General features: G+C 47.6%; 5 protein-coding genes and 1 long non-coding RNA gene across 12 annotated transcripts; 3 read left to right on the forward strand and 3 right to left on the reverse strand.

Moving 5' to 3' along the window:
• Positions 1-322: 322 nt before the first annotated feature.
• Positions 323-4,897, forward strand: LOC109145023. 2 transcript variants are annotated; one of them, XR_005604648.1, is made up of 3 exons: positions 357-443; positions 1,766-1,842; positions 3,844-4,897. It is a non-coding gene; the product is annotated as an uncharacterized LOC109145023 (long non-coding RNA). The 2 variants fall into 2 exon arrangements; XR_005604649.1 differs by lacking the exon at positions 1,766-1,842 and having other exon boundaries at positions 323-443.
• Positions 4,898-7,247: 2,350 nt separating this feature from the next.
• Positions 7,248-14,413, reverse strand: LOC104691336 (V-set and immunoglobulin domain-containing protein 4). Its single transcript, XM_039572216.1, has 8 exons — positions 14,276-14,413; positions 12,577-12,933; positions 12,457-12,463; positions 11,657-11,937; positions 10,620-10,727; positions 9,270-9,392; positions 8,967-8,988; positions 7,248-8,151 (listed from the first exon to the last, which is right to left on the reverse strand). The coding sequence occupies exons 1-8, from the start codon at positions 14,328-14,330 to the stop codon at positions 7,977-7,979; spliced, it is 1,128 nt and encodes a 375-aa protein (XP_039428150.1). The 5' UTR covers positions 14,331-14,413; the 3' UTR covers positions 7,248-7,976.
• A 3,043-nt stretch (positions 14,414-17,456) lies between these two features.
• Positions 17,457-30,958, reverse strand: LOC104691272 (V-set and immunoglobulin domain-containing protein 4-like). Its single transcript, XM_039571939.1, has 10 exons — positions 29,723-30,958; positions 27,473-27,736; positions 26,195-26,551; positions 25,329-25,610; positions 24,328-24,402; positions 23,583-23,660; positions 23,206-23,274; positions 22,375-22,488; positions 21,137-21,158; positions 17,457-20,011 (listed from the first exon to the last, which is right to left on the reverse strand). The coding sequence occupies exons 2-10, from the start codon at positions 27,525-27,527 to the stop codon at positions 19,819-19,821; spliced, it is 1,245 nt and encodes a 414-aa protein (XP_039427873.1). The 5' UTR covers positions 27,528-27,736; positions 29,723-30,958; the 3' UTR covers positions 17,457-19,818.
• Positions 30,959-31,054: 96 nt separating this feature from the next.
• On the reverse strand, positions 31,055-46,915 carry LOC104691337 (heat shock factor protein 3-like). The gene is made up of 13 exons (XM_039571938.1): positions 46,755-46,915; positions 45,514-45,622; positions 43,733-43,860; positions 40,751-40,875; positions 39,813-39,888; positions 39,086-39,147; positions 38,568-38,649; positions 38,145-38,278; positions 37,105-37,350; positions 35,715-35,820; positions 35,096-35,161; positions 34,185-34,251; positions 31,055-33,579 (listed from the first exon to the last, which is right to left on the reverse strand). Exons 1-13 carry the CDS (start codon positions 46,896-46,898, stop codon positions 33,248-33,250), a joined length of 1,677 nt encoding a protein of 558 aa, XP_039427872.1. The 5' UTR covers positions 46,899-46,915; the 3' UTR covers positions 31,055-33,247.
• A 73-nt stretch (positions 46,916-46,988) lies between these two features.
• HEPH (hephaestin) lies at positions 46,989-73,832 on the forward strand. 6 transcript variants are annotated; one of them, XM_039572121.1, is made up of 21 exons: positions 46,992-47,171; positions 50,350-50,546; positions 52,669-52,913; positions 53,361-53,573; positions 54,154-54,333; positions 54,679-54,933; positions 55,442-55,610; positions 56,774-56,913; positions 57,708-57,839; positions 57,942-58,153; positions 59,804-59,954; positions 60,273-60,485; positions 60,828-61,038; positions 61,303-61,442; positions 62,340-62,471; positions 63,364-63,470; positions 64,220-64,442; positions 65,843-65,982; positions 66,357-66,519; positions 67,209-67,241; positions 68,752-73,832. In XM_039572121.1, exons 2-21 carry the CDS (start codon positions 50,386-50,388, stop codon positions 68,988-68,990), a joined length of 3,459 nt encoding a protein of 1,152 aa, XP_039428055.1. In that variant the 5' UTR covers positions 46,992-47,171; positions 50,350-50,385; the 3' UTR covers positions 68,991-73,832. The 6 variants fall into 6 exon arrangements, with proteins under 6 accessions (XP_039428059.1, XP_039428058.1, XP_039428055.1 ...); XM_039572122.1 differs by lacking the exon at positions 46,992-47,171 and adding an exon at positions 47,380-47,544; XM_010402711.4 differs by lacking the exon at positions 46,992-47,171 and adding an exon at positions 47,552-47,811.
• Positions 73,833-87,928: 14,096 nt separating this feature from the next.
• Positions 87,929-95,637, forward strand: LOC104691274 (probable G-protein coupled receptor 83). The gene is made up of 4 exons (XM_010402715.4): positions 87,929-88,411; positions 90,031-90,156; positions 91,533-91,666; positions 92,174-95,637. Exons 1-4 carry the CDS (start codon positions 88,034-88,036, stop codon positions 92,796-92,798), a joined length of 1,263 nt encoding a protein of 420 aa, XP_010401017.2. The 5' UTR covers positions 87,929-88,033; the 3' UTR covers positions 92,799-95,637.
• Positions 95,638-111,700: the final 16,063 nt, after the last annotated feature.

Consider the following 111,700-nt stretch of genomic DNA (forward strand, 5'->3'; position numbering starts at 1 on the left):
ACCACTGTGAGATGGATGGCCTGAGGCGGCTGGACTTGGGACTGTCGGTGTGGCTGCTCACAGCTTCCCAGGTGCCCTTCCGTGTGCTGCCTGCGGCTGGATCGGCCGCAGGCCCCGCGTGCCCGGCCCGCTGAGGCGTCGTGGCTGCGCTGGGCAGAGGCCGAGGTACTCGCCCTCACCCCGCTCGTGAGCCTCGTGCCCCGCGGCAGGATGGGGAGAGCTGCTTTCACAACCTGGATGTGTTGTCACTCACATCCAGACATTTCCTGTTATCTAACCTCAGCCTTATCTTCCCCATTCGCAGCTTCCTCTTGAAGGAGGAGCAGCCCCTTCAAAACCGAGCTGTGTGCCCGGGCTGTTCCCCCACCGCGCTCCTGCACGACCCCCGCTGCGGCCCCGCGCTGCCGGCCGTGCCTGCCGCGGGCCAGGATGGCCCAGCTATGGTAGGTGCCAGGTCCCCGTCCTGCCCGCGGAAGGGGTGGCTGGGGACAGGGGAGGATCTGTCCTTCGGGGTTCATCTACTGTTTCTCCCTTCGGAGGTCCCAAAGGACCACGAGTGTTGGGACACCAAAACCCGCGGGGTGTCCATGTTCCTGGCAATGAAGAAAGCGGTCCTCCCACGCTGTGATACACCTCGAGCTTCGGGGGGTCTTCATCTTGCTCGGGTTTGGGCTGCCTCCCTTTGGTGATGGGGCTGTGTCTGCCTAAGCCGGAGGGGCTTTTTGGTGCCTCCTTTCAGGGATGAGGTAGCATTTGGCCGCATGTGCTTGGGGAGGGCAGGCTCAGGGATGGAATTCCACTGGTCCCAGCCAGGGAGCACTGTGCTCTGGACCACGGCTCCTTGATGAGGATGAATTATGATTAGCAGTGATATGTAGCCCTACTCGGCACCAGGGTGCATGTGTGTGTGCCCCTTCAGCTCTCACACACACACATGCTGCCTCTGAGCTGCTGGCAGTGGGAGAGTTTGATCTAAATTAGTCATAGATGGGGCAGTGAACAACGAACAAGGGAGGGTGTGAGATGGAGGAGGGTGTAACCAGGGAGAGACCCTATCCCAGCTATGTGAAGTGTGCTCTTCATTTCTCACTGTCCCGATGGTTTCTGTACAGCAGATGAAAGTTTACCGCACACCCCTCTTCTCCTCTTTGGGCATCTGGAGAATGAGCAGCCATGGGGACAGAGTCCAGTGTGCAGGGATGGGGCCTGTGGGGCTCAGGTGACTGCAGGGGCTGTGGGAGCATGTGAGGCTGGTGACCTCCAGGTAATGGGGTGCTTATCAGGCCCTTCCTGGGGGCTTTGGAGTGAGCCAGCATTTGTCTGGCAAAGCTCCCTGCAGTGTCCACTGCAGGGCTGGGGGCATAGGAGGGTCCTATACAGAGCAGAACAGCACCCAGTGGAAGCCTGCAATGAGCAAAGCCTTGTTTTACTCTGTTATGATGAAGGCTTCCAGCTCCTAGGAGAAGCACAACCCAAAGTTTCAGCTGGCCAGGGGTTCAGTGGACCCTGTTGCCACAGATCTGTGGGGACTCACTTTCAATTCAGGCTGTGATTTGTGTTTCACCAAGTGGAAAAGAGAGATGACCTTGATTCCAGTTAAAATCCTGGATAATAAATGCATGTCTTGAAATGGCTGCAGCCTGCATCCTAGCACTCTGCTACTCAGCATGTGAAAACCACACAGCCACACTTTGATGCATGCTGTTATTAGGTTTAGAGTCAAATTTATCCAATAATTTTACTTTTCATTTATTTTCATTATCAGTTGCAGAACAGTCTGACAGCCCTGTAAAAATACCTGAGGGATGATGTGCAGCCCGGAGGGGACTTTTTGTGACTTTGGTAAGGGACTGACTCAAGAATGCAGGAAGAAAAATTCTTGTTTTGCCTTCAGAGTATTCAGTAGATTGCTCAGTTTTATAACACTGAGCTTTTACTTGGAAATACCCACTTTAGCTTGAAACCAGAAACTCTGACAATGACAAATCCATTCACATCAGATATGATCTCTATGGGTAGAGTTGCAAGTTCCATTCCCATCTGCTGATAGAATTATCTCCATTGTGTCCCCTTATCTATCCCTCACAGCAACATTTTAAGGGTCTGTTTTTCCCCTCAGAAAGCCACAATGGCGGGGATTATTTTAAGCTGCAATTGCAGAAGCAGTGCTGCCTTGTTTTCTTCTTCCTCCTCCAAGGCCAGATCTGCCCCTGTTAGACATCAGCACTGAAGCTGAAGGCAATCTTGTCACTGACAACTGTGGAAGAGCCTGCTCAGTCTTTTTCTAGTAGCTTCCCCACATTTTGGTATGGGTTAGAGTCCTTTTGGGGATCACAGGTTCACATGTACTCCAATAGGCTGATCTTAAATCAGCTTATTAACACTGTTTTCTTATGTTCGTGACATGCACATGCTGCTTTTATCCATTGCCACATACTTCTATCCAGCATGGCTGAACTGCATTTGGAATGAGGAGCCAGAACACGGAACTGGTCACTATCTACATTGCACCCAAGGCGAAGGTAGAGACAGGCGAATGCCAGAATTGCAAACTCTAGGTAGTGACTCAGTCAAGCAACTGATTTTACCTTTACAGCTGTAGCTGTTATTTTGCTCTTAAGTCTTGCTCCACTCTCTTCTGGGTACAGAGAACATGTATTTGCCATTACTGTTTTTTATTTTGTGCTTTCACCTCTCCCTTTCCAGGTATGTTTCTGTGTGTGATATTAGATGGGATCCTATGATCATCTGTGTAAAATAGTCACAGAAGTTAGAGATACAAATGGTTGATGAACTGCCCTCTGAATGATGCTGATAATATACTTAATTTAATTCTACTTTAGTGTCTTTAATGGTCTACCTTCAAAAATATAATTTAAAACATTTTAGATTGATAGCATAAAATATATTATAAATATATTATAAATAATAAATATATTATAAATAGCATTACTACTTTCTGACAAACTGGTGATGCTGGTCATGTGAAATTAAAATCTGTGGACTGGTAAGGAAGCTAAAACGCCATGCTAAAAACTCAGCCATATCTGGACATGTCCAGAAAGAGTATGAATAACATAAATAGTGTTGTGCAGAATGGGTGTGTGAATTAAGAGCCAGTATGATTTTTCTGGGAGAGCTGTACAGTATCAGAATTTCAAATCTGTTTTTAAACTGAATTGCTAAATAGTCAGCATCTGAGAAGGACACAGAACAGAGTAATACTGTGCAACATCTTCTCTTGTGTATGTTTTGTTATTTAGTTTTCTTTAGGCGCATTTCTGCATTTCCTGCACACTCCTGTTAAAAGAACAAGGGAGTAACAGTATCTTTTGTCTTTGTGCAAGAAGTGTGTGTGTGGGAATATGATGTTCACCCTTAAAGGCTGGATTATGCCAGCATATGGAAAGCTCCACATATTGCAGCAAAGGCTTTTTCTGTCTGCTAGAAATGTAGCAGAAGGGGGTTAGTTTGTCAGCGGAAGAGAAAGTTTCACTTCACTTCTGAAGAAGTTCATTGTTTCTCTATGTGGAGCTTGGTTTTCTTTCAGCATCATAATCTTTATAGTATTCTGCCAAATGGAGGAGCCTGCAACAGAGTCAATGGTAATCCCCTATGTGCATGCCCAGGGGCAGAGTTATACTTCTTTTTCTGACTTTTGAATTAATATAATGGATATTTTCCTCAGCAGAAGGCAGTGTCTGCTGGTGTGGTTCTCTCTCACCAAAAAAGCATGTAGGAGGGGGAAATATGGGAAGGGTTAATGATGCTTTTTGCTAACTGGAAAAAGCCTCTGCAGTTAACAACAGCTGCTGTGCTTCTTTTCCCTCTCTGTGTGCCCAGGTTGGCATCCAGCGAGGACACTGTGACCGCCGGGAGCTGCAGTGTGGCACTGCGTGTATTTGACAAGCTGAGTCCGACACTCAGTGTGCAGAGTGTCAGTTTGTCAAATACCCCAAGTGAGGCACTGCTGAGCAACGCCATGCCGAGGGTCCAGCCCTTTCCTCCTGCTCTGGCAGGAGTCTTCCTCTCCAGGCTCGGCACCTCTCCAGAAACCCACCGAGGTATTGAACAGCCCATACCATTGTTCCAGAACACCTGACTGATCCTGTGCTGCCAGGTTTCCCTTCCACCCCAGTTTTGGAAGTGTCTGTCAGGGTATCCCTCCCAACAGTAAATCTGAGCAAAAGTGGTGCTGGTGCAACTCCTCTGCACTGTGAAGACAGGGAATTTTGCCCTGGGTCCTTGTTCTTTGCTTCCAAATACAATGCTGTTCTCTTACACAGCATTAACTAGCCAGCTGTTAATTAAGCTCAGTTAACAAGTCCCAGCAACTATAATCACAACATCATGGGTAAAGTCAGCATTACCCATATTAAGAATCTTTCCTTTGCACATATAGGAATCTTTTTTATATGGAGTACAAGCTAATGAGGCTGCTGATTAACTTCCCTCTGGCCCATTAACCTGTGAAAAATGCATGTTTGCTCAATCTGTTTTCAATTAGGCCATGGAGTCCATTGCCCCTCCTGGGAGCCTTGCTGTTTGGAGAAGACTTCTTGTCTTTGGAAGGTTATTCCTAATCAGCACTTGCAACAAGGTTGCCTATTCTACTGTTTAATTAAAGGAATTCCCTCTAAATCATCCCACTTGAAGATGTAATGATTGCAAAGTGTTTTCAGTAACTGACTTGTAGCATTTCAGATACGTCAGGGTAGGGGAATGACAGGGGCAGCATCCAGCCCAGTTTGACAAATCAAACTCTCTGAAAGCATTTGACATGGAAAACTCAGAAATAAAAAAATCCAAAGACCCTACTGACTAGTTTTAGGACAGTACCACCAGCAAATTTTGCAATATTTGAGAATACTAATAAACTTCAATACTAAGCTTTTGGCCTTTTTGTTGCAACTATTTCTTAGTAAATATTTTGAAGAAGTTGGAGTTTGTACAAAGCCGGGACCCATGAATGTATATCATTGCCTAAGCAAATTGTGTTCTGCTTTTTTCTGTGAATAGCTTGTGCACTTCTGGACACACATGGTCCAGAAGTGGTCCAGAAATGGCCCTACTCCTTACGACTCACATTCCCATGGTCTCTCTCAAGCACCTCCTCATGACTCACAGACATCACCCTGACCTTTATGACTGAGGTTAGCTTCAAAAGAAAGCCAGGTCTATGCTTTGTCCACAGTGGATCCTCCATGAAGCATACAGCCATGTCAACCCCAAGCCCTGCTGTCACTCAAACCTCGAGGTTTCAACAGACCCAACCTCCTTTGCACCACAGCTGGTGAAGTGTTCGTTTATGCCCTTCATTCTTGTTTTCTCATGCATTTTCAATTTTTGCTTTTAGTAGTTTGCCCTCTGCTTTTTAGATAACTCTCCCTTTCAGCCCCCAGTTCCCTCCAGATGACTGGGGTGAAGGGGAAGAAAGTAAACCCCTTCCTGTCTTACAAGAACAAGCACCAAATTACAGTGGGACAAATTTCTCTGGGACTTCATCTCCCACCTCCCTGCTCCTTGAAGTATGGTACTAACCCAGCAGGCACAAAAGCCAACAAGTCCCCTCCATGGGACAGGCACTGCAAGGGGAACTGTGAGTCTCATGACATGGAACTGGCCACTTGACACAGAGTGTTTTTGGGAGGCAGTGTCCTTTCAGGGTAGGAGCTGAGCTTTTCCTTCCGTTCTGGAGCAGAGCTAGGGCTCAGCAGATGAGCATTGGCTGAGTGACCAGTGCAAGGAAAGGAGAAGTTTTCTGGTTTGATGGTGATGCAACACAGCAAAACCTTCTGTGTTTTCCAGAAGAAAAATGTTGTTGCCAACAGGTTTTACTACAAACATGGAAAACATGCCAAAAGTAAAATAAAGAAATAATCACATTCTTGCTGCACAGGGGAAAACACCTCAGCACTGGAGACAGGCTTCTTATGTTTCCACTGTTCAGCTACTTGTGACCAAAGTCCTTTTGCTGCCCTAACTAGAGGCACTGACAACACAGAGTTCATGGGGGCTGGTCTATCTGGAGCATCTGCTCCCCCTTTCTTAACTCCTGCTGCCTTCTTCCTCTGTAGCTTCTCCCAGGCTTCATGTCTCCTGAGGAAGGTGTCCAGACCTCCTCAGAGCAGATCAGTGCTGGGAGGAATCACAAGATTGAAAAATCATGGTGTTACATAGTCAATGAGTGAACCTGGAGCTCAGAGCTTGTAACAGCAGGAAAACTTGCACAAAACACCAAGCTAATTGAAAATTAATGAGGATGACATTTGGGGGGGAAAGGGGAGTGCCATGTCATGTGTTTTGGGCCTAGATCTGCTGAGGTAAGGATGGGGAAGCTGAGAAATTTTCAGTTCCCTTCCCACACAGTATTGAACTTGCACCATATGCTACTGCCCTGCCTGAGTGTGGCTGCAGCTCCCCATTCCCCTCAACTCCTTTGTTCCGCACCACGCTGGAACTGCTGATGCCAGCAGCTTCTGCAGCATGGGGTCTTCAGGGCTGGCTGCCATGGGTCCCACAGGGACAGACTGGACCCTGGCTGCCTCCCTGGAGCACAGCCTGACACCCAGCACAGCCTTGCCTGCATGGCTGTCACTGTGTTTGCGAAGCCCTCACAATATAGGCAGGAGATTTTTTTCTCTGATCTTGCCCACCTCATGTACTGCAGAAGAAGCATCATTGAAATTCAGAGCAGTAAAAGTGTGGCTCTACACAGTGCTCAGGCCACAAATAGCAATGTGACCCTGCTGTTGGGCTGCTGACCTGAGAAGCGATGACCCACGGCAGCAGAGACAAGCCTTGTGGGTGAAGTCAGGGCCAAGCAGGGAGGGTGTGTGTGACTTGAGCTCAGCTGCTTCCCCATGCTTTCCTTGCTGCACCCACTGATTTAATAAAAGCCAGTAACTCTTCTTACAAATTTGGTTTGCTAAAGCCAGGAGGCATTCCTCCTCCCTGCCAAGCCTGCAGGACAAAGGGATGCTGGCTGGAAGGACAGATAGGGAGGACAGAGCTGACTGCAGCACTCCAGTACAGACAAGATACAAATGATTAACAATGACGAGGCAAATCAGGCTGCTGAGCGACAGCATACTGTAGGGAATGCACTGCAGCTGAAGGCAGGAACAGCATCCATGTTGCACGATTGGTCAGCATTAGTAATCATACAGACTGACTTACGTCCCACAGAGTAAATTGGTGTCAGCCTGTTGTATTCAGAGAAGTTACTTAATCATTATCCAAATGCCTCAGATTTCTCTCTATTTTATTATGCCTCTGGCCCCCATAATGTAAAAATTAAATGCCAGCATTTCCTTCAACATCAGTTCTGGTTTTCCAGGAGAAAACCAGTGTGTGACAGTTCAGAGACTCATCCCCTCTCTCTCCTGAGCACTGAGCTGCAGTCTGATAGCAAAAACAACATCCCTGGGACATTAACCTCCCCTCTGTGGTCCCTTTACCATGCTGTAACAAAAAAAGAAAGACTCAAGGACAGGCAGGATGTACAACCAGTATTTTCTGAGCTGCATAAGCCAGAGGATCTCCATTTCCAGCACAGTCCTGGTTCCTTGCAGCCTGGGATGTCTTAACAGGAACACACACTGGCGAGTACTGCTTGCCAGTGTTACTGAGTGCCAGCATTGCACCCAGTATGTCAATCCTGGATTTTTTCACAGGCTAAAGAATGTCATGTTCCCACTCCTTCAGATCCTCTCTTCCTGACCTTGGTCCTTCAGGTTGCTCAGAAACGACTTGCTCATTAGAAGTGTGTAGACAAACAGTTGGCTGGGGGTTTCTGGTCCCACAGGCAGGGCCTGGTCTGCCAAAGACCAAAAGTTTATGCAGCTCCTCTAGGTTAAAGCAAGCAGTGAGAGCAGAGCAGAGGGACAACAGGAGGAAGAGTTTCCTTCTGTTAAGTTCACTCTTCAGTACCTGCAGCCCTGCATAGCTGCTCATGCGGAAAAGCCAGTACTCAACTAAATTCCTTCTCTTTCATATTGTGATTCCATTGCAGTTACAAGGTTCTCATACTCAGGACCTTTCCTGTCTTTCATGGTGGTCTTTTCAGTGTTAGAGCACGTTTCTTCGTGTAGACACTTAACAGGGACTTCCACCTCCGTGTGCAGCAGGGCGACCTCTGCAGTGCTGCGGCTGGGACAAGAGAGACATGAGTGAGAGGGACAACCAAAGCAGATGGCACTTCATTTACATCCTAGTCAGAGACAAGATCTACCACATAATCTGTGAAGCAGCAAAATTCATGTTATTCTAGTGAGGGCCTGGGGGGCTCTGAAAGACACTAGAAAGTGATGTTAAAGTAATTACACACACAAAAAGAAGCACTGAACAGTTAATACTGGTACTATAAACTCTCATGGCATTATCATGTTATACTCTAAAGTTACCAGAAGACAGTCTAGCCTTTGGAAAGTAAATACTGGGAATAACTGGGAAAAATGGCTACAGATGGCTATGGTGTGTCTCTGAGTTGAAAAGCAGTATGAAGGTGTTGAAGATTGAGATGAGGACAAGGCAGAAGATGTGTTTGTATAATCATATGTGAACAGGAACTGTGCAAAGTAATACTTGGGCAAGCACTAAGACATGTTTCTTATAGAGAAAGGCATCTGTAGAGGGAACTTAAAGGAAGAGCTGAGAATTTCTGTCCTTGGCTTTGTTAAATAATGGTGAGAATTTCCCACAGAGAAGAGCTTTCCCATGGCATGTGCCAGGCACAGCAAAGGACCCGGAGTATCTGTTTTTCTACCATATTAAAGAACAGTCTGGCTATCTCTTGTGACCATGTGTTAAGTCCTCATGTTGCTAACTAAACTGTCAAGGTGTTCCGATCCTTCCTCTGCAAGGCAAATAAACCTTTGCTTTTCACTGAGCAAGGAGGCTTTTTAGGAGCAGACATCAGTACAGTGTCCTCAGTGTTAATGTCCCAAGTAGAAAATTCCACTCACAAAGCAACTTCATAGAGAGGTTCTGAAAAGAAAAAAAAAAAAAAAGAATCTAAGATGTGCATCGACTTGTTTTATGAGTCACAGAACAAAACCCAGCTTCCGGGTGTTCCCACGTTTAGGGAATAACCCTCCCACCGGCCTCTCCCTGGAAGGAATCAACTGGGGATGGGGGTGATGGGGATGGGACTGTCCCGCCCGCCCGTCACCTCGGACCGCGCCCTCCACCGCCCGCACGCCCGCCCCGTCCCCTCCTCCCGGGGCTGCCCCCACCGCCCGCCCCCGGCTGGATTTGAGGCTGCTCACCCTCCTTCCTCCGCCGCCGCCGCCAGCAGCCCAGCCCCAGCGCCAGCAGCGCGCCCAGCGCGGCGCCGCCCAGCGCGGCCGCCGGTCCGTACAGCAGCGGGGACGGTGCGACCCGCGGGGAACCTGCGGGGGGACAGCGCTGTCACTGCGGCCGGGGGACACGGGGGTGGCCCCGCCGCACGGCCGGGAGCCGGCAGTCGCCCGCTGCTTTGGACGGCCTTTAAATCCTAACCGAAGGCGGGGCCGAGGCCACTTGGGGGTTCAATTTGGAAGGGATCTTAAAGCCCATCTCGTTCCACGCCCTGCCATGGCCAGGGACACCTTCCACCAACCAGGTTGCTCCAAGCCCCGTCCAACCTGGCCTTGAATGCTTCCAGGGATGGGGCATCCCTGCGTGGAAGCAAACAGCAAGCTTCAGGCTGCAAAAGCTCCCACCACCAGGCGTGTGGGCGGGAGCCAGGAGCGCAGTCCTGCCTGGATAATACCTGGTATTTGGCATGCCAGGGTTTGTTCCCTGCAGCCGTATCTGCCACAAGCACAGCAGCCAGATGTGGAGCTGGTCTGGGATGGTGTTTGCCGCCCTGCCCTTGGCAGGGCAAATCTGGTGTTTTCCAGCATGACACTCTACTCACTTGTATCTGTAAAAGGCCTCACTGGAGCAGTATCCATCCTGGAGACCAGCATCGTGGGGACCAGATGTCAGTGGAGAATGGTGGATGCATTGCAGCCCCACTGGGAGCTGCCCTAGGCATCGGGAAAATGGGGTCTGCTCTGCCAGTGCTAGACTCACCTATTATCCTGTGTGTGTCTTGCCAGCAGGCCTGGGGCAGCATTTGACACTCCTGTCCCCATCCCTGACCATCACCCCACAGGTTCCTGGCAGCCCTGGCTGATATGGTGCATCATGCCTGGCAACAGCATGGCCTGGGAATGCTTTGACTTTGTCCTGCTGGCACTTGCCTAGATTTCCAGAGGACTCTTTCACTCCCACTCTCCCATGGTGACTCCCTGGCTGGTCTGGGGGGCTTTGCAATCAATAGCTGCACCATAAACTCTCTGACGTGTGGAGCCCTGTGCCAGGTCTCTTGCCCCAGGCAACCTCCCACTGAAGCATTGCAACCTCAACAGTTCTGGTCCCAAAGGGACATAGAGGACATTTTCTGGCCCCCTCCCATCATCAGGCACACTCTCAAGCAGGGAGGGTGCCAGCCTCTGGTGTTGCCTCTCTGGGTAACTATCAAGACGTAATTGATATACAGTATAGGTGTCTGATATTGCTGTGGAAGAGCAAACTCCCTGCTTTGGTCTTCTCCTGCAACAGAGATGACTAACTCTGGCCTGGGCACTCACCTGTCACTGTGAGCTCCATGTCACTGCTCTCACCCCGACCTGTGGTTGAGTGGTGTCCCCCCGTGGTTGCCACATTCCTCTGCAAGGCCACTGTTGTTGTGGGCAGATCTGCAAGGTAAGGGGGAGGAAGAGGCTCACACAGGGGTTTGACCATGTTGGTGATGCTGGTGTGATACAGAATTCTCCACAGGTGGGATAGGCACAGGAGGAAGCAGCCCCCACCCGGCTGACAGGAGGGGGATGCTGTGCCAGCAGCGTTAGCCAGCGTCTGCAGCACTGACCCCTGTTTCCCGGGCTGTTCCCTGCAGCGTGTGAGTGCTGCGAAAAACACCACAGGGCTTCAGCCAAAGCTTCGTGCCCTGGGAGCTCAGCAGGCTCTGCCTCTTTCACAGGCCACTGTGTGGTACCTGTGCTTGGCTCTGCCATCAGGGACTTCACAGCTTTGCTGATCAAGTAACCAGCCAAGGAGAGCTGCAAGTTTTCCACCAGACAACCCATCATGGAACCATTTAGATTGAAAAAGGGCTCTGAGGCCATTGAGTCCAACCTGTCACACATCATCCTGCAGAGCCTGGAGGTGTCAGAGCCTGGTGCGTGTGAAGTGCAGTGCGTCTCCCTGAGACACGCAGCTGGTCACGGGGAGCAAAGGCCAGTTTGGTTTGTTCCCCCACTTGCATTACCACTCACTTGTTCCTTGTTCTCAAAATAAAGCCACGACTTCCTTGTCTAAACTTGCTGAACTGCAGTGGGCAGCATTACAGAGCCAGGGAGAACTTCAAAAAACCCGCAGAGGAATAAATAAATAAATGTTTGAAGTAGCAACTCTCTTTTGCCTCAGAAAAGAGCAGTTCCTCAAAGAGGAGGAAACTGAATACAGGAAATAAAAGGAGGACACCGACTGGAGCCAGCGGGGAGGAGTGTGTCAGAGTGCTGAAGGCGTTTGGCACTTCCTTCTTTCTCTGAGGGCAGAGAAGTAGGATGCTGTTCCTTTGCACTGCAGAAGGATGTTCTCTTCGAGCTGCGTTGTGGGCACTCACCTGTCACCGTCAGCTGCACAGCATCGCTGCGCTGCACGGCTCCGGCCCCAGCCCTGTTCTCTGCCTCGCAGAAGTACGTCCCGCTGTCAGAGGGCCGCAGGCTGTGCCACGCCAGCTCAGCCCCGCTGCTCAGGAGCACGGCTTTCCCCGCCGGGACGCTGCGGAACCAGCGGTAGCTGATGGGAGGGGACCCGCTGGCCTCGCAGGTCAGGCTGGTGCTGGCTCCGGCCGGGACCGTCAGCCCCAGCTGTCCGGCTCTGATGATGGGCTTGTGGCTGCCACTGGAAGACAAAGCAGAGGGGCCCAGGTCACAGAGCCCTGGCTGTGGTGGGGATGGTTCCCTGCCACAGCAGTTCTCACTCTTGCTGTCGGTGCCTTCCCAGGAGGAAGCAGCTTGGCTCTCACATCACCTCCCTGCACAGCATGAGTTCAAGTCACCTGTGTGTTAATCCAGGTTACACCACTGTGCTGCCACCCTATCACAAAGTCCTGCTCTCTGGGGTGGGTGGCCCCCTGGCAGAAATGCTGTTATTTCTAGCACACACTGAGGATGCTCGGGAAGGGGAGAAGGCAGACTTGTCTCACACAACACCCACTTGCTACAAGAGCCACAGAGGCATTGGCTGCTTGCACAGACCCAGACCTGGACGTTATCTCAAACATCATGGGTTCAACTCGCCCATCAATAGATTCAGCTTGGGCTGTACACTAAGTGGTCCCCTTCCCCAATTCATTTGTACACCTCCATGTGTGTAACCTCCAAGGTTAACCAACACAGCAAGGGAGGCAGATGCCTTTACCCCCAATCTAGATGAGCCAAACAGCATGGTGTGAAAGACTATTCCCACAAACGCTGGTGCCTCTACCTTCGTTTGGTTTAAGCTGGCTGCTCAAGAGCAGGGCTTTGTTGCTGGATTTACCTTTGACAACTTTAACTGTAGTGGTCACCTCTCTTGTTATCAAGCTGTTATCTGTAGACCTCCAGATGACTTGACAGGTGTAGTGTCCACTGTCAGGCATTTCAAGGTTCTCAATGAGGAGTGAGGCATTCCCTGGGCTCTGCTTTGGGATGCTGACTCGGCCTCGGAATTTAGACAGCAAGATGTGGTCACCAGAATCATCCCTCCGGAAGATGGTAGAGGTGCTAGAATCCCGCTCCACACTCCAGCTAAGCGTTTGCTGTGTGAAACCTTCTGAAGGCACATAGGTACACGGTACAGTGATGGATCCCATCCATGTGCCCGTGACCTGGTGGACACCAGACAGATCCAGGAGGGCTGCAGGGAACAGCAGTGGAAGGGAAGAAATCAGAATGCGCTAGAAGAGGGAAACGTCCTCTAGATAGATGGGACTCATCAGGCAGTAGATGCCAGCATGCGGCCAGGTCTCAGATGTGCTGTGTAGGCCACAGCCACTAAGGCAGCCCACATCATCAAGCATGGGGAAGTGAACAGCTGCCTTGACCTCATGTCTATTTTTATTGTGTCTTTCTCTAGGCACTTGCCAGTTCTTAATTCTTTCTCAGTACAGAGAGGCTCCTTGTGGGCAGGAGCATTTAGGGACATTCCCTACGGTACTGGACCTGGAATAGGAATGGTGGACCAAAGCCAATCCTTTTGCTTTAGCCTTGGAAAACTTCAGACCTGACCCAGATCAGTACTCTGCCAAGCATTCAGGTAGGCACAGGAGAAGAGTGGGCAGATTTTCTCCACACATTCTCCCAGTTTCTCCAGCTGTCTGCCCATGGATCCCACAGCTCCTCTGGGAAGTGCCTCTTGTAAGTAGCAAATCACCTGAATTTAATTTGGCTTGGCTCACTTCTCCCCATACCCCTTATTCTTGTCCCCTTTCCCCTCCCCAGAAAAACACTGGTTATATTCAGCAGCTTTAACTCACAAGAAGTTGCTTGAGAGGCAGGTCCCAGAAATGTGCAAAGCTGTTTTTTTATGATGAAACGGGGAATATATTTCAACCAATTTTTCTAAATGTCAGGAGCTGTGCTTCTGTATACAACTTGTAAGAGCACTTTCCTCCTGTTTCCCAAAACTTTCCTCTGCTGCTGCCGTTGACATACATGCCCTGAGAAAGGGTATATTCAGTAAGGGGCATAGGAACTGAAGCCAAGGTTCCAGTCTCAGCTTTCCTGATGCAACGAGAGAGTCACTAGGTAGGAGAGACCAAGGGGAATCAAATGTGCCAGCACCTGGTCTCACAATTACAGCTCCTCTTCTTCCCAGGGCCATGCTAACAGAACAATGAGGATGCATTATTAAATTCTAGTAGAATGCATATTCCAGCTTCACCAAGACTGTTTTGAGAGCTGGCACACCAGAGTTGGTCCTTGCCAAGGGTCTCAAAAAACTATATTCTGTTCTTGCCTTGGGGCAGGGAAGCTGACTTGCCTGATACTGCCCCATTTGCTGCACTCTTGAAAGCACCTTGTTGTATCTGATGCCAAAGGAGACTTTCATGAACTCTCAGGCTCTGTGATTAATGCAATAAGCTAAAGACTTTCTGCAATTGTCAATTAAAAAAAAAAAAGATGCTATAATTCAAAAGATTTCCCCTAGCCTCTTAGTACTCTGATTTTTGTTCTTATACATTGAAGCATTTACTCACCGTTGCAGCTGATGAAAGTCATCCCAAACACCACTATCCGCCCAACTTCTCCCATTCTCCCAGAACTGCAGGTCTGTCTTCCTTTCCCCAAGAGACCCCCACCCTCCTGGGACCAGACTGCAAGTGAAGAATACTTCCCTTTATTCTGTCCTTTGTCATCTAGGATCCTCTTTCTGAAACATCACGAGTCCATTTCACTGCTGAGTTAGGTGAAGGGTGAAGGAAGGAGAAAGGCTGTATGGATTTTTCCAGTCCCGTTCCCTGTCCCATCCACTTCTCTTGATGCAGCCCAGGATCCAGTTGCCTTTCTGAGCTGCAAGTGCCCATTGCCAGGTCATGCTGAGCATTACAGACTCTCTCAGCACACATTTCTGCTGCAATAGTCCAGTTCATGGGCAAAAGTCATCATGTTTCATGCTCTGAAAGCACACACTGTGTTTGCCAACGAAGTGACTTGTGACTGGCAGCCAAGGGACATTCTGAGTGTGCTCTGTAGGGTACCTTTAAAAGTACTTCTAAGAGTTATCTAGGTGTGATGCTAATTATTAGGTGCTTACTAATTATTACCCAAAGGAGAAGGACTTATGGAAAGGTAAGAAACGTATAAAAGCAAATCTACTGACCTAGTGAATTCTGTTGTAGGCGTTTAATGAGTCAGTAGAGCAGCTTTTTTGGACTTACTCAATAGCCATGCCTTAGCATGGTTCCAACAGCTGCAACAGGAAAATGGTATCTTTGAGCAGGAGACAGATGTGTTTGAGGGACAGGGAGCTGTTTTCTACTGGAACTGGGAGAGAAAGGTAAATGGGATGATTTTGCCACAGTCTCATCCCATCACAACATCTGCTTGGGCTGACCCATTCACCTTGCAGCTGAATGCATCTCTGGAACTGCTGCTCCATGTCAGTGACAGCTTATTCCCTCTCTGCTAGGGTAATGAGAGCTGGAGATTATCTTCATTTTCCCAAAGTCAGTAATGAAGAACTGTGTGGATCTCATTTCAGTCCCAGGCAGAGGCATGCCCACCCGTGGGGCCCTTGCTGACTGTGATTGCAGCTGAGCCCTGATGATTGCTGTGGTGGAACTTGCCTGGAGCAAAAAGCTAAATGTCATGTTGCAAGACCTGGTGCAACAAATTCTTCCAGGGCTCCAGGCTGAGAGCTACCACCAGCTGCCATCCTGCTGAGGAAGATGATGGGGGCAGCAGCACCCGTTCTTGCAAAGCACGTCTATGTAAGACATTAAAACTTGGTTTTTGCTGACTTCTTTTCTTGACGTCTTTGCTGCAGCTACCAGTGGGGTGCCAGTTCACAAGGCCTGTGTCCCTCTGCCCATGCTGCCCCTGAGAAGCTTTTAGCAATGTTTGAGTCATGTCTAAAAGCAAGCAAACAAACAAAAAAGCACTTGCTAAATTTGCTAGGTATGTTATTCAAAGAGGGAAATGTGTCTATTTTCATAGAGATGATTAAAACCCAACCTTTTCCATACTCTGGTACGTGACTGGCAGTAGAACCTTGTTCCAAACAAACAGTCTCCTACGCAAAACAGTTTAAGAGAAGCTGGGTTTTGGGGAACATGCCCTGGAAGAAGTTGAAAACCCAAGCTAAAACTGCTGATAGGATTATTTTTTGAACCGGACATGCAAGACTTCCTGAGGCTCTAATTATACAGGATTAAAAAAAAAGACTATTTAACTAAAGCAGACATGAATAACTGTAGTTCCCAAAATGTGATGTACATGACATCTTTCTCTCCCTGGACACAGACATAGCTGCCTGAGTCACACAGTCAGCCCATTTCTTCCTTACTGAAGGGACTCCTCACAGTTTTGAATCTGAACACAAGAAGAAAAAGCCTTCAGTGTCTCAGCCATGATGGCTAGCCACCTGGTTTATTAAAGTGCAGCATTTTATTCCAGTGTCTCTGCTCTGGGTTGGACTTGCTGCTCTCTCCCACGCAGTGCTGCAGGTTAGGCACCCTGCAGCCTGTCCCCCCGGTACCCACCTTCCTCCCACACACAGGACAGGACACTCTCAAGTGTAATTTCTTCAAGTACCACAGCTCAGGCACTCTTTGTTCTGCAGTTTCTGCTAGTCATCATGGGCTAACTGGAGGTGACACAGTAAAGTCTTCATGTCCCTGAGCCTGACCACAGATGGTCCCTCAGACCCTGTTCATAGCGACCAGCTCTGCTGAGCCTGCATTGTACTTTCATGCTCTGACAAAATCTGCCAGTGCCAGTTTGCCACCATTTTTCTGGTGATAAAATAAGAACCTTAGTGTTCAAGGAGATGAAATTCAGAACCCAACTTTGAGCAAATCACCAAAAAGTAGATAAGTGAAGAAGAAAGGTCTCAAAGTGCTCTTTTTGAACTCTATGCCCTCAAAAAAGAAGCAATTTTTACTTGAGACTTTCTTGTTTGGTCCAGCTGTAACTAACTCACAGATCTGACTCAACAGACTGTATTTTACTGGGTACTTTTTGGATGTCGCACAGAAGCTGATTGTGTGATCTCCCCCAGCCATTCACACCACAGTTCTGCCACATCAGATAATCATACAGTCAGTCATCAAAACATGACCTTGTTCCACTTAAAGAAACAGAAATTAATGTAAATTAGCATTTTCCCTTAAAGCTTGTGTGACAGAAACAAGATGTACAAGTGCTCTCTCTGAAAAAATTCATTTCCCTTCCCAGGAACTCTCAGGTCAATGACATTAGTGCTGGGTTGCTATTAGCTTGGCCAAATCCTTGTAAACACCTCCTGACACCAAGGGAGTGACCCATATATACAATGTCATCTGAGTACTCTTTTCTTTCCTGGTGCTGTGGGTGGGCTGCACACACCCAGCCATCAGAACAATAGAGATGTCCCCTTACCTGTGGTTACCACACGCACCCGCTGCTGGTGCTCGTGTAGACTCACCACTATCTGATACTGTCTTTTTTCAGGCCACTCAGTTCCTCCTCCCAGTGCTCTGCAGAGGCTGGCTGAGCTCTGGGTTTGGTAAACAAAACTGCTGGTCTGGGATGATCTGCTGTGACTTCAGCTCATCCTCTAGCCTGCCAGTGCACCGGGTGCACAACAGCTACCCTTCTGCCCAGGTACACCCCATACCAAGTCAGAATCTGGACCCTGTCCAGCTGTCCCACAGTGCATGCAGACACAAAACACATGGAGACCATAACTCATGGATTTATTTTCAGTTTCATGAGCTTGCCTTACAACAGCTGTATTTAATAGCATCAGCTCCTGGTGCTAGCTGTCCAGCCAGGATAACACTACCGTTTATCCACATTGGTGGGGCTGTATCGCCTGTGGCTTTGCAGTGCAGCTGGAATTGAGTGATTTTGGGGCAAGCTGTGGGATTCCTGGCAGCCATTATCCATGGGGCTTCAGCTGTGAGAGCTCAGACCACAATGTGACTGTCCCTCAGTCGGAAGCCCTTTGTCTCTGCACCTCTGCCTTCCCTCAGTGCTCCCTTCTCCTCAGGCTGGAGCTCAGGCCACACCATGACACCTCAGATGAAGTGCACTGTAGGTCATTTCAGGTGGCCAGAGCCCTATTGCCCCTTCAGTGGGCACAGCAGTCAGGCTAAGCTCAGATGGGTGAGTTGTGCTCCAGCATCTGCCACATTCCCTTCCCACCTCCTCTGAGCTCACACTCACATGCAGAAACACACACTCACACCTATTTTCTCCACATCTGCAATAAGTTACATGTACATGTTGGTAGTTCTCTCCATGACAGCACCAGCAGCTGCCATGTATTCCCTTTTCATTCAAAAATCAAGATGTCCCTGCCCTTGATTTTTAAGTACATTCTTAACAAAGAAAAGTAAAACTTTTAGCACAGAAACATGCAGGGAGAAAGTATAAGGTCACTGATAAGTGCCTGGAAAGTGTGCCTGGTGGTTTGTGCATTTTGATGAACTTTTAAATCATTCTTTCCTCTAATTTCCCATTAGACCTCTGGCTCTCAGTCGCAGGTGAGCAGCTGTGTTCCACATTTATTTCTGTGTTGCATACAAAAAAGTACTTTTCCTTGTCCTTTGAAAGTGCTACCAGACAATTATCACTAATTTCTGCATCCTTTTCAGAGAAGCTGTAAACAAATAGCCCCTTCACCTTCTCAGCCCTGACCCCCATGAGCACACTTTGCTCATTTGCTTCTTCTTCTCCTTTTTCCAAGAGACTGTTTGCACAGATGTAGTTTTGTACCAATAATTATTCTTTATAATCTTTCTCAGTAACTTTTCTTGCTCTGCTAAACCCAAGATGAGGCCAACATGCCTACATAAGGTAGTGACAGTCCATGGGTTTTACAGTACCACAATCCTGTTATTTGACTGGAATACCTTTCCATTAGCACCTCACACTCCCTTTGAATTCTGGTGAGTTTTGAACTGATGCTTGGAGAGATCTGCAGATGCAGAGCTGTCCTGGGTGTGAGCAGCACAGCTGGGAGTCCATTAATCCTGTGCCACCAGCATCCCACTCATCCCTCAGGTGACTTCCTCTGTTTTACATCTGTCTGCATGGCTTTTAATGGGACACAGGATTGCCCTGTTCATTATAAAAAGGTTCTTCCATAAATCTGCATGATAGCTTTACTCAGGGCAGTAGAGATTATTCATAACTTGCCCTTCAGGCCTTTTAAGCTGGGAGGAAAGTACTTCCTGAGTATCTACTGAGGAGCTGTGAGTGGCTTGCTGGCATTCCAAAATGAGCCAGTGGTGCAGAAATACACACACCAAAATATGTGAGGCATGTGTAAGCAATCCTACCCCAGATTTATGGAAAAGTCTGTAATTTCTTTCAAATATCCATCATGCATTTAAAGAGAGAACAGAGAATGGGAGTTCAGAAAGAATGAGCCTGGTTGCAGTATCAGAACCACCCACAGCTATGGCCAGTGTGCCTAGACCTTGCTGCAGTGCTGGGGGAGGGGATCAAGGGCAGCACAAGGACTGTATGGGACATTCCTGCTTCTTGCACTGCTTCTCCTAGCATGGCAGGCTCCTGAGTTTCTCTTGGCTTTAATCTGCCTTCCAGTGTTTCTAAAAGACCCCTCATTCATTAAAACCTGTGCAGCATCAGGTGGGCAGGAGAAGAACCATCAATTCCCAAGCCAGCCACATCCTCCCCTGCTCACCCACAGGGATGGGGATGCTGAGCAGCCCTTGGTGCTGGCTCTCCTCCCACCCCATGAAGGCTGGAAACGCTGATCCTTTTGGCCATCTAAAGCATTAAGTTTAGTACAGTGCTCCTAGTCTGCGACCTGCATGCCACAGCTTTCAAAGGGCTTTCTTGGAGAGAGGTGGTGAGAGGGACTCAAGGAAAACAAAACAAGAAGTTCTATACAGGAGTCTGTAACTGAAGTTCCTGATGAGATCTGCATTTTTGCTGCAGGGATTGTGAAGGGAGAGCAACCACTGCTTGTCCAACCTATCTGTCAGGGGCAAAAGTGAGAAGAAAGATAAGTATTTTGTCTGGGTGAAGGTACTCCTGAGGACTGGTATCTGCAGAGCGCTGTTAGTTCTCAGGAAGTGTCCCCTACTTCATACTCAGATTCCTGGGGGTTTCCAGCACAGTCAGATACATTCTTATTTACTTCTTCAGAGATTTTGTTTTCCCTGGGCTCCATCACATAGTTGTTTTCAGTGGAAGAGATGGGTTCCTCATAGTAACCTGTGCTATCACGGCTTGAAGAAGTTGCTGCTCTCAAGTTACGGCTGAAATCAAAATGCAAGAAGAGTATCAATCAGAGTAAACAAAGCATCTCCCAACCATCAGGTTTTGGCTAATATAGTGGTCTGACTCAAACCTGTGTAAACCTGAGCCATTGGACTATAGCAATATTCTGAAGGAGAGAATTTTGTCCTTTGCTTTCCAGTGGCTGAAAAACCTTGGGCATTGTAGAAGCATTGCTTCCAACCCAGAGAAGGTTTCCAGGGAAAGGCAGCAAAGTATGTGCAAGTAATGAAAGGATTACCGCCATTTCTTGCACTGGTGCGATCAGATAATTATTGAAGATGAATAAATAAATATTTATTTAAAATATCGGAGGAAGGGTAAATTGAGAACTAAAAGCAGCCCACATCCACTGTCTAGCTTATGGTATCTAATATTTTTTAATGAAGATAGATCCTCTGAGGAGAAATGTCATCACAGCATTTGTCCTGTTGCTCAGGGTTCAACTGTAACTTAAAACTGCTGCCTTGCACACTGCTGGGGAAGCCTAGCACTGGGATGCTGGCACATCCTACTGTAATACTCAACTCAGCAGCACTCTAATTTATACCTACAGAAGTGGTTCTAGTTGTATGTTTTGACTGGATTATCAGGCTTTTCAGTAAAACTTCCACAGGCTACAAGTAGATCAGGATGTGAAACCCAAGTTTAGAAACAGCTATAACTTCCTGCCACAGCTATGGTTAGAAGAAGCAAATTCAGCCAGGGATGTTTTGAGGATAAATCAGAATATAACCAGTGGTCTCTAGAAGGGGAGTTCCTTTTCTTTGCATTTGAAGAAACACTGGGAATTTAGCCTTGGAAAAACACAGAGAATTTAGCCTTGGCAATTGTCTTCAGTAGCCCTTCCCCGGGCTTAGAAATTAATAAGCAGCTCTTGCTCACTTTTGCAGTTCTGATATTGCTATGAAAAAAATACATATGCTTTCTTCCCACATTCTGTGTTGCTGTGGAAAGCCCACAAGCTCTTGAGCTAACTGTGAACCTCTTCAACCAAACTGCTTAAGGGGTTTTTCATCATGACAGCTAATAGCAGTGCTTTTTATTTTTGCTTTGATACAGCCCCCCAGGACTCATCAATGCGCCAGATAAAGGGTTATACTCACGATTTTACGTCATAGACTTGAGCTGGAAAAGAAAAATCAGAATTTGTGTCAATAATTTGCATTTACCTTCTTAAGAAAAGAATTTCTTTGCTTATGTTCTTGGTATAAGAGAATGACCTCTGAAGACAGAGCAAAAATAACAACCTTGGATATCATGTCAGGCGGGTGATGACTCAGTTTCCCAGGATTCAGTCCAAGAAAATGAAAGCAACCTGGCTGTCACACAACTGGATCAAAAAAACCAGCCCAATGTCAAAGATAAAGTTGAGGTTAGAAACTAGAAGCTCACAGTTTCCCCAGTTTCCCTATTCATTAGAAGTTCAATAAAGAACAGTTTTGAAAGTGGTTATTCTGGATTCCTTTAAAAAGGAAAAGATAAAAATAAGAAAAATGGCAAAAGAAATATCTGAAAATTATTATTATTATTAATTGGTAGCATGGAGTCATAGGAAGGTCATTAGAGAAACAGAGGAGAAAATTAAGTCTGTGGGATCTCAAACCCCAAAGTACACCTGTGTGCCCACAGCCAAGCACAGCTGGTGAGGAGGGGGCTCCTAGGAACATTTGGTCAGGGGGATTTCTGGTGGCAGTGCAGGAGAAACAGAGGCATTCAGTGAATACATCCTGTGACTAAACACCAGAGAGGAAACAAATTTATATGAAATAGGGAGAATTGACAGTTCTTCACAGGTTCTTGGCACTTCCCTCTGGGTGCCAACTATGGGAACTATTGAGCAGCAACTGGTGCCAAAGGCATTCCCCAGCAGCAGGACGGGATGAACCTTCTGCCAGAGACTTTAAAGGTTTGGTGCTATGAACCTGGCCAAGCAGGTGACCCTGAGCCCTGGGATGTCTGTGAGGAACAGTGAGAAACAACCATCCCAAGGCTCTGTGGCAGAGCAAGCCACACACCTTGGGATGGGCTGCAGGGCAAGGACTGAGCTGCCTCAGAGCCAGTACAGGGATGGGAGGGTGCAGCTCAGGAGCACCAGGGCCACTGCTGCCCCAACCCCATGTCTGGTGCCCGGAAGACCCTCCTGACTGCGAGGACTTCTCTGCCTCTTTGGATCTCCCACCATCCGTGTCAACTCGTGCATCTCATCTACTGCCTGTATGATGCAGGTGCCAGAGCTGCAGCTAGTGGCTGCAAGCAGTGCTCCGGGCCCCAAAACCCATCAAAGGTAAAACCATGCTGGGCATGCATAAAACATTCAGGTTTTCCAGAACATTCTACTCACCTTCTTTGGGCTTTGTAACACAAATAATAAGAGAGATGACAAGGAAAACCACAGCACCACACACCACAGCAATCAGGATGACCAGGTACAGGGACAAGCCAGTCCTCTGGAAATCTAAAGCAATACAATAGAGGACTTTAAGACAGAGGAGCCCTCCTGGGTGACAGCAGCAGCAGTTACATGACATTTACCATGTCCCTGAGGATAGCAACAGCCAGCCCTGCCTGAGCACCCAGGGCTGTGTCCCTGCAGAGCCGTGTCCCCAGAGACCCTTGGTCCGGCAGCTCTGTGTTGTGTGACCCAGAACTCTGTGTACACCTCACCAAGAGGCCACAGCCGTACAGACAGCGTCTATCTCATAATGCTGAGGTAACAGGGATGTGAGCTGGGCAGGATAACTGCACTGCATATCATGAAATAAAGCTTTCCATTCAAGGGTGCTGCTCAGTTCTCTTTGGAAAGCGCCTAAACCTGTCACAATGCTGTAAAGCTGGAGGATGTGTAGATCTGCTCGAGGCACACACTGAGGTTTTGCTGCTGTTCCAGCTTTGACAGTCTGAGATAAAAAATGGACCAGCTGCTCAGGAACACAGCAGCAACTCTGTGTGCCCCACATATCAACTTTTTTTTTTTTTTTTTTCACTCTTCCATAAAAACATCCAGAGCTTTTTAAAGAGTTACCATGAATCATCTGGGTCCTTTGAGAACAGCCATTAATGCTATTTGCAGCTAAAAAGGCAGAATACTAATTTTGAAGCTAAAGTTCTTGACTACAGAGCATCTGGCTTGGGTCCTTAATCTTCTTCTCAGCTTGGTTTTGTTCTTACTTACCATGAATTGTATCATTCTTCCCTGGATATCCCACACCACTCTCGGAAGTTGTTGCTGTTATGGACAGATCTGCAAAACAAACCTGAGTGAAAGGCTGACAGTGCATTTCCAGCCCTCACTTTAGCACCCGGAGATCTGGGATTAGAGCTGTAGGATCAGAAGAGAATGCCTCCAGCCCCTTTACAAGGCAATGAAAATAGGCAAACTGCAGAAATGAACACTGTCTATACCCTATACTATAGAGAGAATACATGTAGTACCATACATTCACTGGATGGATACTACATACAGTATATATACACACTATACAAGTATACACAAACTACATATACACACACCAGATACTGATGTGTATTTGTATGTCCGTACACACACACCTGCAGTAGTGGTGGAGCCCCATGGAGTCCAGAAGATTCCTGGGGTACCTTGGGACACCAGCTCTGTTTGTGTTTTTCCTGCAAGAACAATCAACACCTGTCAACATCTTTCCTCAGCTTTTGGTGACTGACACCAGCTTCTACAATCCCCACGTGATTGCTGGGGCACCATCGATCCAAATGAAACATAATCCAAACACAGAAGGTTACCACAAGCAGACCTGCTCTAGTCCAGGCCTAAATTCCCACATCCCACAAAAATAAATGGGAAATCACAAGCCCTCCCTCAAAACTGCTGTCCCTGGTCAGGCTCATGTTTTCAGTCAGGTCTGAAGCAGCTTTTGCATCCCTCCTGTCTGCCACTGGAGACACCAGATCTACCTCCCCTCAGCAGCTTCCATTCAGGATCAGATAACAAGCAAAAAAGCTCTTTAGAAAAGAGCCAACCCCAGAACATTCCATCCCATATGCTCTGAAACTTAGGAAATGGCATTATCAGCAGTCCTAAGACACATACAGTCTCTCCTACAGAGGCACAACCTATTAGCAAGCAAAAAGCCATCGGTGGAATGGAAACTGGGGGAAGGAAGCTCTGCTTTCAGAAACATCTGGGTTAAAAACTGAGGCATATGGACTGAAAATCAATACTGTCAAGACTCTGTTCCCCAGCAATAAAACCACTGCCAAGCGCTGGTGCCACAGTGCCCCAACACCCCATCCTCGCCGTAGCTGTCACTGCTCTCACCCCGACCTGTGGTTGAGTGGTGTCCCCCCGTGGTTGCCACATTCCTCTGCAAGGCCACTGTTGTTGTGGGCAGATCTGCAAGGTAAGGGGGAGGAAGAGGCTCACACAGGGGTTTGACCATGTTGGTGATGCTGGTGTGATACAGAATTCTCCACAGGTGGGATAGGCACAGGAGGAAGCAGCCCCCACCCGGCTGACAGGAGGGGGATGCTGTGCCAGCAGCGTTAGCCAGCGTCTGCAGCACTGACCCCTGTTCCCGGGCTGTTCCCTGCAGCGTGTGAGTGCTGCGAAAAACACCACAGGGCTTCAGCCAAAGCTTCGTGCCCTGGGAGCTCAGCAGGCTCTGCCTCTTTCACAGGCCACTGTGTGGTACCTGTGCTTGGCTCTGCCATCAGGGACTTCACAGCTTTGCTGATCAAGTAACCAGCCAAGGAGAGCTGCAAGTTTTCCACCAGACACCCATCATGGAACCATTTAGATTGAAAAAGGGCTCTGAGGCCATTGAGTCCAACCTGTCACACATCATCCTGCAGAGCCTGGAGGTGTCAGAGCCTGGTGCGTGTGAAGTGCAGTGCGTCTCCCTGAGACACGCAGCTGGTCACGGGGAGCAAAGGCCAGTTTGGTTTGTTCCCCCACTGCATTACCACTCACTTGTTCCTTGTTCTCAAAATAAAGCCACGACTCCTTGTCTAAACTTGCTGAACTGCAGTGGGCAGCATTACAGAGCCAGGGAGAACTTCAAAAAACCCGCAGAGGAATAAATAAATAAATGTTTGAAGTAGCAACTCTCTTTTGCCTCAGAAAAGAGCAGTTCCTCAAAGAGGAGGAAACTGAATACAGGAAATAAAGGAGGACACCGACTGGAGCCAGCGGGGAGGAGTGTGTCAGAGTGCTGAAGGCGTTTGGCACTTCCTTCTTTCTCTGAGGGCAGAGAAGTAGGATGCTGTTCCTTTGCACTGCAGAAGGATGTTCTCTTCCGAGCTGCGGTTGTGGGCACTCACCTGTCACCGTCAGCTGCACAGCATCGCTGCGCTGCACGGCTCCGGCCCCAGCCCTGTTCTCTGCCTCGCAGAAGTACGTCCCGCTGTCAGAGGGCCGCAGGCTGTGCCACGCCAGCTCAGCCCCGCTGCTCAGGAGCACGGCTTTCCCCGCCGGGACGCTGCGGAACCAGCGGTAGCTGATGGGAGGGGACCCGCTGGCCTCGCAGGTCAGGCTGGTGCTGGCTCCGGCCGGGACCGTCAGCCCCAGCTGTCCGGCTCTGATGATGGGCTTGGTGGCTGCCACTGGAAGACAAAGCAGAGGGGCCCAGGTCACAGAGCCCTGGCTGTGGTGGGGATGGTTCCCTGCCACAGCAGTTCTCACTCTTGCTGTCGGTGCCTTCCCAGGAGGAAGCAGCTTGGCTCTCACATCACCTCCCTGCACAGCATGAGCTCAGCTGTGCTGCCCGTGGCACTGGTGTCCTGCTGTCTGGGCTGATGATGTCTCTGTGCCTCTATAAACCCCCCACACTGGGCAGAGGGAGGGCAAGCACATGCTGGTGAAATTTAGTCAAAAAACAGCCATGCAGTATCCCTGGGACTTGCCTACTGCGGCATGCCCCTGAGAAACATTGAGCCATTGGCTACAGATAGAGCCAGGGATAAACTGGAAATTGAGGAACCAGAGGTCCTCCCCCAGCTGCAGGGTGCTATGTCCTGGGCAGAATTTCTCTCTGATATATTTGCTGCTTCTTGCTGGAGGCTGACACTGATCAGCAAAATGCTTCTGCATGGCAACATGTGGTCACTTCCCCCCTGCTCTCTCCAATTCCCAGAAGCCTTCCTGAGCCAAGCCTTCCCCTCCTGAACAGCCTCCTTTTTGGATTTACCTTTAACAACCTCCAATTTGGTGGTGATCTCCTTTGCTATCAGGCTGTTGTTGCTGTCTTTCCAGGTGACCTGGCAAGTGTAGGTTCCCCTGTCAGAGACCTCCAGGTTCAGGATGAGGAGAGACACATTTCCTGGAGCATCCTTTGGGATGCTGACTCTGTCCCTGTACTCTGACAGGAGAATGTGGTCATCAGAGCCATCCCTCCGAATGATGGTGCCTGATCCCTTGTCATGTACCACAGTCCAGGTGAGGGTTTGCTGCACAAGGTACTCCACAGGCACATAGGCACAAGGCAGAGTGATAGACCCCCTCCAGACACCTCTGACCTCACTGGGGCCACTCAGGTCCAGAAAAGCTGCAGGAATAAAGGAGGATGAAAATTAAGCCACAAAGCAGCCAGGGTGAAGGCAGCTCCCAGGTGATAAAGCCATGGCAAGAGCATTGGCAAGGAGAACCCACCAGATGAGAAGCACAGGCAGTCAGTGGGGATGATGAGGGATGGGCTGCTCAGGGGTGGGTTAACCAAAAATCCGTGTGGCGTGAGGCAGATGGATGGGAGGCAGCTGATGGCCAGGGGCACCGACTCTTGCCATGTGTGCAGCCTGGCTCTCCTGCTCTGCCTGGTGCTTTCCTGACACCACCAACACTGAGTAGAGCACAGGGTCAGAGTTATTGGATAATTTAGGCCTGAGGGAAAGAGTTGGTCTAAAGTCCAAGTGGCAGCTCCCTGGTCTCAGCCAGTGTCTGCTCCAGACATCACCCTTGGGGCTTCTGAGGAACAGCAAAAACTTCTCCATTGCCTATTTGTTTTTCTGACACACACCATTTTCTCAGCCTAAGCCAAACATGAGAAGCTTAAACCATGGGGTAAAGAAGCCTAAAACTCTTCACACTTTCCTGTAAAAATTAGGACCATTGCTGTTGTCCAGTACATTTCTCTCACTCTGAGGATTGACTCTTAGCTTCCACAGACATTGCTTTACCTCTTCTGGTGGGTTTCAAACCTGCCTTTTCCTGGAAACACAAGCACTAATCAGACCCTTTGTGTTCCATGAAATAACTGTCACCACGTGTGTGGGCAGCGTTTCCATGGCCTCATGTACTGTTGCACTCTGTGGCCTCTGGATCTGAAACACCTGGAGCCCCAAGGCAGCAGCACACAGACTTGGCCTTTTTGCCATATCTCTCTTCCCAAAACAGAGCCACCCCTGCCAAGCACACCCCAGCGCAGGGCAGGGCCACCCCAGGGAGGGGCCCATGCCCAGACCAGACTCACCGCTGCAGTGGAGAAGGGAACTCACGAGCACAGCTACTCGCAGCAGCGTTTCCATCCTTGCCAGCGGCACAGCTGCTCCCGCTCCAGCCAGACTGACCCGCTTTCCCCAAGCTGTGGTAAATCAGGAAGACTTCCCTGCCTGTGCTCACTCTGTCACTGAGTGTCTCTGAGCATCCAGGGCAACAGCTGGTGGTTTTTCCTTCCTCTTTATCAGAAAACAAGTGTCTCAGTGACCACTGTCAGAGGTGTGGCAGAGCGGAAACCCTGGTGTGAAGAGGAAAGTTAAAAAATTACTTCTACTCTATTTCGTATTTTCTGCTGAGTATGCTTCCCCCCCTTCTGTTTTTTAAATTTTTTCCTTTATTTCTTTTGATTCCTAAGCAACCATTTCTTTTTTCCTCCTTGTGTTGTTTTCTGATGAATAAGCTTTAACACACAATTACACACACGCAGGTCTGAGAGAGAACTCATAAGGAGCTGAACCATCTTGGTCCTCACAATTCACTTTCTCACCAGCTTCTCTAACACCCATCACTACGTTTTAAGTTCATGAAACACCTTAAATTTTTACATTACTAGTGTGGGACAGATGACTGTTGTAGGCCCTTTCCAACTGAAATATTCTATATCACTGTACCACATTTAAGATATGAGGAATTCAGGTATACAAATCTAAACCCCAAAATTTCCCAAGAGCTGCAAACACCTAGACCACCACTCCTACTGCATCTCACAGATGGATCTTCCCTTCTCACAGAGCAATTGAGCTGCTTGGTTTAATTGGTTAATTGCTTTCAATTACAAGCCCTGATTGGGGCCATACATACTTGCAGCGTCTTTCGACTGCTTTGGAAACAGGTGAACATGGAGATGCCCCGAGACAAAAAGAGGAACTTGTCCATGTAGAAAATCTTTGAGACCATAAAATCATGGTTTCTTAACTGAAATGATGTATTATTAATTAAATGTTTTAGTTAATCTCTATAATTCAGTAATTGAGCACTTGTCCTGTCTAAGAGAAGTATCTGTTTTCTATTGAAATATCCCTTTCAAGGTATTTTACTGCCTTTTGCTGTCTTCTACAGCTCTCAATTTTTCTTCCGCTCCAATGAAAGAATCTCTTCTGCTTACTTGCATTCAGCTGAATTGAAATGAGCCTTTGCTGTTGTTACACTCAAATTCAACATCCTGTCCTCAAATACAAGTAATCTGACTAATTCAATGCAGCCAACCAAATCCCAGTCCCTGGTCTGGACACAGCTGTGCTGTAGTGATAGTGAGACATGGTTTGGGTCTGCAGTGGTACAGTGGAATCCTCCCTTGTGGCCCTGTATTCCTTCATCAGACATTTCCCATGAGATGCCACTCCAGCCTGCAGCCACTGGGATAGGGAGAAGCAGGAAAAGCTGCTGTGGGGGCTGAAGTGTTCACGTACTTCTTGGCTCAAGGGAGGAAAAGACCATGGTAAGGTTGAGTCATTGAAACTCCTTCTCAGGGAACAGAGCTTGCTGGAGGAGGGCAGAAGCCTACATTGTCTTGAACTAAGTCAAAAGGAAACTGTGCTGGTTTTGGCTGGGGTAGAATTAATTGTCTTCACAGTGGCTAATATGGGGTTTTGTTTTGGATTTGTGCTGAACACAAGGTTGACAATATAGAGATGATTTTGTTATTGCTAATCAGTGTTTACATAAAGCCAAGGCCTTTTCTGCTTTTCTCATGGCCACGGTGGTGACAGGGCTGGGAGTACAGGGGAGATTGGGAGGAGACACAGCCAGGACAGGTGACCCCAACTGACCATACCACATGACATTGTGCTCAGTATATAAAGCTGGGGGGGGGGGGGAGAAGGAGGAAGTGGGGGGTGATGTGGAGTGATGGTGTTTGTCTTTCCAGGTCACCATTACATGTGATGGGGCCCTGCTCTCCTGGAGGTGGCTGAACACCTGTCTGCCCATGGGAAGCAGTGAATGAATCCTTTGTTTTTCCCTTACTTACGTGCCAGCTTTTGCTTTCACTATTGATCTGTCTTTATCTCAACCCACAAGTTTTCCAGCTTTTACCCTTCCAATTGTCTCCACAATCCCACTGGTGGGAGAGTGAACAAGTGGCTGCGTGGGACTTGATTGCTGGCTGGGTTGAAAACACAACAGGAATGTATCACTAGTAGGATCTGGACCAACCAGGAAGCTGAAACTCAAACTGTGTGACTAAAAAAGATGCGTAGATTTTTATTCACGTATTTACATTTACCCATTTGATTTGGAACAGTGGCAGGAAAAGTCTTGTCCTTCATACAATGCAGGACCAGGCATCTGTACCTAAGGTGAATGCGGCAGCAGCCCCTTACTTCTGCTTTGGGTATCTGTAATATCATAATACAACTTTTCAAAACAACAATCTTGTTTTAGGAGACAGCAAAACATTCTGAGCATGGATGGATAAGGTGCCATCACACAGCCCAGGAGAGACAGAGCAAAATCAGTTTTTCTCATATTCTGGAAAGCTCTGTTAGCAAGCACACAGGAGATACGAACTGGTGGCAGGGATCCCATGGTTGGTGTGGGGAGGACTGGGTTGGAACAGTGCAAAAGTGGATCTGAGAAGGGCACTTGACACTTTCTCAGTCTGCACTCACCACGCCTGGGAGTGTTCTGTGAATTCCCAGCACGTGAACGATAAGGAAGAGCAATCTTTCCTCCCCAGACACAGAACGACAAAGGCAAGGAGCCAGTGCAGCAGCCACGTGGAGAAGGAAGGAAGCTGCTGCTACAGTGAGGCCCCTGCGGTCACGGGTGACAAACTGGTGACGCATCAGGCTGCAGCAGTGCCCCCACCCAGCCTGGCACATGGGGGCTGGTGACCACTGCCTGGCTGCTGGCCCTTGGGCACAGGCTGGGCAGCAGCTGCGCCGCGTTGGAAGTGCACTGCACTGCAGACAGATTCAGCCAGCTTGTCATAGCAGAGGAGTCTGTCCACAGCTCCACGTGCCAATCCCACTGCTGTGTCCTTGTCCTCATCCTGAAGCAGAGCAGCATGTTCTGTATAAAGATCCTTTTTCTTGGCAGTGGAAATAATGCACACTTCCTTACTTCTAGGAAAATCCCACACAAACTGTAATGCCCACAGTGTCAGTTACCCCAGGTAGGGTCTGCACAGGGTGCCATGTCTGGATCTGGGGTCTGCCTGATGCTACAGATAGTCTGGGCTGTTCCCTGTTTCCTTCTATTATCTCCAGTAAGTACTTCATAACTGATGGAGCTGAGGGCCTTGCCTACTGAAGGCTATGGAGAACATGCAAAGGTGCACAACATCTGGTGTATTTTTCAGCACACATGGCATTTTGAACTTTCACATCATCCCTTTTGAAAAACCAGTCCCAGGTGCTCTTCTCTTGGGCTCTGGAAACAGACACTAGGCTTTCCTCATCCTCCTAGTTATTCCTGAACCAGCAGCAGCTGCGTCATGAGACCACACCCCAGGAGCAAGAAAACTCTTAATTCTGAAAAAAAAATCAGTAAACAGGGTTGGGAAACATTGGCACATACAGGAACACACACAAAGAATGTACAAGAAACACAGTAATGCTTTTGCAATTCTTGAGTTTAATTACTTCAGCATGTGGGTTTTTCTTGCTATTCAGTCTTTCCATTGCAATCTTTCTTAAGAAAGTTGCATAAATACTTTTCCCAGACCAGTACATACACCAGACACACAGATGCACAAACTTTTTTTTCTTGCAATTTTTTTAAGCCTTGGTTTCTTAACTTCTTAAGAGAGGAAGTGTATTAAAAACCCATGATGCACTCAGACCCAGTATCTGACAGTGAGCTGCACTGAGGGGAGAGGACTCTCTGACAGAGGAACATGACACTAATCCATAACAGCAATTACAGTCCAACCTGCGCAGGGAGTCAGAGGTGCAGGTCAACCTCCCAAAGAACTCTGTTGTCTGCATGGTGCTGTCAAACAGCACACCAGGAAAGTCTGGTTTTCACTGTCTCTCAGCAAAACTGTGGCCTTTGGGAAGGAATTAAACTAAACCTGACCTGGGACAGATGCAACATGCTCACCCCTCCCCCTCTCCCTTCAGCTCATGAAAACTTGAGACTATTCAGCCCTTGGCCTCAAGAAGTCAGCAAAAGAAAGACTGTGAAGGCTTGAATAAGACAAACTTGACAAAAGGCAATTCAAAAGATGGAAATGAGAAGGGTCACGAGGTAAGAACAGGTACAGAGGCACAGAAATAAAATGACACTGAAGGTGTTACACGCTCAGGAGCAGGACCTTCCTTTGTAACTCAAGTGATTTGACAATGAAGCACAAATCCAACAAAGTCAGGCCAGCACAGGTAACATGCATTATCTAGCAGGCTTCAGAATATCTACCTTGGATTCTTGAGTATAAAAGAGCTCAGCACTTACTAGTTCAGGAACGTTAGAGAGAACAAAGCTTGTAGGTAGCCTGAATTCCTAAAACTGGAAAAAATTTAAAGTAACTGTGCTGGTAGGAGTATCAGGTGATACTATCCAAGGGGGTTTCTACCTGCATCCAGGCCTCCTGCAGCCCCAGCACTTCGCTGTCACTTCAGCACGTGGCAGGTTTGTGTGGGCTGGCAAAGCTATGGCATGCTTGGTACTAGCACAGAACTTGCTGCTCTATTGACACAGAGGCTGGGCTCCACAGTACAGCTACTCAGAGAAAACTTGGGAAACAGTGCCAAAAGAAACTTTGGGAAAAGACTTTTTGACGAAGCAGACACTAGCATATGTAGTTCGTTGTCAAAAGACTCAGATGCATCTGGTTAATTTGGCTTTAAAATTCCACGGGCAGAAATTGCAGCGTGAAGCCCAGTGTCCATCCAGGGGCAGGGAACAATAGCTGCTACCAGCACAGAGATACCTTAATGCAACACCCTGTGTCAGTGCAAGGCACCCCAGGGCTCCCCTTCTCATTTTAGGGGCAGCTGCTGGCCTTTGCTAAACATGAATCAGTCCTACTGACCATCTCCAAGGACACATGACCTGTGAACTGGGGGCAGGTTACCCCGGAACTGCCATGCAATGTGCATGAGAAATCAGCGCTACACAGGGGGGCAAGCACTTCCTACCACAACTCCTACAATCCGGGGCAATGGATGTGTGCTAGCATGTTAAAAAATAATACTCCACAGTTAAAATGTCATTTTCCATAGGAAAAATGTCCCCTATACCTAGGAGCAAATCTAGGAGTACGAAAGTGATCTAAGCAGATGCAAACAACTGTAGCCAGTAACTATCAAAAAAGAAATCTCAAATGAAAAACAAAATTTAAAAACAACTTAATTCCAAACAGTAGGCAAGCCACCTATTGAAGCAGGCTCTCCAAAGAGTAAAACCCAGGTTCCAAATATTACACACCACATTACTATCCAGCTAATAAAAACAAACACTACCCCCCAACAAAAAAACCCAGCCAAACTTTACAAACAGGATACAAACAGATTTCCTCTTGCAATAAGAATATTGGATAAAAAGTTATGGAATACACTGTGTTATGTTTACAGGGTTGTTGTTCTTCCCCTCTGTCTGGTGCCCTCACTCCACCAGCTCTTGCTGTTGTTGAGCTTGTGCTCAGTTCTCCCAGATGTGCTCCCTGCTTGCAGCAAGAGAACTTCCCTTTGTCTGCGCAGAACAGGGTCCCCAGGAAGCAGGTGAGGACCAAGCTCACACTTTTTACTGCTCCACTCCTTTGGTGGTTATTCCACAGCAGTAAGCCAGTTACAAACATTCTATGAGTTCAAGAAATTTCTATTTCAGAAGCCTCATCTATGAAGTTAGCAACAGGACTGAGAAGCAGGAGTGGAAACAGTTTATATTCTCCATTCCCATCTTCTGGGAGGAGAGGCGGATCACCCATTCCCAGAGCGTCCAGAGGCTCGGCCTGGCTTGCTGGAGCTGCAAGTGGCACAACGGTTTCACTGGCTGATGGAGGCTGGAGAGCAGGTTTCTCCTCCAGGGAAGGCAGCAGAAAGTCTTTCTGATCGTCCACCTTCCCTGCAGCTTCACCCGAAGGCAGCTCTTCAAATAAGGAAAGCAGAGGGTTGGCCCTGTACTGGATCAGCTGCATATCTGAGGGAAAAACAAACAGTTAAAACTGTTTCACCAACTGAAGGCTCTTATTCAAGGCAAGGAAGTCTGGAAAGGTTGCTTCAAACTTGGTGTACTACAGGAAAGCCCAGGCTGGGCTGGGACAAACCCTACACCCATGGCTGTCAGAGTGAAGCGAAAGCCCCTGTACCTGGAAACATCAGTGCCTGAAGCCCACTGCAAGCCCCTGACTCTCACAGCATGCAATGGCAGCACTGCAGTGGTAACCTGAGCAGCACTGCCTTTGGGGGGGATCACAGCCTGTGTAGGAGATACTGCCACAAGGACATTTGCAGTTCTGCTCCCCACTGTGGCACTCATGTCACGTTTCCATGTGAAAAAGGACACAGGATGGGACCCATGTTTTCTGTGTGAAAAACCAGGATGGGTTTTTTCTATCTGAAAAACAGGATGGGCCTGTTAAGACTGAGGCACAGCTTCAAGATCAGTGAAATGTCAGAGTCTTCACAAAAAGCTTAAGCCCAGACCAAAGAAGGAGATATGACAGTCTACAACAATTCCACTTCAATATACAGTTTTCAAAGAGTGTGGAGCTGCCACAGTGCTCAGCGTTCCTTCCTGCCCACCTTTGCTTCCTGAAGTTTCCCTCTCACTTGCTCCCAGACCTTCAGTGCTCTCTGCCAAGTTTGCCATCTGAAACAAGGCAGACAGAGAGTTAAGACAGAATGTTTAACAACAACAAAATGGAAGTCTTTACTGACTGGTTAACAGAATTAGATGTGAAAGGAGAAGGGAAGAGAGATGGAGCAACTGAGCAATGAGCCTGTTGTTGCATATGAAGGCCTGCACACAGGAGCTCTCAGAAGGAGGCACAGTGAAGTACAAACTGTACTTACTAAACAAAACAAGCTTCTGGCTAACAAATATTTGTTTTACCTTCCAAACCAGAAGCTTTACTACAATCGGTCTTGTTGGGGTAACAGTTAAACATGATTTCATCATGTAATTAAATTTTGCAGGCACTGCTTAAATGCAGCTGCATTTTACACCAGTTGTAGTCTAAGCTCTTCTGACTGAGAAATCCTAGTGTAAATATTTTTTCAGGACTACAACAAAAATAACACTTGCAAGGGTTTTTTTTAATAGTATGAATCAATTTTAGGAACTGGACCAAGAGAAGTAAGTTTGTGCTGAATTTCTGTATATCTTCTGAGGAAATCCCATACAACCACGTTCAGAACAACTACAGTGTATTGCATTACAATTTTCATTTAGTACTCTTCCTCCAGTCTTCACACAGGCATTCCAAGTGTATGACTGCACTAGGAATGTAGGACTGGAAATTATCTTGAGATCCCTCTTAAATTCTGACATGCCAACACTGATAACTGAAACCCTGAAGTCAGCTGGATGCGATGAACCACCAGTGTCACCCTGTGCCACCAACCCCATTCCCACCCTTGAGGTACATCAAGCAAGATTCAACTCCCAGCATCACATTCACCCTCCCCACCACAGAAGTAAATCTTACTCTTACATTTTCCATACCAGGGGGAGTTTCCATCAAGCTCATATCCAGGGCTGGCAGCTCAGGATTAAATGTCTGAAAATAAAACCAGACCACATGTCAACTAATAAAGTTCATGAAATAAAATGCAGAGGGCTCCTCAAAGAACTGCAGGACCCAGTGTGCTGCTCCTTCCACTGAAGCACGGGGACAGTGGCTCCTCCATGGGCCTTCAGCTGGGAGCTTCAACCTGTGGCAGTAAACTGAGGTCACAAGAAGAGAAAAGGTTACCCTGTTTCCCAGTGATTCCAGGAATACAGCTAAATTTCACTCCATATCATCCAGTTGAATCAAGCACACAGGATGTGATGATATGTGATTGAGGTTTGAGAAGGAGAATTGAGGCAGTATTTTTCCTTCTTTTTCTCCCCCTTCGGTTCTGTAGAACAGAAATCCTTTATGACCTGGGAAAGGCTCCCAGTATTACTTTGTACACTGTGAATACCTATGAATCATTCTATTTCTAACTATTTGCTTTTCAAGATGTTGCCCCCTCCTACCCATTACAACATGGAATAAACTAGTGACATTTCATGATGCAACCTGAGCAGTATTTCTCAGAAATCAGAAATAGCGAGAAGACACTCACATCACTGAATGCTTCAGCACCGAAGTTGTACTGCTTCCCTGACAGCATTGCTTGGAGCTCTTCAAGGCTGGCATCGATGCAGTTCAGAAAATCCTGAATTTCTTCTCTAAAAAGACAAAATTACATAGTACTGTAAGGCACAGGTGGCAGGCAGGGCCTCCTCTTGCCCCACAAGGCAGGTTGCCTACAATCCAGAATAGCCAAATGGATGAAACTGCATTCCTGTATCACCTTTCACTCCACTTTTCACTCTGAGGTACAGGTACAAGGAACACTACCTGAACAGCAAGCACAACTACAGCTATCAGGTCAAAAAGCAGTTCCTCCTTCCATACCTACTCCCTCCCTCATTTTAGTATCTGGTCAATGTTCTCAGACCCCAGCCTGTACACCAGTACCTGTTTAAACAAAGGTCCGATGGCTTTCCCCTGGGACAATAAATGATAAGCAAAGGGCTGGAAATAATCTAGGCCTGAAGGAACTCTACCTACTTTGAAACACTGGCTTGTTGCCAAATTGGACATGTTTCCAAGGACAGTGGGCAAGACATGAGGGACAGTGAAGAACCTGGAAAGGCAGCAGCAGGCACAGTGGCCACACTGCATGTCTTGCTATGCCATGAGGTGCTCCTGTACTGAATTCCCAGCGCTGAGGAATGGGCAGTTCCAAGGCACTGCCCCCACATCCTGTGCCCAGGAGGGAAGATACAGCAGGGCCTTCAGACCATACGAGTGCTGGGACACCACCCCAGGCCCTCCTACCCGCCACTGACCACAGCAGAAGAGCTGTAGGAGCAAGGGTTAAAGCTTTGTCCTCAATACAGCTCTCCTGCAGCCACAGTGATGGCACTGGCAAAGCTCAGGGACTGGAGTGGAGCTGGGAACTGCTCACGCAGCCACCGCGGAGTGGGAACCCGCGGCCTGCACCCCTGATCCAGGGCTGTGTGATCTGACAGGGCACACGGGAAACAGCTTTGCACAAATGAGGGGCAGAGAAGGAAAGGAACAGTGAGATGACCACCAGGACAATCCACATCCAGGTCCCAGGAATAAAGTGCCCACAATGCCTGCCCGAGATTAGTGCTCTTCACCTGCTGCTTGGCAGCACCTAGCAGTGCCAGCAGAGGGCTGATGGGACACACTGACGGACGCACCAGCACTCAGGCACACCTGTTACCATAAAGGTGACAGGGACACTTACCCTTTTTCAATGTGTGATACCAAAATGTGGCTTTTTCAAGCCCTGGTAACAAAGGTGCAGCGAATTCACTTCATCAATGATAACTCAAAAGCTAATTCCCTACGTTCTGTCAAACAATACACCCTCCAGAACTCCAACAGGATCCCACAAGGTGACAACAGCCTAATGCTTTTCAGAAACAAGTTAATACCTGTCCAGCAAAGGATCATTTTGGTTTCCAGAGTTGTTCTCATTCAAGATGGAGTCAATTACTGACACGGGGTCCTCTGGAGCATTTGGCTGTGCAGTGTGGAGCTCCACAGCAGCCGTGCCTGTTTCACCAGATTTGCTGACATCGTTTATAGGAACTGATGGGACAGGTTCTGCACAGTTTAACTCACTTGGCTGTGATACTTGACAAAGAGGTAAGCCAGGATCCAGAGCTGCCTGTGGCTCTCTAAAACGTGACCCAAAGAGAAACAACACACAGGAGAATTTATCAACTGCATTACTATTCATTTCAGGTTTAGTATCCCAAATCTTAATAAGATTAGGCCAGTCAAGGGTTCAAGTAACAAACTGGTCTTTAGAAAAAGCAGCAAAGTGGCAGATTAAGAATCTCTTACTACAGCTTACACAGAGACCATGTATGAGAGCAAAACACCTCTTATTCCCAGGCAAAAAGCAGCAATATAGTATATGGGATTTAGGCAGGAGGGAAACTCCTAAAAGACAGACTCTGGAAGGAAAATACTCCAAATCAGTCCATATTTCATTCTGGCTATTAACAACGAAATGGGTTTTCACTAAAATCTGTTGCCACACAGAGGATGTCTTCCCTAGGATACGCTTAGTGAGAGCAGTATTGAAACTGGAGATAAAACTATACATCTTAATTTGTTTGTTAGCAATCTATATACATTTTGGATTATCAGAAACTGATATATGCGCTCACGTCCCTGTTCAGTCAAAAAGTCAAGTATGTGCTTATTTTTTGAACACACAGAAAAGCCTCAGCAAATTAAACCTGAAATGTCCATCAGACTGACAGGCCTCCAAGGACTCCTGAAGAGACATGAGCTCTGACAATAGCCAATGCTACCTGCTGTAGAAGGACAGCGTGCAACAGGCCTGTCATGCACAAATGGACATTCAGAGAGACGTTGTTTCCCAGAATCCATATGGATCACCAACATTACTGTAACTACCCAATTAACCCAGGCCTAAGTATTTCATATACTTTGGACATACCTGGCTCTGCCACTTGTGTGTGCCACAGCAAGGAGGCCATTGGTGGCATTTTCCAGGGTGTCAGTGATATCTCGGATTATCAGACCTGTACCATTTCCATCCTCTTCATCTGCACTATGTTCAGAAAAAGCCATCTGCAGATACAGCACAGAATGAGTAAACCACAGGCTCTGAACTTTTCTTTTTTCATACTGAAGCCCCATTCTCCTTGCAGCTTCTCTTTCCTGTTCACATTTCACCTGTGACCAGTTGCACTGATTTGCATGATTTTACAGCCAGAGTGATGCTCTAAAGCTGCTCATTGCCCATTACAAAAGGGAGTGCATTGATTATGAGGTTAGGGTGTTTGTAGCCATAAGGAAGACTGATATCACTGTGTATCATCCTGTCCAACCCACTGCCTCTATCCCTGGGGAGACTTACAGCTTGGCCACTCTCCACAGGGATGCGGACATACTGACGACTGTACTTGGAGGGTGAAGCACCCGCAGCATCTGTGAGAGACCTGAGACAAAGCACAGCTTTAGTACATCCTGACTTCCAGAAAGAAGAGCTGCAGCAGTGCCAGATACAGGCAGTAACGGTTATCATTCTTTCCCTCCAAGACGCCTGGCTTTTGGGAATGTGTGTCAGGAAGGGTACTGCAGGCAGCCTGCACTACACACACACACACACTGTGGTTTGGAAGAAGTCAGTTATGCATGCACATTTGGAGATTTACCACTTCTGATAACTGTGCCCTTTGGAATTGAAAATGTATAGAATATTCTCTTCCCACCCATTTTAGTGATAGGAGGAAATACTTATTTTGTGCTTGACTGAACTTCCATCAGCTTTTTCAAGTTTGAATATACAAATGATAAAAATACCTGTCACACAACAAAAACTGATTTATCCCTATAATTTACATCTGACTGATCTGGGACCTATCAAGTAATTACCTTTTTCTTTTGACCCCAACAATATAATTTCCTCGCATCAAACTGAGTATAAATTGAAGAATCTAAAAAGGAAAAACAAAAGAAAACCAAAACCAAGTGGTCAGCATAGCAATCCTAACATTAAATTCTTAATTCAGATTTTACTATAAAATTATACAGTTATGTGACAGAAATTAACAGGTATTTTAAAAATCCATTTGCAGTTATATCTTAAAGAACAAAGCAAGAGTTACAAACTGCATAGAAAAATTATCCCACTTGCACAGTTGGCTTTTTTTTTGAAATGCAATATAACAGCACAAGTCACTGGAGGATTCCAGACCAGAAACAGCTGAGGAATAAACCAGAGAAAATTTTTTCCAGCGTGCAAGCTCCTACAATTTCTGGGTTCCAAGTTCACTTCTCAAGTGGTCTAAGTGTATCCTGGTCCAAGATCTTTCACAGACTCCATTCCACGTGCCTGCAATCTCTCAAGGTCTGGGCTCCTGTTACCATGCACTGTCTCCACACACTGACATCCTACTATGACTTTTCCTTAGTGCTTTGCTTGTGGTTTTTTACTGTGCTACTTCTGGGACACTCAGGAACTGAGAACATTTTCTTTATGCTGTATTAATACAGCCTGTTCAGCTCTGTGTCATTTGTCATTCTACATAAGCAAAGAATGCCATGAAGTATCACAGAGGCAGGAATAAGGATGGTAGCACTGAAGATGCTGCAATGGTACCTTAGACAGCAGCTTCTGTTGTTGACTGTGCTTCTGCCTTAGAACTGCCACTTCTTTCCACAGGGCCTTATTTTCTCTGCAATGCAGAATAAATCAGAAGACAGAGGATGAACAGAGTTTACTTTATATGCTCTAGTTTTACAGCTTTCAAACCTTTAGAGTACCTTGCAGAACCAATGGCAACATTCCCTCTGTGGATAACTAACCCTCAGTTAATCCGATCCACTAGTATAAACTCTGGGTTAACTTAACTCCATTTTCAATCAGGCAGCATCAAACACTCAGTAAGGACACCCTCATCCTCTGCTGCTCCACCAATAATCTTGACCTGAGATATTCCTTCAAAGCCTCAAAGCTGTTGAATAAGGACTTTGTGTTACACTCAGCCTGTTTCCAAACACTGACAGCCTTGGGACAGATCTAAAAGTAGTGTTCAAGGGGATTGGTCGGTTTTTTTTTTTTTAGAGAACACAGAGAGAAAGGTATCTCCTGAACTCTGTTTGATATCTGCTGGTATACCAATGACCTGAATGAATTACCAGTGCCTATATGAAGGGGATCTGAGAGAACAGAGATGAGGATGTGTAAAGTCCACTTCCAATAAGGAAGAAAACAAAACACCAGTTGTCCCTCACTGCATCTAACCCTGATTGTACTCAAAAAATGAAATGCTTTTATTGACCTAAAGAACTACTACAGGTGCTGGCAACCAGAGTGAAATCTCAAGACAGTCAACAAACTCCCAGTCTAAATTTCCAGTCTGTAACTGAATTACAAAAACAAACAAGATTCAGAATGTTGTGTGAGGTGGAATGGGCATTCTTAGGAAAAAATATAGCTTCACCTGTTTCCAGTTCACATGAAACCCATATTTAGCCAATGTCCATCAGATATAAGCAACATTCAATGTATAAGCACCCCCAAACAGCCGAGTCTACCTCTTCATGTTAGCCAGCCTGACATCCATGTTGTTCTGCTGCTCTCTCATCTCCTGCACTTCAGACAGGACTTTGTGCAAATCCTCTGTGCAGACCTTGAGATCCTCAGTTCTCACTGCAGACACCTAGAATGAGTACACATGCTTTACTACAAACAGTGCATACTCCTTGCTGCAGGGAGAGCGCAGTCAGTCTGCAGAGCAGGACCGAGCCCCATTAAAAGACCAGGTAAGACTGCAATTCTTACATGGCACAAAACACCACAACTGCTGCAGTTGACAATCCTTAGGACAGGCTGCACTGTGTAAAAAAAACAAGATGCCAATGAAAACATGACACTAGCACTTTGTACCTGGAGACAGTAGATTCATGACCATAATTCACAATAAAAACCACTGACTGCAAAGGGCTTTCCCTGGGGGTTCTCAGTCAGGCCTGGTGACAGCTTGCCCTCTAGTGTCACAAAGCAAACACCAGCCAAAAAAACGCCACAGCCGATAGTGGAAGAACAAGGTGATCATATTCCTTCTAGATGTGGGTAAATCTGCCAGCAAAGGACTAACAAATTTCCATTAAGTTACCGGTAGATTAAGGTGTCTAGTTAGATGCATCCTACTCAGTCAGAAAATTTATCCCACACCAGCTGAATTGCAGATTCCCCTGCTGGTGTTTCCTCTACTATCTCTCTGCTCAGTGACATTCCAAAGTTATGGAGACTTGTCTGCAGAAAGACGAGTCCAAACTGCTCTTCTACTCACAGCAGAATCTGTGAATGCTGCTACTTCAAACGATGGTGGAAAAGCCATCTGAGAGCAAAAAGCTCACCATCTCCTTCCTGCACTTCTGTATTAAACATTTTCCATTTCCTTCAGCAACTCTCTCTGCAGCAGGAGCACTGCTGGCTGCAACACAATTCAGGGTTTTGAAAAAGACAGGTCTACAGTGCATCACATGCACTTGTCTGAATGACACATCCAGGTTTTGTGGGCATAATTTTGAACATCATTTTGCTAAGTACTGACTATAATGGAGCCACATGGAGTTGTACCAGGTATCCCTCCCAACCTACAGCCTGCTGGGAGTTTTCTTGTTACTCTGGTAAATTCCAGGGGAATGTGAAAGCATCTCTTGGATTCCAAGGGGGAGGTGAAAGCACCAACGTGGGATTGGCCTGCTGAGGTCTGAGATAACTTCTGTGCAGGTTGTCATCCAAAGGGGAATGGGATAGTCAGATAGTCAGAAACGAACCTATGGTGGTACGAACCAACATCCCATCCCTTTGTGCTGGAACTGACCACAGCTGTTGTGCAATCACTTCTCAGACATGACTAACTACTTTCTTGACATGATCCCATGGTGCAAAGGATGGATTGAACGGTCTGACAGTTGTCCTCCCTGTCTGCAGTCTAGATGCTTTGCTGTTTGTTGCAGTTAATAATTTATGCTAATGTACACAGGGTGCATCCCAAATGGAATTCTTGGCTGTCTGATTTCTCTTCAGCACACCACCTCTCTGCGGGAAGACAACCAAAAGTTGCAGGAAGTGGGTGGAAATTTTGAATGCAGCCAGCTAGCCTCCAAAAAAAAAAGGGCTGATCTAAATTCTGCCCAAGTACAAGGAGAAGCTCAAATACAAGCTCTTCAGAGTCCCCAACTGGCTAATCAGGGTGTCCAGTCCTTAGGTGCTGAGGCACTGGCACAGGTTGCCCACAGAAACTTGGCTGTCCCATCGCTGGTTGGATGGGGCTTGGAGCATCCTGGTCTAGTGGGAGGTGTCTCTGCCCATGGCAGTGGGTGGGATGAGATGAACTCTAAGGTACCTTCCAACCCAAACCATTCTGGTATTCTGTGGAGACACACAGGGTATCTGCATACCAGCAGTAAAGCAAGTCCTGCATTCCAACCTGCAGTCCTGACAGAGGCCTGAAATACAGTTTACAGCCAATACTGGAATATGGCCCCATTCCAGGCAGTAAAAGAGCAAAAAAATGAATGACTGTTTTGCAAAAAAATCACAACATTTCCTGTGCAACAAAGAGTATCTTTCATCAGCCTATTCAACATTTCATATGAATGTCCTTGGCACTGAGCAGAGCTTTTTGTCTTTCCATCTAGAACACTCCACCCAGTGCACCACCCCTGGGACACATGGTGCCACACCTTACGTCACCGTGCACCTGCCCGGCCAGGCGTGCACGCTGGGACACGCTGGTCACAGCAGCGGGGGGAGCACAGCCTGAGCCAGTGCCCCTGCATCGATTCTGGCTCCAAGCAGGGGCAGCTCACTGAACAATCAATCCAAACAGAATTGTGGCTCTCCAGCCTACCCTGGGCTTTTATTACCCTAGGCAATGCAGCCACACCTGACAACAGCCTAAAGAAAAGATTCTGCTGTTCAAATGTCAGCATGATGTATCACAATACTCTCTTCCTCAGGATATTATGGGCTGTAATGTGCCAATAGAGGATAAGTATCTGTGCAGAAACAGGTCAGACAAGGCCTGAACGTACAAAAGAAAAGCAGAAAGTGCTCATAAGGATGTAGTTTAGTGGCAACACAGTTTTGGAGGAGCAATATGATTTATGCAAACTCATCCAAATGAACCAGTTAGTGATGACCTTGGTGATTTTCAGTGAGTGCCAAATGGGAATGTATTTTCTTTTGCTTCTTTCACTTTGTGCCCTTCTCTGAGTTAAAGATGCTGACAGAACTGCAGACCATGCTAAGCTGCAATCAGGAATAGGAACTCTGTGGAGAAGGGCTGCGGTTTGATGACGATGCAGAACATGGTCCTACCCCAGTTCACGACCAACAGCAGAGCAGTTTTTGTCTAAGCACTGGCACAAGGAGGCCCAGCCAAGCATTGTGAGGGAGTTTCCTTGGTTCCCATGGTATTTGCTGGCTGTGTTTGAAACACCCATACGTGCTCCTGATAAGCCACTTTCGTAACCAAGTGAAGTAAATATGTGTCTGGACTATACCTTGCGCTTGATGTTTTCCAGTAAATGTGCCTTCCCTTGCTTGAAGAAAGGGTGCTGGAACTCAATGACTGAACTTTTCTCTGCTGTGATGATACCATTCTCCAGAGCAATCACCTTCCTGAAACCATCTGTGGAGAGAAATCAACAAAGGCATTTCTTTCAGTTGAGAGCTGCTTCTGAATAAATACAGTTAAAGAAAAGTCCAATGCTACCAAAACACCCACTGCACTACAGTTACTGGGAGCAGAAACTATGAAAAACAGCCAAAGTAGCCTTTCCTGGTGCTCAACGATTTCACTTCTCTGATCTTCACAGCTAGAGAATATGTCCAGAGTACCACTGCCTGCAGGCTGCACACGCAGCTGCACAGCAGAGGCCACTGTGTGTCCGTGGGCAAGACAGCCATGGCCAAACCATCCCAGCCACGTACAAACCTTCACAACAGTTAGTTAGAAATGAGATTTACTATGACATCTTGAATAGAATCATGTCCCAGTGGATGCAGAGGAATGCTAAAGTTTCCCTTTTACCCCTGACAACTACACATCAAAACAAATGCTGTCATGTACTACCATGGTCTACAGAATAAAGCAAGGCAGAGAAGTTAGCTCCCTGCCTGCCTATGCAAACACTTGCAGCAGAGCACCTTCTTCATACTAGACTGTCTGCACAAAGTAAGATATTGCCAGTTCTATTTCCATCACTGCTCAAAGGCCACAGGGTGGATGCATGATTCAGCTGACAGGCCAATCCACCTCTCCTCAGTCAAGGTTCTAACACAATTAATGCACTCCAACTATTATTAGAAAGCCAGAATAGGTCCAGCAGTAAAAGGAGGCTGCCACTACATTGTACACCTTCATAGGAATATTTGTATTTTTTCCATTTATCCTAGCTACAAGGGAAGAGACAATTGTTTCTTTGGATTATCCTCAGTCACTCAAGTGATGGGTCTCATAAACACAAGCACATGACACAAACAGCAGCACCTACCCTCTGTCCAGAGACTAAACAGATGTGCTTTCTCTCATGTCTACATAAATCCTATACAGGCATCAGCTACAGAGATCAGGCAAACCTACTGGGCAAGGACAGAAAGCTCCTCCCAGTCAGTCTGAATGAAATTCTAATTAAGGCAGCACCTCCTGTGCTGTTGATCCCTCCACTGGTCCCAGAAGCTTCAGCAGTTATTCCTGCTGGTTGCTGAAGCTCTGCATGCAGCACTGTGCCCCTGAGCCACCCTCACTGCACCCCTCTGCCTGGCCACGCTGTACATACGCTACGCTATGCTGCCTACATGATGCTCACAAGTTGAGCAGAGAAAACATAATGAGAAACATAGTCCAGCTCGGCCCATCACTGGGACTGATCTAGTTCCAACACAGCAAAACAGGCAAGAGCAGTGGCAGCCCCAAAATCCAGGCAATTTTTTTTCAGATTCTAGGTGTATGGGTATACACACAGCCTCTACCCCCCTGGGTACACATATGTTTGCTGCAAGAGCAACACTGGAGCTCAGGCAACCTCACACTACCTTTAGGCACCAGCACATATTCTTACAGCTGTTACTCAAAAGGACTTGGAGCTAAAACACAAAAACCACACACTAAACCAAGTTCTTCCATCAGTCTTTTCTTTTGCAAAGCAAACTCAAGGGCAGAGCTCAGGTTTTCAGGGATGAAAGACTTGCCAAGTCCATTTGCTTGTTTAAAGAAATCCAAACTGAAGCCAAGTAGCTATGAACTTGGCAGACAGAATGTGTAGGAACCACTGATGCTTACACATGTTGAGCTGCCGTATGAAGCTGGAGATATTGTTGTGTTTGAAGTACTTGGGGAGCAGCTCCTTGGCAAACCTCTGCTCATCCAGAATGCAGAAATTCTCGCCATTCTAGGAAATAAGCAGGAGTAACAGTTAGTTAATAAGCACAGCTTTTCTAAGGTGTTGCTCTTAAGTGAAGACCATAAATCAGCAGAGACTGTTCTGATAGCAGAAAAGGGTGAAAGACATTGCCAAGTCAACTGTCTGTGGGGACACTTCTGAGTACTTGGGACTGGTCTAAAAAGTTTGAATTCAAAGACACAATTACATGGAACACTTCCATTGAACAGGGAATTTTCTTTAAGCCCTGACACATTTATCTTAACCCAAAGCAAAATTGTTCTAAAAAACCTGCTCTCTTTGCTCCCAGGAAACATATGCATTGCACAAGCCCAGTGGAATTCATGCCACTAAAGAGATTTCATCTCCCTTCATCAGTCTGCCCAGCTCCTGACAAGATTCTTCCATTGTATGTGCTATGTCATCACTAAAAATAACCACATAACGTTGCCGAGTTACCGAAAGTTCAGACAACACAACCCAGCGGTGACCAGGGGTAAGTGTGACACCAGCAGTGCCAGATTTATTACATGTTCAAGATCAAACTTCCTGGAAACCAGCGAGCTTTCTGCATCACTTTTATGTTGTTCATGAGGAGAACAAAGATACTGTGTTTCTTTTCGTCTTTGCCTTTGTAAAGGGAAAACGGCTGGGAAAAGGTGGAGAAAAATCCTACGGTTTTAAAAATGACAGGGAACAAAAATAAACACAGTGCGTGTCTGGGGTGTCTGGTAGTTGTGTCCGTGCCCTGTGCCCGCGGGATACATCTGTCTCCGCTCCGAAAGGTAAATGGACAGTTAATGGCTCCTGACAGCGTCCTTTCATCACCCGGAGCCGCTGACCGGGAACTCGCGACTGCCCCCCGGGGATGCCCCGCTGCACCAGCCCCGCCGCACGCGGGGGGTTGCGGGGGCAAAGCAGAAGCCCGGGCACGGTCCTGCGCACGCCGGTCCGCGCCGCGGGGCTGCCCCGCCAGCACCACCGCAAGCGAGGCGGGGAGGCAGGGTCGGGACGCTCCGGGCAGCCGGGGACCCTCCGCCGCCCCCTGCCCGCAGGGCTCCGCAGCCCCGGCCCGGCGTCCCCACCACCCTCCAGCCGTCCGCGCGGGCCTCCCCGGGCCAGGCCCGGGCGGCTACCTCACCCTGCTCCAGCAGATGACGTCGTCGCTGTCCGGGTCCTCCAGCAAGGCCCAGAGCTTGGCGAGGAAGCCGGGGACGGGCACGGGGCCGGGGGCGGGCGCGGCGGGGGCGGCGGGGCCGCGGGGCAGCGCGGGCGCCTCCCGCATCCTCAGACCGCGACGGGCCGCGCGAGCGGGGACGGGCCGCGCGGGGCCGCGCGACGCAGCGAGGGGCGGGGCCGGCGCGCGGAGCAGCCGCTGATTGGCAGGAACCACCAAGCCCCGCCCCTCGCCCCGGCGGCCGCGAGCGTGACTCTTGTTGTGCTCCCGGGGGAGCGAGCGGCCGCGTGACGTCACCGAACGCATTTAAAGGGGCCGCAACCGCCGCCGCAGGTCCCCGGGGAGTACGCGCCCGGTGCCGTCGTCGGTCCCGCCCAGCAGGTGGGTGCCGCTGGCCACGTGCCGCAGCCCTGCGTGCGCCTCCTCCCCCCTTCCCGGCGCTCCCCGCACCGGGGGCTGAGCCCTGGGTGGGGCGGGCAGGTGCACGCCGCGGATTGGGCTCCGCGTGCGCGGCCGGGGCGCGGCCCGGATGAGGCGCGGCTGGGCCGGGGCGCTCCCGCAGGTGCGGGGCGGAGCAGCCCGGCCCACCCTGTGGGCGGGAGCGGGAGCGGTCGGCGCTGCGGGGCCGGACCGGGCTGGGCTCGGGCTTGGTTAGTCCTCGAAGGCAGCGCCCCTTTGTCCCAGCCGGGCTGGTTCCCGCCGGCGCTTCCCCGTCCCGCTCTGCAGCCCCGCCGCGCCGCCTCCCGCTCCGCACGTAAGGGATGAGCCGTCCGTTCTCCTGCCTTCCTTCGGTGCTTTCCTCTCGCTCTCGGGCTGCGGTTTCTCTGCAGTCGGGTGTCGGGGAACATCCCTGCATCGTCCGCTTGGATCAAATGGGAGTTGGATCCCACCAACCTGCCTGAAAACTGATTTCCGTTCATTCGTGATTCCTGTGCTGTCGGGGACCCGGTAAAGGGCAGTCCTGGGGGAGGATTCTGCTGTAAAGTGCAAGGTTCAGGGATGGATGTAATATAAAATTCGGGTTGGTTTTGGTTTTCTTCCTTGTTTTGTCTTTTTTTTTTTTCTTAATCAAGGCAATTGTTAATATCAAAGAAAAACTGAAAAAGCCCCAAATTTTGAAACGAATTTAGCTACCTTCACCTTGCACTAGTCGAGTAACTAAATGGTGATTAGTTCCTCTGAAGGGAATGTGAGCACCGACTTTGTGTCATCTGCTACATCTGCATTCAGGGATAGTTTTTGCTGTTCCCTACAATTACCCCAGAGATGTGTGCGATGTTGTGGTCAAACTCAAGGCAGAGTCCAGGTGGGACTCTAGTAAAGCTTTAGCAAGGCTGTCCCAAAGGCTTGTCCTTGATTCTTCAATGGCAGAGCGAACCGCTGAGCAAACCACAGAGCGCTTGGAATGCCACGACTCGTGGCTGTGTGTCCCTCCCCTGAGGGGTGCGGGGATGCTGCCGTGCGGAGGTTCTGGGCGCTGAGCAGGGATCCTCACGCAGGCATAGTGGGCTGGCATGGGGGGGCTTGTCTCCACGGGCAGTTTTCAGAACCAGCTTTGAGAGCTGCTGTTCTCCCGTGGTGTGGTACTGCTTGCACAAGCCATCGAGATATGAGAGCACACAAAGACCAGCCTGCTCTGGCTGCCGGGGCTCGGCGGCTCCCGGGCCTTGAGGAGGCCACCCTGTGCGCCGGAAGCTCCCGCGTACTTTGCCCTGAGTTGACACGAAGGCCATAGCTTGGGCTGAGTCAGGAGCATCCCGCTGCCCTTCCCTCGAGGTGTGTGTTGGCAGGGTGGCAGGTTTCAGGCTGAGGACTGGTGCTGGTGTTTCTTTCTACATTGCTGTCACCACTGCCTTTTGCTGCTCTGCTGTGTGAAACAGCACAGGTACGGCTTTCCAAACTCTTTCCTTTGAGTCCTTTTTGGCACAGAGTGAGTCAAAAAAGGTATTTTAGCTCCCTGTGAACAGGAGCAGGTCCTGGAGCAGCAGCAGCAGGGAATAAGGTTGGTGACGGAGTGGTGTATAGAGGTGGGCACGAGCCAGCGTGCTGCTGTTTTTCCCGCACTGCTGAAGCTGCAGGGAAGGGGCTGTTCTGTATCTCAGTTTCATCAGGTGTATGACCAGGAGCTTCTGAAGGGGACTGGCTGGTGGAGCCAGTGGAGCAGATCTATGCTGTGTTGATGGATCCAAAACATCTCAGATTTAGAGATCCCTACAGCTCCCTTCTGAGAAAGGAGGGGAAGAAGGTGTCTCCAAGCTTTGTCCAATTTAATGACTACTTGGAAACAGCAATACTTGATTATCATTAGCTTCTGAGAATAGCACAGTGTGTTTGGAAATCAAGAAGTGAAGCTTTGGAAGGTGCCTAGTCCATTGCCATGTACCGGGGTTGAATCATGTCTGTTGGGTATCAGACGCTATTAGAGGTTTCAAAGTAGCTCTGTGTGACACTGTGCTGATTGAAAGCTTACAGAATATCCAGCTTTGCTGCAGACAAACCTTATCCATTCATGTTGCTGTTATAAAGACAGTAAAAATAAATAATGACAGTCTCTTTATGGAAAACCTTTTCCATGGTGTTGTGTCACCACCCCTTTCTGTATGAAAAGGAAGACTGATTCTTTTGAGTTTTCTTGCTAGGTCGTGTTTCTCATTCTCTTGCTTTCTGTTTCTCTCTGCTATTCTGAGTTGCTGTTATATGTCTCAAGAGCTATATTTCAACATCTGGTTTAGGTGCAGTTTGTTTGTTGGCTACATTCAGCTTTGTTAAGGGTATCATTGGGTGAGACCTTTCATAGTCATTTTCACGTGATTTTTCAATTCAGTTTAATCCTTCCTTATCTTTTGGTGTAATTCTACTGCCCCACATTGCATCAGCTTCTCCTTCATACAAATGGTTCTTTGAGCCTGTGTTTACAGAACTGTATTTGATGATTTCGGACAGTTTTCCTAACTTTTTCCCAACTCTCTTTAGAGTATTTCTGATGCTTATTCCCAACAAGCTTGGTGTCAATTGGAAGTTTTATAAGTAAGCTACTTAGTGATCAAAATTATGGGGAAAATAATGGAACAGAAAGGAAAAACTTTGTGCAGCTCATTTGAGATGTACCCCTGGGTTACAGATAGCTGCTCCCTAAGAGCCATCTTTAAAGAAGTTACAATTTAGAATTTTTTAATGGTGACTAAATTGTACTTCCTCAGGTAACTTAGAATAGAGAGATCTTGGTGGCAGTTTAAAATATACAGATCATTGCTCAGGACTATTTCCTTGAGCTTTGTATGTGGACCTGTAAGATGATTTGGAATTTGAGCGGTAGCAAAAAAATGGTTAATTAAACTATTATGAGAGCACCACATTTGGTGTTGGGGACTCATTACCAAGGCATGATCCCCATCCACCTTGTGTGTTAATTTTGTTACAGAGTGATTTCCTTCTTGAATATTTGAATAATGATCCCAATAGGACTTACACCTGATTTCTTCATACTTTCTCAAAATGTCCAGCACCTTCAAACCAAATGGTCATATTCTGTTTCATTGTTTTTGTTTTTCCCAAATAGGTGTAGCCTCCAAAAACACCTTGCCTTCAGGCTGCAATGGGATCAGTCTGGTGCTTGCTACTCTGCATCCCCATGCTGTCACCCACGTTTGCTGGGGGTGTCACCCGAGTCTATTACCTGGGGATCCATGAGGTGAACTGGAACTATGCTCCAGTGGGGAGGAATGTGCTCGCTAACCAGAGTATTGCACATGACCGGTACGTTTGCTTCTAACAGAATTTATTCTGGGAAGGGCTTTAAGCTGTCATTTGATGAGTAATTTCATGCAGGTATTTTGGGGCATCTGAGCAAGCAAGAGACACAGTCCCATAGATTCTGATCTTTATGAGCTTAATGTTTAACTTGTTTTATGCTCCTGTGATAAAACCTGTGTCAGTGGTAAAAGGGATGGTTAGTCTGGAGTGTCCAGAGCCCGTACACTGGAGAGAAGTGTATGGAAAACAAACATGGAACAGAAAATACAGCAGATACAGAACAGATTGTTCTAATATAGTCCAGATTTTGCAATGCTCTACCCCGGAGTTTCATTTTGCTTAGTTCCAGCTGGTGATCAGCTTGTTTATCTTGAAGCATGATGACTTTTCATCTTTGTATAAATGGCTTCACAGAGCCAGCCTGTTTTTGTTTCAGTGGAATTTCAAGCCTTAGACTTAATGGGACCTTCCTGCATGGGATTTTAGGGGCTGTTTGAAAAACATTTTTGTTTTTCTTGCTAAAGTAAATCTGGAAACAGCAATAATTGTTTCGAGTCACTACATAAACAGTGTTTTGGGTTTAGCTTTAAAAACATCAAACCTTTTTTTTTGGTCGGTGTTTTTTTCTGTGTGTGGTTTGTTTTGTTTTTCAGTAGCTTTCCATAGCATTTTAAAGGCATTTGTGCTTTTTTTCCCTGCCCTCATTTCCTGCGGCAAATAGCTGGTATTTCTTGACCTGCTCTCAGTCCTTTATCCCTCCGTAATAGCTAACACTCAGGTTCAGACACCTCTTCCAGAAACAGCACAGTGGGAACAGGCAGGGTGTGCAGAAACATCAAGGTCTGCCATTTTAGCATGGAAAAGTCTCTGTTCTCTGGAGATGCTGTATAGATGTGAATTAGTTCACAGGAAACCCCCCAAAATTCAGGATTAATAAATATGTTACCACTGACTCCTGAAGTGATGATAACGAAGTGGAATTTGTTTGGTTTCTCTCATAATATGTGAAGAGAAGGAAATGAAATTTAGGGCCATTGAACTTAAAAGCAATTTAAAAACTGTTGTCATGGCAAACAATTAGCTAATGGGACCTATTTGTACAATGATTGTAGAAATGAAATTGCTGGCAATTAGAAAGGGATTTGATGTTGGTTGATTGATAGTACCTCTATCAAAATATCTCAAGGAGTTTTTTTTGTTGGGAAGAAGTGGACTGTGTGGGGAAAAAGAGGCACATCTGTAAAACAAAGTGTGAATTGTCCTTAACACTTTGGTGATAATGGCTGTGGGGCTGACTTGGCAAAGGGCTGAACTCTGGATTGTATAACCAGAGCCAAACCCTGCCTGTTTTTGAATGATGAGGTCAATGCTTAATATTTGGGTCTCAACTGTTCATTCTCTGAGATGGGCATTAGAGTTTACCTCCCTTCAGGGCTGCTCTATTGCTGCAGGTGTTTGATCCAAAGGGGGAAGTGAGGGGAGTGACCTTGGCTCTCGTTTAGGCTGGTTCCACTAATACCTGGACTGTGATTCATCTCTTATCTATTAAGAATTACCCATAAAGAGCAAATACGCTTGAGAGTTAAACTTTAGTACCTGTATGAGGTTTTAACTCTGGAAGCTGGTTACCTGCTGGGCACGTACCTGCCTGACTCATCTGTCACTCTGGAAGGAATTTGGAAACTCAAGTAGAAAATCATCTTTCAGACTTCAAATTTTGGCCAGAGAGCTTAAGAGACTTCCTCACCCCACTCCACCTGCCTTGTGACTTAGCTGGAAATGGCACAAAGGAATTGAAGTGAGTTTTGAAGAGCCCAGTGAAGGCTGAAGGAGGCATGAGACGTGTCCTTCCTGTGACACCCACATGGGATTGTCTGGGAAGTACTGTCCTTCCCATTTCTTGTTTGCAGGGCGCAGTTCAGGGGTGAATTTTTTGTCTGCTGGTGAAGAGCTGGGGTTGAGGTCGTGCCCATACATGGGTGACTTAGAGCATCCCAGGGTTCTCTAATGCAAAGGCTTTTGGCTGTACCCGGGAGAGTGGAGTGCCACCATCACTCTGCTGCAGTATTGACCAGCTGCTGTATATAATGATGACTCATAGTGCCTTTCCCTTTGAATTCAACAGCCAGGCCTCAGCATTCCTGCAGTCTGGGAAAGATAGGGTGGGAAGCATGTACAAGAAATCTGTCTATAAGCAATACACGGACTCCACGTACACCACTGAGATCCCCAAACCTGGCTGGCTGGGGTTCCTTGGACCTGTCATCCGAGCAGAAGTGGGGGATACCATTAAAGTACACCTAAAAAATTTTGCTACTCGACCGTATACAATCCATCCTCACGGTGTTTTCTACGAAAAGGACTCTGAAGGTAAATGAGCTACTGCCATCATGGAGACAGATTTTTCTCACTGGGAACTTAGAAGTATGCATGGACGAGAACTGTCCATAAAGCCCCAGCTGGAAAGCAACTGCGTTTGGGTGTTGGGTTAGTAGGGTCATGGGGCTGGAGTCTTGACCTTGGCCCAGGTTTCTTGATTTTAGAACCTCCAAAACACTGATCAGCTAGAGGTTGTAGAGAGACTGTGGGGGCACAGTGCAGAATTGAAGGCAAAGCAGCACTAGGCAGAATGGAAATAATCCTGCTGACTCTGTGCTGACCTGTTTACTGGGCAAATTGCCTCAGTGCATCTTTGAGGAAGTGATGATTCAACACTATTTCAACGTTGGGATGGAGAGTCTCAGCTCAGTATAAGGTTACATGTGTGGGCATCTTGGCTCTTCTTGAATGGATGTTGTGATTGCTCAATTGTTCTAGGATCCCTGTATCCTGATATGTCCCCCCAGGATCAGAAGAAGGATGATGCTGTTTTCCCAGGAAGGAATTACACTTATACTTGGACTGTCCCTGAAGATCACAGTCCAACTGCTGATGACCCAAACTGCTTGACCTGGATCTACCACTCTCATATTGATGCACCAAGGGATATTGCATCGGGATTAATTGGGCCATTACTTACATGTAAAAAAGGTAAAAACACCAAGAGAAAGCAGCTGAGGACTGCAGTTCCATAATGTAAAGGTTTTGTGGTGACATGAATAAGGATAGGATGTGAAGATACTCTGGTGTGCAGTTCCCAGCTTCAGGGGGAAGCTTGGTTAGAGGGGACAGAGAGGACCTGGGTTCTAGCTGGATTCTGGTCACTGCATTGTCTTTATTCCTTAGTGGTTGGGCAGGTGTGCTTGCTGGCCTCTTGATCCGAGAGAGCTGCTTGAATCCATGTCAAAAGCAAGACCCTTGTCAAAGATCTAGTTTGTGTATGCAAAACATGGTGACTGGTTGGTTTCAGCTGGAGTGAGAAGACTGAAGGTGTTGTGGTTGAGCCATGCAGTGGCAGAGCTGCTTGGGAGAGAACTGTATTGGCAGGGATATACTGGAAAAGGGTGAGCTCGCCCTCTGGAGTGAGCTGTGAGGATGGTGGGAAAGCATCTGTTTTCTCCAACTCATGTGACAAGACTTACTCTGCTACTGCTGTTTTAATCTCTTGCCTGATTTATGATTTCCTGCATGAGTGATTTTCTGCATTCGTTCCTTTCTCCTTTCACTTCAGGAATACTGACTGGCAGCTCTCAAAGACGCAAGGATGTGGATGTTGATTTCTTTCTGATGTTCAGTGTGGTGGATGAGAACCTAAGCTGGTACCTGGATGAGAACATAGCATCATTCTGCACAGATCCTGGCTCTGTAGACAAAGAAGATGAGGAATTTCAGGAGAGCAACAAAATGCATGGTCAGTGTCACCTCTGTGAGGCCACTGTCTCTCTGCTGAGACACTCGGGAGTATCAGTGCTCCAGGATCTGCTCTGAGATCACGTGCTGAGCAAATGATATCTCAGGGACAGGGCAATGGCTCCAGGAAACAGAAGTATTGCTTTGATTTTATCTTTGCCTTGAATGAGCTTTTATACCCTTTGTTTTAGGAATGAGCTGTGGTACTGGGCTCTCCAAAGCAGAAGAGGAGGAGGAGGAGTTCTGGTTAGGTCCATCCTCCTATCGTGTCTGTGCTGTCACCTGCTGGCAGGAGCTCTGAAGGCCCCTTTTCTGCTCTCTAATTTTGCCTTGCTTGGTTTTGCAGCTATTAACGGTTATGTGTTTGGCAACCTCCCTGAACTGACGATGTGTGCTGGGGATGATGTTTCATGGCACCTCTTTGGGATGGGCAATGAAATTGATGTTCACACGGCCTACTTCCATGGAGAGGCACTCAATATCCGAGGCCACAGGACAGATGTGGCCAGCCTCTTCCCAGCCACTTTTGTTACAGCAGATATGATCCCCAGTAACCCTGGGAGATGGCTGCTGAGCTGCCAGGTCAATGATCACCTACAAGGTAAGGCAGAGGGTGGAATATATCCTGGACTCTATGTCCTCTGTTTTTGATGTATGTGATGTACACTGTGGTAGGGAACAGTGCCTTGGGCATGAAAAATGTCCCCAGATGAGTGGGTGATTCCTTTACTTGTAAAAATTGAAGTGGGCTGGTTACTAATGTGCAGGGCAGCTTTGGTGGGGGTGACTTGTACCACGGTGTGATGTTCCATGTTTGGTACAGCTGAAAGCTGAGATGAGGCAGTGCCTTAGGAGTTCTGGTCCCTGTAAGAGGCACTTGCATGATAGATCTGAAAACAGCAGAAGGCTCAAGTCACTCTCTCTCCATACTTCCATAGCATCCAATATCTAAGGTTGAAAGTTCTGCTCACTGACAAAAAACTCCTTGCTGTGGAATTACTTGCCTTCTCCCATCCATGTGCCTTTTGGGACAGCAGAGGGAAGGTGGGACTGCCCGTTAGGCTGGCTGGAGGGGCTAATGCGAGTGTCCTCCTTCATGTCATGGACAGCTGGGATGGGGGCACTCTATGAAGTCCGGCCGTGTTCTCGGCAAGCTCCGGCACCCACCCTGAAAGGGAGAGTTCGGAAATACTACATAGCTGCTAAGGAAGTGCAGTGGGACTACGGACCCTCGGGGCTTGACCAGATCAGCGGGGAGCAGCTCAGCGATGCAGGCAGGTAAGTGAGAGGCTGATGGGCTTGGGCAGTGTTTGGGGAGTCTGGCCTGGATCAGGAAGGCTGCTCAGGAAAATGTGGAATTTCTTTTCAAAATACATGCTTGCTACTCACATGGAGTCCATTTTCTGGGAAGGCTGACCACCCCATCTAGAAAGGGAGGCTGCTGTAGCTAGACTGCACTGAGAGCAGTATAGGTACCGTGGGGCCCTCCCGTGAGAGTGCTGTGTGGCACAGCTGTACCCACAGGCAGCAGGAGTCCCAGCAGATGTACAGCGTGAGCTGCTGTGTTTGTCTCTGGTCTTCATTTCTGCTTGCTGTGCCTGACCTAGGAACAGACTGATCTATTTGAGAAATGATTCAAAAAGCCCCTGGTGCAGCAGACACAGGGTGGCACAGCTGGCCTGCAGATGGGCCTCAGGTTGGTGTTGCTGCAGGAAGCAATTTCGAGGAAATCAGATGCGAGGACTTGGATGGCAGCCCTCCATCCCATGGTTAGATGACTGTGGTAGCAGTTGAGAGGCTTCCCATTCAGGCTTTGGCTAACTGAAAGAGAGATTATTCTCCTTCCACAGAGGTTACTTCCCTTCCCTAGCAATCTGTTGGAGAGGATATACCTTATTCAGATGGAGAAGAGGAAATGCAAAGTGGTTAATTATTTACCCAATGCCATACAGCAAGTCTTGTAGACCTTAGACCTGTGAGCTGGCCTTGTAACTGCACTGTCTCTCCTGCAAAGCTTGTTACTTATATTTGGTGAGGGTGGTAGTGAAGGAAATAAATACTTTTACAGCTGTTTAGTTTAGTTGTGATTGTGGCTGTCCCCTGGGCTGTCCCCAGCTTCTGAAGAGGTTGGAGTTTTAGCTCTGTCTTCCCACTGACTGCACTGCAGTTTTGTTCAGTCCTTCGCACATCTTGTGTAGTGATGCTGATCACAGCCTGGGAAAGGGCTGTGTGCCACAGGTGCTCCCTGAACACCTGGGTAGATGAGTCTGTAAGGGGAAAAAAGCTTTGCAGAGTCAAAGTTGTACTTGTTCCAAACTAGAGGTGCTGTCCTTGTCTGAAATACTGCTTGATTTGGAGATGCTGATGGCCTTGCCAGAGGAAGCAGGGGAACAGGACTGATTTTTCTATGAAATGACTTGACATATGCTTTTTGCATTTAGTCCTGCTGAGCAGTATTTCAAGCGTAGCCTCTACCGAATTGGGGGTGTCTATTGGAAGGCAAAGTATGTGGAATATACTGATGAGAGCTTCCGTGAGGAAAAGCAGCAATCAGAAGAAGAGAAACACCTTGGAATACTTGGTGAGAATCATCCAGGAACACAAATCCTCTGTCAGTGTCTGTGAGAAGGATGCTGGGAGTGCCAGGTGGCTGTACCTGCCGGCTCATTTTGAGGGGCAGGGAGGGGCACAAGAGGTGCTTCACAACAGTCACATGTGAGAGCAAAGGGAGCAGGCTGAGGTGCGGGGTGGTAGAATGGACAGAATGACTTCAGGAGTCATTCTGAAGGTGTTCTAGAGGTAAGGGCTGAGGTATAGTATGTGTGACTAGAGCTAAAAAGGGCACAGCGATAGCTTCTGGTTATGTGTTTTTGACTGAGCCCCTTCAAGGCATGCTGCAAACCCCATGTTCTCACAGAGAGCTTTCTCTCCTGAATGGGTGCTTGGGGACAGGCATGGTAAAGGCTCATAGGTCCTCTCTGGCTGGCTGGGTCATGGCCTTATAGACTCTGGTGGGCTTGGAACATTTCACACCTCTGAGGTACATGTTTTGGGAGGCTGAGGGGGCCTTGTGTTAAGTGGAGGAGAGACATGGGCCTTTCCTGAGGGCACTCCAGCACATCTGGCTGTTCTGTTGCTTCCCCTTGTGAGGGCGTGATGCCTCTCTGAGTGCTCCTGTAGACCCAAGCTGCTTTCAGACAATCGTTGTCAGCCCCTGCTCCCACTGAGCTCCCTTCAGCAGCAACAAGGCCAGGCCACCTGCTGCCTCTCATCTTTGGCCCCGCAGCTTGGGGGAAGGTGCCCTGTCTGCCTTGGTTTGCCTGATGGCCTGCAGAGATGCTCTGTTGCTGATGTGCTCTCTCTGCTATATTCTAGGTCCAGTGATCAAAGCTGAAGTTGGAGACACCATCCTGGTGACATTTTTTAACAAAGCCTCCTGGCCCTTCAGCATCCAGCCACATGGAGTGTTCTATGGGAAGGCGTCAGAAGGGACGTGGTACCATGATGGTTGGTAGATCTCTTTTCTTGAGTACACCCCCATCACCCTTCAGAGGTGTAGCCGAGTTTGTGCAGGGACTCAGGAATAACCCTGTAATCCCTGTTTTAAAGGCCTGTCCCAGAGTGGGGTTTCTGTGGCGCCGCTGCACAACTTCACGTACCGCTGGACTGTGCCAAGGCATGTGGGGCCCACATCCAGCGACCCTCCCTGCCTCACCTGGATGTACAGCTCGGCTGTGAATCCTATCAAAGACTCCAGCTCGGGCTTAGTGGGGCCTCTGCTCATCTGCAAGTCAGGCACTTTGGATGACAACAACAAGCAGGTAAAGGGGTTTTCCTGCCCCGTTCCTACCAGATTTTTGCTTTCATGTAGAGAGAGGCAGCATCAGCAAAACATTAATGAGCATAATGAAAACAAATGTGCAGTAGTGTAAGTCCAGGAGAGTTAAATCAAAGCCTTGTTGTTGGGCAAGTTAATGCTGGGACAGCTGGTGCCCAGGTCTTGCCTGAGAAAGGCCAGTAGTATTCTGGGCTCTCAAGAGTTGCCCTCAAAACAGTTCCTGAGCTCTGCTTTTAATTCCTAGAGAAACTTAGCTGGACAACTGTACCTTGGAATAGGTGTATATATAGGAATATAGGTAACTCTTTTCCTGAGGCTTGTGTAGCAGGCTGCTTTCAGAGAGGCACGTGGAGTAGTCATTGCAGTCCCAGAAACAGTGAAAAGACATTTTTGCTTACAGGTGTTCTGCTTGGCTGATACAATGCTTTGAGGTTTGGGTGAGCCTCATTTATTCTGCAAGAGAAGTTAATTTTCAAGCAGAGCTGACTACAAAAAACCATGTGAAAATCCATGTCAGTCTTATGCTTTTGCTGAAGAGGTGAAACCTGAAGGGCAGCCAGAATTTCCTCTTGGAATTTCACTCAGGGGTAGTCTATTCCTGGCAGTAAGTCTAGGGAAGCCAGTATATTGGTATCCCTGGGGAGGTACCAGACAGAGGAGCAGAGCCTTGCTGTGAAAGACAGCAGATGGCAAATCAAACCCCTGCTTCCATCCTGCAGCGTGGCTCGTGGAGCAGTGACAGATCTGGGGACTGCTGTCCCCAGAGCCTTCTGGGGGGAGTTTACATTCTGTGGGGGCACCATTTGACTGAATTAGGAATGCTGAAGAAATCAACATGCTACCCAGGGTAGAAATGTGGATCTGCTCAGCAAAGAGGATTGGGAATACACACAGCCCTCGAGGTGAAGGAGCTGTGATAATGATAAACATGGGCAGGTATTGGAAGGGTGTAAGCAAAAGAGACAGACCTTTGTAAGTGTAGGATGGGGAAAAATCACCTGAGGTGGCAATTCTGGCTCCACAATCTTAGGCAAACCTTTAATGAATGCTTAACTGTGGAAGGTGCATGGCCACTCTCCTGTACCCCTGTGCTGCAGCCTGGAAATTGCTCTCCTTCTCAGCAGGCTGGCTGCTTGTGTGCTGCTGGGGACAATGACACCAGTGGGAGAGTCTGGTCGCCATCACAGTGTTCTTTTAGCGGGGAAACACCACGCTTTGGAGTGCATTTCTTAGGAGAATTAGCACTCTCGAAGATTTAGGGTAATTAAAAAATCCCCAATCTAGGCCTGTGATAGTGTCGTCATCAGCCTGCCTTATGTCTGGGCTCTGGTCTTGGGTCTGGTTTGGACAGACACCTACATGCAGGTGTGGGGGAGGAAGGGGGCACTGACTTCATGGCCTTGGCTGAGTTTTGTTCACTTTATTCACATGAAAGATCGTGGAAAATGCACAAGTGGTGCTTTTTATGAAATAAAAGAGGAATGTTCAACATGAGTAAAGGGACAGAGTCCTGTCCCTCAATGAGCCACGTTTTAAAATAAAGGGAAATATGAGAGCCAAACAAAACAGTTCTAACTCTAAGGATAGTTAGTTGGTGCATTTTAGAAGTTAACAGCCATCATTGTAATTATAGAAAGGGATCGACAAAGAATTTTATCTTCTCTTCAACGTGTTTGACGAGAACCTCAGCTGGTATTTAAATGCCAACATAAAGTACTACTTGAGGATGGAAGAGACATCTGTGAAAAAGGATGATGCCTTTGAAGAATCCAACAGGATGCATGGTATGGTCAGATGCTGCTCTATGACAGCAGGGATGAACCTGCAAAGCACGGGCTGATGTTCACCTAAAGGCTGAGCTGGGGGCTGGACAAAGGGCTGTGTGGTGTTGGCCTGGAATCAAACCAGGCTGGAGGCACCGGGTGAGACATGGACAAGCAGCACAGCTGTCTGGAGAAGTGTGCTCTGAGTGTATTCAGGGGTCAATTACAAACAAGTTACCCTTCTTCTGACTGGGAGGCCTGTCCTATGAGGTGTATGCTCAAAATGAATCTCCTGGCTGACACCTGCCTGCAGAGAGTTAATTCCTTTCTCCTTTCCAGCCATCAATGGACTTATGTTTGGTAACTTGCCTGGGCTGAACGTGTGTGAAGGAGACAAGGTGTCCTGGCACCTCCTGGGCTTGGGCAGTGAAGCAGACGTGCATGGAGCTGTGTTTCAGGGGAACACCATACAGATGAACGGGATGCGGAGAGATTCAGCCAATCTGTTCCCCCACACCTTTGCCACTGCTTTCATGCAGCCTGATAACAGTGGTGAGTGCCTGCACAGCTGACTGGGTAGATGGAAGAGTCTCCCATTGTGGTATTTGCTCCTGTGGCTGATTCTCTAGCATGGTATGAACTCTTACAGGGTGTGCTGCACTTCAGGTGCTTATTGTGTAAGAAAGCTTCCTGAGATGATCTGTGTATAGAACTTTGTTGTGCCATTCCTGCTTGGTTTCTCCAATCACTCCTTTTAACCTTGGCCTGTGGCAGCCAAGCTCCCTAAACACCACAGAGATAACACCCAGCACATACTGACACCAGCCAGGGAAGCAGCTGTTTCCTGGAATCTTCAAAAGCAACTGATTTCCTTGTTCATCCTGCCTCCCTCAGGGTCTTTTGAGATCTACTGCCAGACGAGCAATCACTACCAGTCTGGGATGAGGGAACAGTACATCGTTTCCAAGTGTGGCAAGGCGGGCACTGCCTCTGCCCATCGGTACACGGGAGTGCGGACGTTCTACATTGCGGCGGAGGAGGTGGTGTGGGACTACGCGCCTGACCGCACCTGGGAGAGGGAACGGCATAACCACTCTGCACAGAGGTAGAGCCCATCTTCTGGGGAAGCCTGTGGCAGTGTCCTAGCAGACCCTGGTGGAGCCTGTTGGGTGTCTTGGCCACCCCGTAACCTGGTGCACATGTTGGTGGTGCTGCTGGTGGGAGCACAGCCCTCCACGTCATTACGCTCTCCTTTGCAGCCCACGCCAGCTCTGGGAAGCCCCTTCAGCTTGTGAACCCCCTGACACAAGTTAATTGTTTGTTCCCCATGAGGTTTTGGTTATCTCAGCACTCGTTCTGCATTTCTCAGCTATGCTGACGTGTTTCTGAACAACGAGAATGGACTGCTCGGCTCCAGGTACAAGAAAGCAGTTTACAGGGAGTACACGGATGGCACTTTCCAAACCCCCAAGGCCAGGATAAATGGTGATGAACACCTGGGGATACTGGGTAAGGATGTGTGCAGAGGGTTCACCTTCCTCTCACACAGCAATGGGACTGGGGCTCTAAAGCTGCAGTGGCTCACAGCTGTAATCTAAAGGCTCACTGGATATTTAGGCATCTGCTGTGTGTCTGAGTGCAGAGAAATTGGGACTGTCTCCAACTCACATCTGCCAGCTTTGGAGACAGAAGTTAGAAGGGTCCTGTGCCCAGCTTGCAGGAAAGCCTGGGCTTTCCCACTTGCCTTTGCACCAGTGTTCTGTTGTAGCTTGGGCAAAGCATGTTTCACAGCTGCATTTCTCTGACTATGGGACAGAAACAAGCACTGACTTCTGGAGAGGGGTCTGAGAAATGGATGGGAAAATCTGTAGCTGTGAGAAATGCTGCTGGGGTGAAAGCAGGCAGCCTTGGGAAGTGGAGGAGCATTTTGCAGTGACTAGTGGAGATCTGTGGAGACAAAACTCTCTGTTATGAACCCAAGGCTGTAAGTGGTGTCAGGGTAGCCAGGCTGAGGCAGAATCTGCCACTCAGAATAGGCTGCAGCTCTGGTTTGTGACACTGTCAGGCTCAGTTGAATATTACCACATGGTTTAAAATCAATAGTAAGGGGTGATCAACATGTGACATTTAGCATAGCAGTATTCAGAAATCAAGCGTTAGCTGTGCTGGGCCCAGCTGAAATGTGTAATCACCTTCATTGTCCTCATTGTGAAAATCAGTCCAGTTTTCTAAGACTTGGATTGGGACTGACATTGAATTCTCTTTTTGGGAGGTAGAGAAGAGGAACATCATAAATACTATAAGGTAATATTTCTGGGGAGAAGATGTTGAGAGAGGGGTGGGAATATCCCAGAAGATGAGCTGATGGATTTTGCTGATCTCAGAGTACATTCTTCCTGTCTCAAGGCCCTTTTCTGTGGGCGGAAGTGGGCGATATTCTCAATGTTGTGTTCAAGAACAACGCCTCACGGCCCTACTCCATCCATGCACACGGGGTGCTGGAGCAGCAGACTGGACATCCCCAAGCAGCAAACCCTGGTAGGTTTCTGTCTCTAGCTGCATTCCTGCGTGGGCTTGCACAGCTGATTTTAGCCCAGAGCCAGACTGGTTTCCTTAAGCAGCCTCAGATGTCCTGGTTTTGTTACAGTAGAGTGCTGGAACTGAACAGTGGCTCATCTTTCAGGTCCAGCATGGTTTTAGTGATAATATTTGTGTGGGAATGGCAGCCATCTGGGACATGTGTAGGACATTCTTTTGTGTGCAGCCTTATCCCCCCACACTGAGTGTGGTCGCTGTGTGAGAAGGGGAAGGTGATGGCAGGTCACAGCTCAGCCAGTCCTGGGATGGGGAAGCCTCTTCTTTGGGATGCATGAGCACAATAGTATGAAAATAGTATGAAATAGGAGAAACACACAATTGCTTGCTGGGATCTGGCTGAAATGACCCCTTTGTCTCATGATCCAGATGCCAATGTATTTAATTTTTGGTCCCCTCCAACTCGCCCAGACTGTCCAAGCCACAGTCAGGCTGTCAGCCAGATCCTGTCTTTGTGGAATGGCTGCTAATATGAAAAAGGGTGATTTTAAAACCCAGTTTGAATCAGCATCATAAATTCACTTCAAAGAGAAGAGACAATCATCTGAATGAGCTTCCATGGTCGTTCCATGATCATCTCCATGGTCAGGCCCAGTCTCGAAAGCGGCAGATAAAGCTGCATTGTGCTGGTACCAGACAGTGTGTTCATCCTGTGACCCCTCTGTCTTGCTCTGAGAGGGGAGCTGCTTTGTGTTTGGGGAAGGCAGATGCAGTATCTGACAAATAGAGAATTGAATTCGGGCTTTGGAGACAGGATTTTCTTTTTCCATTTGGTTTTGCTGCTGCTTAGTGAGTGGCTGTATCACCTGATGTATGGTGCTGCTTGGTCCCTCAGGTGACATTGTGACATACCGGTGGGAAATTCCCGAGAGATCTGGTCCAGGACCAAATGATTCAGCCTGTGTTCCTTGGATCTACTATTCCACGGTGGACCCAGTAAAGGTAAAACAGAAGTTATAACCAGGAAAGCCTAATTAGACCAATTTTTTACCCCGTTTAGAAAACAATGCGAGTGGGGTACAATTTGGAGATTGGCCCAGCCAAGAGGTGGAACAATCATCTGGTAACATATCCAGTCTTCTCCTTGGAGAGGAAGTCTTCTGAATTTTTCCTGTTGTTTGTCCTTATTTTATCCTAACAAACCTTTGTAAAACAATTCCACCGTCTTTCCTTGCTAGTAACCTTGCTCCAGTTATTTGTAGGATATTAGAACATCTCCCAGTTGGTCATGGTCTCTACTGGTGAGAGCCATAGGGCTAATCTAGAAAGGCAGAAATTGTCCAAAATAAACCTCATGAATAAAGCAGGAAGATTTGACCATTGCTAGAATTGTCATAGCACCGATTTCACAGGGCAACAACCTGGAGGATCCTGCAATAAACCATCACATTCAACCCAGAAATAATGGCCTTTTTATCTCAAGTTGCAGATGTTTTTGCAGTCACAGAGTGGAGAATATTTTGATACCATTCATATTTATGACTTTTGGATTTGCATTTAGAACAGCACGTATAATTCCTGTTCCTGTGCTTCAGTGGCTGGTGCTCTCCAGCAAGAATACTTGTGTGGCAGAACTGGTTGTTTTAAGTGGGGTGATACGGGAATAGAAAATGATGTCTGAAAGGCAAAAAACTGTGAGTTAAGGAGGGTGAGAAGGTCCTTGCCTCAGATCTCTCCTTCCTTCTGATTAGGATATGTACAGTGGTCTGATCGGGCCCCTGAAGGTCTGCCGGAGAGGGACCCTGCGATCCGGTGGGACCAGGAAGGATATAAAGAGGGAATTTGCTCTGCTCTTCCTGGTTTTTGATGAAAATCAGTCCTGGTACTTGGAGGAGAATGTGGAACGTTTCAGTAAGGGAAATCACGAGATCAACCTGCTGGATGAGAAATTTGTGGAAAGCAACAAAATGCACGGTAATGTTGGTGTTGATTCTGCCACTTCTCTAAGTGAGGAGCCTGACTTGTGGTGAATAGCCTCATCCTTTTCCATTATCAGTGGCACAAGCAGAATTAAACTGTCTGTTCTCAATATTGCAGCACACCTACAGCCCAAATCTTTGATCTGCAGTGAAGGCTGATCATTGTGGCTGTCCCTGTAAAGGAGGAATAGCAATATCCAGACCAGAGAGGTTAATCTCTGATGTGTCTGAGTGACTCAGAAAAGGAAATAAAATCGAACATGAAATTAACTTGTCAGACAGACTTAATTCTGTTTGTCTCAGAGACCATCAGAGTATGTTAGCCTTTAAATTAATTTTCTTAGCTATGTGGCTGCAAGATGTGGCTCCGTTGTTTTAGCTCATTATCAAAAAGCTATTTCTATCATAGAAGGATGAACACATTTGTTTGAATTAGTGTGTTTTTTATGTTAGTTTCTGTTCGTATTATATCTGGATCTGTCTAAAATACCCTCAGCAAAACAGGTCCCTTGACAGTTGTGGAGATAAGGATAGTGAGGAGTTGCATTTTGTGTACTGTCATTACTATTGGTTTTGTATGAGTGAGATAAAGACTCTCCAAATACGCGTCCATGAAGGTGTAGTTGTTAACCCAGTATTACAGCTAGCAGAACCAGCATGGTGAAGTTGGATACTTGTTTTAGGCTACACAAACTGCCCAGGGCAGAGCTGGGAGTAAAACCCTGATGCTCTGCCCTCAGACCCAGCCTCTTTCCATCTTATTCCCTCTGTTGTCATCTGAGCATGAAAGTCTCTGTTGTGTGTGTCATGGCAGTCAGCTCACCCCCTGTTTCAACCCCTTTCCTGCATGTGCAGTCACAGCAGGATTCCTTCCAGCTGTGCTACTTGAGAGATAAAGTCCTGCCATGCAGCGATTTTACAAGTGGTTGGAATGTGATGTGTGTGGCCAGCCTGAGGCACAGGACCACAGGGCTGCCCACTGGCAGGATTTACCCCTTTTCAATGTTTATCAAGGAAATTGCTCAGACATTTATGTGTATGTAGGTATATACATGTTTCTCCATCATTGGGTTGAAAAGGCCATTTTTATGCATTTTGACTTCTAGAAGCAACCACTTCTGCTGGCTGACTGCAGGTTTTCAGCAAAGGTAGTTTTTGAGATTTATTTGAGCTGAGCTACAGCATGGCCTTGAGTTCAAGTCACTTTTCCTGGCTGTGAGCATAGTGGATAAGTAGCTGAGCTGGGGGGACTGTCCTATGGGGGACACTAACTGCTGATACACTGGCTGCTGTATGAGCTTTATAACCTCTAATCTGCCACCTTCCTCTGAGGAGGTGCAGCACCCATACAATTTCACTAACAGCCTTTTCCCTTCCGTGTTATCCCCTGCACAGCAATCAATGGCAGGCTCTATGCCAACTTGCCTGGGCTGATCATGTACCAGGGAGAGTGGGTGAGCTGGTACCTGCTGGGAATGGGTCACGAGATTGATGTGCACACAGTCCATTTTCATGCTGAGACCTTCATATACAAGGTAAAAATATCTGCTGATGGTAAAGCAGGTACTGCCTACTGATACCAACACTTTTAACTTGACTTTGTATTTGAATGTTTTTTAATGACTCCACAGCAGCTTCACCCAGCTAGGAAAAGGATGTGGTTTTACACATCCCAGTCTGACTCCCTGAGCCTCTGTGTTGTGCTGAGATTCCAGCTTAATCCTTGTTAGGGTTAGGCCTTACCAGATTGTTTGCTTTCCAAGCTGCAGCCCTGGAGCTGCTTTTTGAAAGCTTTTTTTTTTTTTTTTGAGCTTTAAAAAGCTGAAGTGGTCCCCAGCTACACTGGCAGAATTTTCTTCCTGAGAAGATGCAGTGAGCACTGCAGCTAATGGTCTCCCTCCTCTGACAGAATGGCAAAAGCTACAGAGCAGATGTTGTGGATCTGTTCCCTGGGACCTTTGAAATGGTGGAGATGCTGGTTGGGAACCCTGGGACATGGCTGCTTCACTGTCATGTGTCTGACCATATCCATGCTGGGATGGAGATCCTCTTCACTGTCCTGCCTAGAACAGGTAGGGAGCTGTCACCATAAAACATCCAGCAGCACTTCCTGCTACTGCTGTGAAATTCTGAGTGTTTGTAGCTCACCTCTCTTACATACTATAAAAAGCCAGTTAATGGAGCAGATAATTACTTAAGTGTTATTAAATTATGATGTTCTCTTTAAATATGGTAATACGTGGAGCTGAAGTCAATAACAAATTGTTTTCTGGAGTTTACATTACCTGTGTTGTCATTCTGAGTTTGGTTTCTGGCTTGTGTCTGAATTGCGATGTTCAGCTCTCACCCAGTAATTGCTCTTACTAAGAACTGGAAGGTGCTCAGAGCCGAGTGACGCTCAGTACTGGGTTTGGCTGCAATGGAGCTGATGTGGTTTTAGATTTATTATCAAAACAGCGAATGTCCCAGTAGTTCAGCTGTGGGTGACCAGTGTCTGCCCAGTGTCAGGGCCATCTCTGTTTCTCCCTCAGCACTTTTCTTTTGAAGGCTGGAAAGGATTGTGCACTGGGACTGGGGCTGGCTCTGAAGCAGGTGATACAAAAATTCTCTTGTCTTATGTAGAGAGGGAAAACATTGACAGGACAAAGGACAGCCTCCTAGTCCTGGAAAAGCATGCTGCCTCTGGATCTGATCCTTGCCCTGTTCTGGGCTTTGCCTGCTCAGCCCAACACCTTCTTACCTTCCTTTTGTTTCCTTTCAGAGTCAGAGCTGGAAGTCGTGAGTGTCACCCCAGGTATGGTGTGTACAGCACTGCCAAACCCTGTCTGTGGGAAGGGGAGGGGGCAGATCCCTGAGCAACACAGAGGTTTGGATCTGTGCAAGGGGAGGGAAAGGCAGCGCCCGCAGCCTCTACTCTGCCAGCCTGGCAGTGCCTCAGTGTGAGGCCTTGCTTCAGTAGATAACAGGGAGGGCACCAGTCTGTCCTCTGGTGATAGAAATAAGGAAGTTGGGCTGGTTAGGCTTGTTTGCCTGTGTTAGGTGGAAAAGGTAAGTGACCTCGCACCCTGTTGTGCCTGCTATGAATGGATTCAGATTTGGAGTGTGAGCATAGGCAGAGGACAGTGTCTGGAATGGATTGTCCTCCATCTCTGGACTGTCAGTGACTCTGTGGTTTAGGGAAGTTTCACAATCATCTCTACAAGCTGAAGGGATGAAGTCAGCATGCAAACACGCACATCTGCCTTCTGCTCTCATGTTTCCCTGAGAAAAGAGCCCAAGTGTGTGCCCGGAGTTTTTTGGGCGTTGTAAAGAACAGATGTGAGAAGACATTTGGTTGAGCAGCACAGGGAGAAGGGGAGTAGTAGATATGATCCCTTTGAAATTTTCTGTGGTAGAAGTCTGAGTAACGTACATTGGTGGTTTGTTTTCCTGATTTCTCATCTTTTTTCACAATTCCCATTTTCCAGCTGCTGTGAAGAAATTCAGCTGAGCTGATTTGAGAGCCAGTTCAGGCCAGCTGCAAATGCAGCCACCTAACTACAGCTCAGCAGGCTTTCTCCACTGTTATTTCAGTCATTTTCACCCCAACATTTTCCTCACTCAACATGGCCATACCAGAAGAGGAGTAGGAAATGTGGGAGAGCAGTAGTGGCAATATTAAATAATTTGGTTTTATACCATATGGAGGTATCAGTTTGTGTATGCTCACCAGGCAGAAACCTTGGCCAATAGTTGTTGCCTGAGCAAACAGCCCCTTTTCTCAGGAGGTGGCTGCTGCCTCTGTGTGGAGGCACAAGCAAGCTCAGGATCTTGGTGACTCACCATGGGCATGGCTGAGCGCTCGGTGGTGTGTAGGACAGCAGCCACCGTAACAGGGAGTGTGGACTGGGGGAACTTGCAGCAGCCCCAGCCTGGACACTTGTTCTCATCTCTGGGCTGGGGACAGAAGTAGCTAGCTGTCAGGTTCTGGGGTGGAGCAGGTTAGGGAAGGAACCATCCATCTCAAATCTCTGTGTGGGCTCAGGGATGAGGGTCTGACAGATGGATGGCACTGGGGCCTCCTTTGAGTCATTGAATCACTGAGGTTGGAAAAGACCTCTAAGATCATTGAGTCCAACCAATAACTCAGCACTGTCATGTCTACCACTGAAACATGTCTCTAAGCTCCATATCTACACATCTTTTGAACACTTCCACTTTGATTGCATCAGGTTTTTCTTTTGCTCCTTTGTTGTATTTCTTGTAATGTTTCAGTTGTGGTATTGCTGGCTCTTGTTGAAAATACCTTTCTGGTTGTCTCTCAGGGTTGTCGCATGACGATGAGTCCCAGAAGATGATGCTTTTTGGATCTAAGGTGACCCAAGAGCAGATAGAGGCCACAGTCATCTCTCTGGCTGTTGTAGGAGTCCTGCTGCTCCTGGCTGCTGGTGTCCTCCTGGGAGCAGTCATCCATCTTGAGAAGCAAAAGAGGTTACGACGCAATCGGAGATCCATCCTGGATGATGGATTCAAACTCATGTCTCAAAAGAATTCTGGTCTCTGAAAGCCATGTACAAACATTGGGCTGTGTACTTGGAGCAGGGGCTGGATCCTTGTCCACAGCAAAGATTTTGGGGCATCATTTCAAATGTGCACTGTACTTCTAGAAGCTGAGGAGGGAAAGCTGGAGCCCTGACCTCTTCATGTATTCTCCTCAGCCCTCTGTAAAGAAAATATCTATCCAGGAGAGATCCAAGGACCCTTTGAACTGACTGAAGACAAGTAATGATTAAAAAAGGTCCTTCTGAAATACTCTCCTTCCCCAAGGAAGAGAGGAGACATTTTATTCTCTCCAGAACAGCTCCAGTTGGTCTTTTCTAGCAGAATAGCTTAGGCCAGATTCCAGTCTTGCTCCATTGCCAGAGCTGAGTTGGGAATTGTCTCCTAAGAAACTGTGAGCCATTAATGTAATTAATGTGAAGGAGAGGAAGATAATATTTTCAGTTTTGTGAATCAATGAAGAATACAGAAAAAAAATTGTTAATTTAGAGTTGGATTGCAGTTTTTTGATGATTAAGTGGGCAGACACAAATTCAGGGCACTGCATGTCACTGAGAACCCCATCAAGGACCATGATGAGCTGTGCCTCACTGTCAGCCTTGCTGTGACGCATCCTTTTGCTCTTTGCTGGGAGCCAAACTGGGATTGGGTGGTGGGACCAGAGTTCTGTAGCCCACCTGTGGGCTGTGGTGGCCGTCTTCCAGGATCAGCTGTGCTCACACGTATCACTGTAACATCACCCTTTGTGTGCCCACACATCCCACAGTCCCATCACCCTGTCGGTCAAGTACTGAGCCTTTCCCTATGAAATACCTGTCCAGCTCCCTCCCCTGAATCCCCATTACTCAAATGGATGCAGGTTAGTGCTTGTGTATTTCTGTGCCTGGTTTTAAAATGAAAAGAGCATAAAAGCGATCTGTTCTGGGTGGCTTTCAGAGGCAATTAAAGCAGCTAAATGGCTCTAATGACAAGGGACTGCTGGGGGCTCCTTAGGTATAACAGTACCATTTTCTTCAGAGCAGTGGTTATCACATACTTAATCATGTTCAATTCATATCAAGCCCCTACACATTTCCAGCTGCCTTTTCCTTTGGCAGCAAGGACAAAGCTCATTATTTTTCTTTCATTTCACTTCATTAGGCCTGGTGAGGGGCGGAGGGCTGTTGAATACTCTGAATATGGATGATCTTTGCTCAGATTTAAGCCTGGTTCAGCTGCTAATGCAAACCACAGGTTTCCAAACCCATCATTTGCAGGGAATTTTAGAAGCTATGTTATGAGAAATAAGAATGAAGAAGGAAGTCTTTATTTTATTTTTTCCCCCTTGGCTTGTTAAAAACTAGATAAAAAATGTTTGGGGTCTGCACTGAGACGAAGGAGTGAGTATAAATGTATTCCCTTGCTTCAGGGCAGCAGAACAGGGAAATCGCCCTTTCTGCAGCTCTGCGGCCTGGGCCCAGCCTGCACTTTGGATTCTGGCCCCAAGCAGGGCAGCAGAGAGCTGGGAGCTGGATTTCACACATTCCATAAACAGCAGGCTGCCAAAATTCCTCAAATGTAATGTTTTTTGGGCCAAGTGGAGCATCAGTGGCAGAGGTCTCTCCAGCAGGGGTTGTGAGGAACTCTGGGGGCAGGCTCGGGAGAAGCCTGTGGTGTGAGGGCTGTGTCCTGTGAGAACCTCCCCAAACTGAGAAAACTCAAGGGAAAGCTTTGGACAAAACAGAAACAGATCATTTTGCTAGAACCTTCTGTTGCCGCAAACTGACAAAGCAATTTATCAGCAAGTTCACAACTGCTTCTAAGCGGGAGTTGGCTCTCCCAGTCACTGTGCATGTGAGGAAGAGAAGGAGAGATCACAGAATCATAGAATATTCTGAGTTGGAAGGGACCCACAAGGATCATAGAGTCCAGCTCTTAGGTGAATAGCCCACACAGGGATTGAACCCTCAAACCCTGCATTACTAGCACCATGCTCTAACCAGCTGAGCTAGTCCAATAACCCTCTGCCATAAACCCAGCCCGCTTTACCCCGCACTGCCACTATGAGTTCAGAACATCATGGAAGAGCTGGTCTTGCCGGTTTTGTATGGGATAAATGTACGAAGCAGCTAATACTGCTGGTTGTAGTCACTTTAGGTAGTACTTTCTACCTGCAGTTTTAACATTGCTCTTCCTAGACCCCCATTAGCTGTGATGACATTTTAAAAACTTGACCCAGATGATCACCCACCTGTTTGAAGCCTTCTAGGCTATCTCAGGTGACTGCAAAGCAGAGTTACTCGTTACATGGCAGCAGCTGGCTGTTTGCAGCAGGTCTGGGATGGGGTCCCTGTAGTGTCACCCCACTCAGTGATGGGCAGGCAGTTGTGCCCTCAGCCATTGCCACGCTGGCGTGTGGCTCACGCTCCTGCTGACTCCCACTCCGACTGTGCATGGGAGACATGTGAGTCAAAAGCTGTTTGGTTGTGCACAGGGAAATATAAAGTGCTGTCTTTACATTTTTTTCTCAAAACACAAAAGTTAATGTGGCACTCCATAAAACAACTGACACAGTAATTGTCAGTGAAAGGGTTTGCTGGGCTCTAGCTGTAGTGCAGCCTCTAATTCTGAACTAAATTGCTTGGTGATCCAGACTGTCCATGCAGCCTGTTTGCAATTTTGTTGGCACAGCAAATTACAGGAGCGATGGCAAAGTCTGGAGTGATGTGCTCATAGGCTGCCTGGGGAGAGAAATTCTTGCACAACAGCTGCTAAAACAAGGGGATCTGCAAGGTAAAATCAGAGAATGGATCTGAGCAGAGGGAAAGCTGCCTCTGGCTTATTCATATATGGAGTCTGGGATATGGGATGTACAAATAAGGCAATGTGCACACATGAGGTACCAGACCTACTGCAGCACTCATCTTGGAAACAATCAATGAATTCAGTCACGGACTGTTCTGGGATGTGAGAAGAGCAGGACTGGGCATGTGATTGATCAAACAGCTATTGCTGAAATTAGCATTTATGGTGTTAAAAATCAAAGACAGCCTGTCTTGGAAATCTGTTTGTTTGTTAATTTGCTCTTATTTTGGGGAAAGTAAATCAGTTGCTCACCAGGTGCTTTATAAACCTAATGTCTATAAACCTAATGGTGTTCTTGAGAGACAGGCTTCATTCTGCATTCTTTAACTGTGGGAAGGATGGGCAAGTTGAAACAGTCACCTATCTCTGAAGAGACACAGGGAAACAGTAAAGGAGGAGTTCAGTCTGTTGGAAAAGGTGTGGGCCAAGGACTTGCTGTGTAAGAGACAGTTCAATGCGGGCTGTGCATGTCTAATAGGCACAGGAGAGAGAAATACTCTCTTATTCAGTGTCATCAAGCGTAGCAAAGAAATTACATCTTTCTTTGTGTATGTTGATCTGGGAAGCTTTGCAGTTTGTCTCTGTAAGGAGCTGACAGAAAACCCTGCCTATAGGACCTTCCTACTGGATCCTAATTTTTCATATTTAGGGATTATTTTCTTCAAAGGAAAGCTTTCCCTTTTAGAGGCAAGTGAAGAGCAGTCATCTTCTTTGGGTCAGGCTGACTTGCTTTGTGAGAAGCAAACAAGCACAAAGTAAAGCTGAGGATGGTAGTGAGCACACTGTGTCCCTGCCTGGCCATGGGCTCCTGCTGCTGGAGGCTGTGCTGGGATGGCCGTGGCTGTGAGGGATGGGGTCAGGTCGGCAGTGAGACGCTTCTATTCCCCATGTCACTGCCAAATGCAGGAAGGTCCTAAGCCAAACGTAACATGTGGAAGAGGCCACTGGTGTGGGTGCTCTGGTAGCTTCAGTTTCTCCAGGTTTGGTGTTTCTCTCCAGTCCTTTTGAAAACCTCCAGGTCATTGTGCTTTGGAGTCAGTGGGGCGAGGGACATACAGCCAGATTTGGACGGGCTTATCAAAACTGATCCTCTTGTACAAGGCTGAGCATGAGGATTGTGATTAGTCCAATTTGCACACTCTTGTTTTGTTAAACATCAAAAAACCCCAAAGAGTGAGAGCAGTGTGGGTGTGAGGAGGTGGCTGGTCAGCTGGTGAGCACTGCAGTGCTCCGGAAGGGCTGGAAGAACTTGTTAGTACTGCACTGAGCTAAAACAATCTTCAACCTCCTTTCATCAATACTCTGTGAATATACAGTACAACTCAGAAGGTTACAGCTGGCATGTGACCCCAGAAAATGTCCTTTCTGCTTCATTTTCTCAATGCAAAAGAAATAATTTTTCTTGGGAAGAGCTGCTGTTTGATTTATCTGCTCTATGGCCCAAATGTTCGAGATTGTGCTGCTATAAACCTGTGTGCAGATATTCATGGATACATGCACGTATTTGTACCAGCCCAGTGTACAATACCTTATTCCAAGGGCTTTACAACCACATGGGAGGGGCCTCATAGTTTGTAAGCTGTGCAGGAGGGGCCTTGTTGCCTGCTGCCAGCCCTGGAGCTGGCGGCTGGCTCCTGTCCTGCCCCAAGGTCTGGCCACACTCTTACACAGGTAGCTCGTGTAAAGCTGAGCAGTTAAAACTATTTCCTGCTGCTCAAGGCATGTCGTGCCTTTAAGTTGTAATCTCTTGTTTCACAAAAAAAGTAAATGCACGTTTCCTGACTGAAAGATTTTTCTTCAATAAAGCTGAAACAGGCATTCCAGCTTTACTTTCTGAGTATCTGAGGGGATTTATGTCAAAACTACCCCCTTTCTTTCAAAAGGTCTTCAGAATGGAAAATAGAAATTATCCTTTCAGTTCACAAAGCTGTTTTGACCAGAATGATTAATTTGATTTTCACAAGGTGTGACTGAAACTATTAAAAAAAAAAAATCAACCTTTTAGGCTGGGACTAGAGCCTACAGTAATTGAAGTTTGAGTTTGTCCCTTTCTCCAGTCATTGGCACAGACCCAAGGCAGCTGCCTGGGAAGTGCCGAAGAATGTCCTTAAGTGAAGCTGCTGCCCAAGTGCACGCTGCCCTCTCCATGTGAGCTCCTCCATCCACCTCTGTTGGAACCCAGAGTTCCAACACACCTCCCTGCCCGTCCTCACTCCCTCTGAAGATCTGTGTCAAAACAGATTGTGGCTCATGGTTTTCTCTCTACAGCCTTTAGATATATAGATATATAGTCTGGAAAAACTGGCCAGGATCCCTTGGCACTGCTAATTGCCAGTCTGAGAAGCCCAGTGGGTGAGGAACCACCTCTGGGTGGTGTTGTCATGACTTTTATGCCTTTTTTAGTATTCCAGATGCACAGTTCAGAAATGGATCCTCATGGGTCCTGTTCTGGTCCTCAGTGAGTGGAACCTGTAGACTTATGGCAGAACTGCAGATTTTAGGTGTAAAAATACCAGGTTTCACAGCTGCTTTATGAGGAACCTTCTGGGAAATCGATTGCTAGTGCTGTGGCTGAGTTATATGATTTCCCTTGGGTGAAGCTCTACAAAGATTTGATAAAACTGATTGCAGTGTCTCATTAGCCAAAGGCTGATCATCCAGCAGAGCATCAAATTACTGTCTGCAGTGATATGGGATGGGAGACTAGGCCACAGCTTTTCATGCTTTGGGAAACTCAGATAAATCACTGTCAGGGTAAGTCATCATCTTCAGTCATGCTGAGAGCCTGAAGACTGTTGCAAGTGGAGAGGCTGTGGGGAAGGGTCTGGAATCATCAAGGTGAGCCACAGTAACACAGCACTTTAAATGCCCAGGGGCACCACTTAACATAATGGTTGATGCCTGCATGCTGTGACCTCAGGGGCTACATGTAAGGAAGCAGCTGGCAACTCAAAAGGTTATACAAGGCTTTGGGAATAAATTGCTGCTGCTTCTTTATTTTCTAGGAATTTAAATAGCAATAGGTGACACTGACATTTTACCCCACATTTCAGACAGCATTTTCATTCTTACCCGGGGGACATCAGTATTCCTGAAACACAAACTATATCCTAATTTGGGGGATTTTGAATAGCCAAATGAAATGGAAACAAGATTTTAATTTCTTCTCATTCCAGTTTCCCTAATATTACCTAGTCAAACCAAACACCTCCTCAGACTTTGCCCATATTCAATCAGTAATCATCAAATTCTTGTGTCCTGAGCCACATGGCTCCTGCACTTGATCTGTGACCTCTGACAGCTCTTTAGCTACACAGTCACGCTCTGTTAGGGCTTTCCTGTGAATCCTTTTCCTTAGGCTGCTTTGTGCTGCTTTGTTTTTCTGCCCTTCTATAACCTCACTGCCTCGGTAGTGCTTCATGACAGCGGCTGCTTTATGGGTTCCATCCCTGCCTATCCACCAGGATTTATCCCACTGACCACCTCTCCCAGCTGGTGCTGCTCTACACCCTCCATTGAACAGTTTTTTTGAGTCACCTGCAACATCCAGCTTTACTGCTGCTTCTCTCTAAATGGTGAATCTCAGAAAAACAGCAAAATTCGTTTTATAAGTGTGTTGCCATGGCAATGCCACATCTGGGTCTTGTGCCTGTTTGTACCCGGACACCTTCCTGTAACCAAGAATCTGGAATCAGAGAGCAGATGATGATTTTGATGGAACAGGGCAATAAGTCATAAAGCACTTTCTGAATTCCAGCACTTTTCTGGGTCTGTCTCTGGCCTGCCAGCTGACAGTCATGACCCAGCTTTCTGTAGGCTAAAGATACATAAATTACTAAACTGAATGGAGGAGGGTCAGTGGTTCCCTGGATATCTTATCTCAAGGTGATGGCAAATAAATGTCACACTGTGGACTGAAAGGGCAACAAACCTTGACTGGATTCATACCTAGCACAACAAATTCCTGACTGCAGGGCATGATCCCACACATGACAGAGCTCAGCTGGGCCTCTCTGAGGTTCTGGTTTGCTTTGTGTGATAAAAAAGAATCTTTCAGCAGGTTGTCTACCTGTTCCATTTGACATTTTGATGCCAAACCTCTGTGAAGACAGAAGTAATTTGTTCTGTTCCTGCTGAGCGAGCCCCTTGCTGGCTCCTGGGTGTGTGTCACAGTGATATTGGCTGTGGCAAACGTGATCAGCTGAAGCTGTGGAGCACAGCGGAGAGACAGAATGTGAGAATTGATTGAGGGAAAGTCTGCAGGGCTTTGGAAGGAAGGAGGGTTGCGAAAGAGCCTCAGTCAGAAATGTGAATTGCAGTTTATGTGCGTGGCTGCTGCCCCAGCAGCATCAACCTCCTCTGTTTATCTGGTGTTTGTGGCTGGTTGCCCCAGCCCAGTGCTGTGGGTTCCAGGCTGGGTCACCACTCCCAGCCCTTACCAATGCACTCTGAAAACACCTATGTTTGTGCTGATGCTCCTCACCAACACCTGAGATGTTTTCAATGCTGTCAGAGCATTTAGCACAGATATTAGCACACCTTCCACGTCCTCTGTGTAAGCTCTGGGAATTTGGCTGCACAGAAAACAGGAAAAAAATCATATTGGACAAGATGCTGACTAGTAACAGATGGAGCAAGGTGGTGGCCAGAGATTCAGGGCTGCTTTTCCCTCTACTTGGCTCGCTTTTCTGTGGCAAAAAGACAGAAGTAGTTTCCTTGACTTTTGTTTCACACACATGGGGACCTTTTCTGTGTTCTTGCAAATTTGGCTGGCTGCTTATGCTTACAACTGCTTCGCCCTCCAGCAGCTCCAGCTGCTCAGCACTGGCTCCAGAAGTCCCTGCCCAGCATGGGTCAAAGCAGCACTATGGATCAGGGGACAGAAAGGCATCCTTTGTGTGCAGGGCTGGTTGTTTTGCTTCAGGTTGACTCACACAAATGTTCCAGTGATTCAGAAAGAGGCAATATTTGGTTATGGAGACATTCTGTGCTAGGTCTGAGGTTCAGCAATTCAGGTACTGTTGTTGATAATTGAACCTTTGCAACTAATAGCCACTTCCACTCAGAGTTCTCAAGGTTTTTGAATATTATCCTGTTAAGTTGGCAGCAGAAGAGGTTTGTAAAACTGCCAGGCACAAAACCCTCTGCCCAGCTTGGGAGAAGTTTGGATGTAATCCAGGGCCACTTTGCTTCGGATGGACTATAATTAGAATTTCATAATACCTTCTGGAGGTGAGATTTATGTGCAAATCAGGTACACAGGCGCGTAAAGCCTTTTTGGCCAGTGTTAGAGGTGCTGTTGTTTTGAGTGTATGAAAGGAGACAGCCTGTTCCCAAATAGATTATTTTTGATCTTTCATGGGGCTATGTTCTGGGAAATTTAAGGAAAACACAAACAATACCATTTATTTCAAAGGGATCAGGATTGGAGCTAAAGACAGGACTAGCAGTGTCAACTTCTAAGCTACTTTTATAAAATTAGGTGCATTTCTCTGTGTTTTGGGTCAGTCCTCAGCACCTTTGGAGCTGCTGGGATGTTGGGGTTTTTTTTTCTCCCTTGTTTCTTTTTTTTTTCCCTCCTGTATTTCTCCCTTGTTACCCAGTGTACCCATTCCAGAGTGAAGTGTAATGACCCAAACCAAAACACTAAGAAGTGATTGGAAAGAAACATGTCTAAAATAGATTATTTGACTCCTAAATTCCATCTTCCTTCTCTTCCCCCACAGGTGATTTCAGGACAGATGCAATTGCAGCCGTGATCTATTGATGACCAGAAGAGAAGATGTAAGTCCTCAGAGAAGCTGCCTGCATTCGATTAATGCCTGAGTCTGTCCAGCCTAAGGAGAAGGTCCTTAATTTAAGTAACCAGCAGCAGAAAATAAAAAAAATGTAGGAATTTGTAGTCTGTGTTGAAAACCTCTCACATAGGAAACCTCTCACTGACTTTTGTATTTCTTTTCAAATTCTGACTGTTAGAAAAGAGGTAATACAGTTTTAAACTTTATTTCTTTCTCTTTTTCAGTTATATCCTTTCAGACATTTCTTCCAAGCTGACAGCCCAGATACAATGGCAGTCTTTGGAGGAAAACAGTTATGATGATGACTGCAGCCCTGGTGGCATCATTCCTCCTTGAGATTCACCCGTATTAAAAGAAATGAATGACATTACCCTAAAAAATGTGTTCTGGAAGCAGGTGAGGTCTCATCAGGCTGCTTCATCAAGCAAAGCCTTTAGGGTAGTTTGACTCAGGCACTTTTTTCTTTCCCTAACACATGCTTCCCTGCACTAAGGAACTCCCATTCTCAGTGATTCAGTCCTTTGGAATGGCTTTATCTTTCAGAACATTGTTTTCTTTTTTTTTTACTTCCAGGACAGTGAATGGTTCAGCACTTGCCAGTGGGTCTGGCTGAGCTGTGTTCCTTCTGCTTAACAGGGAACACATGAAGATGTTCTTGTCTCTTGCTTATTTTAGCTGGGTGAGGTTGACTTTTTTTTTTTTTTACTCACTCTTGTTGCTTATGTTGCAGAGAAATAAAGAAGAACAAAGGCTGTCTCATTACACTTTCACTGCCAAGTAACTCTTCTGGAGTGTGTTTGTGTTTCTGGAATGTGGAATGTTGTGTGCTGGGGAGAAAACAAGACCAAATAATTTCTGGTCTGCTGATCACTGGCAATTTACAGTATGACAAGAACTTTAAAATACCAGTCACTTGGAGTTCAAAAAGTTTCAGGAAAAGTTTTAAAGGAGAAAGCAATTTACTGGGGAAAAGTTTGAGATTGATGGGGTGATGGGGTTGGGACTGCAGAGGTGCCTGGTGTCATCACTGATCCGAGGGTCAGCAGCCACTGGCAGAGCAGTGCTGGGCTTGATGCTGGGGACAGCAGCAGGGAGGACAGGTGCTGGCCATGTGCTCAGGCTGGGCTGCAGGAGGGGTCAGTGCACCCCATTCCATGGAAGTATCCTGGTGGCCACGGCTCCCAGAGGCCCAGGTGGTGAGGGGGGAGTTAAGGCTGTGGTGTCCCAAGCTGCCCTGGCTGCCCTGAGCATGTGGTGGGCAGAGACCAGGGTTTGACCTGGCTGTTCACTCTTCTGTCTTGAAAATACTTCTATACAGTAATTTTTATAAACCCCCCCTGTAATCATACCTTTGTCAAGTCACCTCATCAAATTACTGGTGGTACTATGAAAAAACTGCAGTCCCCCCATTTCAGCTAGCAGGGGCCTGCCCCAGGGCAGGGTGTAGTGCCACAGTCCTGTATCCTGGTGCCAGCATCGGTCCTCTACAGCAGGAGACACACTGAGACCAGAAACCTGAGACTGAACAGGAAAAAGGACACTTCCAAAGGATTTTGTGGTTTTTCTAACATCTCGATCTTTAGGACCAGCTCAAACAAACATCTGTTTCTGGACACACATTCTGCTTCTTTTCTTCCCAGCTTTCTTTCTAATCCAAGTGTCTCATGGAGTCCCTCAAGACCAAGCTGCTGCCACCTGCACTGTGCTGGAGCAGCAGCTCCAGGGCAGCCCATGCAGTTTGGGATGGAGCTGCCTGGTGGGAGCTGTGGGAACACCTGGTGCCGCAGAGGGAGTGTGTGGGGGGGTGTTTTCTGGCACCTGTCCCCAGCCTCTGCTCTCAGCTGGGAAGAATTGCTCTGAGTCCACCTCCTGCTAACCCTAACCCTAACCCTAACCCAAAGCCAAGCCCAAGGAGCAGCTGTTTGGGCTCTGATTTTTGCTCCTCCCAAGGCTCTCTGTTTCCCTGAACTGACTGCTGATACCACCCACCTGGCTTCCCCCAGTGCCAGGAAACAGGCAAAGAGAAGAAAGGCTGGGATGTTATGGACAGAGGGTAGCAGCTGTGTAATTTTACATAACAGCACAATTTTGGGAGGTTTCAGCTGTACCCTGGTAACAGCTGGTTTTGTACACCTGATGGAGCCTGATGTAGTTGGTCTGTGCTCAGAAATGGGTAGTAGGGTTTAGCTGGGAAATGGTCAAAAACCCTTTGAAACCAGCTGTGCCCCTGCTGCAGGGCGGGCAGTGCAGCAGTTGGCAGACATCCTGCCAAGTTTTTCTCCAGCTACAGCCCTTGTTTGGAACTCCTGAGCACTGACATCACTCTTGCAGCTTGCCAAGAAGCCTTTTGGAGCCCATAGAGTCAGGAGGGCTCTCAGGAGGAGCACCAATGTGTCGGTGTGCCAGAGAGAGGTTTTCCTTTGGGGTGTGTGGTGCCTCTGTACCTGAAATTTCGGATGTTGAAAAGAGATGTGGGGATTCGTATTTCATCTGAAAATGTGGCATCTGGCATCTAAAGGAAATAGTGCAAGTAATTTTTTTTTTTCTCTTGCAATCCAGGAATTGTAGTGAGTGCAGCTGGGCTGTAAGGAGAGAAAACAAAGCAGTGGCTAATTCTGATTTTCCTGGAGCAGTCAGATAAAGGACAGTTGAAAAGAGAGAAGGGAATGAATGCATGAAATGTTTTCTCATACTATGAATGCAAACTAATCCAAGCTGGAATAGTCATCAGTGTTTCCAAAACTTAGCCCCTGAAATATTTGAAGAAATGAAAAAGAAAAAACAAAATCCAAGAATGATAAGAGGCACTGAAAAAGGCTGTGAGTGCTTTAAGGGCAAAAGAATCCCACTGGGAGATGCCCAGGTTGGCAAGGATGTGAAGGGCGCTGTGCAGTAGATGAGTGCTGGCAGGTGGAGGTGAGGAGTGATCTCTTGGCTGAGCTGCTTCCAGAGCAGACCTCCCCACACCTGAGACAAGGCCATTTCTGCTTCTCACTGTCAATCTACCACCACTCTCCTCCCTGAGGGACCCCTGCCCAGGGCCACCTGCCCTGGAAGCATTTACCTCCTTGGGCTCTGTACCAAGACCCCAAACTCAGCAACTGAAGTCTGGGTTGAGAGACTGAAGTTGGAAATTTTGTTATTTTAGAGCAGCACTTGCTTCTGAAGGAGAAAGGTATTTTTAATTTTTTTTAAATTGAATGGGTTAAAATGGATTGTCCATAGCTAAAACTTCAGATTGTTGCTGATGACATTTATGTCCTGGCTTTCATTCAGACTTTCGGTGAGAAACCAGCATTTTCAGAATACAACCTGCAGAACACCACCTATCCTCCAGTTACTCTCTGCAAAAGAAAGCTGCTGCTGTTCATGGGTGAGTTTTGGGACTGTGTGTTCAGGGCTTGTGGCATCCCTGTCTTCAGAAGTGTTTCCTTTCAAATCATATTTTATCTTCTGCATCACTTATTCAAGGACCATGGCTCTTGATTCCTGTTTGAACATTTGTAGCTGCTAGCAAAGTCAGACTGTTTTTTTTTGTTTTTTTTTATTTTTCAGAAACTTCAAAGTAGTTTTTAGTCTACTCCATCCTTCCAGAGGAGTTTTCTTCAAACTAAGGAAAAAAGGCTTGACAGAGGCTTCCACAGCAACTCCCCAGCCTTTGCCAGCATCAGCTGGCTCTGGAGCAGCCCATCTGGCTTTTTCTCCTGGTATTGAATCCTCTAGAAAGTGAAAAATCCCCAACATTGCCTGAACCAGGCAGTGCTTGCTTCCATCTCCTGATGGACCATGAGTGACAGTTGCCACGTCATCTCCCGTGTACATCCTGTCTCCTTGGTATCTGCTGAGCCTTCTTTGCCAAGAAACAATCTTTGGATTAGGGCATGTCAAATTCCATCTCCTGAGCCAATAGAGACTCCCTTGGCTTTACTTTACAGTCATTTGATAGTCATAGGGAATAACTTGAAATTTTAGAACATAACTTTGTGCTTTCAGCTGAGAACAACATGCCGCTACCCTCCTCGAGCGCTTTGCTGTGTGTGCTACAGCTGGTCCTCGCTGTGTATCTGGCACATGGAATTAGAAATAATTGCAGGTACAGTAGAGAAGTCATGGTAAACCTCTCAGATACATTGTATTGAGCTTCATAAAGGCAATGGCCTGGAGTTGACTCTTCCTCTGGCTCTGGGGAGTTCTTCCTCCCTAGGTGAGGGACACTCAGCTAACCCAGACTGCTCTCTAGGACAGGACATGGTCCATTACAGTACAGCAGTTGGATCCAAGGTCATGCAGCTCCTCCCCTACGTTCCAGTTCACTGTAATTTATATGTCAGGCTTCACTGCAGAAAGGCTGGTCTAGCGTATTTGAAGAAGTAATTTCCAGCTCCTAAGTCAAGCCTCAGGACCCTGGTCTCCCACACATGTCCTCCATTGTTCCTTCCGTCTGTCTGCAGCATGAGAATCCAATTACACTGCCTCCGAGAAAGCTCTGAGAATAAAAGCTAAAATACTCTTTCAAGGGGACATAATTGAGTATCTGGTAGAGATAGTCTGTGCTCAGCACCTTCCTTCCACATTTTTCCCCACAAAGAAGGCTTTGTCTCAGGGAAAAAACAAAAGGCATTGAGACTGGTAAATTTACCACATTGAGAGTGGTAAATTTTATGTTTTTGCCTAAAAGTCTGCCCTCAGTAAGTGAAAATATTTTGTAAAAGCTGGATTATAGCTGCAATGGCTCTCATGTATCAAGAAGGAGCACGTAGTCAATGATGTGAGTGGGATGGCGGAACACGCAGGTGACCCTCATGTTGCTGTGGGCTGAGCGAATCTTTCCCTCCCCAGGAGGCAAACCTTGGCTCACCTGCACAGAAAGGCATCGTGTATAGCATGGTTTTGAATGGTTAGCACCTGTCTGAATTACAGAACTGCTTTATTTAATGTATTACTATGTTGGGGTCCCTCCCCCGCCGTGTAGCCCTGGGAGAGGGGCCCTGAGGGCACAGACACGGGGTTTCCCTGCCCCTGCTCAGCCTCGTTCCCATGGGTTGGTTTGTGTTCCCTGCGCGGGCAGAAGGACCCTTGGTCCCGTGACTGGGACAGTTCCTGAGCAGAGCTCCGGCCATGCGGCTGGAGAAATAAACATCTCTGAAACATCTAGCAAGAATCTGTCTGTCCATATATATTTCCTTTCCACGGGACTCCTGGTTTGATATATGCGTGTTGCAGTATCCCCACTGCAACATAATGGTGGAGAATTGTGAGCAGAACGATCCCCGATCCCTAAGCGACTGATTTGTGTGAGTAAATCCTGGAAACTTTGGATTCCTCTTCTTGGTTTTGCTTTGCTATTCCGTATCTAAACTATGGAGGAACCGTGGGAAGACTCTTGGCTCTCAGAGCCGCATATGGACATTTATCTTAAACTTAAAATGATTCTTGAACAACGATTTGTAAATTTTAGCTTGATTCAAGCTCAAAAAGAACTGAAACACTTCCTGGCATGGGTGTTTAAGAACTTTTTCTATGTTTCTTGGGATTTAATTCTTACCAAGGGCTTTTGGAAAACCGTTTGGACACAGTTAATACTGGAGTCAAAATATATGCCGATGGAAGAATATTTTCGTGAATATTATTTAGTTACCGAGACTGTTGAGCAATGTCAGCTGTGTCCTGGCGAAGGGAAGCCTGGCGCAGGGACCGTGCGGCCCAGGCCACGTGCACCGAGCGCTCTGCGAGCAGCAGCGAGGCAGTTCCCGCGTGCGGGCGGAGCCACGCGAGCCGCAGTGTCGGTGGCGGAGCGAGGCGCGGCGGGACCCGGCGGTGCCCGCCCGGCCGCGCGCAGCACGTGGTGGAGCGAGCCCCGTGAACGCCCGGCCGAGAGAGGCGGTGCGCGGGCGGCGGCTGGCGGCGGGTGGCGGTGGAGCGGAGCCGCGCCCAGCCGAGACGCACGCTGGAGCAGGGCACGGGGGGGTCGTCGCTCGGGGGCCCGGCCGAGACGTGGGTACAGCGCCTGGCAGCGGCAGCGAAGCTGCGACCAGAGGAGGCGACGCACGGAGAACTGAGCGGCGCGGCCCGGCCCGGCCCGCGCAGCCCCGAACGCAACCCCGGGAAGAGCGCGCAGGCACCAGCAGCCCCGACAGTTCCAACACGGGAGCGACCGAAGGAGAGAGCAAAGACGCAGCGAGACAGAAAACAGCAGCCACTCGGAAAAAGGAAAAGATCATAGTAACTAAGACCTTAGGGATAGTAAAATGGTATAATGTTAAGCAAAATTATGGTTTTATAACAAGGTGTGACAACCAGCAAGACATATTCATGCATAGAACTGCTATTAAAAAGAATAACCCTGAAAAATGCATCCCAAGCTTGGGAGATGGAGAAGTCGTGGAATTCAAAATTATACGAGGTAGAAAAGGGTTACAAGCATCGCAGGTCACTGGGCCTGATGGTGTTCCTGTAAAAGGCAGTATATATGCAAAAAATCGTAGTCATGTTAGACAATATCTCCATTGTAGGCCCCCCCTACAGTCTCCCTTTCCTAATCCCACTTTTCCCTTTTACCCTATGTCCTATTACCCCCAGTGTATTCCCAATCCGTTTTTTCACCCATGGTTTCCCTCACAAAACCACGCTTTTGCCAATTGTTTCCCCAAAAATCCCTTTCCAATGCTGAGTAGGGGATGAAAAGGGGGAGGGAAGAAGTTAAACCCTCTGCTGCCTCAGTTTCCCCACAAAGCATGCTCAGAGAGTCCTGTCTCCCTTCTGTCAGCCCTAAGATGTTCCACAGAATCTGATTGGACATTTAAAGACTCAGGAGGGTGGCTTGTTTTGTTTTGAAACTGTTCTTGTTATGTTTATCCAGTTGTTTTTATTCTCCTTTTATTAAAATAAAACGGGTGAGGTGTTGGGGTCCCTCCCCTGCCGTGTAGCCCTGGGAGAGGGGCCCTGAGGGCACAGACACGGGGTTTCCCTGTCCCTGCTCAGCCTCGTTCCCATTGGTTGGTTTGTGTTCCCTGCGCGGGCAGAAGGACCCTTGGTCCCGTGACTGGAACAGTTCCTGAGCAGAGCCCCGGCCATGCGGCTGGAGAAATAAACATCTCTGAAACATCTAGCAAGAATCTGTCTGTCCATATATATTTCCTTTCCACGGGACTCCTGGTTTGATATATGCGTGTTGCAGTATCCCCACTGCAACATTACTATATTTACTTAATGTATTACTGGACTCTGTAATCACCGTTCATTTATTAAGTCTTACTATCAAGTCCCTGAAATGTCCTGGAAAATGCCTCTGCCTGTTCGTCCCACATTTTCTGAGTCACAAAAGCAGGACTAGTCATTGCAAATGAAGAGGAGTACGGTGTCCTAAGTGCTCTAAAGCAAATATGAAAAAAGAAAGAGTTGCAGATTCATGGTTTATGAGGATTGTCCAGACTCTTATTTCTAACACACCTTTTGAGTGAAATAAAACTGCAGGGATTGGTCTATAGCTCTTGTTGTTTCTGTTATTTATCAAACTTGTATTTTAAGTAGAAAAGGGTAAACTATGAACCTCTCTAGGGAAGAGAAATCTTGCAAGAAGCTGCATGGTGCAACAGACACATCAAATTAAATTTTCCTTGTTTGGACTTGACAATTTCAGCTGTTGAATTTTCTCCCTTTGGACAAGGCTCAGGCACTGAAACTTCCTGTCTGCTTCCAGCTGCTTTCAGCTCTGAATGGCAGAGCAGAGACACTTTTCTTTTTCAAGGCAGAAATCTCATGTTTGCACCAGCAGACCTTGGTTTAGGCTTTGCCAGGATCTGTGTGCTCCCTGCTTCCTGTGGCACAGCTCCCAGCCGGTAGGACAGGGGATTCTCTTGCAGGCTGGATGCTTTCTTGGTGGGTGTTCTGGGCATCAACTCTCTGTGTGTCCTGACTGCAGACCTGGAGTAGCACTTTAAGTCCAGCAGCTCTCACCTCCTTTCCTGATGACGTGGGAAGTCTGTACTCAGCACCAGGAGTGGAGCTCGGGGAAGAATGGGTGGAGACAAAGACAATAAGCTAGAAAATGCACATTTGGAGCATGATGGGAACATCTGCATTAGGAAAAGTTTTAGCGCAGTGGTCTTGGGTTCCCAGGATTTCTCATCTGCCCTCTTGTGAGGTCTTTACGTACCTCATAAATATGAAATATAATTATCTGCAGGGACCTGTGGGGACAATTTTATTCGCTTTTTGAGCTCAATAATCCAGTCATAAAAGCATTTTCTGTACATCTTTGTGGGAGCAGACAGGGACAAGCATTTGAATGTGTATACTCAGTGAGCCCATGGTAATAGCCTGGGGGAGAAAATCTCCAGTGCTATTATGATCTGCTTCATCATTAAATTCAGTCCAGTAATGGAGATGAATCATGTCTTTAGAAATAATTTCCTTAAAATTAGCTTAAATTCAGGTGCAAGTGCAAGTAGCCTTGACCCTGGATGATTTTACATGCTGTACAATGAGCGTGACAGTTGAGTTATCTCACCTGCCTCTGTCAGGCAGGAAAAAGTCCCTGCAGAGAAGTACAGGAAAGATTCCATGAACCCAGTGAATTCAGGGACTTGTTCCCAACAGCCCCCTTGGCCTCCATGAGCAAAGGTAATAAACCATGGTAATGACGTGTGAAAATGCCTGAAATCTGCTGTTTTAATGTTCCCAAGGATCTGAATTTTTATAGTATAGCTCCGATTTCTCATCAACATTGATCTGTTTATGAGATTACATTAGATCACATTAGATCTGTTCGGAAGATGGATATGCATCTCAACTGACATTTCAGCAATCTGGCATTTCTTTTCAAAAGAGCACTAAAAAGGAAAATGCTAAATAATCTCACAAAACTGAAAGTTCCAAAAATTTGTGTCTCAAGTAGTGTCAATTGTGAAAGCCAAAAATCTTCTTTAGAAACAACGGGTGGCACAATTCACCCGGATGAGTTGGCAAAAGTACATTTCTCCCTCACTTTCTGTCTGACTGGGCGGAGCTAGCACCAATGCATGATGAACCCCAAAGCCTGCTTGAAGCAGCTCAGAATGTTTGCAAGTGAATAATAACTGCAGCAAATCAGCATGTGATTGCTGAAGTGTTTGCACTTGGGACAGAATAAATCTGTTCTGCAGGAATACGTGATGAGAGTCGCCCACCTCTGGCACTTGGGACATCTCACCACTTTGGGTCTGTGCATGTGCAGCCGGTGCTGCTCTGCCTCCTCATCCTCCTGACGCACAGCAAGGAAACGGCAGGGACTATGGCAAAGGGACCTATCGGGGCCATACGGCAAAGGAGCCCAGGGATGGAGCCCTGTGTGTTCCTGCAGCCTCTGCCAGGCTGCTGCAGAGATGCCAGCAGGTGCCTGAACACCCTGGGGCTCAGTGCAGGCCCCAGCCCAGCCAGGATGCAGAGTGCAGCTGACCATCCTGGGTGACCCCCATGCATGCTGGGCTGCTGCTCTTATTGTCTGATTGTGTTTCACTTTTCACTCTATCCTCTGCACCACATGAGAGCAGGAAGGGGCTGGGGCCAAGCACAAAGCCCTCAGATATTCTCTGCTAAAACTCTGGGATAAAGAGAAAGAGAGATGCCACAAAGTAGTGAAGATGCTTCACCCCCATGTAGCTGTTGTGTTGGGTGTCCAGAGAAGAGCAGAGAGCAGACGGAGGAGATCACAGCACATCCAGCCTCCCTGTGTTTTGCTGCTCTCTAGATCTGCACATGTCAAGCTGTGCCGTTGCCCACGTGTGGGTTGTGATACACCTCAGGAAAAACGGGGAAGAGATCTGCCATTGGCTCCTTCCTGTGCAGTGTGTCATCTGGCAGCCGTGTATATCACAGGGAACACAGGGACCAGTCTGCTGCTGAGCAAAGCTGCTTCACTGAGTAGTCAGAGATACTTGGAGGGGGAAAAGCAAAGTGAAAGGCAGCCGTTGCTTTTTCGTTTCTGCCAAGCTCTGAAAACTCTTGGGAAACAGAAACCTGATGGATTAAGGACTGTGTGGAGAACCAGTAAAGCGGATTTCCAAGGATAAGTTGCAGATTGAAGAAGAACAGTGCCCGACAGGAAATATTCACTAAGATTTCTTTCTTGGTGCAGAGAGAGTGTTTGGGGATCTCTGATATTTCAGCCTCTAAATTAGCTTCTCTGTGGGGCACATACGGGACTTAAGAAGGAAAGCTGATGGGGAGCCCCTGAAGCAAAGGTGACGTGTGCCCAGCACAGGCAGAAGGACCCATTTATCAACTCTTTTCTCTAGTTTGTATCCGTGCGGCAGATTTTTAAAATGCAACTGTGTGTGTTCCCTCCTGCAACCACTGGCTCTCGCAGCTGAGCTGGCAGAAGGCACTGGCTAGTGTGCGGCTGGACCAGGGCTCTGCTGCCCCAGCCATGAGACAGCACACCTGGTTCCCCTTGCCGTACATGCCCAAGCCCTTCTGGAGAGCAGAGAACCACAACACAACCAACTTCTTCTCTGCACTGTATGGCTTCCCTAACCAGTCCTTCTTCCACAGTGACTTGAACCTGGAGGACCTGGGGGACTTTGGTAGCGGAGCCAAGTATGAGGGCGAGTCCCAGAGCCGGACAGTGAAGGCGCTGCTGATCGTCGCCTACTCCGTGATCATCTGCATCTCACTGTTCGGCAACATCCTGGTGTGCCACGTGGTCATCAAGAACAAGATGATGCACTCTGCCACCAACCTCTTCATTGTCAACCTGGCTGTTGCTGACGTGATGATCACCACCCTGAACACCCCCTTCACACTGGTGAGCCCCGTCCGGCCGTGCCTGCTGGTGTCTGTGTGTGCCTGTCAGCTGTGTGCACTAGGATTGAACAGGCTGGGACCAGACTGGTACCCAGACTTTCTTTTGCCCCCCTTCCCCTTTTACCTTTTAGCGAGGGTGCAAGTCATGGCCCCCATCCCCAACACCCCCTGAGCAAGTGGAGCTGAGGGCCAATGCCCCCACCTTGCAGTCCATTGCAGGGGTCACTCTGCTGCAGCTTTCCCCCTCTGCCCAGGCAAGGCACAGATCTGGGAGCCCCTTTTGCCTGTTGATGGGGAAGGAAGTGGGGACAAGTTTGACACAAGAAAATCCAATTAATGGCTGGGTTCCTATTGAAACAACGTGAACCAGGTCAGTCCCTGTGCAACATCTTAGGGAAGTACTTAGGCTGCCACTGAGCAGTGTCAGTGGCATGTCCCTCCCTCAGCCACTACAGACGGTGCTTCCTGGGGCTAATCGTCCTTTTTTATTTTCAGTGACTAAATAATATATGATATAAAAGAACATTAAATGAATGAGGTGGGAAGAATTAAAGATTCATTTCTTGCCCTACTGTCATAGACGGTAAATGCCATGTAAACAGGACTTTGTACCTATATTTGACCCAGCACTCCTGTTCAAAATCCTCCTGCTTCATCCCTGCCCAGAGTGTTCTTCTGCCTTCCAAAAGCAGGTCTTGAATTAGCTATTTGAATTCACCCTTTCTTAAACTGGTGCTGTTTCTTTGGTGGGATTTCCCTGCCTTGCTCTGATGGGATTTGCATCCTGTAATTTGTTCAGGGAGAGCTTGGTGCCCTCTTGTGTGTTTGCACACCAACAGACACACAGTAGGCACGTGTAATTAAAATTTCTGCCAGCTCTCTCAGGAACGAGCTTTACACCAGCTCCAGAGATCCAGCACACTGCTCCAGTTCAGTCAGTACTGCAAGAGTCGCCCCTACAGGGAAATTAATTAGATTAATTGAAAACAAATTAGCTAGTCTTGACTAATTTTCTGTGTGAACAGATGCTTTGTAGTAAATGTACTTTACTTCAAATTAGCTTAATCTGCAGCAAAATGAGTTATATTCATTTGTAATTAATATTGCACAGCCAGGAATAATGAGGGAATGAGGCAGTTTGGCACACTCTCCTCTGCAGAGAAGCCACCATCAGTAAAGCCTCTCTGGGAACAGGTGAGAAATTTTTCCATGTATTTCTCTCACTAAGTTTGGAGACCATGCAGCTTTCAGCATCCAAATGTTCAAAGGTATATAACGTTTTCTGGGAGGCACCTAGTGTGCCCTGCAGAGATTCGTTGAGGAGTGGAGCTAAGGTTTCTTTATGTGTTCCAGAACGGCCATGGTAAATGTACAAATGTACACATGTACACAACACAGACAGAGCACTGCTCAAGCAGTGTTTGCACAGTGCTGTAAATCTCACCTCAGTTTGAGAAGGTCTTGGGCAATCGCAGTTTCCCCAGGAAAAACTGAGGATAAAGCACCTCCAAAGCCTCAGAAAGCTGTATTAAAGCATTTCTTCCATATTGTGCACCTGGGAAGCCAATTTGCTTCTCTTCAGGTACTGCTCCTGTTAATCCAATGCTGTCTGTTCTTCAGGTGCGGTTTGTGAGCAGCACCTGGGTTTTTGGAAAGCTGATGTGTCACATCAGCCGGTTTGTTCAGTACTGCTCTGTCCACGTGTCTGTGCTGACCCTTGCTGCCATTGCACTGGACCGGCACCAGGTATGTCAAAGACGCCACCCCTATGATTGCTAGAAAATAGTTGTTTCCTCCTCAAATCCCAGTACCTGGAAACCTGCACTGTCTTGAGACTCAGGGAACAGAGGAGAGAACCCCATCTTTCATGGCAGAGGACAAAATACCTGTGATTTTTACAGTGAGGGTGATGAAATACTGCAACAGGCTGCACAGAGAGGTTGTGGAGTCTCTGTCCTTGGAGACTCTGAAAACCTCAGGAGTTCAGTGCCAGGCAGCCTGCTCCAGCCCTGCGCTGCCTGGGCCATTGGGCTCGTAGGCTCCTTGCCCTCATCAGCCCTGCCTCGAAGCACAGTTCCACCAGAAGGGTGGGGCTAAGTGCTGAATTCAAGCACCAGCCAGCCCACACGTTCTCTCCACACAGATTTATGGGAGTCTGTCAGTTCTGACGCTTGCCCCATTCCTTTGGGATGCCTAAGGCTGGAAACAGTAAGAACTATGTTAACTCATCCAGTTCAAGGTGAGAAATTCTCTCCTTCTCCTCTAGCCCCTATACTTCCCAGCCATGAAAACCTTTCAGGTCAAGTAATGCATAGACTGAAGGGTTTCCTTAAGTGAAACAGAGTTTCTAATTTGTGCTTTAGCTGATGAGTGCCGAGTGCTGGGAGGCCAGATCCAGCAGAGTGAGCTCTCAGGTAGAGTGGATTTCTCATAGTGCTGGAGCCACTGAAACGGTTGCTACCAAAAAGCAACTTCACATGGTAAATGCTGTGGCTGGATGAAGTTCAAAACAGGAGTAGGCTCCACCTGCTGTCAGAGAATCACAGGGACTGCCGGAGCATAGATGAGCCACTTCTGTCTTTTTTATCACAAAGATAGAAGTGAGATGTCCCTGACAAAAGGGAAACCAACACTTGCCTCTAAAAATATTGCTAGTCCTGAGAAGTGCCATGGCAGACAGATACTCCAGGGGAGTTGTACAACTTGATTAAGTAGATATTTATAATGGGACTACAAACGACATGCATAAAATACCAAAGACTTCATCAGCCAAGAAATCATCTGGATGACATGATAGATCTATTTTTAATTATTGTTTCATTGCCTAAGATAATCCTCCATAGTCCATATAGCTCAACAGAGATCTCACCACCGTGGTCTCTGCAGTCATGCTGATGGGTCACACAGAATGTATTTCTCTGCTCAGGCTCTGAGCCAGCAGCAACACTCAATACGTGCACAACTCCATGCATTTCCCGACCCTTGTACTCCCTGAAGTCCTGTAAAGTGACTGTCTCTGCCTTTTAACACTGAAGAGATGTGGAGCTGCTGCTGACATGCAACATGGGGCTCAAAGAGTGACAAAGATGCTGTAAATCCTCAGGAGTCATTGTTCTCTGCAGGTAATCATGCACCCTCTCAAGCCACGCATGTCCATGGTGACAGGAGGGATTTGCATCATTGTCATCTGGGTTATGGCCAGCTGCTTCTCGCTGCCTCACGCCATTTATCAGACTCTGACAAGGTTTTATATTGGGTAAGACATTTACATATTTTTTGTTGTATGACGTTTACAAAGCCCCACAGAAACCAAGGGCACACCTTTCCATCCATGTTATTAGAGCAGAAAGGGTGGTGAAACAGAAGTTTCCTTCCCTTTGCACGGGTTCTGTGTCTGTCACAAAGGGACAATGACAATCGATGGAATTGCTTCCAGGCTGGTTCATTAGTTGTTTTGGGCTCAGAGATTCAGCCATGTAGTTTGGGGCAGGCACAGGGGAGAGGGCCTCCTCATCAGCAGAGGACACAGATGTCAATATGAATGATTTCTTTCTTTTCCTGGGGATGTGTTTAAGATGCCTTCATTGGAGCCAAAGGTCAAACCTAGAGCAAAATTCTCCATTGGAAGTGGCACCTGCCCATGATACTGAATGAGTTCTGCTACCTGTACCTGTACTGAAACCCGTCTGAATGTCTGAGGTGTTCGTCCTCAGATGTGTGCAGCTGGTAGGGGAATTGAGAGCTCTTTCTCTTTAATCTTCAGAAACAGCACCATCCGAATGGTCTGCCTCCCCAGCTTCCCTCCTCCTGCTGATCTTTTCTGGAAGTATTTGGACCTGACTACGTTTGTTCTCTTGTATGTTCTGCCCTTGCTTGTGATCTCCATCACTTACACCATGGTGGCCAAGAAGCTCTGGCTGAGGAATGCCATCGGGGACCTCACCATGGAGCAATACTATGCCCATCAGCGGAAGAAGAAGATGACACTGAAGATGCTGATGGTGGTGGTGGTTGTGTTTGCCGTGTGCTGGTTTCCCCTGAACTGCTACGTGGTGCTGATCTCCTGCAGGGCCATCCACAGCAGCAATGCTCTGTACTTTGCTTTTCACTGGTTTGCCATGAGCAGCACCTGCTACAACCCCTTCATCTACTGCTGGCTGAATGGGAGCTTCCGCGCGGAGCTCCGGTCCCTGCTCTGCGTGTGCCGGCCCAGGAGCATGGCCCAGGGCCACGCTCTGCAGCCCATCTCCCCACCGTTCCAGGATGCCAAGGCTGAGAACTGCTGGCACAAAAGAAGCAGCACATGCCAGAAGGCACAGACACCCTCCCAGAGGAACTCTGCAAAGACAGACATATCCAGCGTGCATCCAATTGTGGCAGAAAGCTAAACCCTTCATCTGACAGCTGGGCAGCATCACATTGGGATTGCAAAATCATGGGGAAAATGGGTTTGGAAAGGCCTCTGGAGATTGTCAAGTCAACCTTCTGCCCAGAGCACGTGAGCTTCAATCTTTGACTGGGTCATTCAGGACCTTGTTCTCTCAGGTGTCAGAATTCTCTAGGGATGAACTGCCACCTGTGGGCTCCAGAATGAGGTGTGTTGAGTGAATTTTTCACTGGAATAGTCAGCAAAAACGAAGAGAATTATTTAACAGCACACGAAGCCTTTCATGGTCTAAGGAAACACAGGGAAGCTACATTGGTTATACACACACCAGCTGTGCCCACTGTGGCTTGATGTAAAGCTGTTTGGGCTCTAACTTTGTGAATTGACATTTCTTTAGCATAAAATCTAAATTATTTTCACTTTCAATAATATTTTTTTTTTACCAGTCCTCAAGAACTGTGTCCTTTGTGGCTTCCCTGCCAGCCTGGCAGCCCTTCCCCATTGGGTCAGCCTGTCTCTGTCCTGTAGTTATCCTGTGGGCAGCAGCAGCAGCAGCAATGACTCAGCAGCTGTGGAACTGGGGGTTCTGGCTTTTTCTGAGATGGAACCAGCATTGTGTTGGTTCCATCACAATGAAACAAACCAGACCTGCAGGTTTTCAACCCAAAATCAGGAAATAGAAGAAGTTTGACCTATGAGATGTAAACCTTTATATGTGAACCTTCATGTATTCCCTGCTCAGTTAAACTGAGCATCTGACAATGTGCCACAGCATTCGCCTCAAGCACTGATCCTTGTGTTCCAGCTACATCACTGGTGGCAGGGTGCACCAGGAGTGCTGGTCCTGGTCCAAATGGTGCCTCTGGAATGCAAGAGATAGCTGGTATTCCTGGGGATGTGGGTGCCTGACAGCCGGCGCCAGCAGCTGCTGCTCTGGGGACTCACGGCAGAGCCAGCCACCGTGTTTCAGAGCTGGGTTTGGGTCACTAGTGAGAGATACCCAGTGGGAGCACATGGCCAACTTCAGCCTATGGCTATGAAAATCCACCAAAGCTGTGTTTTCCTCTTTCTCAGAAAGAATAACCAGTTTCTTTGTGTCCATTCTGCACTGGCTCAGCCTTTGTGATGGTAAAGTGTTGAGCTTCAAAAGACAGTGAAAAGGAAATGAGCTTCAGTCTCCCCATGCAAAATACTCTAAACTACACTTCTACAGCTGAGCATTTCCACCTGTACCGGCAGTGTGTCACAGCCGCAGACCTGGGTGAAAGGCTTCTTAAATCTGGAAATCAAGATGCTTTGATGGGAATGTATTTGTATTTCAAAATGAAACTGTGAAGGGGAGGAAAGAGTAAGAGCAACATGAATCTTGCTTTTTCCTAAACTTATTGTGGGAAGGAGGAGGACAAGAGCAGCTGAGGCAGGGACAGGGACCTGGCATGGCTTGGGACACTGCAAATTCCAGTGACATTGACAGTACAAAGGCTTCAGGTCAGTGCTCCTGTCTGAGGCAGTGATCTCTTTTCCTTCACATCTGCAGGAATTACTCTGCAGAGGATATGCTATGGGGAGGAAATGGAATTAGAAAAATCTCTTCAGAGAGCAAATATCCGAGGCTCAGGTATTGGCTCTGACCATATGAGCCTTCGATTTGGTTCCACTGGAGTGGAGTCCTGCCTGAAACTGGCACCACAGAGGCAGTACTGGAACCTTTAATTTTGTCTTACAAGTAAATTACAGCATAAGCCAGACATTACTACTAAGTTGGGTGTTTTACTGTCTGGAAAACTGGGAGTCTATGACACTGCAAATGGCATTTTCCTAATATTACTGTCTGGAGGTTTCAATAAACAAGATGTTTCTTCTTAAAAAGTCAAACCAATTACAAATGCAAATAAACATTGTTACAGTAACTTAAAAACTTACTCTCATTCAAATGCTCTTCTCTTTACACTGGAAAAAGCCAGTGAGATTAAATAATGCAGTTTGCATGTGTATCCCAACCCACTCTCAGAGAACTGTCAAACTCCTTACTCTGGGCTAAATAAATCCAACAGAGTCTGTTCTTGCCCCTCATCCTTCAGCAGGAGAGTATGCTGGGTAAGCATCCCTCAGCCTTGTGCAGGCCAAGGTCAAACCCACAGGCTGCTTGTCTGACCATGGCAATAGGCAGATGTCCCTCATGTGGCAACAGTTCTCCAAGGGACAGTTTGCTCCCAGTTGAAAAGCTGACGTTGTTTCCTCGTAGCACATCCTATGCTGATCATTACACAGCAGTGCTTTCCTCAGTAGGAGTCTGCAGTCTGGCAATGTTGAGCTGCCTTAGAAAACATTGTTTCTTTGAGGTGATTGTTTTTGTAAAAGTCTGGCAAACTTCCCCCTGATTACGCACAACCTCCTGGATGCTCTTGCTTTGATACATGCTCTGTTAAAATATCTATGTGGTTGTAATACAGTAAGATTTGATCCACCAACATTTTTTGGGGGCTAACAGTCAAATAAAATACTGGTTCAGCACCCTCACTCTCCTCTGGGTTTTGTGTAACTTTTGAGTTATGAAAAGGAGATGATATTCCCTCTTACAAGAGGGTTAGCAAGAAAGCATAGACTGCTGCTCCTGGCAGACACAAATCCATGACCAAAACTTTTGTCTCCATGTGTTTTGACTTCTTTCAGCATGAAAAGCCCTTTGCACAAAGAAGTGCTGTGGTTACCCAGGTGGGGAGTCAGCTGTGGATGTGCCCCAACTGCAAATGCTGCTTCATTGCCATGCAGTTTGTGCAATTAATGGGTGGTCCCAGCAGCACTTTTTGCCTGGCGCCTCGTCCAGGCAGGAGTATGGGATATTTTGAGGTTTCCTTGAATTTAATTGTTATTCTCCAATAAACACTTCCATGAACAGAAGCACAGCCTGATGGATTCCTTGTGCATTTCTCCCCAGTGCTCCTGCTGGGATCCTCAGCCATCCCCTGGCTCCCTTCCCCTTGCTGGGGAACTCACGCTCTCCCTCACCTGACTGCGAGCAGACAGGGCAGGAACCATGCACAGCAAGCACTGCAGCTACATTAATATAATCCCTTAGCATCTAAGGTGTTAAAACTAGGTGACTACACCAAAAGAAAATACTTTATTGTTCTCTCTGAAGAGCTATTTCTTACCTCTCCTTTTGAACAAACTTTCCAAGCAGAATAATGAAGCTGCTGCTGCGAATCCTTTAACCAGACCATATGAACTTTGTGCAGCTCCACAGAGGGCTCACAGGCTTTTTGAGTCACTTCTGAGTGATTGAAAGGGAAGCTGTTAACTGGGTTCACTTTAACATCGCCCAAACCGCTGTGGCACCCTCCAAATCCAAACCAAATGGCTTTAGTTTGAAAGATGGGGAGATGTAGGAAGAGGAATGTATAAGTTAGAGGGACGGAAAAGATGACACGTTTCCCTCCATGGAGGGTTCCTCTTGTTTTGGCTTTAATTGTGGTAAGATGACACCTGAGGTTTGCTCATAGGGTGCTCTGCCCCTCAACACATGGCATTGAGCACGCCAGAGGGGTCACCTGAACTGATACTCAGTTTGGGATTTTTGTTATTGTCAAAGAGTCCAGTGCTCGTGCAGGAGATAAGCTTGCCGGTGAAGTAGTTATTAGCTAATTGAGTAACTATTAAGCTTGTAAAACCAAATTACTTGGTTTGGCACTTTACTGCTATTGTGGACTTTGGCCATTTAAAAAAAAATTTGATCCCTGACTCAGGTACAGGAATTGCTTCTTCTTGATGATTTTTCCATACAAGAGAAGTGTTAACTCACACAGTACTATTGTTTGCACAGAGACTGATCCCTCAGGTGAGAAAGAATGGGCCTTCTCACCTACACACCAAAACAAGAAGCCACTCTTTTTTTTCATAGGAGGACAAAATTTAGCTTTCTCAGGAGGAAAGTCCTCATCTCTGGCATCTGCACTGACCCTTAAACGATCCTGAATTCATTTTCATTTTTAGTATTCCTCTGTCACTATGTGGACAAGAGTAAATGGGGTTTTTATTGACATTCACCTCACAGAGACCTGGTGTAAAGTGTCCCCCCAGGATGTGCATCGGCAAGGGGCTGGGTGTGGGTGGCTGCCTCAAAGAGGTGGGAGAGAGGCTTCAAGCACAGGGACACTGCAGGAGCAGAATGGAGCCCGGAGGGGACCGGGCTGCTGGCGGCTTTTGGGAAGGCTGAGGACCCGGAGGGTGGCACATGACACAGGCTGCGTCCCGTCCCATCTCTCACCCACTGTAAATGTAGCAGTCTGTTTTTCAGCTGGAATGTGTCACACTGAGGTCCTGTCATTGCTGAAGGTCTTGTGATTCTTTATAAGATCCGCATTGCCATCAGGGCTTTTTACAGGTACTTTACATGCCTGCACTGCCTCAGCTGTTTCACATCTGCCTGTCTGTGAAATGCAGGGATTGATGTCTCCAGTGGTTCATTTATTCCTGGTGGTTTGCTTTGCTATGTTACAGAATGTGAGGTGTGGAACCGACTTCTCACACGAGAAAGTGCCCCCACCTCTGCCCACTCAAACACGCCTGACCCCCCGCCGTAATTGCGATGCATCCTGTGGGTTTTGCCCTGCAGATCCCGGCTCACTCGGCTGCTCCTGTGCCAAAAGAAGTTTTGAGTTCAGTAAGCAGGAAAATACGCAAGCGGTCCCGGGGGGTCCAGAGCCGAGGTGCCGATATCTAATGAGCAGTGCCAGTCCAGAGCCACTGGGAAACGCCACAACAGCGTCGTTAAATGGAGAAAGTGACCCGGGAGAGGCCATGGGGGGAGCGGGAACGGCACCGGCAGCCGGGAGAGGGCACGGGGGGATCGGGAAGGGCACCGGGAGCCGGGAGAGGGCACGGGGGGATCGGGAAGGGCACCGGGAGCCGGGAAAGGGCACGGGGGGAGCGGGAAAGGCACCGGGTGCCACCAGAGGGCGCTGTGGCACCGTCCCGCCGTCAGGGCGGTCACACGGCCCCGCAGCGCCTCCTGCTGGCCCGGGGCTCCCGCCCTGCCCGGACGCGGCGCCCCGAGGGCCCCCCGGGGGAAAAGGCCCCGAGGGCCCCCCGGGGGAAGAGGCCCCGAGGGCCCCCCGGGGGAAAAGGCCCCGAGGGCCCCCCGGGGGAAGAGGCCCCGAGGGCCCCCCGGGGGAAGAGGCCCCGAGGGCCCCCCGGGGGAAGAGGCCCCGAGGGCTGCCGAGGCGGGGAGGGCTCGAGACGGGTTCCCGTGACCCGGGGTGGGCCACCGGGTTTGTCCCCAGCCGCTCACCCCGGCAGTGGCGGGGGGTGAGGCTGTCGTACCCAGCCCTCACTGACTGCCGAGCTCGGAGTGCTGGCGTGCTCCGAGTGAACAGGGGTTTCTCGGAGAATTTGAAAAATCGTATCAAAATATAATTCAAGGTTTGAGAAACACTGTACAGACGTGGGCACCGATCTGAGCTTCTGAGTCATCTGCAACAGGAGAAAAGAATGTGACATGTCGTAAGAAGTGTACGCATGTGCCCGCCTGTCCCTGGAGGTCCACCTGCAATTCCAGAGGCCCCAGGTGCCGATAAACCAGGCACCCTGCTCGCTCGGGATGTGACACAGTGACACCGCAGCCTCCACGCTCGGGCACAGTGACACTGCTCGTCCCGATGCTGGTGCCGGAGGTGTGGAGCTGTGCTGGTGCCTTGTCAGGGACCCCTTGAGCCTCGGACACAGCAACGGCCGAGGAGTTTGGTGTCTCAGCCGACAGAACACAGTCAAACAAACGAGACAAGGCAGCCTGAGCTCAAGCTCCAGTCACTGCCCCGAGCCCTGGGCTCCCGAGAGTGGCAGCACAGACCGGCCAAGGAAGAGCAGCAGTTGCGTCCCCAACATCTCCCTGACCGACCCGAGCTGCCAGCCTGGCAGGGGGCTGGGGGGGCTACAGGGAGACTGTGCCAGGGCTGTGGCACTCACAGCCACACAAACATCAGTAGAAGGTGGAACTGCCCGGACCCTGGCTGAACCCCAAGTAAGCACAGACCCCCCCAGCTGGAACCACTTCCACGGGGAGGCCGTGGGCAGGGGAGATGTGACTCACAGCACACACTGGGATGGAGAGCTCTGAGCAAATGAACGAATCAAGCACTTGTGAGCTAGGCCCTGTGAGTGCCACTGCCACATTCCTGTTGAGGCTCAGGACATTTCAGGATCCAATCCAAAATCCTTCGTTATTCATGTGTCTAAAAATAGGTCTTGATGGATTGCAGTGGTCAGCCAGAGCAGAGTAGCCACATACCTCTGATACGCAGAACTTAAATCTTCAGACTTCCAAAAAAGACCAGGGAGGTGACAGGTTTCCGGTGAAGCTGAACGAAATGCTGGGGGTGTCAGTTTTCATCCTCTGACATAATGTCTCTCCTTTCCAGCTGATAATTTGTGAGTAATAATATTGCATCTAATATACGTGAAAGCCCACAGCTGAAAAACACTTGCCCTGGGAAAGTTAAATGAAGCAGATGAATCCCACAGATACTTCTCCCAGTCATTAATGTCTCCTAGAATCATCACTGCTCTGAAGGCTGGTTTGAACAACGTGTCATCTTTTTTTTCCATTTCTGCTCATGAGTCAGCATCCTATCTTTTGTCCACTCTTCTCCTGAGTCTCCTGAGGTAGCAGAATCAGACCATCAATAAAGCGCTATCAATCATTAGTTGTTTCCATGGCTTTCAGGGAAGCACTAAAACCTTTCCTTGGCTGTGTAACTGAGTTCACAGTGATGCCTTGAGAGGCTACCTAGAAACAGAGACTATACAGCAGTAAAGGAATAAGGTAGGTATGTATTTGACAGGCCTTCAAAGGTACACCCTGGGAGCCAGAGGCCACTGCCAAGATGGACCCCAAGATGGACGACAGGTCATGAGTTCTTCACACTTTTATAGGTTTTGTTCATTTGCATAGCAGGGTTAATTCTCCAATTAAAGCTTCAGGTTAATGATGTAATTCCCCTCAGCTTGCCCTCCTCTCAGAGGCTTTTGGTTTATACATTTTGGGCCTAGGATGGTCTGGATGTCCTTGAAAAGCAGGCCCAGAGAGGCTTTGTTATGTCTACCTAGCACAAGAGAGCAGAAGTTAACAGGCTACAAGAAACTTCAGAGTTACACACTAAGCAGTACAGGATATGAAAAATATAAAAGTTAAAACCTAAGGCATCAATAGATCCGGTGGTACTGCAGCCAAGCACAGATTTTCTCTCCAGAGCCCCACACAGCAGGTCAGCCTGGTGGGATCAGGCACATGAGGATGCAGACAGACCAGCAGGTATCACTCAGTCTGAGGCAGTTTTAACCTAATCCATGCACTGAGTACCCATGGCCATGAACTAAAGCTTATTTATTGGCTGTGTTCTGCCTACAGCCTGATACCCAGACACTCTGAAGTGTGAATCCAAGGTACAATTGGCTAAGTGAAATTCAAGGACCATTTGCCTTTCCCCATGTACTCAAGAACCGCTTGGCCATGTTCTGGGGGCCTCTTCCTGGGATTAGGGATGTGCTTTGGTGTTTTGCTCCCAGCCGAGGAGAGCTGGCTGCCATCCCAGGGCTCGCTGCTGGGGCTGGAAGGTAACCTGATAATTTTGCTTCAGTTGTCAAATTGTCATTCTTCTTTTGAGCAGAATCCCCCTTCAGTCTTGACCCAGAATGTTTGTTACCTGCAAGTTATTTTCAGCCTGTTTTAGCCTTTGCTCTTTGAGTCCTAGCTGTGCCCACAGTCACCCTTATACTGAAACACGATTTTTCTTTACTGGACCTGTTGGGCAGCAGTGCCCAGAGCCGGGTACCCAGGACATGCAGTTTGTGATCTCTTCAGCCTAGGGAACTCCTCTGATGTCCTCATGTCTCCGGTAATTAGTGTATGTGTGTATAAATGTCAGCTCAATTTTCTTGGTGATCTGGGTGTTTCAGATGAACTAAATTACCTCATTCTTTCCTCTGATAACAAATGTCTATCTGTCTCTTAAAACATTTTTTGCTCTCATTCCCTTGGTAATTTTCACCCTGAACTGCTGGACACTTCAAAAGCCTGGCATTCAAAATGCAAGGAGCTCTGGTTTTTGTTCCCTGTATGACCGTCTTGATTTCACCCCAAGTCACCCCAAGACAATGACAATTTTTTTTTTATGAAGTTGAAAAGAAAGAAAAGCTAGAACTTGGCAGGTGTGTTTAAAGAAAGCAGAAATCACTCAAATCTGAAATGAAGACTTTCCTCTCTTTTTCTGAAAACAGGCAGTTTTCTTCAGTGTTTATTCTTGCTATTTCTAGACATATTAAGTGAAAAACATAAACTTCTGCCTCTGGATAAAGGAAGATTCTAACTATAAATCTTTGTGAATTCTTTACCTGCCTGAAACCCAAGCAAACACACAACAGAGAAGAGCCCCCAGAGGCACTGGTTGAAAAGGAGAACCTGTTTCTTTCAGCAGGCTGTTATTTCAGCATTGTCTGCTGGAGATGATCATGATCTATAACCACCGCATGGGGTGAAGGAAGGGATCCCAGGGGTTCTACTGCTCCTCTGCTGGGAGCTTTTAACTGGTTTCCCAAAATCCCTGAGATAGTTCAGAAGCAAGGAAGGAGATCACAGGGATAAAAGAAGAGACTCTGTGATGCCGGTATGACAGCTGTCAGTCACACAAGACTTCCAAAGTGTTTTATAGAAAAAGCCAGTTTCACAGGTGATCCAGCCAGCAAGAGGATTTGCCAATTGCCATAGGAAAATCAAAATGTTTTAGATTAAAATACAAGCTAGCACTATCAATTGGTTGAAAAATGTTTTCCAGTAGCAAATTAAGAAATGTATCTTTTACAATATTCTCCTTCTGCAGACAACTTTCTGTTTGCAATGTTTTTGTATGGGAATCTCCTGCTGTTGCTGGCACAGGGCTGGCTGGTGCATTTCTGTCACTGCGACATGGACAGCAAAGCAGGTGAACAAAAATGAGCCATTATTTTCTGTCTTGTTTCCTTTCCAGCTGTGCTCAGGCTGCTGCCCAGGGCTCTGTGGTTTGGACACACCTGTAGGCTCACATCACCAATGTCACTGACCTTGGTTTAAAGGTTTCCTCATTAACTTGGTGAGTCCCTGAAGAAAGACCCTTTCCTCTGCCTGGTTCTGACCAGACTGTGTTCCTGCTTGGCAGAGCTGTCCCCTGGGAAGCTGCTTCTCCTAGGGCTGCCTGAGCACCCCGGCTGGTGCTTGCCCCATCCTCCTCCCATAGCCTGGACAGTGTTAAAGGTGTTGGATACACCACAATGGGGCTTTAGTAGTTTTAAGACATTCAAGCTTGGTTTTAATGCCTTTGCCAATGAGCCTGACAACCTGTAACAGTGTGAGTGAGTCTCCTCTTAATTCCTCAGGGAGCACTTGGTAATACAGTGCAAGCCACAGAAAGATCTGGAATGTGAGATATAGATACAATGGGAAGAAAGAATTGTAAAACTAATGGTGGGGTTTTGCTAGGTCTGGAAGTTCAATGGGAGGATCCTCATGGCCTTTTACTACTTGATTATATGTTCTATGATTTTAAAGTCTATTGTAACAAATTGCAGTCAGCTCTGGGCTGATCAGGGCTTGCAGGTACCACCCTTTCATGGGGCCTTGTGAATTAGAGTAAATATTCGCTGAATTGAGGCTTCTGGGCATTTTTTCCTGCTCAGTCATACCCAGAGGCTCTTTTCTGGTATCACTAACTTTATGTTAGGGATAATCACAGATTCTCTCAGTTTCTAGAAACTGAGACGTGAAGTCCAAGCCATATGCAAGGAACTTGTTCCTCAGTAGCTTTACCTACTGTCATGATCTATTTAACTGGTGTTCCTTCTGGGTAAATCACAGCTGGTGGAGAACAGCAGAGGCACTGAACTGAGGCACTTGCTGCAGCAGTGCAGGGGTTAGGTACTGGTGAGACGGCAGTGGTCATAGCAATAAGCACAGCTCATTGGTAATTGGGAGGGTGTGTGGCAGACAGGGAGATCTGTCAGATGAGGCAATGGGAGCATGCTCGGCCCAGGCTCTGAACTGCTCATGTCTTGGCACAGGACCTTTCTCACTCTTTTTTTTTTTTGCCTGAGGCAGGCAAAGGTTTAGTTGTTTTCTAATACTTTTAGGTCTGGGAGTCTTGTGAGCACTTGTGTGCTTCTTCCCATCTATCCCATCACTTGAAGTGACTTTCCCATAGTGGCACCTACTTCCCCACATCTTTGGTGGGACCAAATCTTCTCCAGCTCCTTCTCCCTCTTCCTTCTTTCCTAATGATGCTGAACTAGTCATCTCGGGCATAAAGCCATTGGGGGAGGAGGTCACAATGTTCCTGTGCAGTGATTAATGGCAAGTGTTCTTGGAGCAAAGAAGTGAGATGACTCTTTAAAATAACATTCATCAAAGGAAAGAGCTTGCTGGTTGCTAATTTTTGAGGGAGAGTCAGTATCCTCCCTCTGTGGGCTGATAATCCGGAATTGACTCACTGACTAAAATTGTCTAAACCATCATATTTCTAAAGTGTTGCGTTTCAGACCAGGGCTTAAAGGGCCAGGAGCAGGGCTGGCTGACACCCTTAGGTATGTGTCACCATCCAGTTTGAGGGAACATTACAACCACAGGAGCAATCTCTAAAAGCTCCAGCCATCAAAGCTGCCTCTCCAATTGCTCCAAATAACCCCCTCTGTTTTCCCATAAAAGCCATGTGCTTTGGAAAGAGGCAGTGTGCTTGGGAAGCCAGTAATTGGGTAGAACACAGAAAAGAGATTCTTCCACCAGTGTGTTTGAGGGACTTGGTCAGGCAGACTCTCACAGGGGATGCCAGATACAGAACTGGAGTGATCCTCACAGTTGTGCATGTGTTGAAACCATGCAATTAAATCCTTGCCCAGCAAGTAAAAGGCTTCCTCCTTGGTGGGAAAAGTTCTTCCTGAGCTGGGGGACTTTGACCAGTGTACCTCCCTCCTCGAAGAATAGCCTTGCCTCCAGCAGTCATCCACATGGAAAGACTGAAGCACAGGCTTTCCTCTGGAAGCCATTCTACTTCAATGGTGTGTGGAAGTTAAAAATCATCTAAAACAATAATTGGTTCCTCTGCAGTTCAGTAGGGAACTGCTCAGCTCTCTTCACCACCATCACCAAAGTAGAGGGAGATGCATCAGTTGCAAGTGGGGCTGAGCAGGCACTCACAACCCCACAAACACCCTCACAGGAGGCACCAAGGGACACAGGAAGCACTGAGAAATGCTGTCTTTCACAGGAATGTACATGATACCACATGTCTGGGACCTTGGCAAGGATCAAAACTTACTTTTATAAGCCCAGCTCCAGAGTTCCTCTCCTACTTGTCCCAGCTTCATAGGTACCTATCGAGAGAGAGGGACATCTTGCAGGTTTGGAAGTGATAAATATTTGTGTTTGGTAAAATGGGAGCCTGGACTGTGCCCTGCATCCAGTGTTCAGCCTTTGCTGTCTCCAGGCAGAGCCACCTGCAGGGAAGACAGGTGGAAGAACAGGGTTCCCATGGAGGGCGAAGCTCTTCAGCTCCTGCTAGCACCCTGTCCAGTGTCCCTGGCTCTGGCCAGGTGTCCCCAGGATCACCAACAGCCTGAGTGCTGCTGTGTGCTGTTCTTCAAACATGGAAAAGTCATAAAACAATCAAAGAACGATCAGGAAAGCCTGTCTTTCTTGGAGTCTTACCCAGTTTTCTCCAAATTGCTTGACACAAATTAAAGTGATTTAAAATGACCCCAAAACTGCTATTAATTATATGTTTGGGTTTCTTGGTAGCCTGGGAATGGAAGGCTGCTGCAACCCCATTCTGCTATTATTAATGCTATTTTAACTTTCACCTCCTGGGTGGAAAAAGCATTTTATGTCTTGAATATTTTCTCTTGCCCTGGTCATGCAGGAGTCCTGAATTTTGGCAGTCTCATTAATTGTGGTTAGCCTTCAGCAATCACTCAGGCAACTGACATGGGCTTTTGGCAGAGGAGTTTCTGGTGATAAAGTCATACTTTGGGCTATGGACAAAATAATGCTTTTAATGGACACATTTATTGGAAAATTCAATACATATCCAAAAGACCAGGAAAATTGCAGTAGAGAAATACTCTCATCCAAAATAAAAAACTCCGACCATCAAAGGTGTCTCTATGATGACTTCTGATAATGCCAATTTCCTATTCTTCCATAAAACCCACATGCATTTTGGTGGGCAGAGAAAGAGAAAGGAAAAATTCAGTGTTAGTCAGATAACTGTCCCTTCTCTCAAGTCTCAATAGATATCGGGGGCATGAGTATCAGGAAAGTGTGTCCCCTGGATGTGTGCTCTGCTTTATATCTTGGTTCTGTTTGGGGAGTGCAGGATCCTGTGTGCACAGGAAAATTTATCTTCTACACAAAGAGCTTTTTGTAGTAGTTGCACTTCACTGACTGAGCTTGTCCAGAACTTCAGAAATATCTTTCCTGACACCTCCTCATGCTGAGATGGAGTGTTGGGCAGTCTAGGTTTCTGCTAGTTGAGATAGAAGTTCCCAGTACGTGTACCATTAAAAAGGGGGAAGGCTGTTTTGTACCAGTGTCAAGTGCTGTTGGCACACTCTCTGCTGCTCAGCCCTGCAACAGCTGGGACTAGGTCACCCCTCTGCGGGTCAGACGTGTCACTTGGTAAAAATAAAACCAGCTGAGAAAGCCCTGCCTTCAGGGAAGAGCAAGGTCTGTTCTCCTGTCACAGCCAGGATGCTGCCAGGGGCAGTGTTAGCATTTCACCCTGGTGTGATGTGCAGGGTTTGTGTTCCCACAGATGTGGCAGAGCCCCTGTGATGCGCGTGGAGTGTGCAGCAGTGCCCATGGCACACAGCAGTGGTGTCCATGGTGCTTCTGGCAGTGCCGTTGGTGTCTGCAGTAAATGTGTTGGTGCCCACGCTGTCGAGTCTGCTCCAGCTGCCCCTGCAGTTGCAGCCAATGCAACGACAAAGCCCAGTGACTGGTCCCAGATGAGGGCCAGGGGATGTTCTCCCTGTGCAGGGTCTAGGTGTTTTCTTCAGGCTGAGGAAAAGGGGCACTGAGTGCAGGGACTCTGAAGGGATGCTGCTGCAGGGCAGGCAATGGAGGAAAGGCAGGGTGGCTTCCCTTGTTGTTCTAGTGCCTGGGCAACCCTGGTGTTTATTTAACAGATTGTGTGGAATGGAACAGAAGAGCAGATGTGAGCGAAGTGTCTCTGTGGGCCACCCAAAAAAGGGTGCCTGGCATTGCTCTGCTGAGGAGAGGGATGGCTCAGAGATGGGGCCTTTGAGCTCTCAGTCCCACATGAATACAAATTCTCCCTATTTGCGCTCAGCAAATAATTTCTCCTCTCTTTCCTTTCCAAGAAGTAAGGTTAATAATAGCAATTTCTCTGCTTCACAGGAGAGCTGAGTATGAATTAATATTTGTCAAATAATATGAGACATTTTAAACAATATTTATGTGGAATAAAATTTCTGCAGAGGAAATGCAGTTTTTAAATTTTTGGGATCTCAGGAGTAAAATACCTGGACAGGATGAGTCTACACTGAGGAACACAAATTAATGTCAGAAAGATTTGGGAGTTCACGTGATCTGGAATGCCTGTGGCTGGAGTGGTGAGAGCACAAGGTTTGGGGAGCAGGGTACTGGTTTTCTGCAAAGCACAGAAAAGAGTTCTGTCACTGGAAGTTGAGAGGAGACCCCAGGGGAACAACAGGAATCCTAATGATGGACTTTGTCTCCCTTTTAGCACCAGCATGTTAATATTACATGTCAGGATTCTAACATAAACATTCCCAGCAGCCGACGAGCGTCTCCCTTGCAAAGCCTGGTCCAGCATTTGTCTCTGTGCCAGCACTGGAGTGGAAAAGATAAATGAAGAATTCATATTGTTGGACTAGACTCTGTTCGTCAATAATTCCAAGTAGTTCCTGAATTAGGCTATTACTAATTATCTATTTTCACCATAATTGGGAGGACAAGGGGTTCTGGCAGGCGGCGCATGAGACATACAGGAGAAAATGATTAAAGCAGAGCCAAAAATATCACCATACTGGAGTCATGAGTCAGATCCTGACCTTTCAAATAGCACTGCAGAGAGCCTGAGCTCATTTGGATGGGATCCTAGGGATCCAGGTGAGAGTGACAGGATGGGTCAGCATGGCTAGCTTTGGATAGACAGAAGAAACTGGGGATGTCCTGGAGGGGGGACAGAAAACTAAAGGGCATGGGGAGGTTCAGATGAATGTTTCTCCTTCTCTGGCTCTAGTCTTCCTGAAGAAAAGGGTAATCCCACACCCTTGATCTTAGCTGTTTTACCTGTCAGCACTCCTGATCACTCCCTGCAAAGAATGTGCATCCTCTGGTTAATGTGGTTATCAACAGTAATTAATTCCAGCTTCTGGTAATGAATTACAGCTTCTTCTTGATCAGCGTTTTAAAAGCCCTTTAAGCTTTGTGTCAAGTCACGTTTGCTCAGGAAAATGGAGTTACCAATCGCTCCTATGGAACTCACAATTCCTTGTGAACTGCTGCAACTGCAAGAGACTCAGTTTCAGAGATAAAGTGCCCATTGTGAGACTGGCCACAGAACTCCAAACCTGGCTCTGCAGGGACAGACTCATCAGGACTGGGGATGCTCCATGACAGGGGCTTTATAACACTGAGCGGCTCTGCAGAGACCAAGAGGAAAAGCTTTGTCCTGAGCAGGGATCCGTGGGATCCTCCATCATGCTCTGTCCAAGGCTCTTGCTGGATCTGACACCAGGAGGGCACCCAGCCCCTCAAAGGAGTGTCCCCTTGGGGCTCCACCAAGGCAGCTCCACCAACCTCCAGCTGGCACAGGGAGCAAAAGAGTGTCTGTGCCCTGTATCAGGGGTGAAGCTGTGACTCTGCTGAGGTCTGTCCATCCCCCTGCCCTCCCACTCCCTGGGATGTGATGCCTGCCAAGCCACACAGACGGCTGCCAGCAGCGGAGGAATATTTGTCTGCGTGCATTCCTTGTTAGTACAAATAAGTCTTTTTTAAGGTCATGGGCAGAGGAGTTGTCATGTCACATCCTGTTCTGTGTCTCCACGGCAACTCTAGACTTCCCAAACACACGGAGCAGAGCAGTGATGGTCTGTCTGCAGTCCATGAACTCCTGAGCTGTCCTGGATGTGTCACCCACTGGCCCCCTTCCCAGAGTGGGAGCATGCAGAATAGCGTGTGTGGCAAACTGGCATGGTGCTGGCCCAGTGATGCTCCCTGCTTCACTGCCCTGGGACCAGGAAGATGCTGCCTGTGCACCGCAGCAGAGCCCACAGGGTCCCATCAATGGCAGATGAAAAAATAAAATTGGCTTTCAATATTTGGCTCCCAAGTCCGGAGTCACTCACTTTCCCTTGGATATGTGGGTGTTTGACTATGGGTGTTTCACAGGATCATGGGCACTATTTTCTCTCTCCTAAGAAAAAATTACTCTGCCAGATAAAACAAGCAAAAAATGCTGTTTGTGCTGATTCATAAGGAAACAATTTCCCTTCTAATTTAGCACTGTACAGCAGGAAATTGCAGAGTGATTTGCTGGAAGAGCAAGAAAACAGGATAGTACAGATCATACAGCATTTTCTAGGTAATGGATAATTCCTTCACAGCCTTAAAATCTGTGAGCAGGTTTTTGCTGCATGATATGGTGTAGACTGGAGAGTCATCCACATTTTCAGTAAGCTCCAGCTTCAGGAAGAACATAAATGAAGAAGCCTGGAGCTCAGTGGTCTTATTTATACCACTGGAAAATGATATCTGAGGGGCATCGAATCCCTGTGTGCTCCTGGCTTCATTGGCTGTGCTGGGGTTTGTGCATGAGCTGTTGGGTATTTAATAAACCTGGGGAATTGCCCTTGGAGTGGTGGTTTTGGCACTCAGGCCCAGGAGGTTTGGGAAGGTCCCACCTCTGCCAGTGGAGGGCCCTGGTGGGTCTGCATCGAGAACTAATTCCTCTGGGCTGCGGGGAGCTGGGGGGCACGGCGGGGTCTTCTTATGTCTGCTCTGTGTTTCTGGCCTTCTCCAGCTTAGTACCCACACTGGACAGGGGCTCTGCTCCTCTCAGGGATGTAGCTGAATTTCCAGTTCCTAGATCTTGAAGCACTTAGGGGTTTCAGGAGAAATTTAGGCTTCACTTTGCACCTAAAAGCCTAATTTGCTGCCATAGCAGTATAATTGCTTATTCTTGTCTGCTTTTAGAGTTGTGAAGTGGTTTTCCCCTCCAGTGAATCCTTCTATACCTCTCTCTCCTCTGCTGCTGGTCAGGCTGTTCCACAGCTCTCGCTTCCCTGAGTGTCACCAAGGTCCTGTGAGGATTCAGTGGCACCAGGTTATTCTGCCCTTTTTGCCTCTCATAATCCCAATAAATGATCTGCAATGCAGGAAAGATGTTATTTTGTGATGCTTGAAAATGCCAGTTCAGAACTCCTGAAAATTCAGAACCTCAGGGTTTGCCTCCCAATCCTTTTGTGCTTCAAACAGCATCTTGGTGAAGGATTAGCTCAGCTGCAGTTACCTTCACTTTTTATTTCTGAGATCATGGTCATCCCTGGCTGTGTGCAGTTTTTCATGCTAGGGGAGTATTAATCCAAGAATGTCCTCAGATACGCAAAAACAAACCCATGGAGGCCGGGGGGTGTTAAAGATCACAAAGAGAATGAGGTTGAGCTGGGCCGAGGGGATGGAAGGAGGAGCACAGCCATCCCCAGAGAGGTGCCTCCTCCCTCCCTGTGTCCCTCTGCTCAGGAGGTCGGCACCAGGAGCTGTCCCCTCCGGCCATCCTTGCAAACTTCTGCATCTTTATAAATTTCTCAAGAAACGTTTTCTCCGTCTTTCCTGGCTGGGGAAGAAACCCAGTGCAAAAGGGCATAGGAGTGGGAATCCTGTTTTTCTGGCATCTTAATGAAGCAAATCCTACAAGCTATCTGAAGAGGTTATAGGAAATCTCTGTCCTAAGCCAGGGATAAGCTGCCTGAGTATCCAGGAAGAGTTTTCTTGCAGCAACTCCAAAGGCACATTCCCAGCCTGTGAAGGGCTGCCCCTTGTCTTCTGGTTCCTCTCATGTTGTTATTGCTAGAGATTAGTATTAATTGCTAAACCCCGTGGAAAGGGAGGGCTTGGATGGTTTGGAGTGCCTGCAAAAGGAGTGTCACATATTTCAAAGTGTTTGATAAACAGGGGAGCAAAGGCAGATAACAGCATCAAAGCCCACATTGTGCTCTCCTGGTGTAACGGGCAGCTTTTGAGAGAGGGAGCAGATTGCTGAAGGCCATTGTTTTACTGGAGAACATGAACTGGCTTGACTGGTGACTCCCAGCAGCACCAGCAGGTGATAGACTGTACAGAAGGAGGCACTAGGAGGACAATTACACTTCACATCTTTTCCTTTAATGCACTGACTCCTAGAAAGGAGGTGTGAGCTAAAGCATGGAAGAAACCATTGTTTAATCTAGATTTGAAGTCCTGAATATTCATTGTTTATCTCCAGACCACTCCAGTGTTTCAAGTATGAGAGCTACAGGTTGATTCAAAGCTTTTATTAGAGAATTAGATTCATTTGAATCAAAATGCCTATGTAAGAAATTTGAATATCATCCAGCAGAAAGTGTCTGTCATGCCCTGGCAGCTCATCTTCAGAATGTAGCTGCATATTGATGAAGTGCTCATTGAATAAGAATTATCCAGTTCTGGAGAAGAAATAGAAGTCCTGATGGAGAAATAGTACTGACTGTGTAAAAGCAGACTGTCATCAAACAGACATGTTTGATGGATTCATGTTGCTCAAGAGATTTTCTCTCTAGTCATATGGATTATTGCTGCTCTGGCTCTGAGCCTTAGTGAGGGCTCTGCCAAGGCACCTGCCCATGGCTGCAATTGCAGATGAGTCTGGAACAGTCCTGAGCTGGGAGAGGATGCTCTGAACCTGTGGTACCTGTCTGCTGTGCTGCAGGAGCCTAAGCTGCCCCTGCTCCTGGCAACAGTGACAGCTGGAACCCCCCAGACCTGGGGCATGGTTTATGTTACAGGGTACTATTATTTTGCTGTTCCTATTTCCCCACATATGCACACAACAAACTCATCTGGTTTTAAGCCTTTTGTTGAGCTGTTGGTGTATTTGAGCTCAATTACATACTAAGGAGGGAAGAGAGAAGATTGCTCACTGAGCAGCCTGGCAAAGAACCTCACTGCTGAAGGTCCCTCTTTGCCACAGCAACAAAGTCACTCAGGCCTTCCAGTGCTCCATTGCAGTGCTGATTGACTGGAGTACAAAACATGGGATGGTGATCAGGAGATGTGGGGGTGTAGCTGCTTCCAAAGCCACGCTGAGTTTTAGCACATCAATGAGCTTCTGGTACCTGGGGAATCTGTCATTTTATTATCACCTGAGCTGCAAGAAAAGCAGAACCATATCAGCTCGTCTTTTTTCACAGCTATCACACAACTGCAACACTGAGTTCGGTACCTTCCCTCTTCCCAGGGAATACAGGATTTTCTCCTGAATCAGAATGGGAGGGCTTAGACTGCCAAAACAAGGAGTCAGCCCAAGACCTGTGGTATACCTCTGCTCTCAAATGAGGTCTTCATTGCTGACAACAGGCTGTTTTCTTCACAGGAGTGTTTTAGGGTTCAGGTCTACAAATCAGTTTAGGCTGGTCTAAGCCAGCCATCCCTCCATCCCAGCAAGCCATATCAGGGCCACTGACCTGCACTCACTTGTTTCATTTAGATTATACCCTTGCTGATTAGCATAAATGAGATGAATAGAAAGTGGAAAATTGGTCTTTGAGCCCAGCACTTGGCACTGAATTCTTATACAAAAAGGAAATGCCTGTCTCTTCAGTTTC

Source organism: Corvus cornix, chromosome 4A (assembly GCF_000738735.6).
Source record: "Corvus cornix cornix isolate S_Up_H32 chromosome 4A, ASM73873v5, whole genome shotgun sequence".
NCBI lineage: Eukaryota > Metazoa > Chordata > Aves > Passeriformes > Corvidae > Corvus > Corvus cornix.

Coding starts and splice junctions, on each gene's coding strand:
- HEPH (XM_039572121.1), top strand. CDS start 50,386: ATGGGATCAGTCTGGTGCTTGCTACTCTGCATCCCCATGCTGTCACCC. Junction 52,914..53,360: donor CTACGAAAAGGACTCTGAAG/GTAAATGAGCTA, acceptor CAATTGTTCTAG/GATCCCTGTATCCTGATATG. Junction 65,983..66,356: donor CTGAGACCTTCATATACAAG/GTAAAAATATCT, acceptor CTCCTCTGACAG/AATGGCAAAAGCTACAGAGC.
- LOC104691274 (XM_010402715.4), top strand. CDS start 88,034: ATGAGACAGCACACCTGGTTCCCCTTGCCGTACATGCCCAAGCCCTTC. Junction 88,412..90,030: donor TGAACACCCCCTTCACACTG/GTGAGCCCCGTC, acceptor TCTGTTCTTCAG/GTGCGGTTTGTGAGCAGCAC. Junction 91,667..92,173: donor CTGACAAGGTTTTATATTGG/GTAAGACATTTA, acceptor TTTAATCTTCAG/AAACAGCACCATCCGAATGG.
- LOC104691337 (XM_039571938.1), bottom strand. CDS start 46,898: ATGCGGGAGGCGCCCGCGCTGCCCCGCGGCCCCGCCGCCCCCGCCGCG. Junction 39,148..39,812: donor AACAGAAGCTGCTGTCTAAG/GTACCATTGCAG, acceptor TTTCCTTTTTAG/ATTCTTCAATTTATACTCAG. Junction 35,821..37,104: donor AATGATCCTTTGCTGGACAG/GTATTAACTTGT, acceptor TTGTCTTTTTAG/AGAAGAAATTCAGGATTTTC.
- LOC104691272 (XM_039571939.1), bottom strand. CDS start 27,527: ATGGAAACGCTGCTGCGAGTAGCTGTGCTCGTGAGTTCCCTTCTCCAC. Junction 24,403..25,328: donor TGTGCAGCTGACGGTGACAG/GTGAGTGCCCAC, acceptor CTTACCTTGCAG/ATCTGCCCACAACAACAGTG. Junction 20,012..21,136: donor CAAGTCTATGACGTAAAATC/GTGAGTATAACC, acceptor TTTTGATTTCAG/CCGTAACTTGAGAGCAGCAA.
- LOC104691336 (XM_039572216.1), bottom strand. CDS start 14,330: ATGGGAGAAGTTGGGCGGATAGTGGTGTTTGGGATGACTTTCATCAGC. Junction 12,934..14,275: donor GACTTTCATCAGCTGCAACG/GTGAGTAAATGC, acceptor TGTTCCCTGCAG/CCCTCCTGGATCTGTCTGGT. Junction 10,728..11,656: donor TGTGCAGCTGACGGTGACAG/GTGAGTGCCCAC, acceptor CTTACCTTGCAG/ATCTGCCCACAACAACAGTG.